At 40.1% G+C, this 144,179-nt stretch overlaps 2 protein-coding genes across 4 annotated transcripts; one reads left to right on the top strand and one right to left on the bottom strand.

Annotated features, from left to right (window-relative positions):
* The first annotated feature begins 11,995 nt into the window (after positions 1-11,995).
* LOC148015709 (cytochrome c oxidase subunit 6a, mitochondrial-like) lies at positions 11,996-22,049 on the top strand. Its single transcript, XM_087665301.1, has 4 exons — positions 11,996-12,234; positions 21,486-21,595; positions 21,695-21,737; positions 21,820-22,049. Exons 1-4 carry the CDS (start codon positions 12,111-12,113, stop codon positions 21,852-21,854), a joined length of 312 nt encoding a protein of 103 aa, XP_087521427.1. The 5' UTR covers positions 11,996-12,110; the 3' UTR covers positions 21,855-22,049.
* Positions 22,050-53,458: 31,409 nt separating this feature from the next.
* Positions 53,459-112,913, bottom strand: LOC148015708 (2-oxoglutarate (2OG) and Fe(II)-dependent oxygenase superfamily protein). 3 transcript variants are annotated; one of them, XM_087665862.1, is made up of 8 exons: positions 112,504-112,913; positions 112,251-112,424; positions 97,595-97,687; positions 97,445-97,513; positions 97,142-97,348; positions 96,891-97,016; positions 60,127-60,266; positions 53,459-53,570 (listed from the first exon to the last, which is right to left on the bottom strand). In XM_087665862.1, exons 1-8 carry the CDS (start codon positions 112,789-112,791, stop codon positions 53,498-53,500), a joined length of 1,170 nt encoding a protein of 389 aa, XP_087521988.1. In that variant the 5' UTR covers positions 112,792-112,913; the 3' UTR covers positions 53,459-53,497. The 3 variants fall into 3 exon arrangements, with proteins under 3 accessions (XP_087521988.1, XP_087521989.1, XP_087521990.1); XM_087665863.1 differs by lacking the exon at positions 53,459-53,570 and adding an exon at positions 58,562-59,885 and having other exon boundaries at positions 112,504-112,911; XM_087665864.1 differs by lacking the exon at positions 53,459-53,570 and adding an exon at positions 58,563-59,885 and having other exon boundaries at positions 60,110-60,266; positions 112,504-112,910.
* Between the last annotated feature and the right edge of the window lie 31,266 nt (positions 112,914-144,179).

Genomic DNA, 144,179 nt, shown 5'->3' with positions numbered 1-144,179 from the left:
CATAAAATCCATGCTAATGGATCCACACTTCATTTTAGAAATGTAAAGGGGTTGAAGTTTTCTTGCCATTTTAATATGCTTTTTTTTTGCCCTTCAATAGCTTAGGCATAAATGGTCACATTTGTAAGTACATCAACCTCTCAACTTTTGCCAATGATAGTTTTTCCTAAATACATTGAGTATCTTAGCTTAGTTATAATGTCCTAAAAATGGAAAATCATGTGCTTATCAGAGTAAGAAATAGAGATTCGACTGGGTAAAGATCCATTTGAGACTTTTATGGTCTGTTTTACCAAGGTGAATTTCTTACCAAGTAGGTTATGTCTTCATAACTTAAGAGTCTCTACTCACCGTATGGTATAGTCTTGACTCTAGTCCCCCTAAAATGGCATTGATCAAGATCTAAGATGACACACTAAGTAGCCAAGCATTTGGCCCTTTCCTAATTATATTGCCTTGAAGAAAAGCTCTTGACTTATCCAGACCACCCATCCATAGGACAGACCCATCAGGTATTTTGCTCTCCCACTTTCCTCGATGGTGTATTCTATTTATTTAATTATCCTAATACATTTATGTTTAACATGTAAAGATAGCTTCCTTAACTAGCCATTAACATTGGTTTCTTGATGTAATTTATTCTCATAGATATAGAGACAATGCCAAACAATCCTTTGAAAGCAATTGCAAAACAATGTATTTATCATGCACATTTTCCACAATGCAATGCCACCCTTGCATTCTGTTCTTTAACTAGAGACTCGTGTCCAAATATCATAGCACACAATCTACAAATCTGCCCTTATCTAGCATCAAGTCCTTTTAAGAAGTCCATCCTGGGCTTATAGGGGTTAGGTCGGGATCCTTGACAAACCTAAGGGATATAGCTAAAGCCCCCTTGGCACCCTTTTGCCTCTTAGCCTAACATCCTCCCTATAGAGAAACCTCTGGCATTTGGTGCCAGTCCTAGCCTCTAGCATAGTCAAACTAGCCACTTCGTTAAGGGCTCCTGCTACTAACTTTAGGGGAGGTTTAGTGCATAACTAAAAATCCACTCATGAGGGAACAAGAACTTTTGTATAAATATAAAACCAAGGCAATCATCCTATCATCAATAGCTTGGAAAAACATTCATTTTCCATTAAATATTCTATAAGAGTCAACTAACTTATCCTTGGCTAGAATAACCATTTCTTTCCTAAAATAATAGGCCTTATTTTAAAAAGACAAATTCAATAAACCTAACAATGTCCTTGAATACTTCACAATAGAAGATGCAATCCATGGCATCATAAGCTTGTTCCCTAAATGCTTCAACATTTCATCATACATAAACCATGCATAGATCTCCTAACCCATGAAATCCTTCTTACAATAGCCGTGAAAAATTTTGTTATAAGGTTCGAGATACACGCTTGACTTTCTTATATACTTAAATATATATGGTGAATATTATGCTTGTGCAAAGAGAGAACATATGAGAGAAAAGAAAGTTGTAGAGAGAGAGAGAGAGAGAGAGAGAGAGAGAGAGAGAGAGAGAGAGGTAGAGAGTTTGACAACACGCTAGGGACTAGAAGATGGGCTAGTCCCCCCCTTGTGGAGTTATATTATTGACAAGGAGCAAGCTCCTCTATTACACATAAACCAGTTCTTACTTGTAGATCTTAGAAACAAGATCACGGTTCCTTGCATGGTATAACACTTGCACAACTTGGAAGTTGGCACCTTTTGATCCTTCTTGGGTCTCCTTCTCTCCTACACAATATGTGTAGGGCTCTCCTCTTGGCGCTTGATTTCAGTAGAGCTTCTGCAGCACTTGCACCTTCTCTTGTCCTCTTGGAACTTGATTTCAGCAGAGCTTCCATAGCACTTGCACCTTCTCTTCTCCTCTTGGAACTTGATTTTAGCTGAGCTTCAACAACACTTGATTTCAATAGATCTTCCACAGCACTTGCACCTTCTCTTCTCCCCTTGGAACTTGATTTTAGCAGAGCTTCCGCAACACTTGATTTTAGCAAAGCTTTCGTAGCACTTGCATCTTCTCTTCTCCTCTTGGATGCATGCAAAGTGATGATTCCTTCACCTCTCCCACACCCAAGGAGAGCCTCCTCTTTTATAGGCTTTCAAGAGCTTTTTTTCTTGGAGAAAGACTTGAGTTGATTTTCATGCAAGATGTGGTTGTTCCAGGACCTACTATGCAGCACCAATTTCAAGATATCTCTCTGTGTGTTGCTAAGATGAAAAAACGTCCAACACAAAAGTTGTAGATCTCGTTGTTTTCGATAACCCTCGCAACCCATTTTTAGAGATCGTCTTTCTATCGCAAGATATTTTAAAAATGGATTCACCATGTCTTTTTTATATAGAACAGCTTATCAAACTGTACTCTTAACTTGTGGTCCATGCAACCACCTTAAGGAGAGTTCATTAAATTGCCTTGGGCCTCAACCTTAAGATTGACTTCCACACAAAAGCTTGTGTCATTTTAGACCTTAAAAAGGGAAAATCACTTCTCTCCTCACTTCCAGAGGATCACATCTCTTGTCTTTCTTAGTGAGAGAATTACCTCTCTTGTCTTTCTTAATGAAAGAAAATACCTTAAACCTTGACTTGTATGGGAGAGGATGACCCCAAATGATTGCAATGCTCATTACACACAAGTAAACGTTCCCAAGTGTCCCCGGATACACACATAAATACATATACACAATGCTAATGCACTTCCTCTTCTTAGAACTTAATCCATCTTCATTTATGTGTAACTCCTTGGTTCTTGTGTACACTCTTACACTTGGCTGTCACTTCTTTCTCCCTTCATAACTTGTATTGCATGTACCAGCTATCCCCGTCACAGTGCTTTGATCACCCCATTAAGTGATGCACTAGGAATACTGGTCTCTAAATGGTCTCATGGCCAGAAGCCCTTATTTATTGAAGCGCTTGATATATATTTATTATTTTGTATGCGCATGGACACACGATTTAAATAGTCATTATTGGATATTGTATTTGGGCATAATCCAACTCTTGGGTCGCTCAACCGCTTTATTCTTTATTTGGATAAAAGCAAACACAAAAGCTAAAGCATGCTAATTGTAAAATTGGGCTATTTTTTAGCTTTGAGATGAATAAATTTATAAATACATGCTTTATGGAGCGCTTACGCAAGGCATGGGAGGAGATTGTATCCAATTGGTCTTTTTGCTTCATGTCGTGCAAGTCTATTCTCTTGATTTTTGAGCTTAAAGCATAGTTCTTTGTTCTTAGGAACCTTCTGGGGCTTGCTACGTATGCATTACATACGCATACAACATCTAATTTGCACACTAGTGGTATCAAAGCGAAGCTAAGATTAATGGCTTCCAATCGCTTACCATCTCGTGTGAAGGCAAGGCTCCTGGAACGAACGGGCTCTACAGTCAGTCTTGTGACAATCCGTCAATACCAGCGTGTTCCTAGTGGTGAAAAATCCCCTACTGTGCTATTGGATCGCGAAGGACCAGTCTCTACTGACGGAGGACCACCTAGGAAACTTCTTCATCAATATGTTTTTTTTCTCAAAATAGGAAAGAGAGATAAGTGAATTTAAGCTTAAAAGCTTAATAAGCTTTTAAAAAAAAGGCTTAATATCTCATCAATCCAAGCAATTGTGGCGGCAGCACGCACTCATTGGCAGCGAAAACGGCATCATTATACTATCGTCCCCATGCTGAAATTCCAATTTATTAAGCTTTTTAATATAAAGCTTAAACTTAAGCTTTATTAAAGCTTCAAAATCTCCATCCTAAATCTCTTCCATAGCAGCTGTTCATATAGAACCAACCCCGAACCCGCTCTGCAACTTTAGTAAGCCTCTGTTCACACCTGTGCTGTGACAGAGATAATTTCCAGCAAGCATATTGATATACGACGTCTACAAGGGCAAAGTATTTGTTGAAGAAGGATTTCATCAACTTCCGCATCTGCAAAGAAGAAAGATCGCAAAAAGCCATAAAATTTAAAAAAAAGAGCAAGCCTTGTAAACCCGACTTTGAGCTACACTCATCCTGCTAACAAGATTTCGAGTGTGTGAGGTTGTTTGAAATTTTGCAGGATAATCGATCAAAATATGGAAGATTTTATGACCAAAGGTGATTTACTAGAACCAATGATGGAGCAAAAATTGGACCTAATTATGATGCAGCTTCAAGAGGAACGAAGAGCATGTCAAACTTTGCAAGCTCAACTAGCCACTCTTCAATGATCTATTACCGATCAAGATGGACCGTAACCCGAAGATGCTATATGACGTACGATCGATGCGACACTTGAAGCATAATCTATCCAAAAAGAAGCCAAGATAAGTAAAAGAAATTTCAAATTCCATACTTTTAATGGGTTACGTGATGGAAAGATTGTTCTCGCTTTTATCAGTCAGTTTGATGATTATTTCCATGAAGAACAGTATGCCGAAAAAGACAAACTCAAGTGTGTCACTAATCATTTAGTGTGGAAAGAGCATCGCTACGGTGGATTGTTGTCCTCAAAAGTATTGATTGTCCTACTACTTGGGAGACTTTTCAAAAGAAACTTTTGCATAAATTTCTTCCACCTCAATTCCACAAAAAAGCAATAAAACAGTGGGATCTTCTGCAACAAAGAGATTGCAAGCCTATTTCACAATATACTGAGCATTTCTTGAATGCCTTATTGCAACTTCGAATGCTCGAAGATGTACCTAAGGCGACCCATAAGCGCAAGTTTATGTCTGGTTTGCTTGGTCACTTCTATGTGAAAGTGCACATGTTCAAGTCAGCGACTCTCGAGGATGTGATTTCCTTGGCCCATGATGCTGAAGAAAAAATTCGAGGACAAGAGAAGCGACCACAACAATTCCCAACTAATGGTAACTTTGGTACAAAGCAATTCAATTCTAACTTTCAAAGATTTAATCAAAACCGCTTTGTTCCATCTTCATTCTGTAAATCTTGGATATGACCCCCTGCTTTACCATCAAACACAAATTCAAATCTAAGCCATCTTTCCAGCCAAATCCCAACATTCCTAAACTCCTAGCCATTACCAATAATGTTTCCAAAGCCAAACCCATAGTCTGCTACAAGTGCCATCAACCTAGATATCTAGCGGTGAATTGTCAATCCAAAAAGGCAACTGTTCACATCAACTACTTGGGAACAACTGAAGATGAGGACCATGAAGAAATGCCAGATTTCATAGAAGATGATGACGATATCGGTATTGCTTTAGATACTTTACCAGGTATGCCAAATCCTCATTCTTTATTAACAATGAAATGTCTTGTGCATGGTAGAGAAAAGATTGTTTTACATGATGACGAGAGCATATACGATTTTATTTCTGCAAAGTTGGTCAAAGAATTGAATTTATATATTGTTTCAACTCATTATCGCATCAAGGCTGCATTCTTAGGCACTAGATATAATGGAACACAAGAAATGCATGACTTAGTAATTAAAATTGGTGATTATGTTGAGTGCAAAAATTTCTTAGTTGTGCCTTTACAATCTAGTGATATTATCTTAGAAATGCCTTGGCATCATAAATATAATCCAGATATAGATTATTCCACGCATTCAATGAAGATTCATTCTAATGGGAAACAAATCACATTACATGGTACGCACACCCTTGATAATTTTCCATTGCTTAGTCATACACAGGCTAAACATGCATTAAGAAAAGGTAGCAAATCATACTTAATATGGGTGAATGAAATTGAAGCTAAGGAAAACCAGATATATCATAAGCACGCACAATTTCTTTCACAATTTAAAGATTGTTTTGCTGCTGACTTACCGCCTGGTTTACCACCTACACGCCTTGAAGATCATAAAAGAGACTTAATACTAGGTTCCCAACCACCGTGTAAAGCACCTTATCGACATAATCAAATTGAACAGAAAGAAATTCAAACCCAAGTTGAAGAATTGTTAACACGAGGACTCATTAGGCCTAGTAGTTCTCCTTTTGGTGCACCTGTCCTATTAATTAAAAAGAAAATCAACACCTATAGGATGTGCTTTGATTATCGTGTCCTACATAAGATCACTATCAAGAATAGATATCCGATCCCTAGGGTAGACAACCTCATGGATAATCTACAAGGGGCTACAATATTTAGCAAGATAGATCTTAAATCTGGATATCATCAAGTACGACCAGACACATTTGATATTTTCAAAAGTGCATTTAGGACTCAATTTGGACATTATGAATTCCTTGTTATGCCTTTTGGTTTAACTAATGCACCAGCCACATTCAATCGTATGATGAATTGCATATTTTTGAAGCATCAGCATTGTGTCATTGTTTTCCTTGATGACATATTGGTTTTTAGTAAAAATGAGAACGAGCATTATGAACATTTATCCTTACTTTTCAAATTATTGAAAGAGAATCAATTATATGCTAATCCTAAAAAGAGTGAATTTTTCCAAACCCACATTGAATATTTAGGACACATTGTTTCATTTGAAGGTATTAAAGTTGATTCTAAAAAGATAGAAACAATTTTGAATTGGCCAATACCTAAAAATGTGCATGAACTATGTTCTTTCTTAGGTCTTGTTAGCTTTTACAGAAAATTTGTGAGAAATTTTTCATTGATTGCATTGCCTTTGACAAAATTATTAAAGAAAGGTATTGTGTATCATTGGTTTGAAAATCAGCAAAAGTCTTTTGATTTACTGAAACGTGCCTTATCACATGCTCTTGTATTGCAATTACCTTACTTTAATAGACCATTCTTCCTAGTAGTCACTAATGCTAGTGGATCTGGAATAGGAGCTGTCCTTATGCAAGATTCACATCCCATAGCCTACTCTAGCTGCAATATTCACATCCCATAGTATTCTACCTATGATAAGGAATTGCTAGCAGTAGTACAAGCTTTACAACAATAGAAACACTATTTAATGGAATCTGAATTCATGATTAAAATTGATCAACAAAGTATTAAACATCTCCTTAGTTAACCACAAATCTTTGACCGTCATATTAAATGGGCTGCTTTTATTCAAAGTTTCCACCCACTTATCAATATCAACCTGGAAAAGAAAATGTTGTTGCCGATGCCTTGAGTAGAAGACCAACAATTCATAATATCTCTGTGATATCTTTTGGTTCCCTTATCTCTATGCAAGATACTTATGATTAAGACCCTAGTTTTCAAGCTGATTGGAATAAATTAGTTGCAAATAATTGGATTCCAACAAATTCATTACCTTATGTTGATGGATTTATGTTTTATGAGAAAAGGTTATGTGTAACTGTTCCATTTAGATCATTTGTGTTGCACGAAATTCATCGTCTCCCATATCAAGGCCATAGAGGTATTATTTCCACTTTACGTACATTGGTTGAAGTTTTTTACTGGCCCCAAATGGAATCTGATGTTTCTAATTTTGTATCTGAATGTTTAATTTGTCAAAGAGTTAAGTGACACCATGGTAAGCAATATGGTTTGTTAATGTCTTTACCAATTCCAGAACGACCATGGGAACATATTTCAATGGATTTTATTACTGGTTTGCCTAACACCCAATCTAATTATGATATGATTTGGACTATTGTAGATCGATTTAGCAAACAAGTATATTTCATTCCATGCAAGAAAACATTAACTGCATCTCAAGCTGCTCAATTGTTTTTGAAGACTGTTTTCACTAACCATGGTTTGCCAAAAGTTATTATTTCTGACCGTCATTCAAGATTCTACAATAATTTTTGGACTACTTTGTTTGCTAACTTAGATACAAAGATTGATTTCTCATGTGCATTTCATCTTGAAACAAATGGTCAAACAAAAGCTACTAACAGTATAATTTTGGATCTTTTGTGTGCATACACAATTTCAAAACCACAAAATGGGATACACACTTGCATTTACTTCAGTTTGCATACAATAACACACCATATACAACTACACAAAAAGTACCATTTGAAATCATTATTGGATATAGATTGCCTACGCCTGTTACCTCATTGTCAAACAAAGTTAAAGCTACTGATGATATTGCCAATATATATGCTACTATTTTTGTTGAAGTCAAAGACATGATTGCGGAAGCCCAACAATCATACACAAAACAAGCTAACAAGAAAAGGAATGCTATGAGCTTCACAATTGATGATTATGTTTGGTTACACATTGAAAATAGAAGATTACAACGTGTTGAGAAACACCCTGTTGTAAAGTTAGCTCCTAGATTTTATGGACCTTTCAAAATCATTCACAAAATCAATGATAATGCATTTAAATTAGAATTACCCCAACACTAGAAAATCCACAATACTTTTCATATCAGTTTGTTATGACCTTTTAAAGGCCAATTACCTGTCCATCCTATCTATGAAAACCCTCCTTTGTTAGAAGAAGACACTGAAATCCTTGAACTTGAAACTATTCTAGACACTAACTTCATGACCACTTGAACTGATTGTAGATATTCTCGATATTTGGTAAAGTTTAAAAATCATCCTCTTGAAGAGGCCCAATGGATGCATGCTCATGACCTAAGTGTTTACCTCTCACTGCTTGCTCCACATTGAGCTAATAGCAATTGAGGACAATTGCTATCCCACCCTGGGGGTATGATGCCAGGAGGCATATTCCACGGTGGATTCCGTGAGGTTTTGTGATGGATTCCATAAAAGTATATTTATTTGCCGGGGCTCGTACACAAGGTGGATTCCTTGTGCCAGAAGTTGACGGGGACACCTGTCCTTTTCGGGTATCATGTTAATTTAATGTGCAAGTGGGTGATTCCATAGCGGGTGATTTTGCAAAATACATATTTAAATTAATGAACGTTTATGAGTTTAGAGTGCGCACTCATATTTAATTAAGGTTAGGATAGAGTTCCAACCTATTTATTTATTTTGTAGCTGAAGACTGCTTGATATTTACTTTTGCCAGTTTAATTTTATTATTTTCTAACAATTGTGAATGCTTTAGTTGATGTGTAGAGCAGGCGATTGTGATGTTGGGAAGCACTGGACGATATGTAAATCCATCAAGCTTCTTCCATGGCTCCCAAGAGACGTCAAGATGCTTAGGCAGGTCATGCTCAGAGAGCTCCCCAATGCGAGGAAGTAGCCACTGATGAGGGAACTCAACACAAAGTTGAAGCACAAAGCGGAAGTTACCCTTGAATCCATTCAACCTGAAGGACCGGTTATTCCTCAATAAGTTAAGGTTGCGATCATATCCCGTAATCATGATGGATGGTCGAATGGAGATAATCAGGATTAGTACATAAGAAAATGATTACTACGGGTGGGGGTCCTATGCTTCCTAGGGAGATAGGTGTTTTTTATTTTTGATCACTCGAGCACCTAAGAGGGCAAAGGGTCGAGTGATAAGTGCCCTTGCTATGTAGGACGACTCTTGAGGCTCAGGGAAGCTTAGAGAGGCTCTGAGCCAGTAAATTCCCTATTGGATGCAGATAGAGTGCGATCACATACAACCCAATCCTATGAGATTGGAAGGTCCTATCCTAGATGACTATCCATCTTGACATAATGACAAAGAAAATCTATATATTCTCTATGCAATGATCTCTATCTACTATGTACTATGCTTCCTTTGTCACCCCCCCCCCCCCCCCCCCCCCCCATTTTAAAGTCACACAAATACAAATATGTATAGTTGTATACCTTTTATTAGAAGCATATATTGTTTGTATTTGTCTTAACTTCTATAATCTCTCTCTCTCCTCTCTCTTTGAGGGTAGTTGTGAGTCTCAACTTGAATGCAATGCATACCTAATATGTAATTGTATCTTTTCTCGACCAACAATATATTTATTTAAATCCATTGATTATAACCATGTGCATAATGGTAATTTTGCAAATCCCATTCAAGAATGCACCAATTTAGTGAATATTGGCTAGTGGAGAGAGAGAGAGAGAGAGAGAGAGAGAGAGAGCATGTGCGTGTGTACACATGTGTGCATGTGTTGGCATAATGATCTTGCCTTGTGTTGGCTTCATTAGTAACAATGTTGATGTCAGCTTCATATCTATCATCATGAGCATCCCTTGACACCCTTTGTGAGAGTTAAGTGGAGGTGGCCAATGGGCTTGTCATGGGGCAAAAGCATGGCCTTCTTTGCATGCATTTGAGTGCAACATTTGCATCCTCAACAATAGTGGTAAAAAATGCTAAAGTGATGCCCTGGCAAAAGCTAACATGCTAGTTTTTTGGCTACCCTATGGTCCTTAATCCTACCCCTCATGCCACTAGAGACCATCTAGTAGGTCAATGCTTAAGGCCAAGTCATGTGAGGGAGCATGTGGGCACCTTCTAGAGTCTGGGTTTGTGATCATAATTGTGGCCTCGTTTCTCAAAGGTACACATGAGCTATCGTCAGCATCTACCAACTCTACTAGTTGTTGTCTCCTTTCACACTGTGGCAATGGTTCACTACTAGTTGACCTTTGGATAAATGTAGTTATCAATGGCACTTGGGCTCTCTATTGAGCCATATGCACATCCTTTTCAACCTACTACAACCCTCTTTAATGACGATATCAAACATACTAATGCAATATCATGTTGATCTTCCACGTCCCATTAGACAATTTTAATGCAAAATCATGTTGATCTTCCACATCTCATTAGACAATTTTAATACTACTCCTTTTGGCAACTTGAGACACGACATGAATAGTGGAAGTGCTCAACCCATCTATCACTTGAATGCATGACTTTGATTGGCCTCACATTTCAACTCACCATTTTAATACTACTCCTTTTGGCAACTTGAGACAGGACATGAATAGTGCAAGTGCTCAACCCATCTATCACTTGAATGCATGACTTTGATTGGCCTCACATTTCAACTCACCATATTAATACTACTCCTTTTGGCAACTTGAGACACGACATGAATAGTGCAAGTGCTCAACCCATCTATTACTTGAATGCATGACTTTGATTGGCCTCACATTTCAACTCACCATCTATTGCTCCCAAAATTGATGTGAAGGAAGAAGAAGAAACAAAAAAAAAGAGGAGTATAGACAAAATACTACTAAGCACTCACTCATCTACATAGTTGTCAGGCCTTCAAATCAAGAAAAACCATAGAATCATATTATTTGACAAAGAAGTATGAACATAATGGTTGTAATAAAGTTACTTGCAATACATTACCACAGGGAAAATAATGCCTCTTGGATGGAAGCCATACTAAAGTCATTGATACTAATAAATTGCTAGCAACACATTTAAATTAATGCCATGCACTCAATGAGAGCTCAAGGAGAGAGGACACATGAGTTAAGCATGTAAGTATTAGTTGCTTTATCACTTGTAGAATGATAATAGATGGCCCTTTTTTAGTACTCTACAACCATACCTATGTTACCCATTCTTTTGGCTCATCATGGCCTAAATAGAATAGTAAAGTTTTAGATCTATTGACAATAGATAGCTAGAAAACAAAGAATGAGTTGCAAACTTCTAATAATGCATCAAGGTTGCCCTGGTTTGATTTGATAATGTTGGCATGGTCATTAGTGAAGACTTAACTGTTTAAGGAGACCTTCTGTATTTTTCAATCAATTTGCCTCAAAAGTGGATCAAATACTCTAGCAACGAGCAATGGTGCTAGAGGGGAGCCTTGTTGAATGGGTTGCTGGGGCGAGATGTTGAACTAGTGATGCAAAGAGGAGCAGATGCATTGTGAAATAATGCCTTTACCATGTTTGTGAAGCCATTGCCAAATCCTAAGACCTCAAGTGCAAGGACAATGAGCTCCTAGCTTACTTCGTTGTCGTAAGCTTTATCAAGGTCCATATTGACCAAAATATAAATTTGCCGTGAGGGCCCCAATCCATTGCTAAGGTACGATTAAGAACGGCATATGTATATTCCAAAATAAAAATTTGCCTTGAGGCCCCCAATCCATTGCTAAGGTAAGATTAAGAACGGCATCATATATTTTCCTTAATAACAATTTGCATAAAATGCATACACACTTGATGAACCGAGAGGGGTTGTTATGAAAGCCTGAGTTTACTCGCGGAACGAAGCGCTCAACATCTTGTCAGAGAAATCTGAGAGAGCGACAGAGAAAGAGAGCATGTCACAGGTGTTGCGGCAGCGACTGAGCGGCATCCTTGCGAGGAGGAGCTCCGCGCATGGAGGATCTTCGTCTTCGACCATCCGCCATTTCTCGTCTTCAGCGTCCACTCACGAAAATCTCCGTAAGCAGTCTCTCCGATTTTCTCTCTCTTTCGTATTCTAAAGTGCAATACACTGTCTTGGCCACGCCACATCCTAAGCACAGGTTTCCTGGTTTTTCCTTTGATTTCTGAATTGAATAGGTGTTTTGAACTTATATGATGCTGAAAAGAAAGACAATTTGAATGGCGATGACATCTCGTTGACGATACATGTGACGTTGCTTATGCCTGCGGCAACATGACAAAAGTGCAAAATATCCATTACGATTTGGGATTGTTTGGTTTTCTTAGGGCTATCTTTGTTTATACCTTATACGTCAGTGTTTTCTTGGCCTGCATAGGTAGGCTGGTTTATGTTCTGTGGCGTGCATTGCTAATTTGTGCCTGGTGAAGTGATGGACACGGACAATCCTATTATAGGTGATTGTCAAGTGCGGATCTATGCACAGAAATCCTTATTGAATTTGTGTAGAGACCTTGCAGTGCCCAGGCATTTTAGGGGACAGCTTTTATGGCATATGTAAGATGAGGGAATTTAAAGGCCTAGCATTAAGGAAAGTGGTGGAGTAACTTGATTACATTTCTAGTGATGTGTGGATTTGCATCTGCACAAACAAGGGAGTGCACAGAATGTTTCAACTTGTTGAACCAGAGATCCTTCTTTTTAGGCCAGTGTAGGTACCTGATGCAAATTTCACTTCACATAGCTTACTGTTGTGTTGAATGGGACTCGTATTTAATCACAGAATTGAAACTGTTCATTAAGAGCGTCTTCCGATGGCAAGTCCTAGAACATGCACCAAAATGAAGCAGTTAGTATCAAAAAGATGCCCAAACTGATCCTTTCTTCTTCCCAGTCTAGACAGATTCATGTCCTGAAAAAGAGAATGCAAGCTATGCACCTTGAAACAAAACCTGCTGCCTTTTTTGCAAATTTTTGCAAATGCACAAGCTTGGCAGACAAAAGAGCGATATGCTCTGAAATGTACCATGAGAATGTGAAATTTGCTTCAGTAAGCTGTTTTTCTCTGGCCCAAATGCTCCAAGCGAAACCCCTATTAAGTCTATTTAGCAGAGACTTTGTATTTTATGTTAGCAAAGAATATTTCTGAGGTTTATTAATAGAAGTTTCTTCCCTTGGGGGAAATATGCAGGTGACTTGAGATAGATCTAGAGTTTATACGGTTGATGCATCTAGCAATTTGTGGTAGCAGTAGAATGTATCTAGCAAGCAGCTTTGACTTGTATGCACTTGTGGTATTCTACATTTTGGAGTTGAGGATATTTAGCAAACAGGTTTAAAATCTCCTCTCCTGCATATGGTTACTATTTAGCAAGACTAATGTAAAACTTATCACCTGTAGTCATATCACAACTCTATAGAAACAGAATTTGTATCCTTTTTCATTAATTTGTCTATATAATGATTTATTAAATTTGTTTCCTTTGCACTAATTAGATATAAAGAAAAGTGCATTGGAGCTGGCCACTGATGAGTGGTCACAGGTTATGGTGGACCCACGCGGTGGGTTAGAGAAAAGATAGTTCACACTTCTCCCTATATGGCCCGATTGGGCGCCTGTGACCAGAACTCACACATATCAGGGTTAGACTCGCACACAGAAAGGATTGATGCCTTGAAGTGTGGGCTAGATCTGCCAGAACAAACAGTTACAATCAACAAGATGGCATGATCATGAAATGCTTGTACAATGTGCATGTGTGGACTGAAAGCTTGAAATGCACATTTCTTTGCATAGGAAAGTAACATGAAGATTTTGATACCGTTTTGTCGATGTACATGGAAAAAGCTTTCATATGACACCCATATTGGGAGATTCCTAAATTTTAGGAGGTCCCTAAATTTTAAGAGCCTCGAATTAGCCTAAAAATGCTAGTCCTAAAAAATAGGGATGTCATTCTAAAAATAGTAAATTCTGTACTCTGACTGTGCTTACTAAATTTGGTTGTTTCTATTCTTGACAGTATTCAGCCCAAAAAGGAAGGCCATAGAGAAGAGACAAGTGTCAAAAAACTTGTCACACAAGTTTCCAAGAGTCCCACCACTTGTCACATCTCATGACATGTGGCTAGACACTTGTCTTGTGCTACTTCACTTTCCCCTTTTGTACTAGCTCTTTCCTCTCCTATAAATAAGAGCTCGTTTTTCTTCATTCAACATCATTTTTCTTTGCTGTAAACTCATGTACAACACCCACAGATAGCCAGAAACTGGCCCCATCCATCCCCATCATCATCCCCTACTTCTCCATTATCAAATTCCTCCATATTCCCTTTTCTATCACGGCTGTTTTACAGGACAGCAAGCCTGTAAATTCATTACAGCACCTCCTTCTCGAGCTCTTTTTTCCATTTTAGCAAAAAGAAGCAAGCTCTATCCATGTACTGTTGATCAACGATGGAGAAAGGCTGATTTCCCCTCTTTCTTCTCTCATACTGTAAAGAAATCAGTTCTTATCATTGCATAATAGATCATGCATGTGTGTTTATACATCTTTGCATGATCTTGTGAGAGTGAAAATTACTTCTCCTCACTCTTAGGTTGATTGTAATTGAGCTCTTCCCTAAGGGACTTGGGTTGAGCAGAAATACATTCCTTCGGGGGGGAGGGGGGGGTTTGCCCATCTTCAACCCTCAATTTTGTCTCCATTACTTTTACATTTTCATGGCTGTAATTTTGTGATTAATTTTCATTTTCAGCTTTAAGTGTTCATTCTCTTTTATATTAAATCTCGAAAACAAGCGAATATCATAATTGTTAAGCATACTACGTTGTTCGGGGCGTTTACAATGGTACCAGAGCTTTGGCTCGGTCCTTATCACAACACTGGTAGTGCTTACAATTATAAGTTTGTTTGTTTTCAGCCCTTGCATTGAGTGCTTGAGCATATTTTTCTTAGAGTCTCAATGGATCAGTCGAGTGCTATTCTTCAAGCCATTCAAAGTCTTAGAGAGGAGAATCAGCAAATTCGTGAGCAACTTCTCAAACTAAAAAAAGTTGAGAATCCCAAAGAATTCAAGAAAAGAAGCCCATGTGCTTCAAGGAGACAAAGCCATACCAATGAAAGGAGCCGATCAAGAAGTCCAACTACTTTTAAGAGGCAGTCCCATTCTACTTCAAGACAAAGAAAGAGATCGCGTCGAAGCTTATCCTCTTTTTCAAAGTCATCTGGCGCCTACTTTGATGGACCCTCTTTTAGTGACGAAGAGTCACACCCTTCTTGTAGAAGACCTCATCATCGTCAAAGGCGTCGACATTCTTTACCCTCGTCTCCATCTTCATCCCCATCAAGCACTTTATTATCTTCAACCTCAAGATTCGGGCATGGATGAAGGCATAAGAAGAAGAAGAAGACTAAGTCACTATCTCAACTTGAAAAGAAGATCAAGTTCAGTATGTACGATGGTTCCCGAAATCTTGATCTTCTTCTGAAGTTTATTCGTCAATTTCAAATTTTGTATGGTCATGACAAGTATAAAGAAAAAGAAAAGATTAAGTTTGCAACTTTACATTTGACCGACTCAGCCCATACTTAGTGGACGGGGTTGGAATATGATCATGCTGCCCCAAAATCATGGCGGTCCTTTGTTTGCATGATACAAAGCCAATTTCTTCCTGTTCATTTCAAAAGAGATGTAAAAATGGAATGGAATCGGCTTTGGCAAAGGAAAAATGAGTCACTTGGTGACTATACAAAGAGATTTTGGGAGCTACTTTTGAAGGTCCAACATTTCAAGAAGATCAGCAGTTCGGAAAAGCTTAGGAAGTTTCAAGGAGGTTTGCATTTTAAACTTCGTACTGCTCTTAATCATTATCATTGTTTTAGTCTTAGGGAACTCATTGACCATGTTGAGACATGGAAAATTGAGCACAATGGCAACAAATCATTCCAAAAGAATGATAAGAAGAGAGTAGCTGATGATGAGGAGTATTCAACCCTAAATGAATGACAAAAACAGCGGCAAAAGCAGCCATCAAATCAAAAGAAGATCAAGCCCTATGTACCTCCTAATGCTCCTCAATTTCGCTCCAATCTATATCCACAAGCAAAGCAACTTTCCGAAGAAGAGAAGCAGCGTTTCATGAAAGAAGGGAAGTGCTTTAAATGTGGACAAACAGGCCACATAGCGAAGCAATGTCCAAACAAAGGACAAAGCAAGGTTTTTGACAACAAGCCTAAGTCGCCAGTGAAAATCAATGCTATCAGTGATGTAGTTGCAAATACAACTCACACTCCAGAGATGCGCAAATTATTAAAAGCTTGGGGACAGTTGCAAGGTAAGCAAGCACTATTCTTGATAGATCTTGGGGCGAATGAAAATGTCATTTCCTTGCAATTAGCTAAAGAGCTTGGATTAAAGAATGAAGAGATGGACACTCCGGCAAAAGTTCGCCAAGCTTTAAATGTAGATGAAGGTGACACAGTGAAGACTGTGACACCCTACATTGGCAAGCTTAAGTTTCAAATTCAAGGCTGCAGTGACGAAAATACCTTCTGTATCGGAGACTTTGATGGTTGCGATGTGATTATTGGCATGCCTGGGAATCATAGAGTAGCTTCAATCATCTTCTCTCAGAAAAAGAAGGTAGAACTCACCAATAAAGGCAATAAGTTCTCTAGAGCAATTAAGGATTGTGTTCAATGTTGTTTGCTTTATGTCACTGATGAAAAAGATAATATGAATGCTGAAAACCAAGAGCGACTTCAGCTCTTGAAAAAGTATAAAGATTGTTTTTCGGAAGATCTTCATTATCAGCTTCCCCCAGAAAGACCAGAAGACCATTATATTGATATTATTCCGGGCAGTTCTCCTCCTAATATAGCACCATACCGTGTGAGCCATCCTCAACAAGAAAAAATCAGAAAGCAAGTCGAATACCTACTCAACCGTGGGCTAATTAGGCCAAGTAGCTCACCATTTTGTTCACCGGTTCTTCTTGTTCAAAAGAAAGATGGCACATTCAGGATGTGCATTGATTATCGAGCCCTCAACAAAATCACTGTGAAGAATCGGTTTCCTATTCCTAGAATCGACGACATTTTGGATCGTCTAGGAGGCTCAAAGGTTTTCAGCCGCATTGATCTAAAGAGTGGTTATCATCAAATTAGGGTAATACCACAAGATGAACACAAAACTGCTTTCTGCACTTCATACGGTCTTTATGAATTCTTGGTGGTTCCTTTCGGATTAACCAATGCACTAGTCACCTTTAATCGAATGATGGAGCGCATCTTTAGAGAGCATCGACAATATGTTGGTATTTTCTTTGATGATATTCTTGTCTTTAGCAAGAATGAAGAGGAGCATCATCAACACTTGGAAATTGTTCTACAATTATTTCAACAAAATCAACTCTTGGTAAATGGTAAAAAGAGTGAATTTTTCATGCATAAAATAAATTACCTTGGGCATGTCATCTCTTCTGAAGGGATTTAGATGGATCTTGAAAAGATCAGGATAATCCAAGAATGGCCTCATCTTCATGATGTACATGAGGTGCGATCGTTTCTTGGCTTATGCTTTTATTACCGCCGCTTCATCAAGCATTTTGCACATATGGCTTCTCCACTTCATGACCTTACAAAGAATAATACCTCTTTTCAATGGAAGGAAAAAGAGAAGGTAGCCTTCGCAAGGCTGAAAACAACTCTTACTTCTGGACCTGTTCTTATCATTCCAGATTTGGTAAAACCATTTGTGGTGGAAGCAGATGCTTACGGTGATTGTATTGGTGCAGTGCTAAATCAAGAAGGCCATGCCATAGCCTTTGAAAACCGCCGTCTAAATGATGTGGAGAAAATGTATGACATTTATGAAAAGGAGCTCTTAGCAGTGGTTCATGCTTTGAAGATATGGAAACATTATCTTTTAGGCAATGAATTTCTTATTAAAACTGATCATCAGAGCTTGAAGTATTTCAAGACTCAAAAGCATTTGCAGGAGAAACATGCAAGATGGGAAAATTTCTTGTCTATGTTTCATTTTCAAATTATGTATACTCCAGGGAAACAAAATGTAGTTGCTGATGCACTTTCTAGAGTGCCTCGCATTGCAACTATTACAGTGGCTTATCATGAAGATTTTCAAACGATGAAGAATACTTATGATGAAGATATTGATTTTGCAGCAATTTGGTCAAATTTACAGCAAGGAGGTTCTCATCTAGATTATTCCATCAAAGACGGTTACCTTCTCATGAACAATCGCCTTTGTGTCACTCTTCCTGTTCGACAAAAGGTGCTTAAAGAAAGTCATGAACCCCCTTATGCAGGGCATAGAGGGAGGGCAGTCACTCTAAGTGCAATTGAGCGCTACTTTTATTGGCCAATATTACGAAGAGATACACATAACTTCATTGAGGCTTGTCTAGTATGCCAAAAATCCAAGTATGATAGGCAGAAGACTCCAGGATTGTTGCAACCTCTTCCAGTGCCCAAAGATCCATGGGAATCTATCACAATGGATTTCATCTCAGGTATTCCAAGAACACCTCAAGGTCATGATATGATTTGGGTCATAATTGATCGATTCAGCAAGCAATCACATTTTATTCCATGTCATAAAACATTGAAATCCACACAAGCCGCAAGACTTTTCATTCAACATATCATTTCAGATAGAGACTCCAAATTCACAAGTAACTTTTGGTGTGCTTTATTTGAGAATTTGGTAACCACTTTAAAGTTCTCCTCAGCTTTTCATCCTCAAAATGACGGCCAAACAGAGGTGATGAATCTCACTCTTTTGGATATGTTGAAAGCTTATGTTAGTGAACATAAGTCACAATGGGAGAAATATCTTTAATTATTGAAGTTTGCTTACAACAATACAGTGCACTCATCCACAGGGAAAGCTCCAAATGAAATAGTACAGGGTAAAGTGATTCCTCCTCCAATTATTCGCACTTAAGATAAGATTTTTGTTGCTGATGAGTTTGCTTCAGATTTAAAAACAACAACGGATCAAGTTCGAGCCACTATCAAAGTTGCCCAAGAGCGACAAAAGAAGCAAGCAGATAAACGAAGAAGACCTTTGACTTTTGAAAAATGTCAACATGTCTTGCTAAAGTTTGATAAAAGCAGGCTCAAACAAGGTTCCGGTCAAAATTCATCTTTTCCAAACCTCTCGAGTAGATACTTTGGACCCTTCAAAGTGATTGAGAAAATAAATGAAGTTTCTTATCGACTTGAGCTTCCTGCTCATTGGAAAATACACAATGCTTTTCATGTAAGTTTGCTAAAATCTTACATAGGACCAGAACCAAAGGAACCCATTACTGAAGATCCCCCAGTAGTTGAAGAAATAGAGCAACTCTTGGAACCTGAACAGATTTTGTTTCACAAGGATCGAACCACGAGAAGTGGCCTTGTGACACGAAAATTCTTACTAAAATTCAAGAATCTACCCACAACAGATGGACAGTGGATAGATGAAAAATTCATGAAGGATTACCCAGACATTCTTCAGCCATATCAAGAAGCTTTTCAGCTGAGGACAGCTGAATAAAAGCTAGAGGGCTGTCACAACTCTATAGAAACAGAATTTGTATCCTTTTTCATTAATTTGTCTATATAATGATTTATTAAATTTGTTTCCTTTGCACTAATTAGATATAAAGAAAAGTCCATTGGAGCTGGCCACTGATGAGTGGTCACAAGTTATGGTGGACCCACGCGGTGGGTTAGAGAAAAGATAGTTCATACTTCCCCCTATATGGCCCAATTGGGCGCCTGTGACCAGAACTCACACATATCATGGTTAGACTCGCACACAGAAAGGATTGATGCCTTGAAGTGTGGGCTAGATCCGCCAGAACAGACAGTTACAATCAACAAGATGGCATGATCATGAAATGCTTGTACAATGTGCCTGTGTGGGCTGAAAGCTTGAAATGCCCATTTCTTTGCATAGGAAAGTCACATGAAGATTTTGATACCGTTTTTGCGATGTACACGGAAAAAGCTTTCATATGACACCCATATTGGGGGATTCCTAAATTTTAGGAGATCCCTAAATTTTAGGAGCTTCGAATTAGCCTAAAAATGCTAGTCCTAAAAAATAGGGATGCCATTCTAAAAATAGTAAATTCTGTACTCTGATTGTGCTTATTAAATTTGGTTGTTTCTATTCTTGACAGTATTTAGCCCAAAAAGGAAGGCCATAGAGAAGAGACAAGTGTCAAGACACTTGTCACACAAGTTTCCAAGAGTCCCACCGCTTGTCACATCTCATGACATGTGGCTAGACACTTGTCTTGTGCTACTCCACTTTTCTCTTTTGTACTAGCTCTTCCCTCTCCTATAAATAAGAGCTCGTTTTTCTTCATTCAGCATCATTTTTCTTTACTGTAAAATCATGTACAACACCCACAGATAGTCAGAAACTGGCCCCATCCATCCCCATCATCATCCCCCACTTCTCCATTATCAAATTCCTCTATATTCCCTTTTCTATCACGGCTGTTTTACAGGACAGCAAGCCTGTAAATTCATTACAGTACCTCCTTCTCGAGCTCTTTCTTCCATTTTAGCAACACGAAGCAAGCCCTATTCATGTACTACTGATCAACGATGGAGAAAGGCTGATTTCCCCTCTTTCTTCTCTCATATTGTAAAGAAATCAGTTCTTATCATTGCATAATAGATAATGCATGTGTTTGTACATCTTTGCATGATCTTGTGAGAGTGAGAATTACTTCTCCTCACTCTTAGGTTGATTGTAACTGAGCTCTTCCCTAAGGGACTTGGGTTGAGCAGAAATACATTCCTTCGGGGGGGGGGGGGGGGGTTTGCCCATCTTCAACCCTCAATCTTGTTTCCATTACTTTTACATTTTCATGGCTGTAATTTTGTGATTAATTTTCATTTTCAGCTTTAAGTGTTCATTCTCTTCTATATTAAATCTCGAAAACAAGCGAATATCATAATTGTTAAGCATACTACGTTGTTCGGGGCGTTTACAAGTCACAGGCATTGTACAACCCAATTACATTCGGCACATAACTTGAGGTGCATCTTGTGCCACAGTGGGGTTCATCTACTAGTAGCTTTGAGCTTATATAATACAATGTTGCAGTTGAATGTACCTAGCAACTAGCTTTGATGGTTCTTTATTTCCCATAAAAGATGTCACTGATCAGAATGAAAGATGTCACTGATCAGAATGTGCTGAGTATGGCCAACCTTATTAAAGTTGGCCACTGTCATCCTTATTCCAACTGAAAAGTTTAACTGTTGATGGATTTGCAGAAGAGACCATCAAATGGAAAAGGATCACGATAGCAGGATATGTTGTCTGCACTGCTCTAGGAATCTACAATTTTGTTGCAGAGGAGCATCATGAGTCTGAGGAAAGACCGGTTAGTCGTTTGCCCATTCAGAGTTCTATTTCCCTTTCAGATTATGTAACTGTAACAAACTCTGCTGGGTTGGGCTTGACCAATACATCTTATGTACAGGCATATTCATATTTACACATTCGAAACAAGGAGTTTCCATGGGGTGAGGAATTGTTCTTCCGCTTTCTCTTGGTTGTGGTAGCTGAAAGGTAGCAGTGATGGAATATGCTTTGTTTTCTTTGCAGGTCCTGATGGGCTTTTTGAACGGAAACATCATTAAGCTCTAGAGCCGTAGCTGTGAGAACTTGACATCATTAGTATCAAATAAATACCTTAACATGCAAGAAAAATACATTTTCATTCTCTTTTGCTACATTGTTCTGATTGGTACATGACTTGCAAGTTCTGATGACGGTTCTAATGTTCAGATAGTTTATGTCTGGGCTTTCATCTTTTACCCAGTTTATTTGTGTCCTATTTTTGTCTCCTCTAAATTGTAGAGGGAAGATGTTTTCTGTGCTAGTATGTGTGGCTTCTTAACAGCTTTGCCAATGGCCAAGTCAATGGAAGGAAAGCTGTGTGGCTTCTTACTGCCTTTGCCAATGAAGTAAATAACAAAAAAACTTTGTGCTGCAAAAGTATATGTATGGTGATGTCTACATTCTACCAGATGCAGTCTGTTACCTTTGTGCAGAAAGTTAACTTGACAGCCCACTTTCTGATTAATGCTTGTAAATTACCAAGTTGTTTTGTATTATTGTTTTTCTAAAGTCCAGCGAGCTGTTTTTTCTACCAATACTATTCTCTCAAACATTGGCAAGAGCTACAATGGATCAAGGCAGGACCCACAATTCTTAGTTTGAGTCCACTATCCAGAAGGGCAATGGAGTGGTGGAAAGGAAAAGAGCCATTAATTCTGGTACAACATTGTGGAACACATGGATGTCCTACCTATTGAAATGGAGGATCTGAACCTGCATCCTCATGGCATTTGAAAATAATGTTTTTGGCACATTATGAGTAAAAGTGGAGCCGATGTGATGGCCCAAGATTTGTTATTTGAAAATTATGTTTTTGGCACATTATGAGTAAAAGTGGAGCCAATGTGATGGCCCATGATTTGCTACAAGTGCATGACTAGCCAACTTTCACAAGCTTGCTTGTGTAGTGTGTATTTGTAACCTTGATTTTGATTATGCACGAAATGCTATGCTAGTTGGCTCACTAGTGATTCATATGAGGTATTTATATTCAGCCTTATATTGAGAAGGTAATGAATTTTGCTGAGTTGTCTATATGGCATTGTTTTGAAAAGTGTCATGGTGAGGGTTCTAAGCTCGGAGGACCAAGTTTTGAAAAGTGTCATGATGAGGGTTCTAAGCTCGAAGGACCAAGTTTGAGTACTAAAGCAGTTGGCATCTAGCTTGTTACATTGATGTAGGTCATCAGGTCAAATTTTTCAATGTGGTACGATGGCGACTGCTATATATATGATGCATAGTCAAATTTTGTTGTAGAGGCCCACATAATGATCACTTCTAGATTTGGAAGGTTGGTGAGCAAAGCTATCTTTCTATCAATTTGTTTGGAATTAGAGAAGTTTATGTTCTCATATTTGCCGAGTATTCTCTACTCCTTGCTTTGAATTTGTTCATGGAGCCATGCATTTTTTACAAGTACCTCGTTACTCTTGGACGCACTCTTGCAAGCATTTGCACAATTCACCCAACGATGTATTCTTATGTGGCTTAGATGCCATAGACAAGCTCCACCACGTACCAACTTTTGTCGACATAATGATATTATCTATCTTTGCACATTCCTTTCCTTACAAAAAATGTGGCTCTTTTGCCTAGCAACATTGCGAGGCATATTAACCTTCCATGACTAGAACACACTCTCCTTTATGCAATAATTGATTTATTTCCCCTTTGGTTATTTTTGACAATATTTTTCTCAAGGATCCTAGGATATTTAAGACTATTCGTTGAGCTTTTAATGCAAAGATCACTTGTGTTTTCTCGACATCAAAGGTTATCAATCCCCAAGCTTGGCATAGCTTGCAATTCTTTGTATAAACAATTTCCTTCAGCACATATGTTTAGGTAGTCTTTCCACCCTAACATTTAATGAGCAATCTCAATGCTAACATCAAATAATTTTTAAGCTTCCATTCTCCCAGCATATCTTTAGACTACTAATGCTAATTGGGGCCAAGTACTTTGACTTGCCAAGGCAACCCCAAAGAGACGCTCCCAAAAGTTGAGTCCCACTCTTTGCACTTCTTCTAGCTTGAGTGCATTATGATAGGCAGAACCTTAGTGCAAGGGATATGAAAGTGAATTTTCAAGTTGATGTTGAATAACCATGTTGTGGACCGCTAATAAATTCACTTCTTATTGAGTTTGTAGTGAATGTAGATAGTTCTCATGGATTCATTTATATCTATTCCCACATGAATCCCAAATATCTAAATGTATCTCCTTTGTTGATGACTTTGCCAATCCATCCTAGGCTATAGAGTGTTTTTTGAACCACTAGTAAGGTGCAACATGCGAAAGTTTTTTTTTGAAGCTTTCTTCCTTTCCGCTAAACTTAAGAGTTTGGATGGCTTGATGTAGATTAGCCTTACATGCTTTTAGCATTGTAAATAGATTGTTGGCAAAGGCTTGCTTAAACAATTGCTTGCCCTTGTAACTCAATCCTTCAAGTTGCTCTTTCGAGGTTGTTTTGTCTATTAGACATAAAAAAGAATTTGTGGCTATTGCGAACAAAAGAGGACTAGAGGGCAAGCTTTGTGTAACCCCCCTCTTTACCAAAAGAGGTTCTAAGAAGGTGCCATTGGTACCCTATGAAAGCATGTGAGCTCTTTGCCAACATCATGGGATGATTTGCAATCTTCTCCACAAAGCCCATGTTTAGCATTGTGAGCTTAATATAATCCCAATCAATTGAGTCAAATCCCCTCTCAACATATATTTGCATAAGTGCAATATTAGTCTTGTTGCCATTGCCTAACTAGTTGCCACAAGCACATTTAAGACATTATCTAACAAGGATCTCCCACCAATGAAGCCATATTGATGAGGGCCCATACACTTCCTCAATGCTTTGGCGAAGGCCTTATGCATCAATCCGATTAAGGAGATATGGCCTCTAGCAATTGAGCTTGCTTGGGCATCAAGGAGTTGATGTTCCTACCCTAAGAGTTAGGAATCTCACCTTTTATCCAATAGGTATTAACTAGGTGGGTTATGGTTTGCTTGATTTGAGGCCAGATGTGGACCATCATTTCCACTATCACTCCATCAAATCTAGGAGATACGCCAGTACCCAAACCCTTCAGCGCCCACTGTAGAGCTCTTTCGCTGAGAAAGTTTTGATCAGCTGCACATTGTCATCATGTGTAATGACGTGCTAAACTGGCTCCAAGACGCTTTTTGCTGCTGCATAATCATATTTGCCTTCATGTTGATATAAAGAGCAGAAGAAACTCGTACGAACTTAGAGCACTTCTTCCTTATCTGTTATCTAGGAGCCATTCTCTTTTTGCAGTGTAGCAAGAGTTTACTTCATCTTCTTCTTTTAAGGCTTCGGATGGACTCCTTTGGCATGCAAGGGATATTCTTTTACCATGTAGCAATCCGATCTTTTCCATCTCTCTTGCCACCCGCCTCCTGCCTGACTAATTTAGCCCGTCGCAGCAGCTCGATTTCCTTCTCCTCCAATCTTCTGCCTCCGGCTTGTTCCGCAATGTGAGAGACGATGCCCTCGGCCCATGCTAGCTCCTTTCTTTCCTTAGCGCATGCCCATATGCCCTAGAGCTTGACACATTGCTGCATCGTTTCTAGAAAGCGCCTCCATCATCGGACGTCTTCTCCTCAATCTCCTTTTGTAGTAAGATGATGGCGCCTTCAATCATGGATCCAAACTGCAATTACTTGAACTGTGTTGGACCAGCCACCAACCATTTATGGGTTCCAGGGAAATATTAGAAAACCGGTGCATGATCGGATATTAAGCTCCTTCGGTCTACCTCCATGGAGACAAATGGAGGAAGCCAATCCCCATGATGTGTACTGTACCACCGATCGAACCTTTCCCAATACCTTGGTGGCTCAATGAATTAATGAATAGCAGGCTCTATCACTTATTTGCAGATAGCTTTTGATATCTGCAAGATTAATATGCGTCTTCCTCCTCCTCCTGGACCGCTCACTTATGTGGGAGACTGTCACAAGGAAACATCTCCCTCCATAAAATACTAAATCTAGTCCACCATGCCTTCACATTTGAGAATGGCATGGAACCACGTGACGGCTTCCATCGCCTTCGCGGCTTCCTTGTAAAGAAGACTAGCACGACTTTAAATGTGTTAAATCTAAGAATATTGGCGCGCACCTTCTCTGCATTGAGGGTGATCTTCTTCACAGGGAAGACCCTCCATTCTTTTCTCCATACTCTTGATATCACCTACGGATTTGTTTGGATTCCAAGCTTCATGTCCCCTTCTAAACTAATATGGCGACTTCTCCTGCGATGCTTCTGCTACTTGATTCCAGCTCCCACCATTTACTTCCTCATCCTCTCTCTTCCATTTGTGGTTATTCTCCGTGTCTCCTTCGACATGATTGTACAGAGTTTTTTCACTCACAGTTTCATTTGACATATCCACATCCTTGGGGGCATTTGCAATGCCTTCTTGTGATGTGGCCAAGCATAGGTCAGATTGGAAGATTAGTGTCATGTGGTGGTCTGTTTCTTACTTTAGTTCATTTTGAATGTTGCAAGAAAGCTAGTAGTCTATAAACCTTGCTAAATTAATGGACAAAAATAAGATGGGATTAAGCTCAACTAGCATTTGTCCTAATAAACCAAGTAATTTAAAAAAAATGTAGGGAGTAACCCATGCACTCCCAAGGAGTGGCAAGCATAGTCATGGCCAAATTAAAAATATATGCTACTTGAACTTTTATCAACTCTATTATCTTGACTGATGTAAACCGAGAGGTGTCACTAGTAGAAAATTGTGGATACACCAATAAGAGATACCATATGATTGAATATTTGGAGGCCGACTTTTCCATTATCAAGTCTAGCTAGGCCAATGGTGTGGACTAATTTTTCTAGCAAATTACTACCCAGGATGCACTCTAAGTCTATCTTTAAGGTACTTCAGAATTTGATGAACGTTCCGTTTACATGTGATGCAGTGTAAATTTGTGTTTTTAAGTGTCTACTATAAAAACCAAAACAAAAAACTTAGAAATATGATTGCATGGCATTAAATATGTCATTTAAACATGCATAAATTCTCTCCCTCTATCTCTTTCTTGTCTTAATCTCATCCACAATCAAATTGTTCGATATTGCAAGCTCATATTAAGCATTTTAATAACATCTATGATTAATCAGACTCATGTAAATTTTCTTTCGGTAAATGTGAAACAAGAGCATCAACCCACTTTGAAAAGAACTCCTACATTTAAGAAGAAATTTCAAGCAGTATCTTTTAAAAAGGTTGTTTTGCAGATACTATCTCAAGATCTAATTGTTAAATTTCTGTGTTATGTAAAAAGACAAAACGTACCTCTTAAAGTGATCTACAATTTCACTATTGGAATCGCCTAAATTAGTTTAGATCTCTTGACATCAGGGCTATATTATGGCCAGCCAGAAAAGTGCATGAAATCTAGACTACATCTATCTACCTACCTAGGGAGATGAATAACTTGAGCTACAACCATTATCTAGAGATGAAATATGAAAAATACTTGTTCTTTACATCATGAACCATCTATCTACCAAAGGGTTTGATGAGATCAGCACTAATGTAGCACTTGCAACGTGATTTTCAGAGCACAATTTATTGCACTATGCTACTATATGCATGCAACTATGTAATGCTCATGTCAAGCAATAACCAATAGACAAAGATAGAGACTAAAGAAATGAAAATATTGAATTCATTGCAGAACGAAATCAGCATAGCCCACCAAAGCTCCAGCTCAACTTAGTGTGTGTGAATTGAGTCATTCCTACTCAGCCTAATCATAAGTTTGATTATTATATCAATGTACTTGATATTTCAACAACATTCTTTGTTAACCAGCTAACTCTCTTAAAAGTGTTTTTTATATAGAAAAGCACTTTTTATCTATAAAAGCATGTTTGTCTGTTTTAAAGTACTTTTTAATAGTAATATTTTTCACTTTTTTTGCTAGTTGATTGAGCCTTATCTCTTCCTCCCATTCCTTGTCTCCTTTTCACGTGGTATCGGAGCTACAACGATATTGCTTAGCAAGCCTAGTGAAGTATGTGAGAGTTATTTTCTTGATTGATCTTGCACCTATTTCTAGAGCAAGGAGAGATGGATTCCTTAACCAATGACAACCTTGAATCTTCAACAAAGCTTAGTGAAAACTTGGAAGCACCATATGTAGATAATTTTCTTTCTTCATGATTGTTATAATGTGGTAGAAGATGAAGATAAAAGGTGTGAAGTTATTGGTGAACCCCAAAGCAAATGGGATAGAAAGACTATGCTTGGTGTCCATTTGATAAAGCACAAAGTGAAAGATGAGTTGCTAAGTCAGCTCAATCATGTGAAGACTCCCAAGGATGCATGGAAGAGGTTAAAGAAGTTTTTTGAAGCCAAAAGGACCTCAAAGAAATTGAGAATAAAACATCAGATCACAAGTAGCCATTAAAGCAAAGGATAAATTGCTACCTTATATGTTTTGAAGTTCAAAGAGCTCCATAATAAGCTAGTGGCTATTGGACACAAGATGTTAGATAACGAGATCACCACACTATGGTCACAAAATTGGACTAGGTGAAGAATATGACAGAAGGGTTAATTGTCCAAAAAGAAAAGCCTTCTTTGGATGAGGTTCAACATATTCTCCTTGATGAGGATCAAAGAAGAGATACTATTAAGAGTAAAAACGGAAGAGTGCAATTCTCATGATGCAACTCTCTTTATTGGAAGATGAAGAGGGAGATCAAATACAACTAGAGGTAGAGGTAGAGGTGGCCACAATAGCTCTAACACCAACAACAATCAAAATCATGTTAAATACTCTCATCCCCCTTATGAAAGAGGATATGGAAATACTAGAGGTGGATATGCTTGTGGAAGAGACAAAGGATCTTCTATATCAAATACAAAATGCAATTACTATCTCATAAAAGAGGACACTATGAAGGGGACTGTTGAACATTAGGGACAATTTTGAGACAAAAAAATCCATGTGAGGATTTTGATTAATTCTTAATCATATCCTAACTAGAAAAAAAAAGGGAAAGAAGGATACCTTACTAATTACTTACTTTTCTCTAACTTTAGGACCAAATTAGCATTAAATAATAGTGACAACTCTCTCTTATCTATCTCTTTCCTTTACTTTCATATTTAATAATCTTATTCCTAAGGATTTTGATCGAGATATCGAAAATGACGTTCCATTTTCCAAAAAATCTAATGACAACCTCTAGATGCCCGTTTTCAAGTTTCAATTACCTTTTTTTTTCTTATATTTTTAAAATATTTTTACTTTTCTCATTTTTATATATTCTTTTGTTATTCTGTTTACTATTTTCTCTTATTTATTCTCTTTCTTCTCTCAATGTTTCTCTTTCAATGTGTTTATATGTGCCATTGGAAGAATCTTGAGGTATCATGCTCATGCCATTGGAAGAAGCTCAAGGTATCATTTCCATTTAGATGCAATTTTAAGGGTTCTAGAAGTGTTACTCTTTTTATGTATTTGTATGTTCTATTGGAAGAGGCTTTCCATGCCAATTCGATTGGAAGAGCATGGAAGTTCACAAGGTATTGGAATGTTAAGATTCTAAGGGTTTTAGAAGTCATTTTCATTGCTACAAGAGTTTCTCTTTACTTACTTACTTTATTACTATTATTCTTGCTCTTTTTATGTATTTGCATGCTCTATTGAAATAGGCTTGCCATTCAATTAGATTGAAAGAAGCAAGAAAGTTGTGAAGGTAATTGGATTCCTAATTGTGAGGGTTTAGAATTCTTTCATTGCTATAGGTATTTATCTTATTTCTTTCTTACTCTTGCTCTTATGCTTTATATGTATTCATATGCTCTATTAAAAAAAGCTTAGTGTGTCAATTGGATTTGAAGAAGCAAGAAATTTGCTAAGATAATTGGAATGCTAAGAAGCAAGAAACTAGATGAGACACATGGATTTGTCTACACAATGCAAGGCTACAAGCATTCAATCTACAACACACAGGGATTTGTCTACATAGTGCAAGGCTACAAGCATTCAATCTAATAATCACTTATGGTAGATAGATGTAGTGCAAGTGTCCAATGAGAGCCATGAGACCTAAAAATGGTTTTTCAACCACATCACATCCTACTTAGAAAGTGCAATTTTTAACTATTTTATCTCACAAGAACATGTTCCATGGTCATGACTAGTTTTTCTTATGTAGCACATTTTGCTTAGACATGGAACACACTTTATTGACAATTTTGGAGACCATTGTCAATAGGGAATACACAAGGCATGGTGAAGTCCCACTATCAGACAATAACATTCTAGTTTAGAACCACAAGGTATGGTGGCGGGCAAAGAAAAGAAAATTTGCTATGCAAAAAGCTACATTGACATAAAATCAATTGACCTCCTACATAACAAACTAAAGAAACCACATAGGACCCAAATCTAACTCAATTTGAAGCTTCTCATTACTATAATGAGTTTGTACAAGACATGCAATTCTAATCACATTATTTAATAGAGAAGTCACTCAAGTAACAATCAAGGTTATATAATACATATGATTTTATTTTTTTGCATTGCTCAGAAGTCAATCAAAAAGCCATCTTCTTTTATTGCTTTCTTCTCAATCTTCAGGCAAAAATGTGCTCCTCTTATTCTGTAGGAGGTATCTTTGCCTCATGTAGTCTTGTAATGGTGGGTTCTTCTAAGGATTAGTTGACAAGGCATAAGCACTATAGCATAAGAAGTATCAATTCTTCTTGAGCCTTTGAATTTTGTAATAAAGCCCAAAAACTTGATTGTATACACTTTTCAATTAGTATGACATTGTCTCTATTTGTAGGTATATGGGGATACCCTAAATATCTAGGCATAGTCTTGAGAACAAATATTGATATTGTTGCCTTGTCAGAATACTTTACGTGGTAAACTTATAGAATGTTTGGACCAAGCTCAGAAGGTAATGTGCGAGGGTAGAATCCTACCCAAATGTGATCCCTGTGCCACCAAAATGAGCTAGAAGAAGCCACCATCATCAAAAATTAATGTGCAAAAAAAAGTGAAAAATGAGCAATTGAGAATGGTCTATTCAAGTCATTAAAGAAACGATAGGAAATAAACAAAAGAAGAGCTCAAACTTTCAATATTCTCTTTCTCTATAACCCTATCTTTTACCACAAATTGATAGAACCTAAGCAAGGTTCCTCCATAATAACATTCTTCTCCACCTCCTTTCCCATATGCTCAATACAAACTCTCCTTTGAGTCTCCAAAACCCTCTTTAGCGGGAAGTTCCTCTAAGTAATCTAAAGCTTTTTGTAGGCAATACCCAAGTGCCCCATTGGCCTCCATGAAATTCGTGGTGTTCGTGTCTAGCATGGAGAAGGACATTGTGGATGATACTAATGGGAAGTTCTCCATCCTAAACACCAACATGGGAATTTTTGAATATCATTAAGTAATAGGAACTCCTTCCCCAATATAGGAAAGAAGGGCAGATTTGCCAAAGTTAGGGACTCAATAGATATTAGTATGTCTTTATGCTCCTCCTCCTCTTCTAGCAGATTACCAATTTTCAAGTCAACTATATCAAGCTCCTTTCACATAGCCTCAGCCTACTCAATGGGTAAGACCTCCTCCTTGTCCATGCCAGCATCCTCAATATCTATGATTCTCTTACAAGTAACAAAAGCCTGGTGAAGCTTTGTTGGGTCAATTAGCTCTTCTTTGATGAACTAAGAAGCTCACAAACCCAAAGTAAAATTCAAATAGCTCACAACTCTTTTTATGGGATGGACACTCAAATGTTTTCCTACATAACCTCCAAGAAGTTGTTGGAGCCTTTTCTTTACAACTCTCTTTTCATTTTTACTTTATTCCCTGATATGGGCAATGTATCAAAATCTTGGAATCCAATAATTTTTTCTAACTTCATCAAGTCTTTGAAGGTGTTGAACTAATCTTCTATGAAATATATGTTGGACATTATGATCTCTTTGTGTTGAATGGAGTGCTAAATATTGTCCTACCATTCTCAAAGGATCTAGTATACCCAACTTTATAAAGGAAGGAGAACAACTTCTTTCTTTATTGAAAACTCATCTCTTACACTAATTTCTTCTCAACACAGATGTTCTCCCCAATCAACATTTGAAGTGTTTGCATGGATTTCTCTTGCCTCTTCCTTCTTTCCAATCTCTAAAACTTCTTGATAAGCTAGAATCTCCTCTCCAATGTCTATATCTTCAAACTTTGCACTATCAAGAACCTTGATCTTCTCTTAGTTGGACTCCATTTGCACTTAAACTAGGAGGACATAGAGGAAACTTTAAGAAACTTTGTAGGAAGCACATAAAATCACCACAAACCCTACAATGCATAGGGGATTTTTCAACATTGTCAAAATACATATGTGTGCTCCATAGGATCACATATAGGGGGTATTTCAACATTGTCAAATTACCTATATGTGCTTTGTAGGATCCTAGTCACAAAATGCATTAAAAGGTCTCCACAAGTCATAAAAAGGTATTCACAAATGAATGATAGCTTCAGTAGACTAGAAATTTTCTAGATGCTACATTTGTGTGTGTCCCCTATGGAAACACTAGGGCATAGAGCCTCTAGAGCTACACATGGGAACCTCCATCGATACAAGCTTCACCTACTATTGTCTTGCCTCTCATGCTATACTTTGACCATGGCCCACACATAAGAGGATCATGGCATGTGGGATATGGAAGTGATGGAGGGAGAGGATGACTCAATACCATGGGTAAGGGGGTAAACATTAGTCTTATACACACCTCCCCATTAGGATCCTATAGTGTGTAGAGGGCCCTTCCCAAAATCCCATACACACCTCCCCATCAGAATAGCGTGGGTAAGGGGGCAAACATTAGTATCATATACACCTCCCCATTAGGATCCTATAGTGTGCAGAGGGCCCAAATCCCATCCCTACACACCATAGGGACTGAGTGGGGAAGTGTGTATAAGGGTGATGTTAGCTTCCTTACTTGATAGGCTATAGTCATACTCATAGCACGTATTTCTCAGTCCTTGCCCACAAAACAATTCATTTGCATGGCCCTCAAGATGATTCCTTGTGACTTCTCCTGTGCCTTCATGGTCTCTTGTGTTGTTTTGTGCCTCCATGGGCCATCGTGCCTTCATGGGATTTTGTGCTCTCCTTCTTGTTCAACTTGGTCTCTTGAGGTAGTTACAAGGGCTCATGAAGTCAACATCTCAAAAAGAGCAAGCAACATGGTGCCAAAACAATGCAGACTCCATAATGCACCGAAGAATTTTCCCACAATGCAAAAATTTGCATCATGCACTCCATAGGATCTGAGTGTGGGAGATCGTATGAGAGAATAACTTACACATTGATAATTAAGACACACATTATGATTTCACATGTTTATAGTGAAAAACACATACGACAAAACATGGATAAACTAGTAGAACAAAGCTAGTTTTTTGAATCAATATTTGAGATGCAAGGGAAATATTATAAGAAATAAGATAGTTCTTGATGTAGAATTTTTTATGGTGAGGATTTTGATCATTCTAAGCCCATAGATGCTCTCATAAGGCAGGCTTCAATTGTTTTCAGTATAAACGTGGCCCCATTGTGAGCCTTAGAATGATCAAAATCCTCACCACAAAAATTATACATAAAGAATTTTCTCATTTCTTCTACTATTATGAAACTATCCTTCTCTCAATGTACTTACTATTTCCATAAGTTTAGAAGTTATTGTGTTAACTCAAACAACTATCTTTTTTTCCAAAGTAATCAATATCAAATGTGTTTATAAATATATCATTTTTTTCACTTGTACACCTCAAGAAATGCTAATCATGATAAGCTTTCACCTTAAAGTATCTCAAGGTATTTCCATCTTCTAGACCACTCCATCCTAGTAAGGTAATCACCCATAACTTTCAAGCCTTATGGAGTGTGTGACGTTGTTTATGAGGTTTTTGGGTCAATGGACCCTACAATGATGGGAATCAATTTTGGAAGCATGGGATTACCTCCTAGTGCATCATAGGGTCTAACTATATTTTACAGTGTTTTCTATTATCCTTGCATGAAATAGCATCCTAGTGTGTATCTTTCCTACTTTTTCTATCACCGCTTCTTGTTGAAGAAAGTTTAGAGCTTGCTCAAACAAAATTTGAATATACTTTTGGTGTCTTTAAGCATGAATAAGACTTGCCAAAGAGTTCATTATGTCATAATATATTGTCATGAGGGGTAAGTGTTTTCAATAAGTACGTGCTAAATAATATTTATTATTGAATTATTTAAATTATTTTGGTAGTCCAATCCTAGTGGTCCATAGATCTCTTACTAGAGTGTTGTACTAACTTGATCTCTAATTTAGATAGATTTGGTTGATGAGTTTCCTCCATGGATTTCATTAGAACATCAAAATATAAGTGCACATTCTTTTTGGAACAATACAATATCTCCACTATTATGTGGATCTTAGTCCATTTCTAAGTAGATTTTAAGAGGAGCATATGCAATACAAGGGGAACCTTATTTAGAAAGGGATAAAGAAATAGCTTTGTAAAACTCTTCAAGTTTCTTACCATAGACAACAATACTTGTGGATGGATAGTACTACTAAATACTTGAAGGTTTTTGGAAGTAAAGTGATGGTTATAATGAAGAGGATGATTATAAGTGATTTGTCTAGTTGTTGGAATTTTATTTTCATTGTGTTTAACATCCATTTTTCCATTTCTGTGGTTTATATTAGATTAATGCAATAATAGAGACAATGTATCATTTGTAAGAGCCAAAGCCATGAATAACCTTCTTGTCAAGCATGTAAGGATTACTAAAGATTTAGATTATTCATTACCTAGATAAGGGAAAGTGAACTTCAAAGATAAGAAAGGCCCCCAAGGATACCAAGGGAAAGAGGTCTAGAGGAGCCAAGGAGAGTGCAAAGGGCACACCAAAAAAGAATTAGCCATCCCCAAGAATACCCTAGAAGAACAATATGCGAGGAGGCAAAAGATGTGATATCCCCTAGGAGGACCCTAGAAGAGCCCCTCTTTAATTGAACAATTAGAAAATCATGTTATACTTTTACTCTACCTTTTGAGTATTTTGAATATCTGCATGGATATTTTGAGTTTGAATCTTCATGTCTTGAAGGCATGGATATGTCCATCATCAAGAATATCCCAATTTATAAATGAATTGAGATTGACTATAGAAAGTACTTTCCACCTTCCACATGACTATGCCTTTGCTAGAACAATTTACCAAATATAGTAAAAAATCAATTCTTTTTTATAAAGAAGAATGAATGATGGCCAAGGTAAATAAGATAGCCGAATTTTGTTGAATATACTTGTCAATGACTTCAATGTTTACTACTCTAACATTTGTTCATGGGATTGCTAATCATTTCCTTACAATAAGGCAAAAATACTATTGAATAAAATGTGCTAAATAAGATCTTTTGTAGAATATACAAGTTAAATGTTTACATAACTTTCTACATACCTACATAGAATATATAAGTTAGATGTTTACATACCTTTCTTCATCCTAGAATTTAAAGCCCAAAATCTATAATTTCTAGTAAGTTGGCATTATCTCTTTTTTGTTTGTTGATCTTGTGGGAACCTTTGTAAGAGGAAATCTATGTTATCCAATTGTGGATATTGTAGGTTATTGGATGGCATACATTCATCCAAATTTTTATTTGTGTATACCTATGTAGAGCTATATGATTTTCTAGAGAAACCCACTCCAGAAGTTTAAGGTATTGAAAAGAAAGAAGGTACACTAAAACTCAAAACTAGTCTACAAGCTTAGTGAAACAATAAAAACTACAATAAACATACATACTAAATGTTGAACCTCCTTGAAAGGTAAATTTTGTTGGCTTACAATGAGTTGAGAAGTGTTAGAAAAGCCATGGAAGAAGTTTGAGGTATTGAAAATAAACAAGACACACTAAAACTCGAAGTTAATCTACAAGCTTAATGAAACAATAAAAACTAAAATAAAAAGACATACTAAATGTTAAACTTCCTTGAAAGGTAAATTTTGTTGCTTTTACAATGAGAAGTGCTATTGCATAGAAGACACTAAGTGAAGATCCTTTGTAGAATACACATGTTGGATGTTTGTGTACCATTTTTCATCTATAACTTAAACCCCAAAAATCATTCTTTCTAGTGAAAGCTCACATTTTCTTTTTCTATTTGTTGTTTTTGTGAGGACTTTTACAAGAGGGAAGCATTGTTATCCAATCATGGAGTTTGTAAGTTGTTGGATACCAAACATCATTCTCTCTAGTATTGTAGCATATATATGCTTGTATAGAGTTAGATGGTCACATAGAAGAAGCCATGGAAGGAGTTTGAGGTGTAGATAAGATGAAGATAATGCAAAAAGGAGTTTGGAGGACTTGAGGTGCCAAAACATTGAAAGTTATGAAACGAATACACACAAAAAGATGAGAACTACAAAAACGTTTAAATACCCCTTAGATCAAGAGAAATGTTTTTTAGTTTTTGAGATTTGAGGAAACTTAAAAAATCCCACTTCTCAAAAAAGTCAAATCAAGGTACTAAAAGCAAGAAAAAGGAACCAAAAAATATCATTATCAAGGATAATAGCTTTGGCGAATTGCCTCATGAGGATAAGGTTAGAGGCCCCTTTTCACCTTTTTACTAGAGGTGGATGGAGTTAGGCCAAGTTAGTAGAGAGCCAAATGTAACATTGGATTACACATGGCAATGTATTGACCTATTCAATAACCTTGTCATTAGTGAATACTAAATAAAAGGGTCATTTTCCCTCAAATTTAACTCTAATGAGAGAAGAAGGAAAAGAGTGAAAGCTTAATGGAAGAAGGAACTTCTCATTTTGGAGAGGGAAATTTGTTGTCCATTTCTAATTATGATCTTAGTAAAAATGTACAAGGTCAAAACCAAGATAGTCTTCAAGAACCTTGGTGGATTGATATTGGGGCATGAGATATCCATATGATGTCTGAGGTTAAGAAGAAGGCTAAGGTAAATGATGTTTTGCTTGTTCCTTCCTTAACAAAGAACTTATTATTGGGGCTATGGTTGAAATGGATTGCAAAGTTGAAATTGAACTAAATATATGTCTCACAAAAGGTACGAAGAGAGGCTATAAATTAATTATATTAAAAGGAACTAAGCATGGAAGGCTATTCAAACTAGATGTCTACATTCCCAATTGGAATGTAATGAACATGAAAGAGAAAAGGATGAGTTCTAGAGGGCTATGGCACAAAAGGTATAGTTACTTAAGTCAAAGCCATGGTTGAGAAAAAAATAGGGAAAAGAATCAAAATTCTTAAATGTGACAGAGGTTGTGAGTATCTTTCAAATAGGTTTGATGATTTCTTGTTGGAAAATGAAATCAAGAGATCATTAACTTGCAATGGAACACCATAACAAAGTGGTTTTACTGAGAGAAATAATAGATTATTAATAGTCGTATCTAGATGTATGTTCAAAAGAGAAAAGTGTGCCCAATATGATACGGGAGAAGCTGTTAATGCAATTTGCTACCTTATGAATAGGTCTCCTGCTAAATCCTTGAAAGACATTACTCCTTTTGAAGCTGTTATTGGTCATAAGGCAATAGTACGTCATTTGAAAGTGTTTGGAAGCATTGCTTATACATATATAGCTGATAAGCATATTAAAAAATTGCATTCTAAATCTGTTAGATGTGTTCTCATGGGTTGTAGTAATGTTAGCAAGGCATATGATATAACACAAAAAAAATAATGCAAAAGACAACTCGTGTATAGATTTGATGCCTATGCCAATTGCCCATATAGAAAAAACACAAGAAGGTGCTAATCTAGGCAATGAGACATTTTTGCACACATGTTTAAACAAACTAGTAAGAGAAAATGGTCATACAACAAACAAAAAGTTCTATTCAATTTTTTTACAATGACATATAGGAAATATATGCATGACCAAATATAGTTTACATTTAGCTAATGGATAATCATTTTGTAAGGTAGAAGGTATCTCCCTTAAACTAATTCTTTAATCTACTCCCAAGTAGTAGTGATTTTTGAGATTTCATTATCTTGACACCACTATTCCACCAAATACATGCCTCCCCCTATTAACTTCAATTTGGCTATCATGTCTTAGTTGGGGGTGGTAGTCCTTGAAGTGTGTGATTAATATGTCCGTTGTGTCATAGAAGTGATCCATGGTGTCATCTACAAGCAGTGATGGTGGCACAAGATCCTTGATGACTAGCCTGATAGCACTCATTGGGACCACATGAAGCCGCAATGAGATGCTTTGTTGATCAACAATCTACTCACGATCTTCAACTTGATCAAAATTCTACCTTGATCATTTTCCTTGAAAATTTGAGTTAGCACATGCTCTACTTGGTCATTACAAGTGCCTAAATAGTGCTATCAGTTGTCTAGAGTGTTTTGCATGGCTCTTTGGGTGAACAATAGTGCTTGCAGGTCATGTCAAGTGTGAAATAGGGCCCAAATAGGGTGTTGTTTTATTGTGGAAATATTTGAGAAAATTACTACATAAATTTGTAAGTGCATTCTAACATAAAACCAAAGCATTTACCTTATGGGGGATATCATGTACTTTGTGTAGAGCCAAAAATCGTGTCATTTGGGTACATATTTCTTAAGTTATTGTTGAAACAGTGGTTATGGATCACTTGGACAACATGGTTGATAGGGGCATAAGACAATTGAGAGAAGTGGTTGACAATTTTGGTTGCATGATGGATTCAAAGCTTGACAAATTGATTTCTTTGGCTACCTTCCACAACATGGAGTCAAATCTTGAAAAATTGAATGATTTGGTTATCTCATTTCCACTCCATTCAAAATTTAACTTCCAATGAGTTCTTTATGGGTAGCAACAACCATATAATGGTACATCATATGGGAAATCATATGATGGATTTTCTTGTGTACCCTCACCTTATGGACAACATTATGAAGAGTGTACTTATGATGATCATGGTTTTGGGAAAGAAGTTTGCTATGCACCTTGTGTTATGATGATGGTGAATTCTCTAATGTACATGGAAAACAACATTATGGGAAATAGCCTTATGCTAATGGGTATGGACGTCTATCATTCAATTTTGGGAAGAAACATGGTGATTATGTTCATGATGGTTATGGTTTTGGGAAAAATGCATGATATAAACATTGTCAGGATTATGGGCAGGGCTCTTATGAATCTAGACAACAACATAGCCACTCTGAGAATTATGTTAATGATAATATTTATGGGGATATGTTTACTTAGTAGCATGGTTCTAATGGATTGCATGCTAGTGATCATGAGTGTAATGACTCATTTTCTTTTATCAGCATCCAATTGATAACCATGTTTTCTTCTATGGCTAGTCTTCATTGAATGTAGACTAAGCTACTTCCTCGGAGCCACATTAAAGAAGAAGAAGAAGAAGAAGAAGAAGAAGAAGAAGAAGAAGAAGAAGAAGAAGAAGAAGAAGAAGAAGAAGAAGAAGAAGAAGAAGAAGAAGAAGAAGAAGAAGAAGAAGAAGAAGAAGATGATGATGATGATGATGATGATGATGATGATGATGATGATGATGATGATGATGATGATGATGATGATGATGAGAAGGAAGTAGATGAAGAAGGAGCTAAGGAAGAGGATAATGATGTGGATGCATATCTCATGAGTACCATGATCATGGGTGTTATGATCAAGAGGATGATAATGATGTGGATTATATGATGTTGATGATGACATTACGTTTCCTTTTGATCCGGGGGATTATGGGGATCATTCCTTATACCCATTTGATCTCCATGGTTGTGAGTATATGATTGATGATAAATTTTACTCTCTTAGATAGCCATTATGTTGGGATACCTTTCAATCTCGGTGAGGATGATGATTGTTAGATGTGTGATGACTTTCATGATGGGATTCCTTTCGATCTAGGTGGATCTTTTGGATAATTTACAATGTCACAGAAGAGGTCACAACAACAAGTTGTAACAATCTTTTGTCCTAAAAGTAATTGGCCTATCTTCATCAAAGTCTGACTTTTATGACATGGATGGATACCCTATGATGTCTACTTTATTTCTATACCTCATGCGTCTCAATTGGTGGACATCTCTATCCAAAGTTATGCCTTCTTTCCTCTTGTAGGCTTGTTGTGGATAGCACCTAGATTTTTATAGTTTTGCCATAGTTGTGACTCTTCTTTGTTCTTCAATTCTTTATGGGATTCCTTTGATTCCATCATTGGCATACCTTCATTAGAGTCTGACTTTTATAACACGGATGGATACCCTATGATGTCTACTTTATTTCTATACCTCATACACCTCAATTGGTGGACACCTCCATCCAAGGTATGGGTTCTTTCCTCTTGTAGCCATGTTCTAGATAGCACCTATATTTTCACAGTTTTGCCATGATATTTGTGACCCTTCTTTCGCATAGATACTTCACCATCTTATGCTTCCATTAAGCAAATTTATTTGTGCTTCAATTCTTACTGGGATTCCTTTGATTCCATCATTTCCATCAATCAAGCTTTGAGGACAAAGGTATTTCAAGAGGGGATGGTTTTTAATGAAGGACAACTGAGGATGGAGGAGAAAATTATTAATTTGGAAATAAGACTATAAATAGGGAAGAGAGTGTAAATAGAGTATATTATTTTAGGAGTATAAAAGGGGGCCTTAGTGCCATTGTAAATACATTTTTCTCATTTCTCAAGAATCCAAGAAAAACTCTTAGTTTAGTATTGATTGTTACATCTTGTACCTTGCAACAGCCATGGATTCATGGAGTTCATATCTAATGGAAGATCAACAATTTCCTAGAACATTTATTGTTCCATTTTCATGATTTTTAGGAATTAATTTTAGATTAATTTAGTATATCAAGCTCTCTTTTCAACAGCTTTGAGATTTTCCATCCATTGAATTCACTTTAGGTTTGTCCCAATGTAGGCAAGACAGTCATTATTGATAGAAATGATCCTTACCAACTTGGATACCTTGACTTATTCATCCATTTCTTCTAACATCTTTTTTTATGTCTCCATCTTTACATTTGGATTGGTGAAGTTAAGCAGAGGTAAGCAATATTGGAGTCATTTTGATACTCAGCTAGTAAGAGGTGTTGTTGAAAAATTCTAATAAGGGTAGGTAGTGGATCCACCTCTCTTAGGCTTTCTACAAAGCATAGAATGGTCATCCCTAAATTGAGAGCCTCATTGAATTTCAATAGATTCAGGTTTAAAAAAAGGAACTTAAAAAGCCTTGATAATTTAGCACCAAAGGGTGAGAGCTTCAAGAAAATAATAAACAAGAGCATAATAAGATTTGGATTTAAAAAAAATTGTTTTATGAGGTGAATAGCGCAAAAAATAGAGAAGATATTATTAACTTGATCAAGAATCCAACTTCAAGCTCTTTGCCCAAAGATGTGTGGAAAATTATAAGGATTTTCAAACTATAATTGAACCACATCTAGTTTTGGATGCATGTGACAATGCTTCACTATTTTGGCCATCACAATGCTTTTGGGTGACTATAGGCACATTGATTTAATTCCTTTTACAAAGGCAAAGAAAAAGGATATACTTGCTTTGCTTGGGTGGATCTTAGGAGGGTACAAGTTAGAATGGTGCATCTTTATATCATGACTCCAAAGAATATAGAGGGTAGACTAATCTTCGTATTAAAATTGGATGAAGCACATAAAGTAGAACACTAAAAACTGGAATGTGTTAGTATTGCACACATAGGCCAAGATTTACAAAATGAAAGGGATTTATTATCTCAAGCCAAGGTTTCAAGCATCTACTATGGAGTAATTTGTGGTAGATAGGAACAATTAGAGCCATGAGAGTCTAAAATGACTTTTTCATCATGTGTCCTCAAAGAATGTGAACACATTGTTCAAGATGCTCCTATCTATCTATGTATCATGAATGATATCCAAGAGAATAGGATGGAGTAGGTTGCTAATCATATATGCCAATGCCTTATAGATTATTGATAGCAAGGTGATTAGCCACCACTAGAATAGCTCCAAGTGGTCTCCCCCTTTTAGGAGGAGACTAACCAGGCCTACTAACATGCTTCCTACCATTCGTCCTAAACCCCTCCCAAGTAGATGACCACTCAAGTTTCTACCAACAATGAGAATCCTATGAGTTCATGCACGACCCAAAAATTATGAACATATTGAATAATTCCATGCCAAAACTCAGTCCATTTCTTTCACCCACGTATCATCATTTCTATACCAAGACAACCAACCATATTCTATCTAAGTCAAAACTTGATTCGAATTTGAATAATATGCTTGAGAAGCCATCTTCAAATTCTAGCTCAATTTTACCTATGTAATATCCCCAATTAATCACTAGACAAGGTATTGCAACCAACAACTTGCTCTTAATACTTGCCACAATATGAACACATTAGCTTCAAGTGAGTTGAGCCTTTGTAGAGCTACTAGATTGAAAGCATGGATCTGCATAGAAATCCTAAATGAAAAATTCATGTTTATCAATATAGAAAACCTCTGAAGCAAGATCTTTGTCAAGTTTTTATCATGAAAGTGGTTAATTTCTCCAATCTCTTAGCCATGCAAAAGCATAATATGCAAGAGACTAGCTCAAAAGCACTTCTACATTGTTGCTTGTACAAGGAGAGGAAAGTGATCCAAGTAACAACATTGATGCAATGACAACTACCTTTACTAGCAAATTGAGGGCTCTAATACCACAATCAAAATTTGATTTGATGACAATCACAACGAATGCAATAATGTGTGGGTTCATTAGTTGACAATGGTCACATAGAGCACTTGATGATGACTCAAAAAATGTCTCAACTAAAGTAGCATGTTGGATGGTGCTAGGAAGTCAATTCTAAGGCCCTTATGTGCAATCTCCATTTGAGGGCTTGGTTTGGGCCTTGATTTGAGGTTGCCTAGAATTTTTAAAATTTTTCACTGTGCAAATTTTATGGAACTTCTAGTTGAAGGGCTGGAAAAAAGGTTTCGATCCTCCAAAAATAATTTATAATAGAATTTGATTTACACAAGATTTTGTTCATACTAAAATCTACCAAAACAAAAGAATTGGTTAAATCTACCAAAAATTTTGACATAAACTACAATCTATAGAGAAAAAACATTGTAACTTGCTCCATGTCAAATCAAAGATATGATGTGTTATGTCTCATCCTAATTTGAAGAGAGTTTCATTGAGGGGACAAGCTCTCTTAAGCTTGAGCTCAAATGTTGTAGTACATTTAACCTTCTATATTTAGTAAATGCTACCTCAAGCACTCATGCCTTGGTTCCAAATCTCTACCACCACATTAGCCACACACCTCATTTCCTTGTTTATGCATCATGTCAAGCTCACTACACATGTAAAGAATGCACAATACTTTTGATCATAACATGTCTTGGTCAAATAACTCATGTGTTTAATTTTGTGGCATGGAAGAGAGTCACCTATTATAACTACATGGTCTAACTCTCATGCATAAACTAAGCAACATTTCACTCTTTTAGATCACCAGTAATTCTTAGAAAATCCAAAATCTTACACTCTTAGAAAATTGTTTATTCAATCACAAGCAAGCATCCATGGTCACATGCATGCTTAAACCATAATCCACATGTAGAGAGGAAGTAGAGTAATAGGCTCTTAATGTTACCTTGCTACATACTTTCCTTCAATTCCTTTCAACTAGTTCATGTACAAGATAAACTACAAAGATGATGCATGTTGAAGATGTGCAATATCATAAATCCATGGATGCCTTGTAGATAAGCTCTATGAATTGAAGTTTTAAGCAAACAAAGGTTGTTATTTCACTTCAAGTATCAATGTCAACACCCAAACAAAAAGTAGAAGTGTTACTTTGTATCTTAAACCATATTTCTACATGATCCAAAGTTTGTGCTCTTAGCAACATCAAACAATCAATCTCAAAAGATGCATTTTGACATATAAATAGATATGCAAGTCAACTTATCTAAGATACATACAAGACACTCTACATCTCAATTTATTTCAATCTCAAAACATAATATAAAATCTATTTTCTTTGTCAAGAGACAAACTCTACTTCCATAAATGCTTTCAATTAAAATTTTATGCATCCAACTTATTCACAAGAAAAAATATAACAAAATTCATTTTGATGATGATGTACACAATAGCTTCTATAAATTTTAAATAAATCACACTAGCTAAGTGTAGAAAATGGTGGCTTGACCTTGTTATAAATTTGGGGGTATAGTGGCTTAGTCAAGATGTGTTTGGAGGAAGCTCCCAGTTCTCTTTGATGCGTCGAACTTTATGGGCTTGATTAGGCCTATTAGTAACAAAGGTGCCATTGAGGCAAGTAGGGGCAACAGGTTCCTGAGGGAGAGGAAGGATCAATTGTAATTGTGCAACCAAATGAAAGGTGAAGAAAAAGTCAGCCCAAGCTCTACCTATATGAGATGTTGCTACAAATATGACTATTGATCTTGCTACTAGTATGGCTATCTTCTGGGCATGGGAGGTCATTAATAGGAAGGTCATGCTCAGATGCTGTTAGTAGGAGTGCAGAATGGTCTCAAGTAGTAGGAGAATTTTGCAAGTACTTGAGAAAGGATATGTTTTATAAGCGTGCTAAGCAGCGAGGTTGTAGGCAACAAAGTGTAGGGGTATTTTGTAGGTGCACTAAGTAGGAGGTTGTGAGCAGCAACAACTTAGGGATCTTTTGTAGTTGCATTAGGTAACTAATGAATAAGGGAAGGCTGGTCACATATTGTGATTGTTGGAGTTCCCACATATTGAGTCTCTCTCTCTCTCTTGTTTTCTTGCTCCATCCGTCGTAGCTTGCATCTCCCTTGCTTTCACTTGCTCGTGCTCCCACTCGAGCTTCTCCCTTTAATTGGTATTAGAGCATTGGTTTGAGGAGTTTCATCAGTGATTGCTTCAAATCGACTTCAACACTATAGCTCATTCAAGGTAACCATTGCTTCCCCTTCTTCCTAGCTTGTGTGGGCTTCTTTGAGATCTTGAGTAGGCTTTCTTGAGCACGTCTAAGTGCTCCCCCAACCCCATTCCCTTCAATTGTAGTAGCACTAGGTACAATAGGAACAATGTGATTTATGCTTGTTGCTACTACCTCCTTTCCTGATTAGTTTGGTGCATCTCCTACCTCTCATGTGGCATCTAACACTCATGGCACTTGAGCAACCTCTTGGACACTTTTCACCATTAGACACTTGATTTTTGGAGCTCCCAACATTTATTATTTGCTATGATATACATCATACCTGCTATTATAAGCCTATAATAGTCTTTCCTTAGTGAAACTGAAGGTCATTTCTTGCTTCTACTGATGCTTATTGGTTGCTTAGATGCTTAAAATACATTATGGTGATGTATTTAGGTGCCGTTGGACTGATTTGAGCTTATATTGGCTCAGTTGTAGCAAGGTTTTCATTGCTGGAATGCAATATCCAACAAGCTATTTGATTGTGAAGGGTATTTTCTTCAGAGCTTGAAGTTTTCTTATGGTTCTATTTATGCCTATTAGTGCTAGGATAATTTCTAATGCATGCATGGAAAATGTCTTGGGAATATTTTTGTGGATGCATTGAGCTAATTTAACTTAGATTATAGAGGCCATTTTACCACTATACATAGTGGGTAGCAAAAACTTATCTAGGACAAGGCTATGCCTATTATGCTTTGAAGCTACACAGATATACCACTTGGATGTATTGGTGTCTATCATTCATGTATGCATCTTAGTATTTCTATGGTGACACTTGAGCTTTGCATTTGAGCTCATTCACATGCCTTGGAGCTTTGTGTAGTTACTATAGTGATCAGTCACTTACGGGCTTGAAAATTTTATTGGGTTTTATGCTCTTGACTATGTACTTCATGTATGTTGGATGCTTGGATGTCGTGTACTTGATTTATTGAGCTTGTATTGCTCAGTTGGCATTCAATTTTGTTCTAATGGGAGTTACTTTGAGCTTCTTGGATACATTGGCTTAGTCTATGGAGATAGTGGGACTCATTGAGATATGTGCATGCTCTCTTGATGCTTACTGGATGTAGTTACCTTTTAGTGGGCTAATTTGATTCATGTCTTGGATATCGGCACTTATCTCTATTAGTGTGATGTTAGTGATGCATACACACTTCATGGCTATGCATTGAGCTTCATTACCCTTGCTTAGTTGGTTGTGCATTTGGCATTTCTCTTTTATTCCTCCTAAGACCTACGGCATGCATAATGTCTATGTCTACTAGATGTATGGTTTACTAACTCATTGAGGTTGTGATAGATCTTGGTACCAGTTGTATGCATCTTCACTGGTAGTTGCTTCTACATATCTTGGTTGTTTCCTTGGATATTCCTGGTAGTGGGAGCTTGGTCTTTTGTTTGATTTACCCACAATTGCATTCTCATACTGTTGCTACATTTATTATAGTAGTTCTATAGTTATAGGTTTATGCATTATTTATGAGAGCATATTCTTCAATTAGACAGTTTATTATTGGTAGTTGGTAGGGACAGTCCTACACTTTGGTGTTTTCTTCCATTTAGACCTTGTATTGGCTGTGATTCGGGGTTGACTTGTAGTCATTTACATCAGCATGTCTTGTTGTACTATGCTTTCATTTGTTGGTATGATGGCTAGTGTGGATCAACTAATAGTGCTATGTTTAACATTGACAGATCGGATGGCACTGATTACACAAGGTAGTTACTACTCTCATACATTTAATTAAATATCCTCATTCATCACTACTATTGGTGTTATCACCCTTGCAGAGAAGGTATGTTCTAGAAAAGCTTCACCATTTACTCATTTGCATGTCTTTGGTTATGTGAGGTTTTCTACCATGTTTCAAAAAGGACAAGTGCAATAAACTAGATTGTGATAAAGCAATTTCATGCTACCCTAGTTAGACAATTAGCCTATTTCAAGTTGGAGTATAAAAGCAAAGAGGGTGCCAATGTAAATCATCTTTTAATCATTTTTCACATCTCCACTTCTTGGAGCTTGAACGTATTTCCTTCCCCACCATTGTAACGGGTGATATTAAGTACATGTCCCACAGTTTTATCCCTCACCACAAGTGGTGGACCACGGAAGACCACTTGGGAAAGAATGGATGAAGACTTGAAGACTTATGGTACCAAATAGGGAAAAATAGAGCAGTTGGTGACAATTTCGAACAGATATACAGGTGTACAAGTAATTTGAAGGTGATACCATGTTGGTGATAGAGCCTACATGTTATACTTTAGTGCCCACATATGATTCTTGATGATCTATGACCAAAGGGGTTGAAACAAGATCCAAACAGTGAATCTACAGGTTATTACAGGTTGCTGTCTCATCCTAGACAATCATAAATAATCAATTACATAAATGGGATATTTCACTTTGAAAAATTGGTTCTTATACTCTATGTATAGAGGAAAAAGTTAGATTTGACCCTAGCTATAGAGCACCTCATTTGGACCAACGGTTCAAAAGTTTTGGCCATTTTAGTGACAAGTAGTCACTGTAGATAGTAGGCTGATAGAGTACACTGTTTTGATCTAAAGCAACCACATACCTCTCCAAACTTGTAATCTCAGTAAATATGGTATATCTATGTGTTATTAGATTTGATTGGAGCTATCAAGCACTTAAATTGGAGGAGTATAGCTTTGGTTATTGACCATTCTTTGTCAGGCAGTCTTGAATTACTACAGTTTCCATGATGGCAAGGAACAAGGAGCAGGTATTGGAGCACATTAATGAAGGTTTAGAAGATTATCATGCTGAAGCTAATCATACCATTGGGGCCACAAATCAATGATAAGAATTTATAGGTAATAGTACAACTAATGAAGAGGTCCATTGGCCAAGGGTTCCTCATGACAATGAGCTAGAACTGAAGTAAACGTTACTCATGATTCCAATGATTTCCAGTAGCTATCAAAGCAAGTTGGTAACATCAATGAAGGTCTAATCCAACCTGCCCATTCAATGGATGACAATTTTGGTAAGATGATTATACACATGGAGCAGCAAAACCATAGATTGGATGCCAAATTTGAACAGTGGTCACAATATTCAGTAACTTGGGTAACAAATTGCAAAGCAATCCACCTTCCCATTCTGAAGATGTACCTATTGTTCATGGCAATGTGAGGTATATAATAGCCCATCAGCATATACCATCCACTTTTGAACATAGAGGACCTTCTAAGGTGAATGAAACAATTCATCCTCATACCAACTCTTGGAATAGGAACATGCCAAACTTTACTAATTCAAGAGATAAAGGACAACAAGATTATTTCCCGCATGATGATAGAAATGAGTTTGTACATGGATGCCATCCCTTCTATAAAGAGTTTGGTTCTCAACATACTCAATTTCATCATGTAAGAGATGATCAAGGACAATATGCACATGATAAAGCAAGGATTGGAGACAGTTTTCAGCATGCTGAAGATCATGATGATAGGTTGCCACATGAGATATCCACTCATAACCAACAATCACATGAGAACTCATTGTTTGGTTGTCAATCTTTTGGAAATAATTGAAATGGGTAGCATTCATCTACCCCTAACCATGGACAACAAGCAATGAGTGATCATTTTAGTAGACAACAATCTTTTGGATATACCAACCATAATGGGCAGCACTATCATTATGACAAGGAATACAAGGACAAGATCAGTATATCCAATTTCAAAGGAGATAACCCTTCACCTGAAGAATGGATCAACAAATTGGAATTGTGTTTCACTCTCTACCCACACAATAATTAAGTAAAGATTTGTTATGCAGCCCTACACCTAGAGGGATATGCACATACGTGGTGGAGATACATGAGCAAGATTGGAGAGAATTTTCAGTCTTGGGAGGACTTCAAATCAATCATGACTTAAGTGTTTGTGTCACCAATGGAGAAGGAAAGGCTTGAAAGGAAATGATCTTAGGCAAAGGGGTTCTATTGTGAGGGAGTATTCCAGCCAATTCTTAAACCTTTCCATATATGTGGAAGGCATTTTTGATTCAGCCAAATTGAACAAATATATTTTTGGTCTTGATCCAAATCTTTCAGCTGAAGTTGGGGCAACCAAGCCTACAAATGTTCATGTAGCCATTCAATATGCTGAGAGGTACAGCCAAAAATATAGAAGAGATTGGACTTCATTTTAGCCCAAAGCAAGAATGAATTATCAATCAAATAATCCGTTGAGATTTGGACAGCAGTTTAGCCAACGAAGAGAGGGATTTAGAGCTAAAAACATGTTTCAAAGTAATTTCAACAAGGTTCCAACCTATCTTATAGCATACGCTTCAAAACATGGCAATAATTTCATATATAATGTTGATCCAAAGGGAGAATTCAAAAGGGTTGAAAGTGCAATTAGGCAATAACCCAATAACAACAACAATAAGGCACTTCCTAATTACAAATCCAAGGGTCTATGTTATAAATGTGGGGAGAAATGGTCTCTTGAGCACAAGCAGAAGTGGAAAGGATATATGGAAAAGTTTAATATTCTGAATATTGAAGATTCTAATGAACAAGGGACACAAGAAGGAAATATTTTGCAAGTAGAGGCAGTTCCTACTTGTGATGAGATGCATGAGCATAATGATCAGGACACATAGGAGGAATTAGACTTGGTTAATAGTTTTCCTTATGATCCAGGTGGTCCATTTGATCCTAGTGGACCAGAGCTAGATGATTCTCCTATGGTTTCTTGTCAGTCCATGTTATGTTCCATATCTTAGGATGCATGGATGGGTTGAAAAGGTGAAAATACACTTTGGCTCAAGGGTACTATAAATTCAAAGGTTGATCATATTTTCATTGATATGGGCATCACACATAGTTTTGTCAATGCCAAATCACTGTATGAGCTGAAGTTACTACCTCAAGAAATAGAAGCCCCACTGAAGGTACAAGTGGCTAATGGTGCTCAAGAGTTGAGCAAAGAGATATGTCGGCAGACTCCTATTGAATTATCAAAGTTATGCACTATTATGATGGACTTGATTGTTCTAGATATGGGTCCTATTGACATCATCATTGGCTGTGATTGGCTTAAACAGCTTGAAAATTTTTCTTTGGATCTGAATCAGATGTTCATGGAGTTTACTTGGAATGGGCAAGAAGTAAAACTTAATGGCATAGACAGAAAGCAAGTGAAAATAATCAGCAAGAAGAAGATGAAGAAGGAAATTAATGCTATATCTTGCATTTTCACACTTCTTCTATCAAAGGCAGATGAAAACTAGCAATCTACTTCACCTAAGGAGCAAGATCCATGTCTATGTAAACTTTTGGAAGAGTTTAAGGACATGTTCTAGCCACCTACATCATTGTCTCCTCAGTGAGAAGTGGATCATCCTATTGATTTAATGCCTAACACTAAACCCTTCAATAAACCTCCTTACAGGTTATCCAAGTATGAGAGAGAAGAAGTAGAGAAACAGGTTAAAAACTTGCTGGAAATGGGGTTTATTCAACCTAGTTAATCACTTTTTGCTTCTCCCATACTACTTGTCAAGAAGAAAGATGGGTCATTTAGGATGTGTATTGACTATAGAGACTTAAACAAGAGCACCATAAAAAACAGGTATCCAATCCCCCGCATTGATGATTTGTTGGATGAACTCAAGGATGCAAGAGCTTTCACTAAGATTGACTTAAGGTCAGGATATCACCAAATCAGGATGAAAGCAGGGGATGAGTACAAGAAAGCTTATAGAACAAAAAGAGGCCTCTAATTTCCATGAAGAGAAAATGCATAATAGCTTGAGCAAGTAGTTGAGATACATAGGGTGATATTTTAGGAGAAGCCTCCTACTCTCGTACAACTAGCTAGACATCTTGCCAAGTAATGCTCTAGTGGTCCATGACCCTGATGTTAAATAGGATATAGAGGGTGGTCAATAGCCTACTCGAGATAGACATCCTCCTAAGTGTTTTGCACCCTCCTTTCTTTGTCAAGGTGACTGATGCTAGTGAGCCTCTTACTTATGATGAGGCCATGTGCAAAGATGATAGTCACTCTTGGCAAAGGGCTATACAGTCAGAGTCATTGCAGAAAAAACATACATGGGATTTGGTTTCCTTGCCTAAGCATGATTTTCCATGCAAGTGTGTGTACAACTTGAAGAGTACCCGTGGATGCCCCAAACCAACATATAATGCCAAATTAGTTACTAGGGATTTTAAGTAGAAGCATGGTGTTGACTTTAGTGAAGTCTTCTCTTCTGTAGTCAAGATGACTACCCTACACTTGATACTAGCTTTAACTGCTCAATTAGATATGTACCTTTATTAGATGTATATAAAGATGGCTTTCTTACATGGAGACTTGCATGATGAGATTTATATGTAGCAGCCCAAGAGCTTTGAAGAAAAAGCTAGGGAACACTTAATGTGCAAGTTGAGAAAGAGCCTCTATGGCCTTAAGCAAGCACGTGGGGAATGGTACCACAAACTTTATAGTTTCATGCATTCACAGGGATATACCCACAATCATATGGATCTATGTTCATATATATGAAGAAGGCCTATGATGGTAGCCTTATGATTTTGGTACTCTATATGGATGATATGTTGATTGCTGGTGGGAGATCTCATGATGGGTTGGATGCCTTGAAAGTCAACTCAAGAAGAAATTTGAGATGAAGAATATGGGACAAGCCTCACATATTATTGGGATGCGCATCATGCATGATCACTCTAAGGAGCTCCTGTACTTGTCATAGGAGTACATCCAAAAGGTCCTTGAGTGATTTCATATGTAGGATGTTAAGTTGATTGGCTATCCTTTATCTTCCCACCCCCTTGCTTCTACTTGCTCATGCTCCCACTCAAGCTTCTCCCTTCAATAGACTTGCAAGATACCATTTGTCAGGTCTTATTCTTTTGTAGAAAGTTTACAAGAAGCAAGAGGATATGTATGATACAATACAACATTACTCAGGGGAGAGAGAGAGAGAGAGAGAGAGAGAGAGAGAGAGAGAGAGAGAGAGAGAGAGAGAGAGAGAGAGAGAGAACATGTGGGAGAGAGAGAGAGAGAGAGAGAACATGTGGGGAGGTGCAAAAGTAGTAATTTTTTTACAATTTCTCTTTAATGTATTGAGAGGGAAAGATGATTACTCAATACCTCTAGTGACTTAAATGGGTAGAAATAGCCCCATCACGCCAAGCATCTACAGGGGCAAAATGATGTTGTGAGAGCCATAGCAATAGTATCTCACCAAGATGCTAGTGGGGATCCACTTTTTCCAAAATGCTTGTAGTGCTAGCTTAGCACCATTAAAAATGTGGTTGCCTCCCACTCGTTTGTAGCACAATGGATTTCAAACCAACCAAATGGTACAATATGGCCATTTTTCAATGCTTTTATAAGAGCAAGACAATAATTGTATAGGTCTATCATTAATGGAGGTTGACTTATAGCTTCTACCATTAATGCACATGATCCTTGTAGAGATATGTACATTTAAGTGTACCTTGTCTACACCTATAAAGATATGGCTTGCCATTAAAATCAACCTTTCTTTCCCTTCTTTGTGATCATTGAAATATTTAACAAGAAATGTGGAAGGCTATAGTGAAAGGCAAAGTCAAGGCAAAGTGAAAGACAGACAAAGCACAAGTGCTGGAATGATTTTTGAAAGGATATTCTTTCTTGAGCTTCAATGTTTTATTTTTAGAAACTTTTAGTATTTGTGGCATTTCATGGACACCTTATGTTCATGGTTGTATTATTTTGTGAAAGTGGAGCTCACTCCCATGCACATTATATCATCACCCATAGTTGTATTTATTGCACATGCAACTATTGCATGGATTGCATTGATAAATGTATAATTGCAATAATGTAGGCTATGTCTAATCAGGTTAAGATCAAAGTATGCTTCAAAGAATGAATAGCCTAGAGCCCACAAAGTAGGTCAATTTCTCTAAAAGAGGGGAGGATATAATATCTTGATTACATGACTTTTTACTAATAAAATGACAATGAAAATGTCTAATCTTAAAAAAAGTGAATTAGTAACACATTTGCATATTTATATGTCATTAAACATAGGTATAAATAATATTTAATTTTTTCATTTAAAAATTAAATAATTTTAACATGAAAATTGAGTGAAATCATTTACATAGATGTGTTCATCCCTAAAATTAGTCACTCTATAATTTTATAATCGGATACCAAGGATGCATTATACTAAATCCACGAGGAACGAATGAGAATGTGCTTTTTATGAAATAAAATAATGGTGGAAATAAGAGAAAAAGAGTGAAAAAAAAACTAATTTTCTTTTGGAGAAATTTAAAAAATATGAAAAATAATTAGCTTCCTGAGAAGGCATGACTAACAAAGTAAAAATCGCATTAGCTTTGCCTTCTTTTAGAGGAAAAAGTATTTTAAAAAAAGAAAAAAAGCATGTCTTGTTCTCCCCTTTCTTTCCCCCCCCCCCCCCCCCCCCCAAAAAAAAAAAAGAATAAATTAACTTTCCTATTTGGGCAAAAATCCAAACATACCTACACTTCAAATCAAGCCAAACCCTTAGAGCCACGCAAGCTTGAGCCAGGAGAGGAGTTCATCAATGTGCTCAGATTGGAGTATCTGAAATAGGGTCACAATCCACATAGTCAAGCATTAAAAAAATGTACACCTTGCTACTCATCCTCTTCTCCCACACTAAATATCTTATCCTACTTCATCATTCAAGTCTGTTTATATGCAAGCTCTCCTTATTCACTTAGTGTAAACCTTGAGGGCTTCTAGAGGCTATTAAGATAACCAAACGATATTGAAAAAAACCCTAAGGGGGTTCATTATATGTACACTCTCTATATCATGTGTGTTCAAAACCAATTTATAAGTACCTTATTTTTGAATTTTTATTGAATAAAATTACACCCATTTTCTATTCAATCTATAAATAACCCCTATAAATGGCACCTTTCTCTCTCTCTCTCTCTCTCTCTCTCTCTCTCTCTCTCTCTCTATATATATATATATATATATATATATATATATATATATATATATATATATATATATAATTGTAAAAATGGTATTCAAGAAATTGCTTATATTAAACGCACATGATACATATACATACTTATAACTAAGCCCTCCCCACTCTCCCCCCTCCCCAAGAGAAAACAATGAAATTTTGATTGTACTAATCAAGCCCTACTTTACCTTGTGCAATAGTAGAGATTGGTTCCTTATGTGTGGCATCTACAAGACTATGTTCTATTGCCCCAAAGCGACATAGATGGATCATGTGTAGATCCAGCAACATCAAATCTTTGGTTCAAGCTAGCGTCCAACTTGAAGCTCAAGTGCAACCCTAGGAGGCTATGGAAGCCTCACAACTTGAATTTGTAGTGGTCATCTATCAACCTAAGATTACGATAATTCCACATAACAACGGTTGACCTGATAATGACAACCAAGTTGGAGTAGATAAGGAATAACAATTTTTGTTTAATTTTTACATCTAGATCCTCAATTACCTCACTTTAATTCATGGTGGTCACACATATGCCAACATTGAAAATAGCGAAGCCTAAGAGTATTAGAAAATCATACTAAAAGTATATATTTATTTGTAAAATTTTATTTCTATTGAAATAGCTTTAGAAGGGACTCTACTATATTTAAGAATGGAAAATGGAAGTAAAAGCAAGGATAGGTTTGTGCATAATTAATGGGTTTTATTGCATGATTGGTTTTAGGATTTGTGTATAACAAGGCTATCTTGTCCATAACTCCATGCTTGTGAGACAACCAAATGGAATAGAGAATATATTGGTCAAGACCATTGTGATTCCTATGCCAGTGAGCCTTGAACATCCTATGAGATGCTAGAAAAACTCATCTTAGAAATGAGGGTCCTACACTCATGGGGGTGGTAGGTATTTTGTTTGTTTCAAATGCTAGAATAGAGTAGCTATGAGAACAAAGGATCAAAAGTGGTAGCATATCTTGTTTCTTTTGACTACTCCATTTGAGTGGCTATCAAGGCAAAGGAGTAGAGTAGCTATTGGGACAAAGGATTAAGTAGTAGGGTATCTTGTTTCTTTCAGGTGCCCAATTAGAGTAGCTATCATGGCAAAGGATTAAGTGATAACTGCCCCCATGATGTAGGATAGCTCTAGAGGCACGAGAGAGCTTAGCGAGGCTCTAAGTTCATAAACATCTTGTGATCATAGGAGTATAATCACATATAGACTGACCTTGCAATGATAGGTCTCATCTTAGACAAGACAATTTTGGCTACTCCTATGAAAGTAATGGTTTTATAATGAACTATTTGTGTAATATATTATCATTTTTCAAAGTGTTTGTTCATGTGCTTATAGGCTATGCTAGCAAACCCTATGTAATGGTGTAATAAAAGAAAGATACTTTTATATGTTCACATAGTGTGGTAGTATGCCTTACTAATTAGATAACTTAAACAATTTTGTCGATGAAAATGGAAAGCCTTAGTCCTAATCACTAAGAGTCTATGGCCAAGTGGTAGTTATAAGTCCATTAACACTCCCAACACTAAATAGAGCTATTAGAACATGAACCCATGAATTCAATTGGATAGAACTAGCTTAACCTTGTTTCAAGGGACAGTACTATTCCTAATGGCTATGGAAGTTTAAAAGGAATCCCACTCTCTTTGAACCAAGTGTATTGTTAGCCCACTCTCATCTTTGATTGGGTGCAAAGTGACCCTTCTTATGTGGCCCTTAAACTATTGTTAGGGGCGACCATCCCACACTTCCCAATAAAATAGAACTAAAAATCCCATGCCCAACTAAATCTGTTGTTTTTTCCCAAAGAGAGACTAGATGATGTTACATATGGACTTCTGGTTTTGGTTGAATACAAGAGGACTCACATAAGTTATAAAGGAGGTACCTCATAAATAGTTGGACCTATGGCATCTTCAACAACTATTGGATCTTTTGCTGGGATTTCTATTACACCTTTGTGAGCTATTTGGTTAGTCCAAATCAAGGGTGACAAAACACTAAAATTGGAAATGGCAAAACGTAAAAGGTCCAAACAACAAAATTTGTAGGCAAAAGATAAAAATGGCATGACTTTGGGAAAGTGTGAAGGCTATATTGTAATGTTATTGCATCATTATAACCTTCTTAACAAGTGGCTTGAAGTAGGTAAGTAGATTTGACATTGACTTTTTGCCTTTATGACTTTTGGCCATTGTCACATTATAGGAAACGAACAAAGTGAGCTACATATGCGCCATACCCGAGTCAACGACGTGTGATCCACCAATTGGCTATGCATATTATTACTTCCAATGGCTTGATCCACATGGTGAAATATGATTTATTGAATATTCAACTATTTTTCTATATAAAGGTGTAGTGAGCCCCCTCCTAACCTCTATTCACTCTTTTTCCAATGTTTAAAAGTCATAACAATGCCATATGTACAACTTAAAGTCCCATCGCCTCAATATTCATGTTTTTTTTAATTATTTTCTCCCTCCCTCCTTACTTTGAAACAATTGCCAAGAAGTTCATACAACATGATAGATGTTTCTTCTTCACACCCCCACCCAAAAAATTGCATCATTTTGACCTTTGGCCTACCTTACATTCCTACTTTAACATGTTGCCTACCTTTCCTCTTTACTTTCTTTTTCACACCCCCACCCAAAAAATTGCATCATTTTGATTGCTTGTCTACCTTGCCTTCCTACTTTCTTTTTCTAGTCTTCCACATGGAAGGACTCCAAATATCCAAACCCCAATCTCCTCTAAGTTCTCCAAAAAGTCTCCCACAATGTAAGCCTCCCTCTCCTCCAAAAGTGTATATAAAATGCAAGTAAAACAAAGAAACCTTTCAATGAACCTAAGGCCTCTAGAAAGGGTCCAAAGGCCCAAGACTTTTCTCCAACAAGTTCTCAAGGGACCGCTAGAGCACTAAGCCACCCTCTTCTCCTAGCACTATAGCAAGTGCAAGAAAAATAAATATAACCTCCAATAAATTAAAGGCCTCTCCAAAGAGCCCAAGTCTCTCCCAAATCATGAAAGACTCCTTTAGAGAGGCTTCATGAATTTGTCATTCATGATGATATTGACCTATCATTTTACCCAATTGCAAAGAACATATTTAACCCTCAATGGAACCTTGATCAAGTGCTAAACCAATGGACAAACTTTGGCAAAGAGGAATATGATGAGTTTGAGCATTTGGCAAGTTCATTTGTGCAAGTGCATTTCATAGATTTTGTTTACATACTAATTGAAAGCTCCCCTACAAATAAGCCAACATTTCCAATAGGATGTATATTCTAATCTCTAGATGGGTCTTATGCATAGGTATTTTCTCCACTCAAGATGTAAGTCATGTCATCATCAATTGCACTTACATTTATGCTCTTAAGAAGTACCCACCGAGAGGATAAAAGCTAGAAGATGTGAAGGATTCTTCTAGCTACTACCTACTAAAGGATGTGGAGAAGGTAAAGGACAAAGGAATTGATCCTAAAAAAGTAGGCAACTCTAGCAATGGACCTTGGACCTATTCATGGCAAACTTTAAAGCCCAAACCATTATTGAAGAATTCCATGAAGAGGAGGTTGAAGAATCCTATAATATTTTGCATGCTTTACCAAGTTTTCCTATGAAGAGCAAAGACTGTTTGCTAGTGTAAGATGTTCAAAAGCTCTTTGATTAGAGAGAAAAATTGACCAACAAAAATTGCAAAGGGTTGTGATATTAATGGACTGATTGCACAAGTCCAAGAAGGAATTACTTGAGCTTGATGAAAAGACTTTACATGACAAGTTCATTGATGCCTTGTCACTTAGTGCAAATGAAGCTAAAGAGTAAGGAAAAGGGCTATGGATCTCAAGTGAGAACAACCAATTTCAAGATAGGCTTGGAATATCTATCTTTAAAAGAGAAAAATGCGATTATGTATAACTCAAGTATATAAAGGAGACTTCAATTATCTTGTGGGAAACAATATGATAAGGACCAAAAGATAATGCTGGATTAATTAAAATACGTAATTATGTGTACAATCACAATTGCATTTTTCTTATGCATTCTGTTACTTTAGTTGGGGATAGTAGATGATAACTTGGAAAGGAGCAAGGATCAAACGTTCACAAGGACAATTGAAGATAGTAGTTTATGACATTGGAGATAGTAGATAATGACAACTTCCTAGGAAGGGGTAAAGTATCAAGGAGTGATAGCACTTCCAAGGACAATTCTCTTGGATATTACTTGTCCAAGATTCATCAAATAATTTTCCTTACATTTCATAACTACTCAAAAAAGAGCTCGGTAGATGCTCTACATAAAGGCTCTTGGCTATTCAAGGGTTAATTAATGCCAACAAGGTCATGCTTTTCTAAACAAAGTCACCACTATTAGAATTTTTGTGTGCATTCCTTACTATTTTGCCTCCAAAATTAAATAATTCATGGCATTCTCATCTTATGGTTTAAGTAACAAAGTAGACATGTGAAGGCCATAGCAAGCAATAACAAAGAAAACTTTTACATTAAAAAGGAAGGTTGCCTAAGGATAACAAAAATGTAAATACTCTCAAAGGCTACTTTTGTTTGCTATTATGTTGGTGGATTTTTCGGGTTTTATATTTATCTATCATATTATTTTTTCCATTTTTTGAAGTTTTTTGAAAACCACTTGAATAACTTCACAAGACCATTGCTTCTTGTATCATAAACTATTCCTCATTATCCAAAATTGGAGGAAACTGAGAATTGTGCTAGCTTGCAGCACTCCAATACCAAAAAAGTTGTGCCCAACTTTTGAGACCAATGAACAAGGATCTGTGTTCAACCACATTGGTTTGGCCAAGATTTGTGTGCTTGGTGTAGCAAACCTCCCAATTTGTTTCCTTGATGTAGCAAACCTCCCAAGACAATCAACCAAAATAGGCATCTTTAACAACACATGTTTTTGTGCCATTTCACGAAATATACAAGAGAGATTTGTAGATACAGCACCTCCAAGAGCTCTCGGTTTGACAACAGAAACAAAACTAGTGGCTAGAAGGTTTCAATTGAAAGCATCTCGAATTTGATGAATCGTCTTCATTAGCAGAGAGGAAGATAGTAGGAAGTTCCAAAACTTGTAAGCTATTTCTTTGGTAGCTTCCTTTGGGTTGATCTGTAATAGTAAACAGTTTCCCTGCAAGCAGGATTCCTATGAAACCTCAGCTGCAGAGAAATTCTTCATGTGCCTGGCAATCTGAAAAATTAGGCTAACTGGCAATGTCTGGTGTGAGTGGCACCAGAAAATTCAAACCATGCATATAGAAGATGCTAAAAAACCTGATCTTCAGAGGTTAAAGGCCTTTGGTACTACCTAATTTTGGAAACAAATCCCTGTATTAAACAACCTTCATGCATCTCCAATCGTCATGGTTGGGTGTTCTGTCTGAATAACAGGAAGCTTAACTGCTGAAGGATATTCCAATGGGTGTCATCATCATGTGTGCCTGCTGGCATTGAGCTCATTGAATGTATAACACCTCCCTGCTGTCAGATAAACTGGAGAATGCCTACAAGATAATGGCACACAATGTATGCCACCTGTGTCAGCCAGCTCAAAGGCTGTATGAATATACAAGTTCTACAGATTCAAATCAATGCAGATTTGTGCATCGTTCGAACAAATAGACCATCCCTAATTTCTGGAAAATTGTTGACTGCTCCATCAGTCACAGTAAACCATCTTGGTCTCACTTCTGTACACTTCCATGTTCGAGTGTTCCTTCCTAAAGCTTTGAATACCTCATCATTGTTGCAGGAACCATGCTTGGATCAATTTGGCCTTCAAGCCTTTGATAAGCCTCTTTGCCCACTCATCAAGCAATCAAACGACAATCAGATAGCAGCCTTTGTTTTTCTATTCACCTCTGGATGGCAAAGAAAAACTGTTTTTAATCTTACAGTCAATCACGTCTCTACAAGCATGCTACAAACAGCCCCAAATTTGGCATATCCTTGCCAGTGCTGCTAGACTTTTAACTATTGAAATATATTATTCAGAAGACTGTACAGAGTTTAAACATAACAATAAAGCAGGAGATGTATATTAACTGATCGAAATCATGCAGGATGACATAAGCAGATAGCTAACCTTCAGTAAATTTTCACCTTGCTTTTAAATTAATTAGTGCAAGCTCTGCCTCTACATAATCACCAGCACATATTGCCGGATATTTGTGTGCATCTGCTGTATCAGCAAAATGACCCAAAGGTTGTAGAATAGCATCTGATGCAATATGCCCAAAAACCTGAAATGGGAAGGAAGCGAAACATTAAGACATTTTCAAGTTGCTCTGACTTCTGTCCCTTTCACTACAATTAAAAACAATACAACCAGTTACTTTGCTGGACTCAGTGAGACTCACAGCTAGAAACACAAATTCACACTAGGTTGGGTTGCAGCTCCTCCATTTTAACACTCCCATCTCTATACACCAGAATCATTGCTGCTGATTCAAGCATTTTGAAATAAAAGAACCCAATCCATTTTTGTCTTTGAGCAAGATTGCCTCACCATTCAAATCTCCATCAACAAACCATCAGTCTCTCTCTGCAGCAAGCTCTAGCAGAATCCACAATAAAGTACTGTGATCTCACCTTTCTATGCAGTGCAAATAAATTTAAGACCGTGAAAGCATTTCTTAGAGTGGCAGATAGAATCATATAACAACTTCCTCAGATGTCATTATTGAGACATCCATGATATAGGTAGGAGCATTGTAGACCAGAATGCATCGGCACTAAGGTTCAAAAAGTCCCAACTATTTAAATGTACAGTTTGCACTCCTGCCCATGTCCTGCACACATTGTGCCATGTCTTGCTCGCCTCAAGGGCTAGGAGTCAAAACTCACATGTATGATGTTAATCCCCGAGCTTGGAAAAACACATCTAGCAACATACCCCCCTCTTGAAAATTTGCAAGCATCCTTGATTGCTTGTAAGTGTGACCACAAGGCATCCAAAATTGAAATACATGGAACCAAATGACAATGGCAACATGGCCACTCGTTCATACATGTGCTCCCACTACAATTACAAAGATACTGAAACATAGAAAATAGTTTTTTCATATGTGAACCAAACATCAAACGCAAATGCATATGAAAGTATGATTCGAGTATGATTCAAACCTTGGACTTGAATCATATGTGACCCTAATTTTATTAACATATTTAAACATCATTGGTATTAGATGAAGACATTGTGGACTTTGTGAGGGATTTTGAGTTGTTTTCAGTCATAGAAGGCGACTTCCAGAAACTCTAATATACTACAATGACATCCAACTGTTCTCTATCACTACCTTACGTTTGTCAGCATGTATGTGTCTTGTACCATCATCTCCTGCCTGTGAGCCTCAGTCCAAGTCAAACGAGGACATTAGGAGCTCTCGCATTGCCTTTGTCTATCATTTTATGTGCTTCAAGCACTTTAGATGGAGGGCGCTTGCATTATGGACCTAGCCACTTTATTACCAGTTGTGACCCCATTATGCCTATATATATGTTTGTCAACATGTATGTGTCTTGTACCATCATCTCCTGCCTGTGAGCCTCAGTCCAAGTCAAACGAGGACATTAGGAGCTCTAGCATTGCCTTTGTCTATCATTTTATGTGCTTCAAGCACTTTAGATGGAGGGCGCTTGCATTATGGACCTAGCCACTTTATTACCAGTTGTGACCCCATTATGCCTATATATATAGGCAGCCTGTCCTCTCTCTCTTTATCTACAAAACCTCTTCAGCACACAAGGGAACCCAATCACCCTTTGCAAACTCTAATACATTGTGATGACATCCAACTATTCTCTATCACTACCTTATGTTTGTTAGCAGGTGTGTGTCTTGTACCATCATCTCCTACCTGTGAGCCTCAATCTAAGTCAAACGAGGACATTAGAAGCCTTGGCATTGTCTTTGTCTATCATTTTATGCGCTTTACGCACTTTAGATGGAGGGCGCATTAGTGCATTTCTTTTTGGGCGCTATAGGCTATCCTCGGCACCCACATGGGCCTAGCCACTTTATTACCAATTGTGGCCCATGTGCCTGTGTGTGTGTGTGTGTGTGTGTGTGTGTGTGTGGCTTGCCCTCTCTCTCATCATCCATCATTGATTCTTGGTGATCAGCCAGCCCTCCTCATTCTCTCATCCCCTGCTACCATTTGGCGCCCACAATGATAGGTATAGCTGCGTGTTGGGGTTGACCCTTGCACCCTTATACCTTTCAACCATTGCTATCACATTGTTTCTTCTCTCATCTGCATTCTCTTTCTATCTCCTCTCTATGTTCACTTTCCTTTCCATTGCACACTCTCACATGGTATCAGAGCCACACATGGGAGTTGGAGTCTACGAAAAGGAGCAACCTGTCCGAAGATACCAGCCAGCCAGACACCATATTTGGAGTGCTGCAAACTTGTTTTTTATTGCAGGCGGGCCCTTTCATTGCTGGGCGGTGTCAACCTCAACCTGGCGACTGCTGTTTCCGCAGCGGAATAGGATCATCTGCGTTTTGCATTTTGCTTTTTGGGCTTGGGCAACCTCCTACCTAGGTGGCACATTTTGGCAGGCTAGGCAACCTGTTTTCAGCCAGACACTCTGTTCTTGCTGCATTCACAATCTGGGACCTTCCATCAGACCTGGGCGACTTCAAATTAGCCTGGGCAGGAGTTCTTACCCATGTACAAACCCATCTCAGATCTGTGTTTGCAGTTTGGGAGTCAAGCCTGCGGCTAGGCAACCATTTCTTCATGCTAGGAGGCTGATTTCTGGCCCGGGTGGCAGATTCACTGGCTGGGCATCTGTGTTTTCTGCAGATTATTACCTCAGCAGGCTCTCTGATCAGTCCTGTAGTCTCAAAGAGGCTGTATCACCTATTCTTTCCCTCTAAATATCAGCACTTAGCAAACCAGCACTTCCTTCTTCGCATTTTGTGTTCCCTTCGGCATCAGATACTCCCTGTCTACCTTGTTGACATCATCCTTCTACTGTACAGCAACCCAGCAGACCCCAATTACTCCAAGGACACCTCTTACTGATTGCCCTTTCATCCCAGTAGCAGCATCTTTTTTTTTTTTTTGCAGGTGGTTCTAGTCCCTGATTAATATGATGGCATCTCCAAAGTAGGTGCATGTCCTACCCTCTCTACCCGCATCCAAGAAGCTGGATGGGACAAACTACCCTCAATGGTCATGCCAAATCGAGTGCCTCCTTGATACATATGACTTTTGGGATTTTGTTGCTGTCCCCATACCTTGACCTACCGTGGATTCCTCTGATGGAGCAACTTTGGACTCAGCAAATGTAAAACGCATCCGCACTGCCGTAGAGGTTTGGAAGAGATTGGCATCTCTCTACCGGATCCAAACATTTGGGCATCAACTCTCTCTCAAGTTGAACTTACGACAACTTTCAGTCATGCGCATTCCCTACGAATCACGATGAGGAATCACATCCACAAGATGGAGAATGAGCTTGCCTTCCTTGGTACAACACTTCTTAGAAGGACCTAGCTGTGACCCTTGGATTGTCTCGACTTCTCAACGGCCTTAGCTTATTGACAATGATGCATCGAGTCATTTGAGTCAAGGTGATTTGTTGCAAGATTCCGTCCATGAAAGGGTATCGTCGCTGTTGGTGACATCTCTTCACTGCCTATTAGTGGTGTTGGCACCTTGCCTCTATTGTCTAACCATCCATCAAGCTCCATTTCAGAGGCCCTACATATTTCGGACTTGGGCTTCCATCTTCTCTCATTTTATGGCCTTATTAGACTCAAGACCCACGTTGTAATCATTGAGCAAGCCATTGTTGAGGATTCTTCTGTAGGAGCCATTCTTAGGCATTGAGGCTGTGTGTGCCGTGTTGCCGCTTCAGAGCGTTCCATCCTCCAAGTCTAGTAAAGTCCTCATGGCTTCCAAGCAAGTTGGAAATGCTTTCTCTTCTGCCTTCAAGCATCTGTCCGAGAGATACAAATCATTAGGGAATTCCACCATCATTGTTGACAAATCTCAGCCTAGCTCTAAATGGATTCTGCCCAAAATTGGTGCTTCACAAATCTATGGAGAAAATGGGATTTTCAAGTTCAAAGCTTCGACCATGTTTATTGAAGATCAAGGTATTTTAATTGTTGGAGACTCTTTATCAAAAGATCAACATGTAAATTTACTGTATCTTGTATACCCGAAAATACAAAAACAACAGAATAAGAAAAAATACCCTTACATCCATCTTGGCTATATTACTATAGGCATTATACCCTTATTTTGCAAAGGTCTAAATGCATCCTATATGGCAACAGTATTAGATACACGCCATTTAAATCTTCATGATATGATAGTAGGAGCTATAGTGTCACCATTGTCTAATGGCCCCATCTTTTTTGAATTAAGACCTAATTATGTAATAGCAGTAGATGACCCCTATCTACCAAAGTTGCTCATATTGCACATCAGAACAATGGGATTACAAATGAAGGCATCATCTACTCATCTTGCAATCCAGTACAGAATGGTTTTCAAGTGTATGTCCCTAGCCATTCCTAGAGTCATAGAAGGAGTAAACTCATCTCATGATAAAGGTCAAACCATTATCATGAAGTCAGACGAGATTACACAGAGGTTCTTGCCAAATTGTGTAAATTGGTCTAAAATTGAGTTGTCAAATGAATGGCAACTTGGAATTACTTCTATCAAAAAGAAGGAATTACTTTCTCCGAAAATCATAAAAGTTCAGAACATAAAAGGAAAGACACTATTACTTTCACAAAAACAAATGACCAACAATTCTCCTCCAGAACAGTCATCTTTCTCATCCTCGAAGGCCATAATACAACCACAGTTGAGAGTTTCTCCCTCTCAAAAATAAAGTTTCATATCCAACCATGCTCTCATGATAAAGTCATCCATGGTGTTTGCCAATACTATAAGAATCTAATTGAAATAGCTTCATCTTCTGTGATTAATATCATTCAAGACTTTGAATATGAAGATAATCCGTACAAGGTAGCCTCTTATCTACATCCTCAAGATAACAGTTCTTGGACAGCAGAAATACAAGCAATCAATTGGACACATCTTGCCCTAACAAGTCTAATTGAAAAAATGGATTCCTTGCAACAGATCTCAGATCAATTACTTGCCCTATGTCAACAAATGCAAAAGAACATGATTACAAAACCAGCTACAATAGTGTCAGCTCATGTCTCTTCCACACTTGTGCCTACATCAAACACTACAACAGATTGGTCCAACTTTTCAAACAAAAGATTGCAAAAAGGGATGGACCACACATTTCTCTTCTACCTCAACAGAAACTTTGACCATGCTTGCTTCTGTTAAAGGAAAAGAAAAGGAAATTATACCCACTAGAGAAGCAACCTCCAAGTCTACAGAAGACCCCACTACACCAATCCTTCTTGAACAAGATTTATATTGTTATGAAAATATGTAGGATACAAATTACTTAGAAGATATTCTACAAGAAATCCAGGATATTCATTGCCCCATGGTAGCAGCAATACAAGATCAAGTCACTGGTTCATGGTTAAATCAGTCTACACCTCTAGGACTATTTCAAAAACCTATCCAGCCAGGATCCACAAAAACTGAACTCACTGAGTATCTTGAGTTCATGTTTCCTGATTGGTGAAACACTGACTACAGAACAACTTTTGACGAGATAGATCTTGATCTTGAAAAGCTTCAATGGCAAAGGAAAGAAAACAGAATTCTAGATCAAATGCCCTTGCGCATTGATCCAAAGGAAAAGGATAATGACAAGCTCACAGGTCATCTGCACAAAAGATTGGATTCTAGAATTTTAGGAGAAAGTATAGAACAAAATCCACCACATCTTCCTTCAACAAAATTACCTGCTTGGTATTTCCATGATCAGGCTTTCTTTGAGCAAAACAGAGCATATGCCATTACCTCTTCAAACGAAGACGAGAAGAGTGTTACTGAAAAATGAATTCACCCCCATTAATCCTCACAGATCAAAATCACCTACTTCAATACTCAGAGCCCAGATGAATGCCCATAGTCATCATCACAGTCATCCTCGTCAATCTTATGCTCTACCTTGGTCACTACAACTGTACCACTAAATGCCACAAATACGGCTTCCTCATCCAAGACTTCTCATAATGATTTCTACAAGAAGATTGGAGTACTAGAAAGGTCGGATCATTTCCTATTTGGTCCATTGATGGCAAGACAAATGTACGCCTATATCGGCCAAAAGATGGTTGAGAAACCACAAACAAATAGGATTGATATCCTCAACGCTATAACCCATGGTTTTGTGGAAGGTCTCAAACATTAGTGGACATCAATTCATCCACAAGTAAAATTGGCTATTGTACAAAGTCCTGATCCTGTACAAATCTTTTTTAAATTGGTATCAGAGCGAGAGAGCTTTTCTTTATCAACTTAAGTGAAGTGAAGTTGTTTGTGACATTAAGAGGCTTAGCTCATTCTCAAGCATTGAGACTGTGTGTGTCGTGTTGCCGCTTCAGAGTGTTCTATCCTCCAAGTCCAGTAAAGTCCTCATGGCTTCCAAGCAAGATAACAAGAGGACATTATTTACTCAAAGAGTCTCATTCTATATTCTCGCCTTTCGAAGCTTCTGACTTGTGTATTTCAGTTTTACTGTCTTTCTCCATATCTACACGCTCATTCTATCCAGTTACTATGTGCTTGATCTACAGACCCTGTCTCGATCTTATGTGTTCCCTCTATTTCTGTTGTGTTCTCTGTGAATCATTTAAAGACTAAAAATGAATATTTAATTATGGATAATGCTGAAAAAACCATTTGGGAAGACTGCCACTGGTCAAAAATGCCCATGCAAGACTGAAAAACGTCTTTAGAGACTGAAGAGAAACATTTTAATGTATTCAACTTGTAAGAAATAGAGAGGAGATGCTCTTGGTCTGATTTGCAGTCTTGGAGGACTTTTTACAGCAACCAATATATGACAACTTAACATCCAAAGGGTAGCAAAAGACTATAATGAGGGTGGAAAAGTACTGAAAGCTTTGACTTTCAATCAGCAGTTTGATGTAGCCTATTTAGAAGGAAACTTCACGAAGTCCTCGAAGATTCGAAAGGCAATCACTTTCTTGAAAGGGAATGCATTATAATGATGGTCCACTCTTTTGATACAAGGTAGAGCAACGTCAACGTGGATATAATTCAAGAAAATGTTTGCATCGAATTGGTTGACAAGTATCTTTGAGGTGGACATCATGACAGCTTGGAATAAGCAAGATGCTAAGGAATGTAAGACTTTGGAGCAATATATTGCTAATTCGGACTTAGCTAATATTTATGATCAGCTTTGCAATGGCCAAAAGCATGAACACTTTGTGCTAAGAGATGGATTTCTAATTATGCATGGAGGACTGTGTGTCACAAAGCAATTAAGGCCTAGAGTTACCACTGAAAGTCATGCTCCTCCATATGCAGAACACAGAGATATTGGTGTCACAATCAAGGCAGTGGATCATTTCTTTTATTGGGCAGCTTTGAGGCATGATGTAGAACAGATTGTTAAGACATGCATCATATGCTAAAAGGTAAAGCATGACAAGCAAAAGATGTCGGATTTGTTGCAGCCCTTGCCTATTCGAGATAAGCCTTGGTAGAGCATTGCAATGGATTTTATTTTTGAGCTTCCTAAGATACCTATAAAAAATGATGGGATATGGACTATCATTTGCAAGTTTAGCAAACAAGCCCATTTCATTCCGATGAGAAAGAAAATAAAAACTAATCATATGGCACGATTGATTTTGCAACACATCTTTAAGTATCATGGTATACCAAAGTCAATCATTAGTGATCGAGACCCCTGGATGACCAATTTATTTTGGAAGGGGTTGTTTGAGAATATGGATACCATGCCAAAATTCTCATCATCCTTCCATCCGCAGACAAATGGTTAGTCTGAAAAAGCAAATTCCACAGTGTTAGATCTTTTGAGATGCTCATTTGAGATGGTTGAATGTGGCAAGAAGATACCACCTATTCTGCAAACCAAGGATAAGATCTTTGAAGTTGATCGTTATGTGGAAAACTTGGATGTAGTCTATACAAAGATAAAATATGCACTTCAGAGATCGCAAGAAAAGTAAAAGAGGATAGCTAGATACAGATGTGCTTTCCAATTTACAGAGGGTGATTATGTATTGTTTCATTTTACAAAGGCAAGATTCAAAAATATGAAAGGAAGAGAAAGATTGTATCCGTAGTTGAGTATGAGATACTATGGGCCCTTCCAAGTGTTGAAGAAGATTTGCAATGTGGCATATCAGCTAAAATTACCTCCACATTGGTGGATATACAACGCCTTTCATGTCAGTTTGTTGAAGCTTTTTCATGGTTCCATTGCCCAGATTACCACTCAATCCCTTGATTTGGTGGGCCTGAGGCACATGATTGCAAGCCAAAGCTTTGTGCTAGTGCTGATTTTTACTCTCAGCTAAGAAACTACTGCAATATATCTGCATACAGTGAGATGGACTCAAGCAGTGATGATGCCTCTCGCTATGAACATTCACATGGGAATGAAGGAAATGCAATGCTTGACCTTAGACAAGGCTCAAACCATGGACAGCAAGCTGAAAATATTGTTGTGGGCAAAGATGCACCGCCTTCAGAGCATAAGGAGACTGGTGACCAGCAAAGTGAAAAAGAATTTGATAACCAGTTCAAGAATCGGATGAGAACAACAATAAACTTCTTTGCCGAATTGACAAAGGATCCTCAATTTACCCGATTTTTTAATGCTCCAAAAAAGGACAACAAAACCAAGAAGAAGGAGACGTCTTTTACACCTTTGGAACAGCAAGATGCATCAAAGATAATGCCAAGCCCTTCATTTGAAGCTCCCAAAGATGGTAATGAAATAAAACAGTTGGTACCTACAAGACAAGGAATACAAATGCAAGGCCATCACAAAAATGCCAATCTAATGGATTTTGGACAACCGAGCTTGCATGCTATGATGGGACAGCTAGGATATTTTGGTGAACGCACAATTTTTCATGCTATGGTTGGGCAAAGACCGCATACAGGAATGTATGGCACAAATCCCTATGGTATGTAACAACCAATGCATGGTGTGCAAGGCCCAATGTATTCGGGTATGGCTAAAAATATGCAAAACCCTATGTATGGCAACATTGGCTTGATGCCTAGGACACAAAGTAGCATGCTTGGCACTGCATCTACATTCCCAAATGCTTATGGGACTCAAGGAATGAATGTTGGTCATGTAAATGCTCCGTTTGCATTGGTTTTGATGTAAATTCAATGAATGCATCATTTTAGCAACATCCTCGAAAAGCGTGCAAAAAATTGAAAGCTTCAACACTTGGATTCAATAGGATTAAAGCTGTTTCTAGTCAAATTCAAGTGGAGTGACCAGCAAATCAATGAATTTGGGGCATTTTCCATCTCCATCAAAGCATGTGAAAGCCAATTGACTACCCGAATCAAGGGGCAAATTAGATTGAAGATTTACTAGTCATTTTAGACAGCCAAGGAAGTTGGAATACCAAAAGGGATTGGAAGAATCCCATTGTACATCAACTTCGATCATATGGTAAAGTATGCATTTCAATTTTGTGAATTTGTAAATTGCTGTAAATAGTGCTTAATCAAATTATTTACCACCCTATCCAAGGAGGAAGGCTGGTTTTACCCATGGATCTGCATCTCGTTTGGCCTTCCGCCACATCCATGATCTGAGACGGGGTGTTGCAAGCATGTCTTGTATTGTCATCTCCTCCTTGGTTTGAGTCAAACAAGGACATTAGGAGCTCAAACTTTATCTTTGTCTGTCATTTTATGTGTTAGACACTTAAGATGAAAGGCACATTAGTGCATTTCTTTTTAGGTACTATGGTTGTCCTAGGTGCCCATATTATGTGTGTTAGACACTTAAGATGGAAGGCACGTTAGTGCATTTCTTTTTAGGTATTATGGTTGTCCTAGGTGCCCACATTATGGGCCTACCTACTTTATTACCAATTGTGGCCCCAATTTACTTATACATATAGACCACATGCCCTCTCTCTCATTATCCATCATTGATCCTTCATGATCAACCAACCCTCCTCATTCTCTCATCCCACTTGACAAATGAAGCTACGTGTTGGGACTGACCGTTGCAGCCTTGTAACTTTCAACCATTGTTGTCAAATTGTTCCTTCTCTCACTTGCGTTCTCTTTCTGTCTCCTCTCCATATTCACTTTCCTTTCCGTTGCGCACTCTCACAATGTTTTGTTGTAATCCTTCAGAGAGCTAACCTTGCTTTTCCAACTCATCCATGCAAATCCATATCAAAACCATGCTATTAAATTTTAAGATGTTCTTGGAAAACAATCCAACCATACGATCCACTTTTATCTCTTTTCTCACTAGAATGAAATGGATCTACTTACTGAACCCATGTAAAATAGTCCACTTACTATCACACTTGTTGGGGGTAAAGGCACCTCTGCCTAGCTGCCCGTGTATTGCTACACTAACAGTACCCGCCACTGCACACTGTAGGTGGCAGACACCTCTCACCGTCACTTTATTCTCTATTCTTTTAGTGACAATTTGAATAAAGGAAGGCCTGGTCACACAATGTGATTATTGGAGTTCCCATTTTGTGTGTATCTCTCTTCTTATTCTTGCTTTCCTGCCATAGCTCTTCCAAGCAAGCTTTGATCCTTCTCACCTTTCAACTGGTATTAGAGCATGGATTCATGACTACTCGAGCTTGGTTCATGACCTCTTCAGCTTCCTATTGAATCCCTATATTCATTGGGTCTACTTCCCAAGCAGCCATGGCTTCTTCCACCTAGGTATGTTCGTATGCTTCCATTGCTTCTCAGCTTGCACCAACCTTGAATAGGCTTGATCTGCCACTTGAGTGGGCTTCTTTGAGCATCATTAGTGCCCCCCATATGCCCCATAACCCTCAGCACAGGAGTAGCAAACCCAACAGCATCTGGCATGTTTGCGCCTGTTTGGGCTACTACCTCCCCTGTCAAATTTCCTCACTCCCAGGCCCCTCTACAACTTGAAAATGGTCCTTGGCACCTTGGCAATGATTGCTGACCATCTTGGCATTCATCCTTTGGATTTGAGCTCAGTTTTGACATGTTGAGCTTCAACCCTTGATTGTGGAAACAAGGCAGATTGCTGTTATACTTACAGGATAGCATGATTTGTTATGCCTATGGCTTGTATTATGCCACGGGGATGCTATTATTGTGTCCGGACCTTATGTTGATGCTTTGGAGCACTTGTGGGATGCTTTGAGCCATTGATAGCTCATTTTTCACAAGATTTATGGCTGTACACAGTTCTGGACAGCAAGCATTTACAAGGGAGTTTATGCCTAATGCCTATGGATATGGTTTGGGTGCTTCATGATGTACCCATGTATGTGGAGTATGCCACATGTTGCTTTAGCCTTGGATATTGATTTAAGCTTGGATTGAGCATTGTTTAGCTCAATTTTGGACAGTGATTTCAAGCTGTTTACAGCAGGGCTGATCGTACTTCTCAGTGGATATTTAATACCTCTTGGATTCGAGCTATATCTTGGCTACATACATTGATGTAGTAACTCTCAGGAATCGACATAGAGCTTGGATCTGCTCTTGGATCATTGGTTGAGCTTAAGCTCGCTTCACATAGCATTTGGATCTCCATCTTTGGTGTACTTATGGCGTGTACTTCACTTATGTCTGACCGGTCTTGACATGCTTGGCTTATCCCACTACTACATGCCCGTTACATTGTCTGGAGTTGGATGCTACTGAGCCTTGCTTTGGTTTGACATTTGACTGTCCGAAGCTTACTTTGGCTATTTCTCAGCTTGCCAGAGTTACAGTTTGGATGTACTTGATGTCTATGGATGCTATGTATGAATGCTACACGGCCTATATGCTCATGAGGTCTTATTGATGCTTGATCTTAGATCTTTTGGCACTAGTGCTATCATATGCCCTTGTTGAGCTTCTTTGCTTAATATTTACGACTTTTGTGCCAGTGGGAGCATCTTGATACGCTTGATAAACATTGAGCAAGCGGTTTATGCTACTTGAGCATTCGAATACTTGAGACTAAGATCTTCACTTGGATGTTGCATGGGTGATATGCCGTGGTCCTCACAGATGTACTTGGGCTGATTTGGGCTTTGCACTCCCTGAGCATACACCTATTTGTGTCAGGTCTTGCCAATGTTGTATACACTTTGCCATATTACACAGGGGGTGAGCCGGCTTACTCACGGATTCATTTTGACATGCTTGGGTGTTTGCTCAATGTCTGTATGACTGTCACATGCTGATTTATGCCCGCTTGATGCCGGTTATGCTTTGACATTCAGTGGTTGACTTGGTGCATTCATTTTGCATACAGTTTGCTCTCATTGTGCCTGGCTATAATTTATTACAGCAAGCAGTTATGCATGGACTGATGTGGAATTTTCATGCTGAATCATCCTGATTTTATGAACTTTTGATGATAATTGGTTGGCAACATCATTAGCTATCCATTCGTGGCCATTTTGCTTTGGTTTTGGTGGTATTTTGGCTATTTACAGCAGAAAACAGCAAGCAGTTTTGAACTGTCTGCACCATTTTGGACTGCAGTATGGCATCTTCTTCCACTGACAGTGCTATCTTCAACATCACTAAGCTTGATGGTATGAATTATGACTATTGGAATAGCCAAGTTTGACAAGTATTGGTGCAAAAATCCCAGATAAAGCCACTAAGGATGCATGGCAAGTAGCCTGAAACTATGATTGATGACGAATGGGATGAGCTTGATGAGTTATGCAAGTCCACCCTCATCTTATCTCTCACTGAACAGGTGCATTACAATGTGGTTGAGGAAACACAGAGTACTTGGCAGCTTTGGGATAAAATCAAGAATCTCTATGACAAGAAAAGTCCAACAAGACAAATATATTGGCTAAAGCAACTTATAGACTTGCACATGAAGGGGAATATGACGATGTCTACTTATCTGAGCCAAGTCCATGATATTCTCAAGAACTTGACTTCGCAGGGCATTACCTTCAATGATGAGGTTACTCCATTGTTTTTGCTTGGGACTCTAAGTGAGTCATGGGATGCATTCCGCACTACCTTATGTGCTCCTACTACTATTTTGAACTTGCCTGATGTAGAGAGTGCTCTTCTGCAAGAAGAGATCAACCATAAGAACTTGGATGCCTCTCTGTGCCGTATGCTTTGACTGTTAGAGGCAAAGATGATAATGGAAAGAATGACTGTGGGAATGACCGTGGTAGAGACTCACAGAAGTCTAGGTCTAAGTCGCGTGGTAAGTCGCACAGCAAGTCTCGTGGGAGAAATGCTAATGTGACATGGCATCATTGCAACAAGAAGGGTCATATACGCCCACAGTGTCATGAGTTGCGCAATGAAAAGCGCAAAGAGAAGGAAAAAGACAAAGTTCAAGAAAAGTCATTTGATCGCAGTATGGTACTTGCGAAATCCAATGCGAAAATAGAGGAGATAAATGTCGTGCACACTAAGAACTCTGATGGGAAATACATACTTACACCTAGTTCTTGTGATGCTACGTCGTTGACCAAGGTTCACTCTATGTACACACAATGCTAGCTTTTGGATTCTTGCATTTTATTTCATGTTACACCATGCCGTAAGTGGTTCCATTCCTACTGCACTATCTCTGATTCAGTTCGCTTGGGTGATGACAGGTCAATTGCTATTGTTGGCATTGGAGATGTACGGCTGCAATTCTCTACTCGCAATACTTTTTTGTTATAGAATGTACGTCATGTATCTGTGCTTACTCGCAGTCTTATGTCTGCAGGGCAGCTTGATGATATTGGGTTTCATTTCTCTTTTGGAGATTCTACCTGGAAGATCATGCATGGCAAACTTGTGCTTGCTAGATGTGCTAAGACTGGCAACCTCTATCCTCTTGTAGTTGATGGGTCCTCTGTTGACCATGTTTTGTTAGTGGGTTCCATCCCACATGTATCTCTTTGACATGCCCATTTGGGCCATATATCCTTGAAGAGAATGAAAATGCTTTCTGATTTGTAGTACTTACTGTCCCTTGACTATGCATGTTTCGATTCATGTGAGCATTGTCTTTATGGCAGACAAACTAAGAATACGCATAAAAGTCTAGTAAGATACGCATGAGTGAGCCCCTTGCATTGGTACATTCGGATGTCTGTGGGCCCATGCCCTGTCAATCTATGGGTGGTGCAAAGTATTTTGTGACATTTATTGGTGATTTTTCGCGTGAAGTCTGGGTTTATCCCATTAAGCTTAAGTCAGATGTCTTGGTTGTGTTTCAAAGATGGCTTACATTGATTGAGAATTAGACTGAGCATAGGTTAAAATGCCTTAGGACTGACAATGGGGGAGAATATGTGTCACGTGCCTTTGGGCAACTATGTGACAAGAGAGGTATTGAGAGTCAATTGACCGCCCCCTATACACCACCCCAAAATGGTTTGGCTGAGCGGATGAATAGAACCATCCAGGAGCGTGTACGCAGTATGCTTAGCCATACAGGCCTACCACAGAGCTTTTGGGCTAAGACAATCAATACAACTGAAATAAATCACCTTCTAGTGGTTTGGATTTCCAGGTTGCAAAGGAGATATGGACAAGGAAACCTCTATCGTATGCGCATCTACATGTCTTTGGAGGTGAGATATTCTACCATGTGCCCAAGGATAAGCGTAGTAAGCTAAATCCTAAGAGTATCAAATGCATTTTCCTTGGCTATGGAGATGCAAGCGAGATGGATTACCGCCTTTGGGATCCTCAAGCACGGAAAGTCATCCGCAGCCATGATGTAGTCTTCCATAAAGACAAGATGCATAGGCAACTTGAGAAGGTGGTAGAGATACGTGCTCCTACATAGCCAGTTGAATAGCCTGCAACAACAATTGGTATATATGGCCAAGGCGTTGGACAGGATGTTCAACAAACAGCAGAGCCTGCCGTGAGACAGTCTACTAGAGCTAGACGTCCACCTAATAGATTTGAGCCCTCGATGCATTATGTCTTGGTTACAGATGCAGAAGAACCTCTCACCTATGAAGAGGCTATGCGAAAGGGTGACAGTCACTCCTGAGAGAGAGCTATGCAATCTAAGATAGACTCCTTGCATAAGAATATAACTTGGGATTTGGTTTTCTTGCCTGCCTGGCAACAAGACTCTGCCATGCAAGTAGATGTACAAGCTGAAAAGTACCCATGGGCACCCCAAGCCGGCTTATAAGGCAAGACTTGTTGCCAAGAGTTTTAAGCAAAGGTATAGAGTTCACTTTGATGAAGTATTTTCTCATGTAGTCAAAATGACCACCCTACGCTTGGTTTTGGCCTTAGTTGCACAGCTTGACTTGGACATGTATCAAATGAATATCAAGACTGTATTCTTGCATAGGAATTCACATGATGAGATATACATGGAGCATCCTAAGGACTTTGCAGAACCTAGTAGGAAGTACCTAGTGGACAAGTTGAAGAAAGTCCTTATGGCTTGAAGCAAGCATCTAGAAAGTGGTATCATAAGTTTGATGCATTTATCCAATCACGGAGCTACAGCAAGAGTGCTATGGATCCGTGTAAATATCCGTGTCTTTACACGAAGAAAGTCCATAATGACTCATTGCTTATTTTAGTACTTTATATGGATGATATGTTGATAGCAAGAAAAGCTCATGATGAGCTAGATGCTCTTAAATCTCAACTGAAAAAGAGCTTTGAGATGAAGAATGTGGACATGCCTCTCACATTCTTGATATGCGCATAAGCGCGATAGGCATCAAGGACTACTCTACCTCTCACAGAGAGAATACATTCATAAAGTCCTTGAGCGTTTCCGCATGCAAGACGTGAAGCCTATTGGATGTCCATTACCTTCTTATGTGAAGGTCTCACAAGCCGATTGTCCGCAGACAGATGAGCAAAGGACTACTCTACCTCACAGAGAGAGTACATTCATAAAGTCCTCGAGCGTTTCCGCATGTAAGATGTGAAGCCTATTGGATGTCCATTACCTTCTTATATGAAGGTCTCACAAGCAGATTGTCCGCAGACAGATGAGCAAAGGGCTAAGATGGCCAAGATCTCTTATGCATCAGCAGTGGGCAATTTGATATATTCCATCATAGCCACTCGTCCGAATATTGTCTTTGCAATTGGTGTTGTGGCACGCTATAGGGCTACACCTGGCAAGAAACATTAGGATGCCGTGAAGGGTATCATGAGATACCTGAAGGGCACAACAGATATTTATATTTGCTATGGCAGCCAAGATACAGGAGTTGTGGGGTACACAAACTCCGATTATGCAGGACATACAGATAGTAGGAAGTCCACTTCTGACTATGTATTCACCTATGCTGGAGATACTATCTCTTGGATGTCCAAGGTTCAAAAGTGTACGGCAGTTGTGGAATACACAAACTCCAATTATACAGGACATGCAGATAGAATGAAATCCACTTCTAGCTATGTATTCACCTATGTTGGAGGTGTTGTCTCTTGGATGTCCAGCGTTTAGAAGTGTACGGCTCTCTCTACCACTGAGCCGAGTATGTTGCAACCACTGAGGCTTGCAAGGAGGCCATATGGTTGGGCCGTTTGATTCATAACCTTGGAATTGATTCTATCTCTACGATGCATTCGGATTCTAGGAGTGCTATTCAGCTAGCCAAGAATCCGGTCTTCCATGCGAAGACGAAACACATTGAGGTGAGATATCACTTGGCCCCGAAGACCGGCGCTCCTCTTGGTATTTCTTTATCAATTAAAAGATGAAAAGTTACAAAAATGAAATGTTTCAAAATACTTAACCTGTGAACAGTTGGTTTTCATCTTTCCTGAGTAAATCCCAACTGCATTAAAACTATACAGCATGACCAAAACAACATCCCTTTTAGAAAAGCATTTTTTGTGACCATAACTCGATAATTCATGTGTAAAATTGCAGTCTACAAAATTCTGTATTTATTGTTCTTACTATCCAACATATCCAAAACGACATCCCTTTTAGGACAGCATTTTCTATGACCATAACACAATGATTCATGTGCAGAATTGCAATCTGCAGAACTCTGTATTTACTGTTCTTACTGACCAACATATCCAAAACATCCCTTTTACCCTAGCATCATTCCAACAATAAAACAGTTCCACAAACAACACTAAATCAGGGCTGAAAGACCTTGTTCTTGTGTATGCCGTCCTCGCTTTCTTTAGTTCCTGCATTGGAAAAGCCAACAGCTGCTCCTGAACCTGGACAATGAGACTCTCCCCTCACCAAAAGTGCAAGGAAAACACAAAATTGTACCTTCGATGGAATCAACCCATCATGTAGAGCCTTTCCTCTGAGAATATAGAGAGAGTTGATCAAAGGGAGCAAATACCTCCGTACATGAGTCAAAGACAAAGAAGTACTCTCCATAGCTGATGTACTTGCAATAATCTGCCCTCAACTCCTCAAAACTTCACTCTCAAATCTGCTCCTTATACCTATTACGTTTTTTTTTTAAATGCTCTCTCTCTCTCTTTTGGAAATTTGTGCCACATAACATACATGTAACAATTTTCCCGTTTAAACCTTCCGATCTAAAATTCTCCATGATCGGTGCAAAATTTGACCTCAACACAGACCAAAGAATTAATCCTCGTGCAAAAACAAAGATAATGACGCGAACAGATTCTGGGATCCAAAAATAGTAACTCCCTAAATTTTAGGGATGGTGATCCTTGCATTCCTCAAATTGTTCTAAGCAACTTCCATCATTGCAACCACATCAAAAAGTGTAATGTGGCTCAGTTACGGTGACTTTTATTCCGTGAGCAATCTTACATGTGTATCTTCTGTCTTGGCCAGACTCATTGTCCTGCACCATCTCCACTCGCTAAGCACACAATCCCAAACCACTGGTATCCCATTCTTCAGTGCCCATTCAATCTGGTCCCAAGGCTCACACAAACCATTAGTCCAATTTATCCCAATGGCTGCCTCTTCTGGCCCTGCAAAGATCTAAGCTTAATCCAAGAGAACTCTGGGGATAAAAAGCAACAGCAACTAAAGAAAAGAAAAATAAAATATTTATCTAAGTAAATAAAAAAAGCAACTGTAAAAAGTATCACCACCTAGTGACAGCCTCACTACTAAGCGCTTTGCCTTCCTCAGAAGATTGATGGGCGTTGGATGAGATGATATTTTTCCTCATCCTATTGTACATGTGTACATTGTACTATCTTTTTTTTATTTTTTATTTCACTCCTCACTCGGACAAATTCGCCTTTAAGTGGAAGGTTGTTGGGAACAAAGGCACCTCTGCCTAACTGCCCATGTATTACTACACTGACAGTACCTGCCACTGCACACTACAAGTGGCGGACATCCATCACCGTCACTTTATTTTTTATTCTTTTAGTGACGGTTTGAATAAAGGAAGACCCGATCATACATTGTGACTATTGGAATTGCCATTTTGCATCTGTTTCTCTTCTTGCTCTTGCTCTCCGCTATAGCTCTTCTAAGCAAGCTTCGATCCTTCTCACCTTTCAACACTCTATTGGTGCTTTAGAAAGTTTCAAAATAAAATTCATAGCCATGCTTAACTACTATCTATTCTTAACAAGAAATGGGTACAAAAAAAGTTTTACCTACTTTCATTGTAGCATCAATACATCAATACCTTGCAACACTATGCCTCAATTGCCCACACCCATGTATCAAAAAAATCCATTCTCAAAAGAATAGTGCACAAGTCACTAACCTTTAGACAATCATTCAAAGATACATGCACAATTGTACTCTCTCATGTCATCACTTGTCTATCTTGCATTAGGAAAAATAATTTGCTATTCTTACATGCATCATCTTGGACAACAAAAGCTTTTCTCTCAACTTATTACATGTTGCAATTTCCTTGGTGCTCCACATAATACCATGCTAGCATTTGCAATACATGTAACACTTGCAACAAGGTTTCTAAGACCAGCCCCACTTACTTCCACCTTGCATACTTGGAGCGCCATGCCTTCTGCCATGCATTCCACTTGAAAAAGCTAATGCAAACCAAAAGTTCACATAAATTCTATTTTTTACATTGGGTTGAATGCCTCTAAGCAAATTCCCTTGTATCCCAATCTAAATACCAACATTGTGATTCCCAAGCAAACCTTAGCTGGCCAAAACCCGGGCAGCCTAAACTTAAAACATTGAACTACTTCCAAAGTATCTTGGATTGCTTAGATGGTGAAACAATAGTCTATTATCCTTGAACTATTTGCTAGAAACTATTGCTTTATCTAGATAATTCAGCACCAAGCACCCTACATAGTAGATATACCTAACGGCTATCCAACTCTAACATTTGCATATGATTTTCTTCCTAGAGGTCCAAGCACATTAAGTCACAGCAAGGAGAGATTGACCCATTGCAACATCAACAGTGTGACTTACCTCACTCATCCCCACAATCAACAAGTTAAATGAAGGCTACATCCCACCAGCATATACGAAAGCCCCAACTCAAGCCCATAACTAAAGCCTACAAAGGCATCTAGTAAGTTGCAACAAATTGCACAATAACAAGCCATCTCATCTTGCCATTGCTCTAACATTTGACCATTTCCTAGCCATATCTATGTCTACACATAATTGCCAATAACATGCAAAATGGCAACTTTCTCTAGTGCACCTACAAAGCATGGCAAAGATGTCAGAGATCATAGCCTGGTTTCAGGCAGGCAGCAGCTGCACAGTCGGACTGTGCAGTCGGACTGCCACGTGGCAGTCCGACTGCCTGCAGCTGATTTTTATCAAGCTGCGCCCTATTTTGGCGCCCCATTCTAGGCAGATTTTCGCCTATTTATTGCTGACGTTTTCAGCAGTCTGGTATTCATTCTCTGTCGCAGATTACAGACCGGTGCCGTGCAGATCTCTGTCTCTGTTCGCACATTTCAGACAGCAGACAGTGCAGACTGCAGCAGACTTCGAGGTGGACAGCAGGTCGCATCGTCGGGGTGGAGACACGCAGTCCAGCACACTGCGCCCGTGTATATCTTTGTATTCAGCATTCTTTATACAGCAGATCTTCAGTGTACACTGTCTCTTTCTCTCCCTTCTCTCTCTGCGTTCTCTCACTCTCAGTCCTACGCTTCCGCACCGCTGCACTCTGACATGGTATCAGAGCAGTGTTTAAGGGCTGACTGAGCGCAGAATCAACCTGAAGAGGAGTTTCCATCGCGACACAAATTTGCGTTTTTTGCGTTTAAGGGCAGACAGGAGGGCTGCGCCTTGGAACAAGGCTGAAACGAGTGTGGGCGCACAGGAAAGGAGTACAGGTGGTGGATTTGCTGCTGTTTACTGCTGTTTGACGCGGAGAAAGTTTGAGTTTTCAACCTAAAAGTGCAAGTTTTGCTTTTTCATCGCCTCCGGCGGGTGAAGGAGCTTCGGGACGCTGAAGAGCCTTAGCAAGCTGAGCCTACTCAGTCAGAGGGGGCTGCTTTTGCGTTTGAGAAGGCATTGCAGGTGAAGATGTCTACAGAGATGGACTTGGAGTTCCAGGCGATTATGGACCGGAAGGTGCCTGTCCTACCGGCTCTTCCTACAGATCAGAAGCTCGACGGCGACAACTACCGCATTTGGCGCGTTATGATGTTGGCCATTCTGGAGTCCTATGATTTGGCGGAGTTGGTACAGGAAGATATTGACCGGCCTTCGGTAAGAGATGAGTCCAAACTCTCTTCCGATGCTCGTGCGGAGTTGGCCAGGGCCCAGTCTCATTGGGACAAACTGAATGCCAGGATTCGATCCTTTCTCTTTCTATCATGCACTACAGCCGTGATCGCTCACATCGAGCACTTGACGGTGGCTCGTGAGATATGGCTGGAGCTTGATCAAATGTACAATCGGATGACCCTGATGAAGAGGGTTTCTTTGGAGGTACAGATGCGGACCTTGTCCGTCAATAAGTCTTCTTCGCTAAGGGAACACATTAACAAGCTAAGGCAGCTACAGATGCAGGTTCAGAATGCGGGGAAGCCGATCTCCTCCGAAGATATGGCGATCACACTATTGTCCCAGTTGCCGCCACGATTCGGTACATTTTACTCTGCCCTTATTGCTTCGGAGCGAGAGTCTACTCTTCGTTGGGAGGAGTTGGTTCCTATGGTCTTGGACCAAGAGGAACAGTTAAAGGGACAGAATGCTTCCAAGACGGAGGCGTTGACAGGTCAAGCCTCTCAGAAGAAGGGGAAGGACCAAAAGAAGAAGAAGGGGGATAACAAGTCCAAGAAGGACAAGGAGAAGGACAAGGACAAAGACTCCACATGCCATATTTGTGGAAAGACTGGCCATTGGAAGAAGGATTGCCCTGACAAAGACTCGAAGGACACCAAGAAGAAGGACACCAAGGATTCTGGAGCGGTGGCTGCACCCTCATCAGCTGCATTTCTACATTTAGTTGTCATTGAGGACGCTTCACCGAATGCTTTTGATGCTGCAATGGCGGCTTCCCAATCTCGAGAGTGGATTATTGATAGTGGTGCCTCACGGCACATGACTCCTTCATCAGATGGTGTTGCCCAGCTGCGACCTTCGCGTGGGCAGGTTCTCATTCGAGACAGCTCTTCAGTTTCTATTGCAGGTCGGGGTAAGATGCAGCTTATTCCGGATGGCCGAGGTGGCACCCATACTTCAGAGGTTTTGCATGTACTAGGATTGGGGTACCATCTCCTTTCAGTCCATAAGATTTGTTCCCTTGGTCTTCTGATGGAGTTTGACAGTTCTACAGTGCGAGTCCTTGATCGTGAATCGAGGAAGGTTCTATCATCTGGATATGAGGAGAACGGCATTTACAAACTGAAGTCTTCCACTGCCCTCTCTACTCTTCTTCTTACATCACAATCACAGTCTGAATTATGGCATGCTAGGTTTGGTCACCTGAACTATGACTATCTTCGGAAGGCGTCACGGGGACAGCTTGTTCGAGGGTTACCGGATATAGTGGTGAGCCAGCAGCCATGTGTCTCCTGCATAAGGGGGAAGCAACATAGGGATGCCATTCCCCACACCGCTTCGCGGCGGTCTACTTCACCGATGGAGTTAGTATCTACGGATCTATGTGGCCCTATGAGGAATGAGTCCCTGCGTGGGAGCTCGTACTTCATGCTGATCGTGGATGACTATAGCAGGATGACATGGGCCTACTTTTTGGCACTAAAATCAGAAGCTTTCTCGCACTTCAAGGATTGGCTTCTCTTTGAGGAGAACCGATCAGGCCGGAAGTTGAAGACCTTGCGATCCGACAAGGGAGGTGAATTTGTCTCTAATGAATTTGCTCGGTTTTGTGCAGATAGAGGAATTCACCAGGAGTTTGCCAATACGAATACTCCACAAGAAAATGGTATTCTCGAACGGAAGAACCGCAGTGTGATCGAGATGGCGCGCACCATGATGGAGCACCGACAGACCCCTCAGGTTCTGTGGGCCGAGGCTGTGGCTACTGCAGTCCACATCCTTAACCGATCTCCTACTTCGGCCGTGGAAGGGATGACTCCATTTGAGGCGTATTTTGGATCGAAGCCAGATGTTTCTTACTTTCGGGTCTTTGGGTGTGATGCCTATGTTCACATTCCCAAAGCTCACCGTGACAAATTCGAAGCGGCTTCCCGCAAACAGGTATTTGTTGGCTACAGCTCCCAGTCCCAAGGCTACCGACTCTATGATCCCGTCAAGCGGGATGTATATACTAGCCGTGATGTGCGGTTTGTGGAGGTTCCGGCTTCTTCAACGGGTGAGAAGCATCCCGTTCTTGGAGATCCAGGGGAGAGTTTGGCTCCTTCTACAGTTCCACTGGAGCCTGTGCCGTTTGATTATGATTCTGTTTCTGACACAGAGTCTACTATTCCACCGGATCCTTCTGAGGAGTTACCACCGGTGGACATTCCAGAGTCTTCTACTGATAGAGAACGACGAGGGGAGGTTCGGCCTCCTCCTCACTGGGCCCGTGACACACTCCGTGATTCAGGGATCGAGCGGGTTCCTGAGGAGTGGGGACCGCAGGATGGTCCACGGCGGTCACGGAGGCACCAGGCGCATTCTTCGGAGCTTGTGTGCTCCAATTATTGTTTGATGTCCCGAGTTATGCAGGATCGAGAGCCCACCTCCGTGAAGGAGGCTTTACAGTCCGCCCCATGGAAGAAAGCTATGGAAGCTGAGTTGGAGGCTATTGAGAGGAATGGCACTTGGTCACTTGTGCCACGCCCCCCGAAGAAGAAGGTGATTGGAGTCAAGTGGGTCTTCAAGACCAAATATCTCAGTGATGGTACTTTGGATAAGCACAAGGCTCGCCTTGTTGCTAAGGGTTTTGCCCAGCGCCCAGGGATTGACTGTCATGACACCTTTGCCCCTACAGCTCGTATGGCAACCATTAGAGCTGTTCTTGCTTTGGCTGGCCATAGGAGATGGCCTGTTTATCAGCTGGATGTGAAGTCGGCCTTCCTGAATGGTGATTTGAAGGAGGAGATCTACGTTGAGCAGCCTCCTGGCTTTGGTTCTTCGGACGGGAAAGTCTACAGGTTGAAGAAGGCCCTGTATGGTCTCAAGCAGGCCCCGCGAGCTTGGAACGAGAAGATTGATTCGTTCCTCCAATCTCAGTTGGGATATCGGCGGTCCAAGGCCGATCCGCAGCTGTATGTTCACACTTCCGAGGATGGTTGTGTGCTGTTAGTATTATATGTTGATGATTTGATTGTCACAGGTGGACAGCAGGTCGCATCGTCGGGGTGGAGACACGCAGTCCAGCACACTGCGCCCGTGTATATCTTTGTATTCAGCATTCTTTATACAGCAGATCTTCAGTGTACACTGTCTCTTTCTCTCCCTTCTTTATACAGCGGTGCGGAAGCGTAGGACTGAGAGTGAGAGAACGCAGAGAGAGAAGGGAGAGAAAGAGACAGTGTACACTGAAGATCTGCTGTATAAAGAATGCTGAATACAAAGATATACACGGGCGCAGTGTGCTGGACTGCGTGTCTCCACCCCGACGATGCGACCTGCTGTCCACCTGTGACAATCAAATCATCAACATATAATACAAACAGCACACAACCATCCTCGGAAGTGTGAACATACAGCTGCGGATCAGCCTTGGACCGCCGATATCCCAACTGAGATTGGAGGAACGAATCAATCTTCTCGTCCCAAGCTCGCGGGGCCTGCTTGAGACCATACAGGGCCTTCTTCAACCTGTAGACTTTCCCGTTCTTGGAGATCCAGGGGAGAGTTTGGCTCCTTCTACAGTTCCACTGGAGCCTGTGCCGTTTGATTATGATTCTGTTTCTGACACAGAGTCTACTATTCCACCGGATCCTTCTGAGGAGTTACCACCGGTGGACATTCCAGAGTCTTCTACTGATAGAGAACGACGAGGGGAGGTTCGGCCTCCTCCTCACTGGGCCCGTGACACACTCCGTGATTCAGGGATCGAGGGGGTTCCTGAGGAGTGGGGACCGCAGGATGGTCCACGGCGGTCACGGAGGCACCAGGCGCATTCTTCGGAGCTTGTGTGCTCCAATTATTGTTTGATGTCCCGAGTTATGCAGGATCGAGAGCCCACCTCCGTGAAGGAGGCTTTACAGTCCGCCCCATGGAAGAAAGCTATGGAAGCTGAGTTGGAGGCTATTGAGAGGAATGGCACTTGGTCACTTGTGCCACGCCCCCCGAAGAAGAAGGTGATTGGAGTCAAGTGGGTCTTCAAGACCAAATATCTCAGTGATGGTACTTTGGATAAGCACAAGGCTCGCCTTGTTGCTAAGGGTTTTGCCCAGCGCCCAGGGATTGACTGTCATGACACCTTTGCCCCTACAGCTCGTATGGCAACCATTAGAGCTGTTCTTGCTTTGGCTGGCCATAGGAGATGGCCTGTTTATCAGCTGGATGTGAAGTCGGCCTTCCTGAATGGTGATTTGAAGGAGGAGATCTACGTTGAGCAGCCTCCTGGCTTTGGTTCTTCGGACGGGAAAGTCTACAGGTTGAAGAAGGCCCTGTATGGTCTCAAGCAGGCCCCGCGAGCTTGGAACGAGAAGATTGATTCGTTCCTCCAATCTCAGTTGGGATATCGGCGGTCCAAGGCCGATCCGCAGCTGTATGTTCACACTTCCGAGGATGGTTGTGTGCTGTTTGTATTATATGTTGATGATTTGATTGTCACAGGTGATGATGCACAGCAGGTCCAGGAGACAAAGTCAGCTTTACATCGGACGTTCGAGATGACGGATTTGGGGCTACTCCATTTCTTTTTAGGACATGAGATTTTTCAGTCTCAGAGGGGGATCTTTCTCTCCCAACAGAGATATGTACAGGAGCTCTTGGTGTCTTTTGAGATGGAAGATTGTCGGGCCCTCTCTACTCCTATGGATCCGAACTGGAAGGCCACTTCCCACTCAGCTTCTCCTTTGGCGGATGCTTCCCGCTATCGACAGTTGATAGGGTCTTTGATTTGGCTTCTCAACACGAGGGTTGATCTATGTTTTGCTGTTGGGCTCTTGGCAGGGTTCATGAGTGAACCTAAGACGGTACATTGGCAGGCTGCTCAGAGGATACTTCGGTATCTGAGGGGGACGTCTGATTTGGGGATTCATTACCCCGCAGGGACAGATGGGTCAGATCTTGTACTTGCAGGTTGGAGCGACTCGGATTGGGCCGGTGACGTGGACCACAGGCGGTCTACCACAGGTTACTGCTTTACTTTGGGTGCAGGTGTTATTTCATGGAGTAGCAAGAAGCAGCCCACGGTAGCCCTTTCGTCTACTGAGGCGGAGTATCGGGCTGCGTCCTCCACCACATGCGAGGTTGTGTGGCTTCGGAGACTGTTGAAGGAGCTTGGGTGCCCCCAGACTCGTCCTACATTGCTGCGATGTGACAATGAGAGTTGCATTGCCTTGGCGAGGAATCCTGTTTTTCATGCCCGGACGAAGCACATTGAGATCCAGTACCACTTCATCCGAGAAAAGCTTTTGGATGAGACCATCACTGTGGAGTATTGCAAGACGGAGAATAATCTTGCGGATTTGTTTACGAAGGCGCTTCCTCAGGCTCTACTTCGGCAACATTCCAGATCCCTCAGGCTTCTGCCCTGTCCAGGCTCTGAGAGGGGGTGTCAGAGATCATAGCCTGGTTTCAGGCAGGCAGCAGCTGCACAGTCCAGCTGCACAGTCGGACTGTGCAGTCGGACTGTGCAGTCGGACTGCCACGTGGCAGTCCGACTGCCTGCAGCTGATTTTTATCAGGCTGCGCCCTATTTTGGCGCCCCATTCTAGGCAGATTTTCGCCTATTTATTGCTGACGTTTTCAGCAGTCTGGTATTCATTCTCTGTCGCAGATTACAGACCGGTGCCGTGCAGATCTCTGTCTCTGTTCGCAGATTTCAGACAGCAGACAGTGCAGACTGCAGCAGACTTCGAGGTGGACAGCAGGTCGCATCGTCGGGGTGGAGACACGCAGTCCAGCACACTGCGCCCGTGTATATCTTTGTATTCAGCATTCTTTATACAGCAGATCTTCAGTGTACACTGTCTCTTTCTCTCCCTTCTCTCTCTGCGTTCTCTCACTCTCAGTCCTACGCTTCCGCACCGCTGCACTCTGACATGGTATCAGAGCAGTGTTTAAGGGCTGACTGAGCGCAGAATCAACCTGAAGAGGAGTTTCCATCGCGACACAAATTTGCGTTTTTTGCGTTTAAGGGCAGACAGGAGGGCTGCGCCTTGGAACAAGGCTGAAACGAGTGTGGGCGCACAGGAAAGGAGTACAGGTGGTGGATTTGCTGCTGTTTACTGCTGTTTGACGCGGAGAAAGTTTGAGTTTTCAACCTAAAAGTGCAGGTTTTGCTTTTTCATCGCCTCCGGCGGGTGAAGGAGCTTCGGGACGCTGAAGAGCCTTAGCAGGCTGAGCCTACTCAGTCAGAGGGGGCTGCTTTTGCGTTTGAGAAGGCATTGCAGGTGAAGATGTCTACAGAGATGGACTTGGAGTTCCAGGCAATTATGGACCGGAAGGTGCCTGTCCTACCGGCTCTTCCTACAGATCAGAAGCTCGACGGTGACAACTACCGCATTTGGCGCGTTATGATGTTGGCCATTCTGGAGTCCTATGATTTGGCGGAGTTGGTACAGGAAGATATTGACCGGCCTTCGGTAAGAGATGAGTCCAAACTCTCTTCCGATGCTCGTGCGGAGTTGGCCAGGGCCCAGTCTCATTGGGACAAACTGAATGCCAGGATTCGATCCTTTCTCTTTCTATCATGCACTACAGCCGTGATCGCTCACATCGAGCACTTGACGGTGGCTCGTGAGATATGGCTGGAGCTTGATCAAATGTACAATCGGATGACCCTGATGAAGAGGGTTTCTTTGGAGGTACAGATGCGGACCTTGTCCGTCAATAAGTCTTCTTCGCTAAGGGAACACATTAACAAGCTAAGGCAGCTACAGATGCAGGTTCAGAATGCGGGGAAGCCGATCTCCTCCGAAGATATGGCGATCACACTATTGTCCCAGTTGCCGCCACGATTCGGTACATTTTACTCTGCCCTTATTGCTTCGGAGCGAGAGTCTACTCTTCGTTGGGAGGAGTTGGTTCCTATGGTCTTGGACCAAGAGGAACAGTTAAAGGGACAGAATGCTTCCAAGACGGAGGCGTTGACAGGTCAAGCCTCTCAGAAGAAGGGGAAGGACCAAAAGAAGAAGAAGGGGGATAACAAGTCCAAGAAGGACAAGGAGAAGGACAAGGACAAAGACTCCACATGCCATATTTGTGGAAAGACTGGCCATTGGAAGAAGGATTGCCCTGACAAAGACTCGAAGGACACCAAGAAGAAGGACACCAAGGATTCTGGAGCGGTGGCTGCACCCTCATCAGCTGCATTTCTACATTTAGTTGTCATTGAGGACGCTTCACCGAATGCTTTTGATGCTGCAATGGCGGCTTCCCAATCTCGAGAGTGGATTATTGATAGTGGTGCCTCACGGCACATGACTCCTTCATCAGATGGTGTTGCCCAGCTGCGACCTTCGCGTGGGCAAGTTCTCATTGGAGACAGCTCTTCAGTTTCTATTGCAGGTCGGGGTAAGATGCAGCTTATTCCGGATGGCCGAGGTGGCACCCATACTTCAGAGGTTTTGCATGTACTAGGATTGGGGTACCATCTCCTTTCAGTCCATAAGATTTGTTCCCTTGGTCTTCTGATGGAGTTTGACAGTTCTACAGTGCGAGTCCTTGATCGTGAATCGAGGAAGGTTCTATCATCTGGATATGAGGAGAACGGCATTTACAAACTGAAGTCTTCCACTGCCCTCTCTACTCTTCTTCTTACATCACAATCACAGTCTGAATTATGGCATGCTAGGTTTGGTCACCTGAACTATGATTATCTTCGGAAGGCGTCACGGGGACAGCTTGTTCGAGGGTTACCGGATATAGTGGTGAGCCAGCAGCCATGTGTCTCCTGCATAAGGGGGAAGCAACATAGGGATGCCATTCCCCACACCGCTTCGCGGCGGTCTACTTCACCGATGGAGTTAGTATCTACGGATCTATGTGGCCCTATGAGGAATGAGTCCCTGCGTGGGAGCTCGTACTTCATGCTGATCGTGGATGACTATAGCAGGATGACATGGGCCTACTTTTTGGCACTAAAATCAGAAGCTTTCTCGCACTTCAAGGATTGGCTTCTCTTTGAGGAGAACCGATCAGGCCGGAAGTTGAAGACCTTGCGATCCGACAAGGGAGGTGAATTTGTCTCTAATGAATTTGCTCGGTTTTGTGCAGATAGAGGAATTCACCAGGTGTTTGCCAATACGAATACTCCACAAGAAAATGGTATTCTCGAACGGAAGAACCGCAGTGTGATCGAGATGGCGCGCACCATGATGGAGCACCGACAGACCCCTCAAGTTCTGTGGGCCGAGGCTGTGGCTACTGCAGTCCACATCCTTAACCGATCTCCTACTTCGGCCGTGGAAGGGATGACTCCATTTGAGGCGTATTTTGGATCGAAGCCAGATGTTTCTTACTTTCGGGTCTTTGGGTGTGATGCCTATGTTCACATTCCCAAAGCTCACCGTGACAAATTCGAAGCGGCTTCCCGCAAACAGGTATTTGTTGGCTACAGCTCCCAGTCCCAAGGCTACCGACTCTATGATCCCGTCAAGCGGGATGTATATACTAGCCGTGATGTGCGGTTTGTGGAGGTTCCGGCTTCTTCAACGGGTGAGAAGCATCCCGTTCTTGGAGATCCAGGGGAGAGTTTGGCTCCTTCTACAGTTCCACTGGAGCCTGTGCCGTTTGATTATGATTCTGTTTCTGACACAGAGTCTACTATTCCACCGGATCCTTCTGAGGAGTTACCACCGGTGGACATTCCAGAGTTTTCTACTGATAGAGAACGACGAGGGGAGGTTCGGCCTCCTCCTCACTGGGCCCGTGACACACTCCGTGATTCAGGGATCGAGGGGGTTCGTGAGGAGTGGGGACCGCAGGATGGTCCACGGCGGTCACGGAGGCACCAGGCGCATTCTTCGGAGCTTGTGTGCTCCAATTATTGTTTGATGTCCCGAGTTATGCAGGATCGAGAGCCCACCTCCGTGAAGGAGGCTTTACAGTCCGCCCCATGGAAAAAAGCTATGGAAGCTGAGTTGGAGGCTATTGAGAGGAATGGCACTTGGTCACTTGTGCCACGCCCCCCGAAGAAGAAGGTGATTGGAGTCAAGTGGGTCTTCAAGACCAAATATCTCAGTGATGGTACTTTGGATAAGCACAAGGCTCGCCTTGTTGCTAAGGGTTTTGCCCAGCGCCCAGGGATTGACTGTCATGACACCTTTGCCCCTACAGCTCGTATGGCAACCATTAGAGCTGTTCTTGCTTTGGCTGGCCATAGGAGATGGCCTGTTTATCAGCTGGATGTGAAGTCGGCCTTCCTGAATGGTGATTTGAAGGAGGAGATCTACGTTGAGCAACCTCTTGGCTTTGGTTCTTCGGACGGGAAAGTCTACAGGTTGAAGAAGGCCCTGTATGGTCTCAAGCAGGCCCCGCGAGCTTGGAACGAGAAGATTGATTCGTTCCTCCAATCTCAGTTGGGATATCGGCGGTCCAAGGCCGATCCGCAGCTGTATGTTCACACTTCCGAGGATGGTTGTGTGCTGTTAGTATTATATGTTGATGATTTGATTGTCACAGGTGGACAGCAGGTCGCATCGTCGGGGTGGAGACACGCAGTCCAACACACTGTGCCCGTGTATATCTTTGTATTCAGCATTCTTTATACAGCAGATCTTCAGTGTACACTGTCTCTTTCTCTCCCTTCTTTATACAGCGGTGCGGAAGCGTAGGACTGAGAGTGAGAGAACGCAGAGAGAGAAGGAAGAGAAAGAGACAGTGTACACTGAAGATCTGCTGTATAAAGAATGCTGAATACAAAGATATACACGGGCGCAGTGTGCTGGACTGCGTGTCTCCACCCCGACGATGCGACCTGCTGTCCACCTGTGACAATCAAATCATCAACATATAATACAAACAGCACACAACCATCCTCGAAAGTGTGAACATACAGCTGCGGATCGGCCTTGGACCGCCGATATCCCAACTGAGATTGGAGGAACGAATCAATCTTCTCGTCCCAAGCTCGCGGGGCCTGCTTGAGACCATACAGGGCCTTCTTCAACCTGTAGACTTTCCCGTTCTTGGAGATCCAGGGGAGAGTTTGGCTCCTTCTACAGTTCCACTGGAGCCTGTGCCGTTTGATTATGATTCTGTTTCTGACACAGAGTCTACTATTCCACCGGATCCTTCTGAGGAGTTACCACCGGTGGACATTCCAGAGTCTTCTACTGATAGAGAACGACGAGGGAAGGTTCGGCCTCCTCCTCGCTGGGCCCGTGACACACTCCGTGATTCAGGGATCGAGGGGGTTCCTGAGGAGTGGGGACCGCAGGATGGTCCGCGGCGGTCACGGAGGCACCAGGCGCATTCTTCGGAGCTTGTGTGCTCCAATTATTGTTTGATGTCCCGAGTTATGCAGGATCGAGAGCCCACCTCCGTGAAGGAGGCTTTACAGTCCGCCCCATGGAAGAAAGCTATGGAAGCTGAGTTGGAGGCTATTGAGAGGAATGGCACTTGGTCACTTGTGCCACGCCCCCCGAAGAAGAAGGTGATTGGAGTCAAGTGGGTCTTCAAGACCAAATATCTCAGTGATGGTACTTTGGATAAGCACAAGGCTCGCCTTGTTGCTAAGGGTTTTGCCCAACGCCCAGGGATTGACTGTCATGACACCTTTGCCCCTACAGCTCGTATGGCAACCATTAGAGCTGTTCTTGCTTTGGCTGGCCATAGGAGATGGCCTGTTTATCAGCTGGATGTGAAGTCGGCCTTCCTGAATGGTGATTTGAAGGAGGAGATCTACGTTGAGCAGCCTCCTGGCTTTGGTTCTTCGGACGGGAAAGTCTACAGGTTGAAGAAGGCCCTGTATGGTCTCAAGCAGGCCCCGCGAGCTTGGAACGAGAAGATTGATTCGTTCCTCCAATCTCAGTTGGGATATCGGCGGTCCAAGGCCGATCCGCAGCTGTATGTTCACACTTCCGAGGATGGTTGTGTGCTGTTTGTATTATATGTTGATGATTTGATTGTCACAGGTGATGATGCACAGCAGGTCCAGGAGACAAAGTCAGCTTTACATCGGACGTTCGAGATGACGGATTTGGGGCTACTCCATTTCTTTTTAGGACATGAGATTTTTCAGTCTCAGAGGGGGATCTTTCTCTCCCAACAGAGATATGTACAGGAGCTCTTGGTGTCTTTTGAGATGGAAGATTGTCGGGCCCTCTCTACTCCTATGGATCCGAACTGGAAGGCCACTTCCCACTCAGCTTCTCCTTTGGCGGATGCTTCCCGCTATCGACAGTTGATAGGGTCTTTGATTTGGCTTCTCAACACGAGGGTTGATCTATGTTTTGCTGTTGGGCTCTTGGCAGGGTTCATGAGTGAACCTAAGACGGTACATTGGCAGGCTGCTCAGAGGATACTTCGGTATCTGAGGGGGACGTCTGATTTGGGGATTCATTACCCCGCAGGGACAGATGGGTCAGATCTTGTACTTGCAGGTTGGAGCGACTCGGATTGGGCCGGTGACGTGGACCACAGGCGGTCTACCACAGGTTACTGCTTTACTTTGGGTGCAGGTGTTATTTCATGGAGTAGCAAGAAGCAGCCCACGGTAGCCCTTTCGTCTACTGAGGCGGAGTATCGGGCTGCGTCCTCCACCACATGCGAGGTTGTGTGGCTTCGGAGACTGTTGAAGGAGCTTGGGTGCCCCCAGACTCGTCCTACATTGCTGCGATGTGACAATGAGAGTTGCATTGCCTTGGCGAGGAATCCTGTTTTTCATGCCCGGACGAAGCACATTGAGATCCAGTACCACTTCATCCGAGAAAAGCTTTTGGATGAGACCATCACTGTGGAGTATTGCAAGACGGAGAATAATCTTGCGGATTTGTTTACGAAGGCGCTTCCTCAGGCTCTACTTCGGCAACATTCCAGATCCCTCAGGCTTCTGCCCTGTCCAGGCTCTGAGAGGGGGTGTCAGAGATCATAGCCTGGTTTCAGGCAGGCAGCAGCTGCACAGTCCAGCTGCACAGTCGGACTGTGCAGTCGGACTGTGCAGTCGGACTGCCACGTGGCAGTCCGACTGCCTGCAGCTGATTTTTATCAGGCTGCGCCCTATTTTGGCGCCCCATTCTAGGCAGATTTTCGCCTATTTATTGCTGACGTTTTCAGCAGTCTGGTATTCATTCTCTGTCGCAGATTACAGACCGGTGCCGTGCAGATCTCTGTCTCTGTTCGCAGATTTCAGACAGCAGACAGTGCAGACTGCAGCAGACTTCGAGGTGGACAGCAGGTCGCATCGTCGGGGTGGAGACACGCAGTCCAGCACACTGCGCCCGTGTATATCTTTGTATTCAGCATTCTTTATACAGCAGATCTTCAGTGTACACTGTCTCTTTCTCTCCCTTCTCTCTCTGCGTTCTCTCACTCTCAGTCCTACGCTTCCGCACCGCTGCACTCTGACAAAAGAATCACTGAGCAAAGACACCTCTTATGACAATAACATATACTAATTGTACCTTTGCAAAGAAGCAATAATCTCACACAATTGAGCAACACTCTCATACTTGTGTGGCGTATACCTCTTGCTTGTTCCTACAAAACCTCTAGTAAAAGCTCAAAAACCAATTGGTAACACATTAACAATATTAGTTGAAAACAAAACCAAGCATGAATCCACATACCACACACAAATGCTTTGACAAGCACTATGCTCCACTAAATGCCTTAATTACCCTTAATGGCTCTTTACAAGACTTACGCTCATGGCCGGCCCAAAGGACCCATGCTACTTTACAAGACTCATACTATTGGCTATACAAGGGATCCATTCAACTTTACAAAAGTAACACCCATGGCCATCCCAAAGGATCCACAATTGATGAAACATCATGAGCATCAAAAAGCATTCAATGTAAACAAAAAAACACTCAATGCAACCAAACATGCACCCAAAATACACCAACTTGTAGTATTCTTACATGTTTCTCTTAATGATTTACTTCACTCCATGTATGGCCATCCCATAGGACCCACAGCTAATGGTAATTGTAAACCATGGACAAATGAAATACTCCATGCATGTAAACACATATGGCTGAGATAAGATTTAAGCGTTTGCGCCTAAGCAATCATGGAGACCCCCGCCTCCTGATGCCCCAAGAAAGTTGGTGACATCTTGGTGACAGAACCATGAAACCGGTCTTTACAGAACCCAAACGGCAATAATCATAAACTTAATTTACAAAACACTTAACCTTAATCATGCAATCAGCAATAAAACAATTAACGCATTAATCCAAGGGAGCTACAATGCTCCTATTTAGAAAGACGAAATAAGGATTGCCCCCAAAGCTTGGCACTCCTTGCAACATTTCTTTAAGATTACTAGAGTCAATCAAACTCAGTGCACAGAACTTGATTTTTGCTCTAAAACCTTACGTCTCAGCCACTAGCTAAATCTAACCAACATCTTGTTCTTGTACCTAATCTTTACAAACCAATCAAGCCCTTCACTAAGCCACAAGTTGCTCTGACCAACTGAGACAAACAAACATTGACCCGTCTAACTTGACAACTTCAATTTCCACAAAATCTCTTCAAAAAGCACTTGCACACACACGAACACTGTTGCCTGCATCAAAATGACCAATTTGCCTTGACAACTTCAATTTCCACACAATCTCTTCAAACAACACTTGCAAGTACACCAAGATTGCTGCCCACAACAAACTCTCTGCCGTTTGGAGAGAGAGAGTGTTGCACAAAGCCAACACGCAATCCTGAATAGCAAGCCTATACTGAATAGAGAAGCTTCAAGCTATCACTAGTGCCAAACACTGAACTCTTTCCAATCACGTTCTTTGCATGCAAAAGAGAGAATACAACCAGTCCTTTGCCACAAAATTGTGCCAAACTAGAAAAAGCACATAGACACAATCCAAGGCAACTATCAACAATAACACCTATGTGCATTGAGAAAAGAGAGAGCTGCACACAGCTTGCATGCAACCCTGGACAGCAAGTCTACGCTGTCCCAAAGCAGCCCACAGCTATTAGTAGCACAACACGACCTCTTCCAGCTTTGCACACTATTATTCAGCCTTGAGCACACTTGAAGGAGATGAGAAAACAGCTTGCCTTTGCATGCACGGTTGCAGGGAAGAGAGAGAACAGTGCCACTATGCTGCAAAAATAATCACAACCCCTCCTTACATCCCATGGCTGCCACAAAAATTACCTCCCTCTGCCCAAACCTAGCACACCCTACTAGGCAAATTTAATATTTCAACTAAAACTTTGGCACCAAGGTTAAAAAAGCCCCAAGTATTTAAATGTTCATTTTGCACTTGCACATTAAACAATTAATTAATTTCTAGCTCTCAACTCTTGAACCCCTACCACTAAGGTGTAAGTGCACAGCAGAAAGGAATGACTGAAAACTAAATGATGCAAGGCTACAACAGTCAGCCCCAACATGCAGCTTGGGGCGTCAGTGTGGGTGCAAGATGAAGGCAGGAGGACGAGAAAAAATAATGTGGAGGGCTAGCTGAAAATGACTGGATGAGGCAATGAGGAGAGGACTGGCTGAAAACGACTGAATGAGACAATAAATAGGCCCGACCTGCATTCAATTGAAATGATGGAATGAGACAATGAATAGGCTGTCACCATCTGAACTGGCTAACCTGCATTTAATGCAAGTCAGACCAGTCTTTAGCTGTGGCATAAATGCCTACTTAGACCAAAGAGAAACAGGCTGCTAGGACAAAGACAGGTGTGGACCTCCACCTAAGGTGTCTCGAACAAATGAAATTACAGAAAAGGACTCTGTCAAAGCTCCTAATGTCCTCGTCTAACTTAGATTGAGGCTCACAAGAAGGAGATGACCATACATGACACATGTGACTATTAATATAATGACCTGCGCATGTCTTGTACAACTTGTGCGATGTCTTGCTTGCCTAGAGAGCTAGGAATTAATCAAATCTTAATTCTAAGCTTGGAAAAACACAATCCTAGTGACATTCAAACTGGTTATAACAGCATCTAGACTAGTGAACAAGTGCTCATCAGCCAACGCTATGGTGGCTCATTCTCAACGTCCAACAATCCAAGGGTGTAAAATCCAATATCCTCAGAGGCATGGCTAGCATTCCTCGAAAACCCTCCTAAAGGAGAAGCTTCTAAGTTCGTACACTTGGTATGAGGCCTCTGACCAGCAGCTTGCCCAACAAGACCTAGCTTTGATACTCCAGAACAAGAAGAACATCCCTCAATCTGTGTTTGATAATGTTCTGCCACACTCCAAGAATCTTTTGACCGTACAAACCAGACCACAAAAAAATCCCCAACTAGGCAGCAAACCTGACCTGTACAAACTGCTGAGAAGCACCAGCAAGAAGCAATTCACCAGGCTGTTGCTAGCAAAACCCGGTTGATCACCAAAGCCCTACCTGCTAGTGAGACCAAGTGTGTCCCATATGTCAATTTCCACCGGTAGCATCAATAGCTGATGTAAATACTGAGCAATAGTGACTGAGTCCCACCTGGAAGCCAAGGTATCCAATTATCTACATTCTGTTCAGCAATCAGAAGGCAAGGTGTACTTCCCAGTCTGTAGGTCTGTGAGAAAACCTACTCACTTGGGCCAATCGATTCTCACCCTAGCCCCCATGCAAAAGCACTCTCTCCGACATCACAATGTCCTCTACACACAGGGCTGTGTCATCTGTGAACTGGGAGTTCAACTCTGTCTCAGTACTCACCCAAAGCCTAAGACCTCTCAGCCCTGTGGCTCTGAATTGCAATAACTAAGGCATTGACTCTGCAAAGAGTAAGAAGTTGTAGGAAGTCAAGCAGCCACCCTGGCTACTAACCTCTCTAGGCAAAGCACCTCCCCCTTCTACCCATCAATGATCACACTGCTGTTATTAGTCCATATAAAAGTGGAATAAAAGCACAGAATGCCACAAGGGCTTCAAGAATTACAAGTTCAGCGCATTACATGAGAAAGTCTAACTCTTCATGGTTGCCAGACTGCCAACTATTTGCAGTTACCAACCACAAAAGTTTTAGACAGCACCACAAATGAGATAATATTCCTCTTTATATCCACGAGCAATAGGAAACAAAACAAATTTTGAAGGATAACTCACCGTTGATGAGACCCTCCATAAGCTTCTACCAGCTTGGGCAGCAGATTGAACTGCAGACAGAGTCCTCTTGCTCACAACCACCTCATGCATCCCAGCCATGCAAACGCCTCCAGTAAGCCATTCAATCTAGCACAAATTCACCATTAACCGCACGTTCAACATTTATCCAATGAAACACAAAAATCTTAATTATGAGGTGAAGTTTAATATCAAGAGGTCCAAATACTCAGCAAAAACTCATCGAAATTAACCTGCTTGCCAGCTTGAATGAGAAGGCAACCAGGAGGCACACTGACTTCCAGTTTCTGCCCATTTTTTGTCCAGATGAAAAGGCCCGGAAACCTGCATCGACCATGAATAGTAAGGAAGTTAAGGTCATAGTGATAACCAGCAAGAATTGTCCCCTCTTCTCCATCCTTCTTAAGGTCACTGCCTGTAGGAGCAAGTAAATGTGGTCCCTGCAGATTCAAATAGCACAACTTCAGAAACAATAAGAGCACCTCTTGATCCTTTTAGACCAGCAAATTATAGAACCCAGAAAAGAAAAATGCTACCTGAAACATTAATGAGGTAAATGCATCTGATTTGAGCCCAAAACCTATAGCTGCCATCTCTGCAACAACCTGGCCCAGACAATAACAAATTAGAAAGCATATCCCAGGGCCACAGTCAAGTTCTTAACAAAGTAAAGCTTGCAGGACAACCTCCACGGCTGCTATCATCTTTGAACCCCATCCATTCATTATGTCAACCCACCCGGGAAAACCCTCAGGCACAACTGGCTCGGCATTCAGTTCCTGTGTGCAAAATTAGAACAACATGAAACATCAATAGGTATACATTCTAATCAGGTTAGATTCTTGATATCAAGAAGAGGGTTGCTTTAATACAGACCCTGATTACAGCTGGTTTTGGCAGTCTTGCTATTGTTGAGCAAAGCAACTCAAGAATCGAAAAGGAAACAATCAAAGGTATCCAGGAAATAAGATAAATTCCTTTTTGCAATGCTATGACAAAGGCCTCACGGTCCAAGTAAGGGCATGTCAAGAAGGAAAAGGAACTTCAAAGCAGTTCCAATATATGCATTTGTCACAAAGATGACTGTCATGGCCCAAGAATGGCATCATCACACAAGGGATTAAAAAGGATCTGGCAACGAGGGTTCAAAAATGATTGTGGCACTACCCATCCACATGGCATGCATCATGTGTGTAAGGAGCATTGAGAGGCATTACAACGCTTGGAGTTGCCTCAAATACTACGAGGAGAAGAGCACTAGGTAGCCAGATACAAATAAGAAACCCTCTCTGCAATGAAATGGCAAAGGCAAGGGCATGTCAGGAAGGAGTTAATAGGAAAAGTGACAGAAAATTGACAGCTACATTGAAAATATTTCTTGAGGCAACTATACAAGCTGCTATCTCAAATCTCGGAACTAGTGCTATGATACATTAAATTATTCTATTTTGGTGCATTCTTTCTGAAGAAGGTAAGATGTTTCTTGCAGCTCCTTGTTTCTTCTTCTGTTTTTGCTCTTCTTCTTTTTCTTCCAGCCCTCTAAAAACAGAGATGGACATTGCTCCAAAGTCCACATGATTTAGCAGATGATAAACAATCACAAATTTTGAACAGCAAACAAAGTGTGGGATCCAAATCTCAGCTTCTTCATTCTACTATTTCTGAATTGGACAAATTTAGAACAGCAAACAAAGTGCGGGATCCAAATCTTAGCTTCTTCATTCTACTATTCCTGAATTGGACAAGGTCTAAACTAAAAGAAGAACTAATATAGATCAGAGAGAACAGTAGCTTGAACTGTTAACATGTGTTAGATATCAATTAGCAAAGTGACTATTGCTGAACCACCAGAATCAACGCTTGCATTAACACTTAATTATCATGCATTAACGCTCCTTAAAAAGAGCCCCAAAAAGCCTTATTTATGTTACAATGATTTGTTTGTGCACAGTAGGACAAATGCCCCAAAACCCCCTATAAAAGGACATGAGCATCCCAAACACTTTCTTCTAACTCTCAGATCATTCTCTCACATTCATTCTTAAAGATCACTCCTCATCTCCATCATGGCATCAGCTTTCCTCTCCCCTAATGTCTCGTGGATGTTGTCCTTGTCTAAAGCTGCCACCTGCCTTGGAGTCACCTAGGGCTCCCGCCTACACTACTGGGGCTGCCATCTAGTACACGACCTGCCACCCATCTGCATTTTCAAGTTTGGTGGTTGTCCATCTGCTGCTGCAATCACCATCTCTCTGCAGGGAGCTGCCTGCGTTTTTGTTATTTCTCCTATTGTTACACTCTTTCCCACATCATTCTCACAAATTCATTCCCAAAGATCACTCCTCTTATCAGCTTTCCTCTCCCTTGACATTTGATGGATGTTGTCAATATCTAGAACTGCTGCTTGCCTTGAAGTCACTTGGAGCTCCCATCCACACTGCCAGAGCTACCACCCAGCCGCCACACAATACACAAGACCTGCTGCCCATCTGCGTTTTCAGGTTGTACCCCTTCTAGAGGCTGTCACCCACCAGCTGCTGCAGTCACCATCTCTCCAAGGTGCTGCCTTCTTCCTTTTCACTGTTTATCCTCCTGTTCACTGCCACCCACCCCACAAGGAGGTGCTATATGCTTGTTTTTTTGTTTTTAAACTGCTGCTGCCCCTAAAGGTTACTTCATCACATCAAATACACAAGACCGTGTTTTGCTCCCTTCACTACTGTCCACATCTATCAAATGTTCTTCTTTGACATCCCCCTACTCAAAGGACTGTGTTTCATGTTGAGCTAAAAATGCATTAGCTTTACTTAAACAGCCCCAAAACTTGCTTAATTAATGAAGAAACCCGGTTTATTTAAAAAAAACGTGATCCTAGAGAGTTTCTATGTCCCATAAGCACAAACCCACTTGGGAGGGCCCAAACTTTCTATAAATATGTATGCTACCCTCCATTCAGCTCACAATCTCGTTTTTGCAAATTCCAAGTGTTTCAGCTTGCTGCCCACACCCCATTCGCGGAGGACATCTCAGCCGAAGCTGTCCATTGCTGTCTACATTAGTTGGCACCTGATTTCCAGCCCTCTTCTCGCAGTTTGGAGCTGATCCCAACCAAACAACTACTATTCCTGCACAAACCTGCTGCCGTACTACCTACCATGTCATCTACAGCCTGCATTTGGCAGTTGTCTCTCTCCTCCAGCTGTTACCCAACTTCTGCAGGCTGTCACCAAGCTGCCCAACCTGCGTTTGGCAGTTTTCTCCTGCAAGCTGCTTTGCCTGCGTTTTTAGTCTTTCTCTCTCCTGCAAGCTGTCATGCCTACCTTTTTAGTCTCTCTCTCTCTCCTACAGCCTATGTGTGACATTAATGTGACATTAAAAGTGATATTTAATGTAACGTTAAGGTCACAAATATTGAATGTGACATTAAAGTGGCATTTAATGTGACATTAAGGTAAATCTAGGGGAACACGCACGAGGATGACCGTCCGGGCTCTTGGGCGCCCGAACGGGGTTAAGGGAAGCCTAGAAAGTAAGAGAGTCCAAGAATAGTAGGACTCACCTAAAGTGGACGGCTGGCAGAGAAAACAGAAAGAGAGTTGCCAGCACTTATCTAGGTGAGGTTGGGAGGAAAAACGAATCACTCGTGCTCACAGATTAGGATTGTTTTTCTTCTGGTTTTCGTCGTCATCTTTCATTGGTATCAAAGCCGACAGGTAGTGTCGTGTGGATTTGTGGAGTTCTTCATCAATGGTCTCGTGGTTCGTTTCAGTCGACGAGTTGCCCGCCAGGATGCCAGTTGCGTGAGGCTCGCCCGCCAGCGTTTCAGTCGACGAGTTGCCCGCCAGGATGCCAGTCGCGTGAGGCTCGCCCGCCAGCGTTTCAGTCGACAAGTTGCCCGCCAGGATGCCAGTCGCGTGAGGCTCACCCGCCATTCATTAATCGACAAAAACCATTTCAAAGAAGTTATATGTGGTGTGCCACGTCACGTAAGTAACATTTTGTGAAACGACTGGCGTGAGGCGAAAAGGGGATTCGTCTCAGGTCAACGCCTAAAGAACGACCTAGCGTGAGACAAAAAAGATACCGTTTCTAGTCAACGCCTGCAGAACGACCCAGTGTGAGACAAAAAAGACTCCGTTTCTGGTCAACGAAAGGCGCAATGTCCAAGGCGTCAGCTGCGTCAGCTGTGAGGCGAGATATGAAGAAGCTGCGCAACAAAACATAAAGACGACTGTTGTAGTTGTGAGGATAAGTACCAGCATTTGAATCGCCACCGACGGACTGAAATCAGCCAGATTTGTCACATATAAAAGACATATTGGTGGTCCAAGTAACTGGTCTAGTCCGGAAAATAAGGATTGTTCCTCACTCTTCGGACTTACTAATAAATCCAGCAGCAACTGCCTTGCCATTAAAACCAGGGAAGTACTTTATTTTGTATGCAAATTTCTTATCTTTGCTTTCCAATTCCAATGTATTAATGGCAGAAAAAGGGAAAGAGAGAGTAATGGAAGGTTCTAGTTCTGGGGACCACCCTATGGTAGATCCCCAGGAACCAGTCATGCAAGAAGAACAGTGGGAAGAATTTTTTGCTACACGAGAGCAATTTGATGATCTTACTGCTCGTGTGCAAGCTCAAGGGGTTTAAATGGAATTTTTAACCCAAACACTCACTGAAATAAAATCTCAATTAACTTTATTGTTAGAAAGAGATAAAAATAAGATAGAAACCTCGAATGTCCCATCTTCATCGAAAGATTTAGATGTGACTATGCGAGATCCTAAGGAACCCCAACCCCACCATAAATTGAGAGATAATCCAGTTCTAAAGGATATGAAACCACCTCAATTTCACGGGGAGGAAAAAGATAGGAATAAAGATACAATCTTTAATTTCCTCCAAAAATGGGAAGATTTACATAAACTTAAAAATACCCCACCACATCTCCAAGCACTGGAGGCTATTTTAACTTTGGGGCCCAAAGCATATAAGTGGTGGCGAACTTTAAAGGAGACAAATCAAATACCTGAAACTTGGGCTCAATTTTAATCCGTCTTTTTGAAAGAATTCCTTCTTGAAAATGAAATGGAAAGAAATTGGGAAGATTGGGATTATGTCAGACAAAAGGGAAGACCCCTGCTGACATATCTGGAGGAATATCGTGAGATAATCCTCAAATTGGAAGGAATAGATGAATTCCAAAAAACAAGAGGATTCATTAGGGGACTAGACAAAGCCTGTAAAAAAAGTAAAAAGGAGTTCACCTAAGACGCTGGAAGAGGCAATTAAATTTGCATTAATTCATGAAGATAGTATGCGTCCAGGTACACTCACTAGTCTCACTGATACGGAGCCCAAGTCTAAGGAATTGGAAACCTCAAAATTTATGGGCAAATTTAAAAGGAAAATGCCATTCTTTAAGGGTAAAAAGCAACCTTTTGAAAAGAAACCATATGTGAGGCCAAAGTTAAGTCCTGATGACTTTGATAAGGCCAAAAAAGAAAAGTTGTGTTTCAATTGCCTATCCCCTAACCATGCTGCTTGGAATTGCCCTCAAAAGAAAAAAGGGGAAGACAAAGGAAAGGATAAGGACAAGGGCAAGGGAAAAGAAAAACAAATCCATGTAGTGCAGACCTTAGAATTAAAGGGGCATGAAAAGTACAAATCTTTAGAGGTCTTGCACATGGATGTACAACCTAAGTGTTGTATGTCAACTTCTATGTGGCAACCTACTTTTGGGCCACATGATTTACTTAGAGTACATGGATTGATAGCCGGAAAGAGGGTTAGAGTCATGATTGATGACTCTGCTACACATAATTTTATTAATTATGCACTTGTCAAAAAATTGAAACTTCCCCAACAAAAGAGTGGGCATCAATATGTTGTTCGTATGATGCAAGGCCAAGACAATAAAATATAGGATACAATGGTATCCAATTTGGAAATTGAGATTCAAGGATATAAAGATAAACTTGATTTCCAAATTATGAACATGGAAAGAGCTAATATTGCTCTAGGGAGGGAGTGGCTATGGGGATTGGAACCATCCTTAAAACGTAGTTATCACCATAATACACTGGAATTTGAAAGGGATGGTAAGACTTTTGTCATTCAAGGTGAACATAAAGTATCTGATAATCCTTTGATGTGTTCTACTGAAGTTCAGAAGCTGATAAAGAAGGAAGTTTGTGAGGTATATATGTTATGGTCTCTTCCTGTACAGAACACTTTTACTTTCTGTAATATAAAGCAACAATTTTCTTATGCTTGTGAGTTGAATGTTAATAATGAATTAAGTAGTTTGTTAGATGATTTTAAAGATGTGTTTCCTTCTGATTTACCAAGTGGCCTTCCACCAGATAGGGGTGATATAAATCACCCAATTGATATAAATAAGGATACACACCCTATTTCTAAACCACCGTATAGTTTAAGTGAAACGTAGCACCAAGAAGTTGAAAGACAAATTAAGGATTACCTTGATAAAGGGTTTATTCAACCCAATAATTCACCTTGGGCTTCACCAATTTTATTGGTAAAGAAAAAAGATGGTTCTATGCGACTTTGTGTTGACTATAGAGCACTTAATAAAATAACAGTGAAGAATAAATTTCCTATGCCCAGAATGGAAGACCTTTTTGATCAATTACAAGGGGCAAAATTCTTCACAGAGATAGATTTAAGATCAGGTTATCACCAAGTAAGAATTAAGGCACAAGATGTTCCTAAGACAGCATTTCGTACTAGATACGGGCATTATGATTTTTTAGTGATGCCTTTTGGCCTCACTAATGCACCAGCTACCTTTATGAAGCTGATGAATAGTGTTTTACGGCCCTATCTAGGACATTTTGTCGTAGTCTTCTTGGATGATATCTTGATCTTTAGTAAATCAAGAGAAGAACATTTGGAACACTTACAATTAGTATTCCAACTATTAAGAACACATTCCCTTTATGTGAAGAAAACTAAATGTGAATTCTTTGCACAAGAGGTCAAATATTTGGGGCATATTATCTCGAAAGAGGGAATCAACATGGATCCACAAAAAGTAAGGGCAATTCTTGAATGGCCACCTCCAAGGAACCTGAAAGAGCTGCAGATCTTCCTAGGTTTATCTGGATTTTATCGTAGATTCATTCGAGATTATGCCAAAATAGCTGTTCCAATGACAGACCAACTTAAAGGGAAAGGAAAAAGTTTTAATTGGGAAACAGACCAAAATGAAAGTTTTCAAAAACTTAAGGTAGCTATTGCTACAGCTCCAGTATTATTAATTGGGGATCCCAATAAACCGTTTGTGGTTGAAGCTGATGCCAGTGGTAAGGCGATAGGCGCGGTCTTATTACAAGAAGGTCGACCAGTTGCTTTTGAAAGCAAGAAATTAGACCGTGCAAAACAGAATTATTCTGTTTATGAGAGGGAGCTGTATGCAATAGTACATGCAATGAAGAAATGGAGACACTATCTGTACGGTGCCAAACTTTTGATTTTATCGGATCATGAAAGCATTAAGTGACTTAATGATCAACCGGATTTACATGGGCGTAAAGCCAAATGGGCCGAACTCCTCCAAGAGTTCGACTATGAGATAAGATATAGAAAAGGAAAGTATAATATAGTAGCTGATACACTCAGCAGAATACCCATCATTAATGAATTGAGTTTTACTCAGTTCACTTCCAACTTACTTGAATCTTTAAAAGAGAAATGCCAGGTTGATCCGGCATATTCCAACATATGGGAAGCAATAAAAAATGGGGATCCAAATGAAAGTGCTTCTACTGAGAAAGGAATATCTGACGATGTTCAACAAGGAAATGGAGCATCAAGGGTTGCTCAAACTAGATTCAAGTGGAAGAATTTTACCATTGATAATGGTTATTTACTCTACAAGGGTAGGATATGTGTCCCGAAAGATACAGAAATAAGGCGCCAGATACTCTTTGAGTGTCATGATACCCCTAGCGCAGGACATCCAGGAGTTAATAAGACTTATAGTCTTATTAAAAGGCAGTTCTATTGGCCTGGAATGAATAAGGACGTCCTTGACTATGTGGTCAAATGTAATAAATGCCAGGTTAATAAAGCTGAAAGATTGAAAATGGGAGGACTTCTCCATCCACTAGAAATTCCTTCGAGAAAATGGGAGAGTATCTCCATGGACTTTATTGTTGCTTTACCTAGAACACAGAGGGGGCACGACTCTGTGTGGGTGATTGTAGATAGGTTAACCAAAATGGCTAGGTTCATTCCAACTTCAACTGATGTTAAAACACCAGAATTGGCTAGATTGTTCGTAGAGAACATATACCGATTGTATGGTCTTCCGGCAAATATAGTTTTTGATCAGGATAGAAAATTTGATAGCCAATTTTGACGTGCGGTATTTAGGAAATTGGATACTAAACTTAGCATGAGTACGACGGATCATCCGCAAACGGATGGGCAAACTGAAAGGGTTAACCAAATTCTTGAAGATATGCTTAGGGCATATGTAAGTAAAAGGCAAACTAATTGGGAAGAGTATTTACCGATAGCAGAGTTTGCATATAATAGTGCCAAGCACTCTTCCACTGGATATAGTCCATTTATGTTATTGTATGGGTTTCAGCCCAGAGCTCCTTTTGCAGTAGGACTGCATAAGGAAAAGGTTCAGGCAGCTAAAAACTTTTTGGAGGATATGAATAGTATGTTAAAATTTGCTCAAGAAAATATTAAAAAGGCTCAAAATCGAGCTAGAGCATATGCAGATCCTCACCGAAGAGACATCTCCTTTGAAGAAGGAGAATTGGTCTATCTTAAGGTGCCTGAACAAACTTAAACTATGAAAAAGGGACAATGTCCAAAGCTTTCACCAAGGTATTGTGGTCCTTTCATAATACTTAAAAAGGTGGGAGAATTGGCTTACAAGCTCCAACTACCTGCTAGTAGTAAAATACATCCAGTTTTTCATACAAGTAAATTAAGGAAGAAGCTGGGTGATTTGGATAATTTAATCTTAAATGATGACATTGAGGAGCTATTCAATGACCAATCTAATCCACATAAACCAGAAAGAATATTAAATGTTCGTAATAGACGAACGAGGAATACTATTTATCAAAAATGTTTGGTTAAGTGAAAAGATTGTTCAGAAGAAAGCTCAACATGGGAGTGAGTAAGTACTTTAAAGAAAAGGTTTCCCGATTTACAGTTAGACCTTCCAAGTATCGTTTTCGAGAACGAAACCGATTCTTAAGGGAAAGGAAATGTGACATTAATGTGACATTAAAAGTGATATTTAATGTAACGTTAAGGTCACAAATATTGAATGTGACATTAAAGTGACATTTAATGTGACATTAAGGTAAATCTAGGGGAATACGCACGAAGATGACCGTCCAGGCTCTTGGGCGCCCGAACGGGGTTAAGGGGAGCCTAGAAAGTAAGAGAGTCCAATAGTAGGACTCACCTAAAGTGGACGATTGGCAGAGGAAACGGAAAGAGAGAGTTGCCAGCACTTATCTAGGCGAGGTTGGGAGGAAAAACGAATCACTCGTGCTCACAGATTAGGACTGTTATTCTTCTGGTTTTCGTCGTCATCTTTCACTATGTTTCTAGTCTCTCTCCTCACTGTTGTCTACATCAGATCCAGCTTCTCACTGCTGCGTTTGCTGGTGTTTGACATCCGAAGGCTGCCTTGCTGCGATTCCGGATCCGTTTGGAGTACAACACACTCTCCGGCTCATTACCCCTACCCTAATCCTTGAGATGCAAGAGTTCGTATTTGTTTGCTGCATGGGCATTGTATATTCAGCAGTTATATCACTTCAGTTATTTTCTGTGTTCATTGTCTCTGAGTTACCCTAACCCTAACTGAGTTTTTTTTTAATCAATTTGTGCTTTGTCATGCGATTGTTATTTGTGTTTCTGTGTCTGCGTATTTCTTTACATTGCACTTCCTCCACAGTGCTCACTCCTTCCATAGGTGCTGCCGCCCTTCATCAATTGGGACAATGCGGTCATCTTGAGCCATTCCAACATCATCGCCCCTCGAATCACCTCAGCCCAAACCTAAAGATACAGAGGCCTAGGGTCATTGTATAATCATTGTATTTCATTCAACATTCATTCATTCTCTCAATTTCTAAGTTCATTCACTACTAGTATTTGATTTGTTGTAAAGCTTGTTGTCTCCACTACAAACCCTACCATTACTTTTACGCTCTACTGCAAACCCTACCATTACTTTACAAGTAACAAAGCCATTTGTTTGATGCCTTTGCATGGTATCAAAGCATAGGTGCTCTTTTACCTAAAGATCCTCAATTTTTGTTCACTCCATTATATTGCGACCTTTATTCTTTCTTTCCATCCCACTCTCCCATTCAAGTTTGCCACACCAACATCATGGCTTCTTCCCTTCACATTGCAGCAGCATGGACAGGAGATGCATCTATTGCAGCAAATTAGGTCACTCCACCTCGGATTGTTACCATCGATCACTGCTGCCAACAAGCCATTCTAGTTGACACAAATCATCCTACATCAGCAATTGAAGTTCTATGCTCAAGGCAAATAAGATGCCTACGATATGCAGTAAGCTCTTTCAAGCAAATCAAGACATTGACAATAAGCCCTTCTAGAGATTGCCACAACAAGCAACGGAGGCTTTCCCTACTCATCTTCATGTTCACTAGCTTCCACAACTGTCAGCTTTGCAATCCATTCTATTGACAAACAAAGGTTGTAGAATACCCTCATTTTTAGAGTCCGCTCTCTTGCAAAGCAATGTTTGTTAACTACTAGCTCCACATGAACTGCACATCCGTTCTCCCTTGTATGACATTCAACCACAAACATCGAGGAGATCGTTTGTGATATCCCTCCCTCACATCCATCTTCTACTCAACCTCAAAAGGCTACCTTTGGTGGCTGCCTACTTCTTGTTTCAAACACAACCCCAATCCTAGATACCGTCTTTAGCAATATTGGCAAATACTCGCTCTTTTTTTGATTCCCCAAAGGCCATCACTTATGAGTTTTTGGATTCCCTATCTACTCTGGATCAATGTCAAATGAAACTAGACAACTCAAAAGAGTAGGCAATAGACTAAAAACTGTCAAGATGATACAAGTGACAATTACTACAACAAAACATGGCAAATCTAATGTCATGGCAAGTTATATGACAATGCTAGACAATAAATCCAAGTGGGGATGATGGTGCCAACAACAGGTGACACTTGTAGAGAAGGCCGATAGAAGCAAAACACAATCTATGGGTGATGGCAGCAAGCTAGAAAACAGTCGCCAGTAATAGGAGGTGCCAACTAGTGGACAGTAACCTCAAACTACATGCCAACTGATGGACAGCAACCTCAAACTAAGATATCCGCCAAAAGGGGTGTGGACAGCACAAGAAAAGCACCAATAATTTGCAATAGACTTAGTGGTGGGCAGCCTATCTACTTATAGATGAGTGGATCCTCCCAAATTAGGGTTTCGCTTATGGAACACAGACACTCCTTTTTAATGAAAGTTTGATAATTTATATGTTTTGGGGCTGTTTTAGAGAATTAATCAATTTGTAGCGCATTTTTAGCTCAACAACAAGCCCTATTCTAATATCGTTGCCTAACCTACTATCCCTATCTTGTCACGCTACATAATCAATGCTGTCTCAAAGCTAATCCAGTAGCGCCTCTTTCCCCTCTCAACCTCCAAATGGTTGGGACCGACCTCTACCAACCCCAATCAACCTTCCCCAAGCTTGCATGGGAAAGCTTGCCAAGTGACAATCTTCTACCTGCAATTTTTGGCATTAATTATTTATTTATTAGCACTTAATTTCTGAAAATTAATTAATTATTCACTTGTCCCTACCCAAAAATTGACTTATGTCCATTCATATTTAATGTGCTAACCCCCATTGAATATTGATTTGATCCAAACATTAATTGGCCTAGAACTAGCATTAATTAATTAATTAATGCCTAGTCCCAATGTTGCCACAAGACATTTTAATGGCCCAATTGGTATCCTAAATCCAAACTGACACCAAGCACCCACAAGTACCTATCCAACATAACTTTACATAATTTTTGCCAATGTCACTCATTGTTCACCTAGGGCACTTAAGCCATCACCATGACTTCACTAGCTTACACTTCACATGTGCACAACTTAATGCCAAAGCTAGGCATTAAAAATACACATCTATGTGACATTCAACCACTCCTTGGATACAAGCAAAGAGTATTAATTTCTTGTATTCATGTTGTTCATCTCCTGGTTATGAGCTTCATCAAAGTCTAACGAAGACAGAGATGTGATAGCCTTTCATACATGTGCGTTTCAATTTCTAGCTTGATCAATTATTTCCCAGTTGTGTTCACACTATCTCAAGAAGAGTGCATTTTGTTTTGAACTACATGGCAAGCTGGCAAGTTGGTTTTTTGCGAGTAATCAAGCATTCATGGCACTCGTATCATGTCGAACAACATTTTCACTTTTCCTTACTACAATCGATCAACAAATTTTGGGTGTGCTCAACTATTAATAACTACCACCCATAACCTACCCTTTCATGCTTCAATTGTCCCCACTCTTGTAGTCAGCCTACTATTTCAAAATCTTTTTGCTCATTCCAACACCCTCATGGACACATACCTGTTGAGAAACCACTTCTTCAATTTAAGCACTTCATTTAGGGTTTTGCACCGACAACCCCAAAAACGGCTAGTGTCCTCATTGTGGCCACTTTTCCAATGGACACCCACTCAATGGTGCACCACCTTCGACAACTTATACCTATAAACAAGCCATTGCTTCATATTCTTCAACACCATCCACTTCAATCATTCTTCAACCCTCTTCTTCCATCACTCCAATAGTCTTTTCTTCTCTCCCCTATATCTCCACTGCCCTCACATCCCTTCAGGCAAACATTATGGTTCGTGGTGGGCATCCATCTCTCTCCTCCAACATGGCGACCTCACATCTTGGCATCATACTAGGCTAGCCTACACTCTGCATTTGGCTGCCCACATCTTGGCGTCAATCCTACACAGCTAGCAACTACCTTTATCCATCAAGCATCAGCCTACACTCTACGTTTGGCTACTTGCTAGAGTTTTCCTACAACTAACGGCATCCCTCCATCCTAGCATCAGCATTTTTCATTGTCACTACGAGCTGGTGGCTGCACTTTGCACACTCGTTGTACCCTTCTCCTGGCGATTCCCATCAAACATTTGCATTTTCAACAGTCAAGCCTCAAGCATTTGCATTTGCTGCCTAGGCCATCTCCCCAACATCTGAGGACAACGGTTTACTCCCTCTATAGCTGTCCTCCTCCTACCAAAGATTTACTTTGATAGCCCACTGCCTAAAGAAATGTTTCGCTCCCTTCACTGAGCAAATTCCCCACAAGTGCTACCACTTGAGTCAAACACGATAGTGCAGTCATCTTCTAAGCTTCGGCTCCATTGTATCAACTTTTCTCCTCATACCATGATTCAGTGCATCATCGCCATGTTCTTGTGTTTTTGAGTTTCTCTTTTTTCCTAGTGTTTGCCATACACACTTTGTGTTTCTCCCTGCAAACCCTATTGTCTTTCTAGTCTCTTAGTCATTTTTTTGACAATACCAACATGTAAGGGCTTATTAGTGTAGCCTTGTATTCAACTTTGTTTCTCAAATCATTATAGTTCAATTCATTCATTCTCTGCATTCATCTTGTCTCTCTCTTCCCTTCTCTTGTCTCTCTCTTCCCTTCTCTCTACATGTTCGTCATTATCTTCCATTGCACACTCACAATCTTCTCGACAAGGACTTATAACCAAGAGCTAGAGTTTGGAAGCATTTTTATTGTGGCATATCATTAATGTGATATGGGATATGGTGATGGTTCCTAAGGACTTGTATTTCCCATTATTATTTATTTTATTGCATGGACCCCCCAAGATCTAAGAGAGGATATTAGAAATGCATGTTTCATGGATCTTGGCTATTGATTAGGCTTGTTTTTTGGCACCTTTATGGAAATTTAGGTGACACATTTAGGGCTACCTCATTTGTCTCGAGTCTTACCCTAAGGCCTATATGTACTCCAATCTTCCATTCTTGTTGCTCATTTCTACAACAAGAGTGGAGAATTGTGCTTGGACCTTGAGTGTGTAACTTGGACTTGCTGTTGGCAACCATTCTCCTAGTACACATCTATATTGCCATTGCATTAAGTTCAAAGGATTGTTTCTCCCTTTATCTTGTCTTATCTTTAACTACGTTGTGCATTTAAGAGACTATTGGCTTGATTCAATCTAGATTTTTTTGAATCTCAATCCTAGAAATGTTTTGAGATTAATTGTTTCATTTTCAATTATTGAGATCTATAGGTTATTAAAGGCATTTTCAATAAGGAACTTCTTATGTTTGAAAGGACGGTCAATTATAAAAGGATAGCCTTCATTAGATTTTCTTCTTTGGTTTACTAAATATTGCCAAAAGTTGTTTGCCATCTTATCTTAAATAAGAGACACATGAGAATGTGATCATTGTTTTTTCTTTTTAAATGTGTGAAGTTGCTCTCACCACTTAATACAATGTAGTATGTTGACAATTGGAATTTCACATATTTCAGTTACATCAATGCTCTCTCGCTATAAAATCTTCAAAGCATAAGTCAAAAATAAAGACTAGAATAATCACAAGTACATTTAGTTTCAAGTAATAATTTTTTATTGAATTGGTCTTTGATAGAGAGGGTTTAAGATAGGCCTGCCCAAATGGTTTTTTTTCCCCCTCAAGCTTGAGTTCTTTAGAGCCAAGCTCAATTGAAATTCATTTGAGGATTTGAGGAAGTAGCTTCATAGAGCAGCCTGGCAGAATCTCTCCATTTGTTCACAATCATCAGCCAAGATAGCAAGCTAAACAAGAAGGGTTCCACCCAGGTGTTCACAATGGTCAATTTAGGATGTGATAATATATATGGTAACTTGTAATGGCAGCCGAGCGATGAATTGGCTCAATCACAAAGCTACCTTCCATAGCTAAATCACAACAGACTAAGGTCATGCTGGCAGAAACGGAAGTGCCAAATGCAAGTTTATGGTAGTTCATAAATGGACAAAATTCTGGAGCTTTAGTTCCCACTGCAAGTGCTAGGAGTTATTGTTGATTCCTCCATTCACACAGAAGGATTAGTTGCACTAAAGCCTTTGTGAGGTACAGTTCGGCTACCTTTCTTGTTAATAGGGAAAAGAAAGATGAAATCAAAGCATACACAGCTTGAAACAGATCTATGTTATCTCACAGGGAATCCAAATAAAAAGAGGGTTTTGAACATTACTCACTTTGAATCTTGTTGTAGCCGGACGTGGCCCTATCCTCCACATGTAGCGCCATTTGCGATCTGGTCCAGTCGGTAACGAAGGCCGAGAATCCACTGGAAGCTGCAGTGCCTGTTTCTCCATCTCCTTGTCCAAAGCACTGCGAGGCATCTCTACACCTCCCGGTGTTACACCTACCTGAGTGAGAGAGATACATTACAGAGAGATCAGCTTGAAAGTCATGACGATTTGCAACGTCGTGTCCCTTGAGTAGTACCTGATAGTGCAAAAGGGGGCGTTCTTGCTCTCTCTTAAATTCATCAGAGCTTTCAAAGAAAGACTCCATCATGTCAAGGAACCTGTCGTTGTCTTCCATGTGGCAGCGCGGGTCTCGAACCAGCACCACTCCCGTCTCGCGCAGGCTATGCGACACCCTCTCACACATCTTCTGCACCTCCTCATCACCATCACCGTGGCCTCCTGCAGCGGAAGGGCCATCGCCGGAAGCTTCAAGCCGCCCCCTGTGCCGAAGGTAGGCCTCCAGATCTATAACGGGCAGCTCCATTCTCTCTATTTCTCAGTCTCTTTCCCCCGTGTTCCTAACATATTGCCGCTCTCGTATTTCAAGCTCCCATGACGCGTCTGCCACGTATCATCCGGAAACCATGACCGTCAGAAGGGTGGTTTTAGGAGCGCGCGTATTTTATGGACCTGTTCCCACCACCTTCATGGTTCCCGACGAGTTTCAGCAACCCAAAGAGATTTGCTTTGCGCGCGTATTTTATGGACCTGTTCCCACCACCTCGAGAGGTTCCTAACGAGTTCTCTCGAGCACGGTTGGGAACCCATAGAGATTTGCTTTGCACATGTGATCACATTAATAATATAACTAGGTTGACATGTGCAGCCCGATAAAGGAGTTTGAAGTTCTATATGCAATTCTTACATGTTTATTATCTTGCACTTTTATTGATAGTGTTTAGATATGCATCGTGTTTCAAAGCAAAGTATGTTTGTAGATTTTTAAATACGTGGAGAATGCCGAAAGGAGAATATGTATGCAGATGTATTTCGAGTCACTAATCCTGATTTCAAACGTTCACATTTTTTTTTGTCAGAGGTGCCATGGTCAAGTTGGAATAAGAACGGAAACACTGCATTTTTCAAGGTGATATCTAGGCAGGGTGAGGTTCTTGCACGCAAGTCGTTCATCCTGAACATCGTTGTTCTTTCAATGAGACAGTTATTATTCCATAATATGATACATGTGAATTCATTATAATCGACTCTTTGTCATGCTTGGCTCGACTACATTTTCGAGCAAACTATAATATCTTTCATTCTCATGATCTACTTGCAACATTGGGTCGAATAGAGAGCTTTTACGATGGAGCTCTATAATCCTTTCGATGAATTGCCTGTTGAGGATGCAAAGCCCTATCCTTGGATGTGGATATTCTGTTATAGCCATGTACCTCTGGTTTAGTAGATTATATAGCATGTTGAAAGCAAACACATCCGCAATATAAAATGTAGTTAAGTCAATTCTAGTAGATGGCTATGAAAGTGATCCATCATTCAAAGAGACTAGAGGGCTATCAAGAATAGATCAACAGCCCAAGGTTCCATTCACAATCGCTCTTATTGTTTTGCAAACCGAGATAGATGTATCAATGATGCTCAATAGTTGAAGCTATAATAGCTTTGCATTGAGAATTCATTTTATGTAGTCTGGTAAGAGTGATACCATGCATTTAGTTATTATTATATTGACTCCCTATTGTTGGCATGCAAGGATGAGAATAGTACTTGACAAAGCCATTATAACTTGTATTTCTTTTATAAATGGGTCGTTTTTTTACGAGTTGACAGTATGATGTCACATTGTGACTATACCATAGGATACGCACATTGTTAGTCTTTCAATGATACTTTCACATTCTATCGCCCAAGATTATTTGAATTTTTCTATGTCATACCAAATTGCAGCAAATAGTTTTAGAGATGTTTTTTAGAAGCCAGAGTTTTCCTTCTTTTAGAAGTCCTGGAGGATACCTCCTAACTTTGTTTCTTCATAGTGTCTATTAATACTAATGAGAACAATATGTTTTTATCATAAAACTGCAGTACACTCGTTCACTGAAAAATATGCTATACTTCGTAAAAAAAATTAAAAGATAGTTTATTTTTTCGACGTGCAAGGATAATGATTGTTTTATTCTTAATAGTTATTCTAATTGGTGCACAGATCGGATGTTGTACACGTGTGTAGTGAATGTTGAAAGGTCCCCAAGAACAAAGAACTCTACAAACTTTCATAGTTTCAAGTACGAAGCAAAAGCAAATTTGCCCGACATGAGACAAAAGAGACAAATTGGGTGCAATCTCCCCCCATGCCTTGCGTGAGCACTTCACAAGGCATGTATTTATAGATTTATTTATCTTCAAGCTCAAAAATAGCCCACTTTACAAATAGCATACTTTTGCGTTTGTGTTTGCCCAAATACAAATATCAAATAATGAAATAACTAACTAAGTACTTATACGCATACAAGATAATAAAGCGCGCTTAAATAAATATTGGCGCTACATATTTAGTGATAAGGCGTGCACCCATCACAATAGTAATTCTTCTAGGCATTTGGATTTACGCCATCGCCCGGTACTACCTAATATCACCATTGCCTGCTCTACACATTAACTGAAGCATTCACAATTGTTAGAAAATGATTAAATTAAACCCAACAAAAGTGAATATCTAGTAGTCTTCAGCTACAAAACAATTAAACATGTAGGAACTCTGTCTTGATCTTAATTTAATTCGAGTGTGCACTCTAACTCGTAAACGTTCATTAATTTAATATGTATTTTATGGAATCGCCCTCTATGAAATCACCCACGTGCACATTAAATTAATCTAACACCCGAAAATGACAGGCGTACATGTCAACTTCTCACACAATGAATCCTCCTTATGTATAAGCCCCGGCAAATAAATAGTTTTACGGAAATCCATTGTGAAATATACCTCCTAGTATCATACCCCCAAGATAGGATAGCAATTGTCCTCAATTGCTATTAGCTCAATGTGGAGCCAGTAGTGAGAGGTAAGCACTTGTCGCGGGTGTGCATCCATTGGGCCTTTTCACCAATATGATTTTTAAACTTAACCAAATATCTAGAATATCTGCGGGCCAGTTCTAGTGGTCATAAAGTCAGTCTCTAGAATAGTTTCAGGTTCAAGGATTTCAGTTTCTTCTTCTAACAAATGAGGGTTTTCATAGACAGGGAGGATGGGTAATTGGCCCCTAAAATGTCGTAATAAACTAATATGAAATGTATTATGGATCTTCCAATATTTGGGTAATTCTAATTTAAATGCATTGACATTTATCTTGTGAATTATTTTGAAAGATCCATAAACCTAGATGTTAATTTAACAACATGGTGTTTCTCAACACTTTTCAATGCGTAACAAAACATAATCACCAACATTGAAACTCATGGCTTTTATTTTCTTATTAGCTTATTTAGTGTATGATTGCTGGGCTTTTGCAATCATATCTTTAACTTGAGTAAAAATAGTAGCATGTGTATTGGCAATATCATCAGCAGCTTTAACTTTATTCGATAATGATGTAATAGGTGTAGGCAATCTATATCCGTAAATGATTTCAAAATGTGTTTTTGAGTAGTTGGGTGTGGTGTATTATTGTATGCAAATTAAAGGAGATGTAAGTGTATGTTCCATATTTGTGGTTTTGAAATTGTGTATACACTCAAAAGATCTAGAATTGTACTATTAGTAGCGCCTTCTCTTTACCCATTGGTTTCACAATGGAGTGCACTAGTATCCAAATTAGCAAATAAGGTAGTCTGAGAATTATTACAAAATTTAGAATCATGATAAAAAATAATAACATTTGGCAAACCATGATTAGTGAAAACATTATTAAATAACAATTGTGCACCTTGAGATGTAGTTAATATTTTTTTGTATGGTAGAAAATATGCTTGTTTACTAAATCAGTCTACTATAATCCAAATCATATCATGATTAGCTTGTATATTAGACAAACCAGCTATAAAATCCATTGAAATATGTTCCCATGGATTGTCAATAATTGGTAAAGGCATTAACAAACCATATTGCTTACCATGGTATCACTTGACTCTTTGGCAAATTAAACACTTAGAAACAAAGTTAAAAATATCAGATTCTGTTTGCAGCTAGTAAAAATCTTCAACCAATGTTCTTAAAGTGGAAATAATATCTCTATGATCTTGATATAAAGGACAACGAATTTCATGCAACACAAATGATCTAAATTGAACAGTGACACACAATCTTTTCTCATAAAACATAAATCCATCATAATAAGACAAAGAATCAATTGGAATTCAATTATTAGCAACTAATTTGTCCCAATCAGCTTGAAAACTGGGGTCATGGTCATAGGTATCCTTCATAGGAGTAAGGGAATCAAAGGATAGAATGGAAATATTATGGATACTTGGTATTCTACTCAATGCATCAACAACAACATATTCTCTTACTGGCTAATATTGGGTAAGTGGTTGAAAACTTTGAATGAAAGTAGCCCATTTAATATGGCGGTCAGAAATTTGTGACTGACTAAGGAGATGTTTGATACTTTGCTGGTCAGTTTTAATCATAATTTCGGATCCCATCAGATAATGTTTCCATTGACGTAAGGCTTGAACTACCACTAACAATTCTTTATCATAGGTAAAATACTTTAACTTAGAAGGTTTAAGTTTGCAACTAGAATAGGCTATGGGATGTGAATCTTGCATGAGGACAACTTCTATTCCTGATCTGCTAGCATTAGTGACTACTAGGAAGAATGGTCGACTAAAATCAGGTAATTGCAAGACAGGTATATGTGTTGAAGCATGTTTCAACAAATGAAAAGACTTTTGTTGGTTGTCAGACCAACGATACACAATATCTTTCTTTAACAATTTCGTCAAAGGCAATGCAAGCAATGAAAAATTTATTACAAATTTTCTATAAAAGCTGGCAATGCCTAAGAAAAAACGTAACTCATACACATTTTTAGGAATGATCAATTCAAAATTGCCTCTATCTTTTTAGGATCAACACTAATACCATTAGAAGAAATAATGTGATCTAAGTAATTAATGTGGGTTTGGAAAAATTCACTCTTGTCAGGGTTAGCATATAATTGATTCTCTTTCAACAATTTGAAAACTAAAGATAGATGTTCACAATGCTCATTCTCATTCTTACTGAAAACCAAAATATCATGAAATGAAAAAATCACACAATTCTGAATCTTCAAAAATATATGATTCATCATACGACTGAATGTAGTTGGTGCATTGGTCAAATCGAAAGGCATAACAAGAAATTCATAATGACCAAACTGCGTTCTAAATGCAGTTTTAAAAAAGTTAGGTATATCCATACATACTTGATGATATCTAGACTTTAGATGTATATTGCTACAAATAGTGGCTCTCTGTAGTTTATCCATGAGGTCGTCTACCCTAGGGATTGGATATCAATGCTTAATAGTGATTTTGTTTAAGACACGATAGTCAATACACATCCTATACGTATTACTTTTCTTTTTAACTAATAGGACATGTGCACCAAAAGGAGAACTACTGGTTCTAATGAGTCCTCGGTTCAATAGTTCCTTAACTTATGTTTGGATTTTTTTTGTTGAATCTGATTGTGTCTATAAGGTACTTTACATGGTGGTTGAGAACCTCGGATTAAATCTATTTTATAGTCTTCAAGGCGGACGTGTAGGTGGTAAACGAGGTGGTAAATCAATAGCAAAACAATCTTTAAATTGTGAAATAAATTGTGCACGCCTATGATGCATCTTATTTTCCTTAGCTTCAATTTCATTCACCCATATTAAATATGGTTTACTACATTTTCTCAATGCACGTTTAGCCTGTGTGTGACTAAGCAGTGGAAAATTATCAAATGTGTGCAATCCATGTAATGTGATTTGGTTTCCATTAAAAGGAATTTTCATGAATGTGTGGAATAGTCTATGTTATGATTATATTTGTGATGCCAAGGCATTCCTAAAATAATATCACTAGCTTGCAAAGGCACAGCCAATAATTTTTTGCGCTCAACATAATCACTGCTTTTAATCTCTAAATCATGCACTTCTTGTGTACCATTATATCTCTAGTGCCTAAGAATGCAGCCTTTATGCGATAATGAGTTGGAATAGTAAATAAATTCAATTATTTTACAAAATTTACAGAAATAAAATCATGTGTACTTCCATCATCATGCAAAACAATCTTTTCTTGACCATGTATAGAACATTTCATTGTTAATAACGAATGAGGATTTGATATACCTGGTAAAGAATCTAAAGCACCGCCGATATCATCATTATCTTCAGTGAAGTTTGACATATCTTCATGGTCCTCGTAATCAGTTACTCCCAAGTGATTGATTTGAACAGCTTGCTTTTTGGACTGACAGTTCGCTGCTAAGTATCTAGACTAATAACACTTGTAGCAAACCATAAGCTTTGCCTTGGAGACATTGTTAGTAAGGGCTAGAAGTTTAGGTATATTGGGATTTGGCTGGAGGGAAGGCTTAGGGTTTGAATTAGTAGTTGATGGTAAAGCAAGAGATCAAGTCCAGGGTTTATAGAAAGAAGAAGGAGTAAATCAAATTTGATTAAATTTTTGGAAATTAGAATTGAATTGCTTTGTACTAAAGTTACCATTAACAAAAAATTATTGTGGTTGCTTTTCTCATCCATGAATTTTATCATTCGCATCATGCGCTAAAGAAATTACATCCTCCAAAGTCTTTGGCTTGAACATATTCACTTCCGCATAGAAGTGACCAAGCAAATCGGACATGTACTTGCGTTTGTGGGTTGCCTCATGAACATCTCTAAGCATTCAAAGTGTAAGTAAGGCACTTCAGAAACACTCAATGCATTGCGGGATGGATTCATGATCTCTTTGTTGTAAGAGATCCCACTGTTCAATGGCTTTCTCAAGGAATTGAGGTGGAAGGAAAATTTGCAACAACTTCTTTTGAAAGGCTTCCCAAGTAGAGGGACAATCAACACTCTTGTGGACAACAGTCCACCATAATGATACTCTATCTATTAAATGGTTAGTGATGCATTTAAGTTTATCTTTTTCAACATATTGATCTTCATGAAAATAGTCGTCAAACTGACTGATAAAAGCAATAACAATGTTGCCATCACATTGCCTGGTAAAAGTGCGGAATTTAAAATTTCTTTTACTTATCTTAGCCTCTTTCCTAAGAGCCAATGCATCGAGCGTCACATCAATAGTATGTCGAATGATATCTTCAGGTTGTGCTTCGTCTTGCTCGACAACGGATTGTTGAAGTGCAACCAATTGTGCTTGCAAGTTTTGACATTCCCTTTGCTTTTCTTGAAGCTGCATCATGAGTAGATCCAATTTCTATTCCATAGTCGGCTTTGGCAAATCGCCTTCGCTCACCTCCTGCACGTAGTACTTCACGATTAGAGGGTACAGTAGGGGGTTCTTCACCACCAGGAATATGCTTGTGTTGTCAGTTCGTCACAAGACAGCTATAGAGTCCGTTCATTCTAGGAGCTTTGCCTTCGCACGAGATGGCAAGTGATTGGAAGCTCTTGATCTCAACTCCGTGCTCTGATACCACTAGTGCACAAATTAGATGGTGTACACGTGTATAGTGAATGCCAGAAGGTCCCCAAGAACAAAGAACTCTACAAATTTTCATAATTTCAAGTACAAAGCAAAAGTATATTTGTCCAACATGAGATAAAAGAGACAAATTGGGTGCAAACTCCCCCCATGCCTTGTGCAAGCACTTCACAAGGCATGTATTTATAGATTTATTTATCTTCAAGCTAAAAAATAGCCCACTTTACAAATAGCATGCTTTTGCTTTTGCGTTTGCATTTGTCCAAATATAAAGTAAGGCGTTTGGGCATCCAAAAGTCGGGTTGTATCCAAATACAAATATCAAATAATGAAATAACTAATCGAGCGCCTATGTGCATACAAGATAATAAATGTTTTGTCAAGTGCTTTAATAAATAAGTACACTTATATAAATATTGGTACCACACCTTTAGTGACAAGGCGTGCACTCATCACGCCATTGCCTGGTGCCACCCAACACCACCACCGCATGCTCTACACATCAATTGAAGCATTCGCAGTTGTTAGAAAATAATTAAATAAAATCCAACAAAAGTGAATACCTAGCAGTCTTCAGCTACAAAATGATTAAATAGGTTGGAACTCTATCCTAACCTTAATTTAATTCGAGTGCGCACTCTAATCTCGTAAACGTCCATTAATTTAATATGTATTTTACGGAATCACCCGCTATGAAATCACCCACGTGCACATTAAATTAATCTGACACTCGAAAAGGACAAGCGTCCCTGTCAACTTCTCGCACAATGAATCCTCCTTGTGTATGAGCCCCGACAAATAAATAGTTTTATGGAATCCATCGTGAAATATGCATATTGGAATCAGTAATAAAATAAATAAATTAAATAAATAAATAAAAATACTTTAAAAATAGAAAAAAACTAAATGAAATGAGAAAACATGTTATATAGCATGCCGAAGAGTTGGCACAAATCTCTTCATAATTAAATAATTATGGGAGAATGTGTCATTTCTTTATCCATTCAAAATATCTGATTTATTGAAGTTTTACATTTTTATTTTTTTTCAGTACGTTTGAAAGTTTGTTACGCTTTCATTTTTACCATACATGTAAAAGATCATTTTCTTTCAAAAAGAACGAATGACAAGGATTTGAATCTAACCTTAATAAACTGAAAAGACGAAGGAAATGAAATGAGAAAACATGCTATATAGCATGCTGAAGAGTTGGCACAAATCTCTTCGTAATTAAATAATTATGGGAGAATGTGTCATCCCCCCGTCCATTCAAAATATTAGGTTTGTTAAGGTTTAACGTTTTTGTTTTTTTTTAGTACTTTTGAAAGTTCATTACGCTTTCATTTTTGCCATACGTTCAAAAGATCGTTTTCTTTCATTTTCGTTTCACTACTATTTACTAATCCTAAAAAGAATGAACGTCGAAGATTTGAATCTAACCTTAATAAACTAAAAAGACGAAGGACATGAAATAAGAAAACATGCTATATAGCACACTAAAGAGTTGGCACAAATCTCTTCCTAATTAAATAATTATGGGAGAATGTGTTATTCCTCCATCCATTCGAAATATCAGATCTATTGAATTTTATGTTTTCGTTTTTTCAGTACGTTTGGAAGTTCGTTACACTTTTGTTTTTGCCATACATTCAAAATATCATTTTCCTTTCACTACTATTTACTAATCCTAAAAAGAACGAGTGATGAAGATTTGAATCTAACCTTAATAAACTAAAAAGATGAATGACAAAATTGTTTAAACTAATCCTAAAAAGAACGAATGACGAAGATTTGAATCTAACCTTCTAGCTTGCAAACGCAATGACCAAGGAATGATGTACGCGTCTCCACACACTTGTGAATGACCTTCCTCTCTCCTCAAATAAGAGACGAATGTCGTAATGAAGAGAATGGTCCGTACCACTTAACTCTCCCCACTTTATATAGGCTTAAGGCTTCCCAAACTTCAAAGCTCTCCTTTAGGTTTTTTAAAGCTTTTGTAATTTACAAACTTGAAAAGCCTAAAAGCTTTCAAATGTTTAAACTTTTCTTAAAAAGCCTTTCTTCAATTTTGGGTGTAAGAGCTTTCAAACATTTAAGCTTTTCTTCAATTTTGAGTATACGCTCATGTTTTCCTTCTTTAACCCAAAAAAATAACAAAAAATATCATTACAAAACGTCACATAGCTGCACTTGTAAAAAAGTGTTTTCATTGGTGTTGGAGTCTACATCACCACCAAATGAAATGTCATTTTCAATGCGAATACTTTTTTAATAATATTTTTAAATAGATGTTATAACTTCTTTTACTAGCTCCTTATATAAACCACATTACCAAAAAAAAAAAAAGATTCCACTGGTTGCAAAAAATTTCAAGCCATCCTCCACTCATGGCCAAAAGAGATTGGAATCGATTGCAATTTGAAGGGACACGAAAACTTAAACTTTGCAAACCAGCCTCCATCTTAGCTGTAAGCATGGCCTTACTAGGAACATGTCCTATTTTACCATATCAAAAAATCGAGTGCATACTATGCTTCCAAGTTCCGACACCCAAAGGAGTGTTTCAAGAGTCACATCATACTGGGATTATGGAGGGATATCGAAGCCCCACTCCCCCTTCTCTCTCAGTATGCAATGGCATATTTGTGGGGGAAGAGGACCAACTAGCAAATGATTAGGGCCAACCATCAAGGAAGGTGCCCCTTATTATTTATGGATAGATTAGTGTCCTAGTCTTGCCCCCGCCCACTCTAGGCCCTACTTAACTAAATACTACGCAGAACAATTGATGTAAATAAGCAACTTTTTTTAAAAAGACATTTTGTGCCATATGTAGATGGGCTGAGCCCCTCCGTTGTAACTCACTCATTTTTACCTACTTTAATCAAATTTACCATTTTCATCAAAATATTTGTGGGGGGAGAGGGGTTACCTTCCTTCCACTAAAGTTGATAAACCCCTACAAAAAGGGGAGTTTCCATGTAGCACTAGCAAGATTAAGGATCACCCTCCATAACTATTGGTCCACATAGAGTTCGAGGCAAATGTCCATTGACTACAAGGAACAATCTCACATTTTGTTAGCGATCCTTTTCATCCCAACTCACCTCTAGTCTTGTAAGCACTAGGTCCAACCATGTTGTTGTGAAATCTTCCCTTTCACCCCTATAAGCATTATTACACTTGTGAGACCCAACCCTAATGTTGGTTTCACACAAGTCTGGATGCAAGGAAATCGCCATAACAAAGGGGAACCTTAACTCTTCACATTGTTCCACCATAGTTATCAATGATAAACTTCCAAATCATTCATTGAAGATTTCACTAATGGATTGGTCATGGGAAGAGTATTTGGGCCAATTCACATGAGGTTGCAAAAGGAAAAGCAAAAGGTTTGTGCATCCTAGATGTCACCCACTCATTGGGCAAATGTTTTTGAAAAAAGTTCTAGAGATACTAAAAATGTGGTGACCCCTCCTCCTCAAGTTTTGGCATTTTTCGTTCATCGACACTTTCAAAAATGTGTCTCCACATATGAATTGAACATGAGCCCAATCCAATAAAATTTAACATGTATTACACTAATCACATCACCAAATTGATTTTAGTGATAAGCTATAGTGCCATGTGACATATAGGCTAATAAGAAGGAATCTATATGAAGTTTTGCCATTATACTCTAGCCTTATTCATATTTGAAGCCAATTTAAACTCTCTTGTTCCAAAAATTGAAGCCAATATGCCTTTGGATGGCATGGATACATTGGATAGAATTTTACCTCACATATAACTTTGGATTTTTGAGCTTGTAGCGCACCTGCACCATGCCCCCATGTCCGAATTGGTTTGTAACTAGCCTAAGTTCAAGAATGTGCCATGTTGACCAAGCAATGTTCATTCACATGCAAGTATATCCATGGTGGGCCCCATTGTCATGGAGAGCAAATGAATAAAGAAGAGAGAAAGAAAACCACATGTATCAAGCTGCAATAGCATTTTGCCACATTACGTCAAAGTACCCTCTTTTTGAGGGATACTCCATCACCCTTATTTTGCCCGATGAATCTAGATGTCTAAGTTCAAGTTTTATATCAACCCATTGACCACCATGACAGCCCTTTGGACTTGTGCATGGCCAAATCTCACTAGAATTCCAAGATTGTTGGCAAGTCGTGCAAATTTATTTATTTTTAAAGTCTTCAACTAATTTGGCTACCTCTTAGGGTCTTAATGGGGGCAAACCAAGTTTGCATTAGAATATGCCCTTAATAACTAAAAACATAACATTTTATACAATATTAAAATGAACAAGCACTTCATGCTAGCACGTGCAATGAACGAGGGACTTTGTGTGTGTGTGTGTGTGTGATATATAAAAAGTAGTAGCAACACAAAATGAAGTGATTGACACATAATTTCATAGTATATATCAAGTTCGATGGGCTTCATGCTTTTAAAGAGTGCATTGCATAAAGTGGAGTACACTAAGTGTATACAAGCTAGGCCTCATGCTTTTAAAGAGTACATTGTATAAAATGGAGCAAACTAAGTGTATATAAGTTGGGCCATGACTACCAACCTTTGAGATATGAACATGCATTAATTGAGCATAATGTGTAATGCAATATAAAGTGGTTGCTCGGGTTACTTGCAAAACTAGCCAAGTAGATGATTAGTAATAACTAATGCAAGCTATCCTACGCTACAAGCGTCGATGAAGCAACCTAGTTGCCATTTCACAATATGAAATCATATACCTTGTTTGTGACAAATCAATGATGCAACTTGCCATCCCATTGAACCTTGTTAGCATCTTAAGTAATGGGTTTAGATCAAGTTTCCTTTCATGCATAGCTTCTTAGACCTTGGAGGAATTAGAGCTTTACTACATAGAAGGTGATACTCAAGCACTCAGATACCTATGCTTATCTAGCAATGTCAAAAGTGAAGGCATATTAAAGAAATCAAGGGATATGATGGCCATAGCAAGTGAATAAGAGTATAAGTCCTAGGCACAGTTAGCTGGAGACCATGAATATTCTATGGTTACTGGGTCCTCAAGCATGGGAAAACACTTCAGGCATGCTTGGAGTTTGACCCATCTCCCAATTGCACTTGCAAGTGTGCAAATCACTGCACATGTAACACACCCCTTAGGGAGAGCACAAGTTGGCTTGTAGGATTTTGTGAAGGACTACTTGAAGAACTCAAGAACCATCCATATCGGTGACCTCTACATCCTCACCATTCCATGATTTCTTCTTCAACAAAGTCATCTTTGATCGTTCATGCTACCATCATTTTCCTCCATTGAGCTACATCTTTTGGACATCATCTATAGCATTAGCACATGCATCATTTTTTTAAAGCACTAGTTGTTCATCACATCATTCTTCATCAGACACATTCTTCTTCATTAGCAACATCCATTTCTCCACCATCAAGACTCCTACGTCTTCATCTGAACTATTTCTAGCATTATGCGTCTTTGGTGCAAGCTATAGCATGCTATCTACGATGTGAGTGCCATGGGACTGGAACTCATCTAGGGGGGAAATAATGTTAACGGTATTTTGATAAGGCTGCAGAAAGTGCAAGTGTTGGCTAGTATTTTGAGAAGGCTCTAGAAAGCGCAAGTGTTGGCTACTATTTTTTGGTGGATATTATTTTTGTGGAGCTTCATTGTATTATTTTTGGGCATTTGGATTATGTTTTTACTTCATGGACATCACCGCATTATCATGGATGTATTACTTTGTGAGAGTCACTCTCGTGCACATTGAATTCACCACCTGTAGTTATCTTTGTCATTGCACCCGCATGTGTTGCATGTGTTGCACACATGTATTTGTGATTAGAGTATAGGCTTGGTCGAATCAAGCTAAGGTACAAGCATGTAATGAGGATTGACTGGTCTAAAGTGGGTAGGATGCCCAAGAGAGAGGTGCAAACCCTAAATGCAAAAGGGGCACAAACCCTAACCCTAACCCTAATTATTGGTCTATATAAGGGTGGGAGGTCTCAATTGTATTCAACCCTTTTGGACATCCATGCTACGGAAGCTCTATTAGTGTGACTACTCAAGCTTTCTATTCAATCTTTCTATTCTATCATCTTGCTTCCATTGTGTTGAGAGTGATAAAGAGGGACAGAGTGAGAGGTGTATTGAGCGAGGGACTAAGAAAAGGTGAAGCTCTTCGCCATCATCTTGCTTTTCTCATCTTCTCTACTAGCTATTTGACTCACTGGTGTGCTTGGTTGTGGATGCAAAGGAGTAACGACATTGGATCGTGTTGATCATGGTCGTGGAACCATCTTCAAGCCTTCGAGTCATCAAACGCAAGAAGGTAAGTTAGATGAGTTCACTACAACTCGAGCTAGTTTTGTGTTTTTGCTTTCTTGAGTTGGAGAGGAGGATGCATGGTTAGTTAGAGTGGAGTGTTGAGAGACAAAGTGAGAGATTGTCGCCGAAGTAAGTTGTAGCTTCTGAAACAACAGAAGTCCATCCAAAGTCCTGATATTTAGTGCATTAGGCTCAACACCAAAGAAGAAGAGTTTTTAGAGGACCAAAAAGACTTGGCATTGATGGCATGGGGTATGAAGTCAAATTGAAGCATCCATTAGAGGAGAAGTAACCAAAGAACTCAATAATCTTTATGACAATAGCCTTCTTGAAGAATATGAAAATCCCAAGGCATGAAATATATTTTTAAGATTTTCATCTATTGACAAATGAATTTTTTAAAGTTGTAATGTAGATTGAAATTGAAGGCATTTATAACATGCTTGGAAGAGCCAAAGGCTCCAAGTCATTGAAGCTTGGGAAATTTAAGGCTTTGCCCACTATATTGAAAGCTTGAATAATCAAACTATCACAATTTATCACAATAGATTATCAAGCTCTCTAAATTTACCAATAATTGCCTTGAAAGCTATTTCTAATCACTGGATCCTAATTTTTCAACAAAGGAGTAGAGTTTTGGTGGAGAAGAAAGAAGCAATAAGAGATTATTGCTACATGCTTAGTTTTAGTGGACTTTTGAGTTCTTAACTCTTATTTACTCTCCCATATAAGAGATGGAAAATATTTGAAGCTCCTCCCATGCTATAGAAAATAGAAGTTCTTGAAATATAGAGGCCTTATTGAGTGGAATGAAACTAAAGACTCCTTTATAACAAAACCAAACTAAATTATATTAAAGAGTCTATGGATTCTTAAAACCCATATTTTGTCTTCTCTTTGTTGAGTTTGTAACCATTCTAAAAATCTCTACTTTGCCCAAGAATTTAGATCTTCCTTTTTTCTTTTTTGGGTACCCATTTGTATAGTTTTTTCACCATCTGTGAACGGTTGAGCAAAAGCCGAATTGAGTGGAGTAGACGTCCCCACAGGTGTGACAAATCCCGAAGGTGATGCAACTCCAGCAAAATGACAAGATGGAGACACCGCATCCGTGCCTCCACAGCAAGCACTTGAGCCACACTCTCTCGAACCACCATGAGAGCAAGGAGTAGCACCTCTTGAGCCAGCCGCGGGCTCACTGCATCCGAATCTCTGCAGCATCCCCCTGAACCACTCACTCCGTCTGGCCCAAGTTTGGAGCATCGACCTCGCCTGATCGAAACTGAAGCAACAGATCGCGTCGAAGTAGATCTAATAGAGCGGCCTGACGGTGTCCGAGATAGCTCCTAGTCTGCCATGTCTTTGAATCTCGCCATCTGATTTGGAGACATACGCATGAAGATCTCCTACAGCTCCTCATCACTCATCCCTCGACTCATCCTAATGATCTAAATATCCACAAAGGTCACTTGCGCAAACAAAAAATGATGTTGTATAATCAATTTAAATCATACAAAGCATCGTAATATAAATCTTAAAAAAATAATCTTACTTAAAATGGATATCTTATGTACCCTTATAAGCGATTCGTCAACGAATTGAGTAGGTGGATACTCCAAGTATGAAGTATCCTATGGTCCCATGTCAATCTCCTAACACAACTCCACATACAAAGGAAGGTCGATAGACATGTCACCACAAAAGGATGAGTCCGCCTCATTCTCAAAGAATTCTTGGACTCCTGTATTTTCATCATTGTTATCCGATGCTGGCTCCTCTACATGCTCCAAGCTTTCGGTGGCCTCCACCCCTTGTGATATCAACCCCTCTATCTGCATATTGTCCTCATCTATGCTCGGAACATCGCTTTGATCATATACTCTCACACTTCGGGGAGCTGAAGGTATAACATACCACCATCGAGGTTGTCGGGGGTTTGGATAGAAGATTACATGTTTGCAATCACGTACAAGAGAGATTTAACTATTGTGACATGTACCATGTCGTAATTCAATTAAAAAACAAATGAGTTCATGCACCTGTTCACAATGGACTGGCAACACAAAGGCGTCGCGCAAATCCATCTATTATTTTTTTGGATCTATTTCGAGAAATCGAAATGGACCTCGTCGAACTGTTGCTCCAGCTCCTTCAAGTACCACTTTGAATCACTGCACATCGAATAGGATCATAGAGAAGCTACGGTAATCCATCGTAACAATACTTTGCAAGTTCCTAAAATACTCCATCTCATCTATAACCATGTTTGGATCCGTTGCTCGTCGTCGACTCTCTTGCTCAAACCTTGCCATGATACCACAATCTGTTGTGGAGTGTAGTTTGTCAATTCGCTCCATGCAGAAATGCCGTCCATGCGACCACGATGCACTATATATTTTGTATTGTACATTGAAACACTCAATTAGTTGTCGTATATAAAATATGGATACGACAAACCCTAAACACATCATCACCTTTGGACTACACTACTCTGGTCTACCATCTATCGCATCAAACTACTCTGACCTGCCATGTGTCGCCAGTCCACTCATCCCCTCGAGAATTCCCACTCCTTGGTTGAGACCTCTGCCCGACGTGAGATGTTGCGGTCAAAGCTCCATGCAACCATCGCGTTGACATAAACCGCGGCATCTCCTCCATGCCCTCAGGATATTGAATCGGTCGATAGCATGTACCACGTCGAAATTCAGATTGCGCTTCCTCTCGATCTTTCCCTACCTTGCTGGTACCTAGTGAGCCACGTCTCCATAGAGGCATCGTGCAACATATAAAAGCAATTCACTTTCTTCTCCATTGCAGCATCCATTCTTTTTTCTACCCCATTTCCAACCACCACATCTCCGATCAATCTATCATCGTCCTTCAGGGACCATAGCATACTGTTGTCTGAATCCACCATTGGTAGCCATTGTGAAATATGTACTAGCATCTCAGACACCAACCAACCTTCAGCCATGCTACCTTCTGGCCGAGCTCGTTGTCGCATAAAGCCATTCGGGGTTTTCATGAAGTGCTCCAAGAAGAACATCTATCACGTATAGACAAGTCCAGCAATCTCCACTTCATCTACAAGATGCACAAGAAGGTGGATTTGTATTGTGAGCATGCTGGTAGCAGGTATTTCTCAACGAGACAGACCGTCTCCACTGCTCCCCGCCTCGCAGATTCAATAGAGGATGTCTTAATCTCCTTCTGTGAGATCCATTGCACTAAAGTCGACAACCTATAAATTGCCCCACATATTTCTGGAATAAGGCATCCTGTGATCGCGATCGGTAGTACAAACTGCCACAAATGAGAAAGCATTATGAACAATGCCTACACTTCAAATAGCAAAATACGCAGGCCACTTACAATCCATTCATAGTACAAACCTGACATATCTTATGCCAATCATGGGATTTTAGCCCTAATAATTGGTTGTCTTTAGAAAACACAGACCTGAGAGAACGCATCATACCTGTCGGAGTGCGGATAGACTTGACTATTTGCTTCATAATGCACTCTTTTGTAGTGGACAAAACCCAAGGAGCGCGAGGTAGCTGCAAGCAACTATCAGCACTCGATTGCAGCCAAAGCGCCTCCATCTTACCTACCTCATTCAAATCCATTCGTGCCCCTATAGTGTCTCTCTTTCCTATGATGCGGTCCCATAGCAAGTTGCCCACGTTCTTGAAAATATGCATGGGATCCAACAAGTGGTTGATCTGTAAGTGGGTCCAATATGGCAACTCGTAGGAAACTGAGAACTGTCGCATTCCGTTTGGATGTGACTCCGTGTGGACCATTTTCAGCTCATAGCAGCTTTGGGCATTCATACGTGTTGGAGGTCATCCAAGAAAACCTTCCCTGAGTTCATAACCCTCTGACAAGAAAGTGGCGTGTCCTTGATATACCATCTTCTTCATGGTTCGTGACCTTTGAGAGTCTAACTGTGGCCCGCACAATGGACATGCATGATAACCTGAGATAACCAGACCAGTCCCAACACCTCTATCTAGTGAATACAAATTTGAACGAGCTATGATAGATATTACCAACGAGAATGGAAGCCTACTTACCTAAGTACTCTCCGAATCCCAGAAAGTCATGCATCGTCCACATGAGAATGGCTCGAATATTGGCGGACCGTCAGCCATCATGCTTGCTCATATCTTGCACGGTGACCCCCTCCTCCTACAAAATCTTAAGCTCATCGACTAATGGACAAAGGTACACATCCATATTTTTGACTTTGTAGTGTTACGAGACTCAGGCATGGTATTTGTAAGTGGTAATATATGATACTTTAGTAACCTAAAAAAATCATAAACCACCTTGAAAAAGTACAAATGTTTTTAATGATAGTGCCGAAAAGAAATCAACGAAGCATACATACAAGGTACCTGATCAACTCAGTCACACTCGCATAGCTCCACCCATATTTTGCTTGCACACTTAGGAGTACAAGCAGTGTCTTCAGGTGAGATACTCGACACCCATCATATAATGATATGGATGCTTCCTCTCTAAGTAGATCAGAAATCTCGACATCCATGGGCATCAATGCATCGATCATTGCCTCCATCTCAGGCTCCAAGATTGTAGGTAAGTCTCGAAGGCTACGTGTCTCCTCTGGTATTGATGGTATAGATTGGGTAGTACCTTTTAAGTAGTGGATTGGCTCAAGCACTCCATCCATCGCATGCCCACGAACTTTTCTAATTGGCTGCAAAGGGTGCACTCCTCCCTGGGACGAGATGTCACCTCCCTCGATAGAAAATTTGCCAGCCACACCCAATCTTTTTGTATATGGTATTCAATTAGCTTGCGAATACAATGCATGATTGATATAAACTTTTCTTACCGTTTGCTTAAAATCTAAGATCACCTGATCAATGATCTCAGATTAAAACTTACCGAAGTGTCGTATGTGTTCTATAGACAATCGACGTTTTCGTCTAATTGCTAGCTTACATTGAGAGTAAGGACATGGGACACGCTAATTAAGATATGCCTCGCGATCTTGAACATCACAACCTTCATCATTTTCCATTTTGTCTACGTTACGACAAACAATTTGTATTTGTTATCATTATTTTTTTCTTTTTTAAATTGTTTGAGAAGGGATTTCTTCTCTTGTAACTCAGCAAAAATCAACGTATGTAAAGTCTCCACCCACCCACAAATTAAAGTATATCAGAGTGTTTTCCGTCTCGTGGTATTGCACCGGACCTCGCCACCACTCTCTCTTTGTTTTTTATCCATTCATTATCTCCTCTCCTTCCATCTCTCTCTCTTTTTCTCTTTCTTTATTATGTTGTATGTTTATTCCCTCTCTCTCGTTTCTTCTTCCTTTTTTTCTTCCTCCCCCTCTCTCATTTCCTTTAACAAAACATATATCTCTCTCTACTACCAATTTCCTTTAACAAAACATCTCTCTCTCTCTCTACCACTACCACTACAAGAAACAAAAAAAGAAGAAAAAAAAACAATAACAACAACAACAACTACTACTACTACAACAAACAAGAAAATAAAAAAAAAGTACTATTACTACCACTACTACAACAACAACAACAAACAAGAAAACTAAACAACAATAAATAAGAAAACAAAAAAAAAACTATTACTACAACAACAAAAACAACAACAACAAATAAAAAAACCACTACTACTACTACAACCACGACTACGACGACTACGATTACGACTATGACAAACCACTACCACTACCACTACCACCACCACTATAATAAACAAGAAAAGAAGAAAAAGCAACAACAACAACAACTACTACTACTACAATAACAACAAACAAGAAAAGAAGAAAAAACTACTACAAAAAAAAAAAAAAAAACAAGAAAACTAAACAACAATAAACAAGAAAAGAAAAAAAACTACTACTACTACTACAACAACAAACAAGAAAACTACTATTACTACTACTAGTACTACTACTACAATCACGACTACGACCATGACTACAACCACCACAACAACTCTCTCTCTCTACCACTACCACTACCACTACAATAAACAAGAATAGAAGAAAAATCAACAACAACAATAACAACAACAACTACTACTACTACTACTACTACAAACAAGAAAACTAAACAATAATAAATAAGAAAAGAAAAAAAACTACAACAACAATAACAAAAAATAAGAAAACCACCACCACTGCTACTACTACTACAACATGACTACGACGCCCGACTATGACTATGACTACCACAACAACAAACCACTACTACTACAATAAACAAGAAAAGAAGAAAAAACAATAACAACAACAACAACAACTACTACTACAATAACAACAAATAAGAAAATAAGAAAAAACTACTACTACAACAATAATAACAATAACAATAACAACAAACAAGAAAACTACTATTACTACTACTAGTACTACTACTACAATCACGACTACAATGACTATGACCACGACTACGACTACCACAACAACAACAAACTAGAAGAGAAGAAATTAAACAACAACTATTACTATCACTACCACTACCACTACTACTACTATGACTACCACAACAACAACAAACAAGAAAATAAGAAATTAAACAATAACTACCACTATTGCTGGTACTACTACCGCTATCGCTACTGCTACTATGACAACTACAAAAACAACAAACAAGAAAATAAGAAATTAAACAACAACTACCACTACTGCTACCACTACCACTACCACTACCACTACCACTACCACTACAACAACAAACAATAAAAAAAGAAAAGAAGAAATAAAGCAACAACAATAATAACAACCTCTCCCTCCTTCTCTCTCTCTCCCTCTCCCTCTCTCTCTCTTTCTCTCTTTCCCTATTATGTTTAATGTTTTCTCCCTCTCTCTCTCATTCATTCTTTTCTTTTCTCTCTTCTCCTCTTTGCCATCCGTACACTTCCTTCTCTTCTTCACGAATGGTGGTGGCGGCGGTGAGAAGCTTTCCTTCTCCCTCTTTCTCTCTTTCTCTCCCTCTCCCTCTCAAATGCAAGATGGAGTTCGCTCTCCCTTTTGCTCTCTCTTTCATTTACTCGTGCAAAATAACGCGCTCGAGTTTTGGCCCATGTTTTTTTCGTCTGAGCACCATTGCTATTTGCGTCGCTATTAGCGTCGCAAATGCGACGCTAATAGTAATACAAATAGCGATGCTGCTATTTTGCGTTGGAAAGCATTGTCACTATGCCTCTGTATCCTTGTAGTGCTCGATTCCTCACTCTCACACACTCACTCCCTCACTCAAGCATACAAAAGAATGCAAGAAGAAGAGAAGAAGAAGAAGAAGAAGCTTTTTGCCACACACCAAGAATGAGAGTTTTCATTAACTTTTTGGCTTATATACATGCCCTTTTTCCCTTGGGCGGTCATCCCCTTTTTACATGGCTAGCCATTGCCTAGGCCCTTTTTCCCTTTGCCCTAACTTCCTAGCTTAGTCCTACCGTCTATCCATGGTTACAAATTGCACAGGAGGGAGCCTTGCGCTCTTTTACAACGATTTTGGCTGCACATTTATATTTAAAGGAACACCTTCTTGCTTTTGGCTTTTTTACAGCTTCCATGGTTGTGCCTTGGACTCCTACTAGTTGTTCCCATGCTTTTGGATTTTTTCTGGGTCTGTTCCCTTGTGAGACGCCTTTTCCTTTTTTCTGGAGCTGGTTGTGGTGGAGGTCTGCCTTTAAAATTGACAATGGTGTTAAGGCAAATCCCCGTTGGCCAAGGGTGGGTCTACCCTTGAAATTAAAAATGGTGTTGGGCGGATCCTCCTTGGAGAAATTGAAGACGGTGGACCTATCCTCGAGGTTGAGGATGCCATTGGACAGGTTTCCTTCGTTGTGCCCTCTCCTTGATGCGACACAATCTTAACGTGCAAGACAAAGTTGTGCACTTCCTAAGGGGTGTGTTTGCATAACCGTGTGGTGTGTGGTGCACGTGCTTGTGGAATTGGGAGATGGGTCTAAGCCCTTGGTGGTGTCCCACACTTGAGGACCAATTTTGTGCATCATTGTATGTGCGGTGCATCACTTAAGTAGACATGTCTAGGAGAATGTTCTACCCTTGATGTGCCCTAAGCATGTGTAATGGGGGACGAAGCTAGGGATGGAAACCCTAGGTACAGTGATTGTGGCACTCAAGATGCTTTTGGGGAGGGTCCAGTGTTTCCACCTTTTTCTTTCTTCCTTTTTTTGTTTTTGTTTTTCTTTTCTCTCTTTCTTGTTCTTTTATTTTTTCTCTTTTCCTTCTTCCTTTTTTTTACAGATTAGATGATTACAACCGGTATTCTAACATAGGGGTGTGCTTAGGCTGTGCTTGATCTTTCTCAAATGATTCACAAGGTTGTCTTAGGGACTTAGTAAAAAAGGTGTGGCTCGGTAGGTATTCCTTTCAGAGTATACTGTGATTTTGGTTGTATTAATCGAAAGTGAATGCACAGGTTGCAGATTTTAAATCTATAATTTTTGAAGTGTTTGCTAGGAAGCAAATATAAGTTTTATTTGCAAACAAATTGCAAATTACATGTACTAATGAGCAATTAGTGAAAAAGGTTGCTTGGTATATTGTTGTACACTTGTTGTGAAAGGTTGTAGAAGACTTACTAGTTTGTATCATTTTTGTGATACTGGTAGAGAAAAGTGGAAATCCCATCATTGAGAAGTTGGACAAGAATAATTGCCCTTGATACTAGCCTTTACATTAAGAGGTGTGGTTGACAAGAAAGGATGATTGCACATTGTAAAGCGACTATCGCTCATGTCCTCAAGGATCTTCATACAAAAGAGGAAAGCAAGGTTTCCCTCATCATGAGCCTAGCCATTCACAACAATCTATTCCTAAGTTAATGTAAAAAAAGAGTGGGGGAAGGTGGGCTTCCTTAGCTACTAGCTTTTGCTTAAGTAAAAACCTAATGGTCCTAAGGTAGTTACATGTAGCTATAAATGCAGGATCTAGGCACGAAGAGAAATCCTCAAGGAAGTGGTTGATGGATGGGCGCAAGTCCCCTGCTTTGAAAGTCATGCATTTCTCAGGAGTCTCTATGTTGACGTTGTAGATCTTTGGAAAGTCGTATCTTCCATGCACATTCTTGTCATAATCTACTCCATATTTGCGCGGGTAGGGCATATAGATAGGATCATTCCGTTCCTTAGGTAGCATGCTGCAAAAGGCCATCCATGTATCAAAATTGGTATCCCGAATCCTCCTCCACCACTTTGTTTGTGCCTCATAGCCTCGGACAGTCTTGGGAACCTAATAGACCTTGTCCTTCTAGTAGTCCATGGGCTCTCACCTCCATTGTGTGATTACGATGCTCTACTCCTCAATCCATTGGTTTGCTAGGGTGTTGCCTAGGCGAATGATCATTTCCACCACATCCAAAGTTACAACTCATTCTAAGACTCGTGGGTAGAGGAAGGAGAATGCGAAGGGTCAAGATTGGAGCTCACGTTGTTGCCAGATAGTCAACTCTTGCGGCCAATTGAAGGGATGGTGATTCTCGCATAGTGGCATGGGCTCGTTAAGAAGCCGCTGTGGCTGTGCTTGCACTCTTTCTTGGGATTGTTCCACAAGTTCCCACCTTCTTCTTCTGGCAGCAATGATGTGTTTGAAAACTTGGACACCCTTTGGCTCTTCTGGAGGTAGATCAAGCAAGGGTGGACTGGGCTCTCTGGTTTGCTGTTCTTCTTCAAATTCCTGCTCAAAGTTTGGCCCTTCATCAGTGTCTTGCTCCATTGTGGGTTGAACTAGGGGTGGTCATGACTACTCCTGCTCTTTGAATCCAAGTTCCTTGAGCTCATCAATGGAGAGATCGGCTTGTCTTAAGTAGATGCACTGCTGCTCCTTAGTTATGCATGTGCTGGTTGGGAGTGTGCGCTCTTGCAAACCATACTTTAAGGCTTTGGTCATCAACTCCAACTTCCTTTTCATTCTCTTCGCTGAATCCTCACCTTCAACTTGTATGATGTGAAGCAATGTGCTTAGAAAGGCTTGCCTTTGAGTGTATGAGCACACTTTTGTAGCCTTTGCTCTAGATTCTGCAAGCACCCTCTCGCACTCTGCCACTGCCAGGTGCTCTGTCAATCCTCACACTCTTTCAAAATTGTGCCTCTCCCATTGCTATGCTTTCTCTTCCAAATCTTTCTTGCCTTTTTCCATCTCCTGAGACAGCATCATTACCACCTGTTGCTACTCATTCCACACGTCCAGCATTTGGGTCTTCTCTTTGTTTCAGCAGTTTAGCTACTCTTCTACCTTGCTCAGCCAGGGTGAACTACTGGTGGGCTTCTGTGAGCCTTTCTGATAGATCTTTAGTAAATTGCGCGTGGCTTTCTAACTCCTCTAGGTGTAGTCTTCTTCCAGTATCGGTCATGGCCATGGCCATCAGTGCCTCCACCTCTTGTTGGGCATTTTCCAGGTTGTCTTGCAGGCTTATGGTAGCTTCGTCTATGGCCTCTTCCTTCTCTTTCACCACGAGTTCTATTTCCCTCTCTAGTCTCCCTTGCTCCTTCATTGCTAACCATAGCTGGAATACCATGGCATCTTCCTATTCTTGGCATTGTTCTTTTGATGCCTGGTCAATTTCTTGCTAGTTTTCCCATAGTTTTGCATTCATTTCCTCCATGGGTGCCATTCGTTGCTGGAGCTTAGCGTATTGTTGGATGAGCAACTTGTGGCCCCATTGCTTGACCACTAGTCTTGGAATTCATCTCCTAGCCTATGCCTTAAGCGATCCTCATTCTCTTAAGCCTCATTTTCCTTTTGGCATTGAGTTGCTCTTTCAGGTTTCGAATTTCTTCCTGATGTTCCGCAACTTGTCGTGTCATCTCTAGCCTTAGTGTTGTAAACACTTCTCTTTTGGTCTCTAGTTCTGCCATTGCTTCCTTCTTCTCTTCCTTAGCCTTCTCCAGCTGGGCTAGGAGTTCAACTACATATGTGTCATAATCCATAGCTGGGGGCATTGTAGGCGATGTTGTGGTGGTGGATGATTCCAACCTTTGCCTTTTTGGGTCTCGCCTAGACTCTGCGTCTGCTGTAGTTGGCCTTTTGACTCTTGCTTCTAGTACCATCTCTTGTTCTTTTATGACTAGGAACTGCATCATAGACATAAGTTTAGTGGTCTCCATGGCAAGTGCTGGCTTCTATGTTGTGGCGCTGTGGTGGTGGTGGTTTGAGGTGCGAAAGCCAAAGGGAGGGGATGTAGTGGAGCCTTTCCCTTTCCTGCAACGACTTGGGCTGCTTCAACACTACCGCTTGGTTTGGCTTCATGGCGTGGGCTCAAGGTGGCCATTTCTTTGACACCATCATGGGTCTCCTCTATAGACCCGTGCATGGCCTTGGCCATGCCTTCATCCTCCTTTCTTCTCACAGCTCCTCAGCCTCTTCTTCTGCTCTTCTTTTTCTCTCCTCCTTAGCTCTCCGTGATTCTTCTCTCACCCTCTTCATTTCTTCCTCCTCTTTTCTCCTTCGTCCTTCTTTCGCCCTTCTGGATTCTCTTTGGGCTCTTTCTAGTTCACCCTATTCTTCTTTTGTCATCTCCTCCCTCCTTTGTTGCTGGGGCTTCATGGCCTTCTTCTTCTTCTATACCCTGGCCTCCTTTTAGGTAGTCTACACTTCCTTCTCTCCCCGGTTTACTAATGGTTCTCTCATTGGATTGCTCTACATCAAGGCACGACAACTAATGGGGTGTCTCTCCTACCTCCTCTTTGACTCCTTTTGCCTCATTTATTGCTTCTTGGATAATTGTTGTCAAGACCCCACCAAATCTAATTGTGGAGACCTTAGAGGCAGGCTTCTTATGCACTGATTTGGCTATTGAGATTGGGGATTCCCCTCCTGCTGGTGCTGCACTCATGGCTAGGACCGTGACTAAGTTCTTGATGGTTTTCAAGACAACAAACCTATTCCTGTCCACTTCTTCAGGGGACCTTGCGGCTATTCTCTCCAGCAGTGGCACGCCAATCCTGTTCATCAATGCATTGTACCTCTATCCTGAGAAGAGAGCATGGGCCATCTTTGCTTGCATCCTTACTTTTGGGTTTGGGACATTTGCCAAACTTATCCCATCCACTGTGTGCACATCATGCTTGTTCACTCCCAGCATGGCATATACATCTCTATGAGGGCATCTTTCTTTCTTGATAGCCAAGCCTAGGGCCTTCTCGATCATTGCAGCGCTTAGTGGTACCCCCACTTGATGTTCTTCTTCTCTTGTCCTAACAATTACTGTGTCGTAGTTCCTTGCATCATCAAAACTTTGCGGGAACTCTACACACATGCCGTAGTCCATCGCTTGCCTTACTTTCTCCACGTACTTTTGGAGGGCATACTTGTCCACCAGGTGCTTTGCAAATGGCTCTTCTAGGATAGCTTCATCCAAGTTCAGGGTGTGCTTAAAGGTGAATTGACTGAAGCCCCTTGTTTCTACACTTAGGCTGTATCTTGTTTGTTCTTCCTTTGTGAAGGAGAGTTTGCCACATTTATCTTGCCTTGCCATTGTGGTACCTGTCGTTTACCATAGTCCAACATTAGCATTCCTCAGATGGCTTTTTGGTAAGCAAGAAATTGATTTTTCTTCCATGAAGCGAATGAACAAACTGAATTAAAGACATGAAATTTTCAAACAACAACCTATCCATTCCAAAACATTTTTGACACTTTCTTTCCAACCCTTTTTTACTCTTTCTTGCTTTTAACTTTGATTAAGGCTTTTTATTTCCTTCTTGCCTATGTTTTCTTAATCACCTAATTACCTTACCCCCTCCCCCTTGGGAAATGATGAGAATCCTTCCTAGGATTGGAAATGGGAGATGCAAGGGCATTTGAGCACAGTATAGTGCTTTCTACTTTGGCATAAGCCAATTGTAGAAATCAAGGTTGTATTCCAAGTGGGCATGACGATCGAGATTACTAGGGCTAATGCATACTTGGGTAATGTAAGTTAGGACATCGGTTAGAAAATCACCCAAGTTAATGCGGCTAGCCACATGTAGCTCCTCTTCCATAAGGATGCAATCAATGTAAGGGTGGGCCAAGACCTGGTCGTCTAGGTGTTTGTTTCGGGTGATGGCTAAGACCCTGAAAGAGGTTGGTGATGGGACCTAAAATGGGCAGGCACTGGCTACGGCACTAGTCGAACCTCATGCACACAACAGACAACCCCACCACACGGCCTCGTAGGCCAGGAGGATCCCTAATACATCGATGTACACTAAATAGACTTAATTATGCATTTGTAGCTGATATGTAGTCCAACGTTTACCTTCCCTTCTCCTCACAGGGAGATCCCATAACATATAGGCATAGTGCCTCGTAACACACACATAAGGAAGCTCCCCTCGGTTGATTGCTGCGGGGCTCCATTACGACTCTCCTACACCTCAGGGATTGGCCCCAAGATGCGTCGCTCCAACATAAAAAACATAACGCACAAACTCACTCTTTTCTTGTTTTGTACAATCTAGGAATATATAAATCCTCACCAAGCAGTCCCAAGAAAAGCATACAACTGCCCTACGACAAAGGCTCCTTTCCGCTCCACGTATAAGTCATATCCTAGGAAGACAATTGCTATGCAATCCAGGACTGATACCATCTCATGCATCATGCATAGTGCATATGATCCTAGTGCACAAACAATAAGTGAAACGTATGCTTCGATGTATGGAGACTAGCACTGATTCCTCATGCTACTAGCCTCTTAAACTGAAATATCGCAGTTCTGAATGCAATGCACAATCAAACATTTCAAAGATTCAAACCTTCTCAGCCCTCTCAATCTCTTAACATCACCCTTTCCCTCTAATGTTTAGGTTATGCTATGTTGCATAGGTGTAGGGTATTGTTTTGTATGTATTTTTTGCATAAAACGGAAAAAACATGAACTATATTACATAAACAAAGCCGAACTCAAGCCAAACTTCATGCCTCAGCTTTGTTATATAGGCACAACCACAAATCATAAATTTTTAGATTTTTATAATGTGAAAATCCTATTTTTTCCCATCGTAGCTATTTTTCTCTATTTATTTGTGTATAAAAATAGATTATTTTCTGATTTATGATTAGTGATTGATTATGACAGCTGAAATATGTTTTGTCTCAGAATTTTATCCCATGCGCATCCTTTTTCCCCACACGAAACCAATAAAACCTTCATTTTTACACTAAAAAGGCAATTTTCGTGCTATAATTTAAATATTGAGACTGCTTATTTTGTATGGATCTGCATTTGTTTTATGTATAGCCCTCAATCATAATGGAAACATGCTCCAAACAAATTTTTGTTCCATATGAATTCCATTTCAACCATCAAACATAAAAAAGAAGCAAAATTCCTTTGTAAAAATGGTGCATACCTCTTACTTGCGTGTTGCGTGTTTTGTGATTATTTTTTTCGGGTTTCCAACAGACCAAGCATCAACAAATCTTTGATGCTGAGCATCTCCCCTCAGCCTCCTCTTGATCTTGGAGCAATCTGGTTCATGCCGAGCAAGCATCCTTCAACCATTCTTCATTCTTCTTCATGTGCATGAACTGCCCCTTAAGGGAAGAGAGAGGGAGGAGAGAGAAATACTGCAACTGTATCGCCTCATCCGAGAAGCCATTTGACGTGCAAATACTAGCGATGGAGAGCGTGGAGAACCAACATCAAGTTGATATAATCAGTTGGTATGGTTGCATAGAGGTGGAAGATGGCCTATAGGCCCCCTCTCCCAAAATTGTCACTTTTGCTGAAGAGGACACCTTCATCCTTTTTTTTCGATCGCAAAAAATGCCCCCCCCTACAAAATCAATTTTTTGTTAGGGGCCCCCAAAGGGAGCCCCCAAGGGTCACACCCTCTGGCCCCCTTTGTCAAGTCTTTTGTAGCTCCTAGCAAATGTGGAAAATGTGTTGTCCAAGAGCTTGATGCAAGTCACCAAGTCATCTCTTGTATTCTCACCAAGGTTCTTGCGACTAATAGAAATGAACATCACTTGTAGGAAGGCCTAAGACTTGGTGGTGGTAGCAATGGAATTGGACTAGACAGTGATGGTTCTAGGGGCAGCGAACTAGACATTGGTGTTTCTAAGGGGAGCTTTGTAGTCTAATCCATGTGTCCAGTCTTGCTTTGGGGTACTGAGGGTGGCTCCTGTGGCATAGATGGTGTGTTGCCTTCCTCTTGCGCAGCCACTAGGGTGCAAGCTCTTTGGACTTGCATGATTACAGGGTATCAAGCTACTGCGTTGGTCGATAGATTGGTTGGGGTTTTTTTACCGCAACCATCGCGGGTTCTGTAGGCTTTGCAGCTTGGATTTTCTAGGTGTTCACTGCCTTAGCGGGAGTGGGGCTTCCTGGAGATGGGATGGCAAATGATGGTCGTGGTTGGGCTATGCTCCTAAGATTTCCCTTCTTGGGCACCCATATCCATGTGTTGCCTATCCTTGGGCTCGCAAGAGATCTTTGGGGATCCATCGTGGCTTGATTGTGCACCTACATTGATAGCATTGAGTCAGTCTCTTAGGTTTCGAATGATAGTTGTTAGCCTTGCGGGGTTGTGTTTTCTTGCTATGAGTAGGTCACTTTTGGTGCCTTGGCACCCATTTAAGCGTGGGCTCTGTGGCTTTGGGGATGACCTTAGTTGGTAGTGGTTTTATTGTCTGGGTGGGTTGTGATGATTCATGGCCCCCCTCTTTAGGCTTGGTCCTAGGTAGCTCTATCGATGGCATAGCAGGCTTTGGTGGAGCCTTGTTACTTTCTGAAAGCTATCACGATTCTAATGTTGCCAATGGAAAGGTGAATACGTTGCAGATCATAGTCCACATTGTAGTGTGCTTGCTTCTTGAAAGTGCATCCTAACAGCGATTCTTGATCTGCACCCTTCACATTTTCCAATACATAGAAGATGATTGGTAAGCTCTCAGACTCGATAGAGACTGCGACCTTGCACTTCCCTAGGAGTGCATATGACTTGCCCCCGAATGGGTTGAGTTTAGTGTTGGTGGATTGTATCTGTGGCTGACCAATGAGGGTCCAATGAGCATAAGTCAAGACATTGAAGTCAGCTCCCTCATCAATCAAGGCATCAAATGCATGTGTGAATTGGGCAGTGGCCATGATGCACAGGTATGCTGGTGCTACTACCTCCTCATCCTTGTCCTCTAATTCTGTGATAGTGGCTACGCGGACATTGATAAGGGCTTTTGGCATAGGGGGCTTATGCAATGGATGTGTGGGAGGGTAGTACTTCTTCATGCAACTGCCATTAAAGAAGCCTATGCCCTCACCTTCAAGGGTTTCAAGTTCTATGTTGCCCGTCCTACTAATGGTGCGCACTTGGAAAGGTCCTAATCCTCGGAATTTCATTTTCTACATGTGACCCTTTACCAAGTAGAGCAAAACAAGGTCTCCCTGCTCAAAGTCGTGTTGTTTGATGTGCTTGTCGAACCACATCTTTCGTCATGCTTTCTCACAAATTAGGGCATGGGTGGCTATGAGGCCGAGTCTCAGAGAGTCATTCCAATTCCGTGTGAGATAGTCGGTCCAAGCTTCCTTCCCTTCCCATCTCTATTGTACTACTATCCACAAGCTAGGGACAAAGAATTCTAATGGCAAGATGGGCTCAATCCCATAGGTCAGCCTAAAGGGCGTCTGTCCCATGTCCGTTTTATAGGCTATTTGATAGGCCCACAATGTTGCCATAAGTTTGTTGTCCCAGTCACTTCGTGAGGTAGAAACTACCTTCGTAAGGACATTCACTAAGATCTTGTTCGTGGATTCTACTTGGCCATTAGCTTGAGGGTAGTAGGGTGAGGATTTCCCGAGGATGATTAAGAAGGTTGAGAGTAGGTGGGCAATTACCTCATTGATGAAGTGAGTGCTTTGGTTGCTTACTAATTCAATAAGATTACCAAATCATGAGATAACCTACTCCCACAAGAACTTCGTTGTGGTCCTAGTGTTGTTCTTCCTGGCAGCTCGTGCCTCGGCCCATTTCCTAAGATAGTCAGTTGCTATGATGATGTATCTAGCCTGTGAGTATTGTGCTGCAGGGCTGATGGATCCAATGAAGTCAATTCCCCATTTTTCAAAGGGTTGTCATGCAATGACAGGGGTCAACTCCATCTTATCCTTTCATGTAGGAACTTTAGTCCTTTGGCACTCATCACAATGCTTTATGACCTTAGCAACATTGCGGAATAGGGTGGACCACCACAACTAAGATTGCAGCACCTTGCGGGCTATCGTATCCCCATTGAAGTGCCCTCCAACAATCCCACCAATGTGCTTTACTAAACACATCATGCATCTCGTGCTCGCACACACATCGCCATAGCAACCCGTCTTGCCCTAACCTATAAAGTTGACCGGCTATCAATTGGTAAGGTTGGACTTTTAGAATAAGTCTCCTAAGCCTAGGCCTTCTCGATAGGTCTCTCAAGTAGACCGTACTCTAGCACTTGGACTATATCATCTACCTAGTACGATGTTAGATTGGCTTTAAACAAATCTTTCTCACTAGATAGGCCAAAGAGGTGAGCGCCTGGCAAATCATTAGCGATGCCTTGTCTAGTAGGCTTCTCCTATGGGTATCCGAGACATGTGATCAACCATGTAGTGCTGCTTGCCCTTGCGTACCACCACAGAGAAGTCAATTCTAGAAGAAGAAGAAACCATCGATGCGCCCAGTAGCACAAGGTTTATTTACAAGATATAGCAAGGCTTGATGGTCTACAAAAAAGATGAAAGGCGTGGCTAGGAGGTAGTGTCAAAACTTCTTTGCAGCGAATACCATGGCCAACCCCTCCCTTTCTATGGTGGAGTATTTCATCTTCGTATTAGTGAGCTGCCTACTAGCAAAACTCACAAGGTAATCCAAGTTATGTTCACTAGGCTGGCACAAGACAG

This window comes from Lygodium microphyllum, chromosome 24 (genome assembly GCF_053477565.2).
Source record: "Lygodium microphyllum isolate KBCC chromosome 24, Lygodium_microphyllum_v1.1.10, whole genome shotgun sequence".
NCBI lineage: Eukaryota > Viridiplantae > Streptophyta > Polypodiopsida > Schizaeales > Lygodiaceae > Lygodium > Lygodium microphyllum.
This window is presented reverse-complemented; position numbering and strand designations above follow the sequence as displayed.

Coding starts and splice junctions, on each gene's coding strand:
- LOC148015709 (XM_087665301.1), top strand. CDS start 12,111: ATGTCACAGGTGTTGCGGCAGCGACTGAGCGGCATCCTTGCGAGGAGG. Junction 12,235..21,485: donor GTCCACTCACGAAAATCTCC/GTAAGCAGTCTC, acceptor ATGGATTTGCAG/AAGAGACCATCAAATGGAAA. Junction 21,596..21,694: donor ATGAGTCTGAGGAAAGACCG/GTTAGTCGTTTG, acceptor TCTTATGTACAG/GCATATTCATATTTACACAT.
- LOC148015708 (XM_087665862.1), bottom strand. CDS start 112,791: ATGGAGCTGCCCGTTATAGATCTGGAGGCCTACCTTCGGCACAGGGGG. Junction 112,425..112,503: donor GCCCCCTTTTGCACTATCAG/GTACTACTCAAG, acceptor TCTCTCACTCAG/GTAGGTGTAACACCGGGAGG. Junction 97,349..97,444: donor TTACCTCATTAATGTTTCAG/GTAGCATTTTTC, acceptor TTGAATCTGCAG/GGACCACATTTACTTGCTCC.